Below are 123,044 nucleotides of genomic sequence, written 5' to 3'. Positions count from 1 at the left end.
TCAGCTTTTCTGTTTCAGCTTTCTAACAGTATTTATGTAAAAAGTATCGATTACTACGTGATCCTTTGTGGACCCTACCTGTGGACCCTGGTTTGGTTTGGTACAAATTATGGTTTTCTGTGACAGATTGTTTGTTTGACAGAATAGATTAGAAAAAGAAAAGCTTTTCTTGTAAACACAAAAAAAAATGGTTTTTCTATTTTTTATTTTTATGGAATTGATAATTTTATATGAAGAATGTAAAAAGCTTATGACTTATTAGGTAGAGTTTACCCAGATGGAATAAAAACCATTTCAAGTGACATGGTCAATACTAAGGGATTATATTGTAAGACACACTTATTCTGTGTCATTTGACTATTTTAAAAAATAAGTTAGCGAAAATATGTATAGTAAATCGATTCAACTTTTATGTGTTGGTTCAACAAAACTGTGCTGAACCAAGTATTTGGCATAGAAATTCCTTTGGAGCTTTTCTGACAGAAGCAATTCTCTGATCAGGGTTATCGATGTAATTTTCCCGATAACCCCGAAAGCTCCTCATCTCTTTCGTATCTCTCCACTCTCTCGACGCTCTCTGGGTTATCGTCTCTCTCAATGGTCATCTCTCGCAGCCCTAATCGTTAAACAATCTCGTCTCTCTATGCTCTCTCTCAACTGTCTTGTCTCTCTTTGCTCTCTCTCGTCTCTCTGTCCATCTCTCGACTCTGCTCTCTCTCGTCTCGCTCAAGGATCTGGGTCGCTGGACTATCTCGAGTTTGTCTGCCTGCTTTGTATTGGAGGTTGATGAAGAGCATCAAGTCGGGCACACCGATTTCGCGAGAAGAGGAGCCCTTGCATCTGTGACTGCCCTCCTCCTGTCTCTCAGCAATATCGCCCTTGGTATGTTTTTGTCTACTTCTTTTTTCCCCCAATAATTAATGTTCGGATTGGAGTGAAATTAGGGCTTACCCTGACCTCTGGTTGTGGATTCTGCTTTGTAGTTCGAGCAAGGTTACCAAAGAACTTTTGGTTCCTATTTCTGTAGATGCATTGTATGCCAGGGAGTTACTTATCCAGAATGCAATGCATATTATTAGCAGGTTTTAAGCATAAATTTCCGATGCAGTAGTTACATACTCTGTTCTATGTGTTCATTTTCTATAATATTGGAGTTGACATTTTCTATGAGTGTTATATGTTTCATGAATGAGCCACTAGTGAAATGTAATTTCCTCAATTCGTTGTACAACAGACGGGTAAATCAGTGACAAATGTGTCTACAACTGTTGATGGGAAGTTCCTTATCAAGATTTGAGAAACTTACTGCTGATTCTGTTGAATAACAAGAGTCATAAGACACTATCTTTGCTTTTTCTTTGTGTCTTATGACTCTTGTTTAATAATGTTATTTCCATTTGTGAGTTAAGTATATTTTTAAATATATAAATTTCTGCATTTCATAGCATGGTAAACATAAACAGAATAAAACATATATAAATTTCAGATCTCAGGTTCAGTATGGTAAACATAAACAGAATAAAAATATGTAGAATGCCATGAATAAAACTGTTTACATATATAAATGATACATAAGTGAATCTGACTACAAATGGAAATGCCATGAATAACTGGTACAGAAGCTGCTATCCACTTAGTTATTCTACATCAGTTACTATCTCAAGAGAGCTGTTGAACAGAAACCAAGTTTGTGAGCACGAAAAAACAGAACATGATATTGATACATTCCCATCAATGCATCAGTCTATATATTTGATAGTTTTCTTCTACAGAAGAGCATTTCTAGTTATACAAATTCATTAAGGGAGAAGAGAGATGTTATGTAAACAAAGGTAATGCAAAACCATTGTGACCATGATAAAAAGAACAGAAATAAAAAATAAAAAAAGGGTGTACTTTGAGACACAGGATAATGAAGACCAACTTAAAAACCATCCCATGAAGCACAAGCAGGCAAAATTTAAAGAAAGTTCCCACAAATGGTAGAGCAATAGGACTTATTATGTTTTCACACTGCCAGTTATTCTGTTTTCACACTGCGGTGGTAGCAGCAATGAATCTGACTACAAATGGTCAATTTCCATTGTGATTGTGGTTCAACTTCTAACCATTGCAGTGGGGACTACTGCCATCTTATCTAGATGGTTTTCTTTCCTTGCGACAGATAAAGGGTAATGGTTTACAAATAAACCCTCAAGGTTTGTATTCCTCAAAAAGCCTTTAATTATATTAGCTCCATTCATAAGCTGCCTATGTGGCTCAACCCACTCTGCCGGTCAATCTGATAATTATGCTTAGGTGAAAACATGCATGTTTCATTTATTATTTTCCTATATTGTAAGTGGGTGGTCCAGGTATTCATGTATGAATCTAAAGACCCCATGTTTCATTTATTTATTTTTTTTTTGGTTGTTAGAGTTCAGGGTTGGCTGCTGCTAGTAAACAATACTATACTGAAACTGTAAAACCTTTATGTTGATGTTCATCTTTATGTGAATAGATTAGGTAGATGTAGGTGTCTGCTACTGAATTTCTGATTATGATTTCACATATTATTAGCAGGTTATATTATGGCTTATTAGCCTGGGTTAAGATATTGATGTGTTTTAGTTGTTAATGATCGTTTGTTTGTCTTATGGAGATAAGTTGCTTTCTAAATCTTAAGCATTGCATGAAAGATGTGGTTTTATCATTTATGATCTTGAAAATTGAAGTGCAACTTAACTGGGTTTGTTGTTGTAATTCATGGCTATTCTCTAGTGTTGGAAGAATAATATTTCTTTTATGACTATAAATAGGTTATTTGCTTAATCTTTTGTTTGTCACAGAAGAAAAATATTTATTTTATGGCTATTTTCATAATAGGGACTCTTTTGGATTGATCCAACATGTGTTTTTGTTGGCGAGAATCCTTAGCTCAAATGGAGGAGCACCTAGAAAGTTTCTAGGGTGTGATGGTTCGATTCCATCAGGATTCATGTTGTTAATTTTGTTTTTGACAAATTATGAAAACCATTTTTCTATAAATAGATGGAGCTTTGGTGATCTTTCCTTTGTTTTTGATGTTCTTAAGTGGTATTTGTATTAAGCTTAATTTTATTTTGGTTTTATTTAAAAAAAAAAGCGTGCCCATTTTGTCTTTGACTTTGTACGTACCATACAAGATTATGCGTCAATTTTGCCAAAGAAATGTGTCCATCTCTGTCCAACCAAACAAGATTTCAGTATATATTCTGTATCAAATTTACCCAATTCGGCACAGAAGCATAAAAAGTGGATTCTATGCCGAATTGAGAATTTTGGCACATAATCATTGCCATACAACCCCATATATTCAATCTCAAAACAAGATTGCTTTTGTAGTAAGTTAAAATAGAACTTTAACACTATCAATCACTATTACTAAAATAAAAATACCTTGTTTCAAATTAGACAACATCTTCATGTCATTTTTATGCTGGGAAGTTGAGATGTTGTCATCCAATTATCTTCATGTCATTTTTATGTAAATTATGCTTGGAGAATATTTGCATGCCATATTTATGTAGATTATACATACTTGGAAGATGAGGTGTCATGTAACCATATGTATTTGGAATACAACAATAAATCTTTGTGTTCGGTTCTTCCCCAAATACGACATAAATAAATCTTTGTGTTAGGTTCTTTTGGGATTACTACCCCTGAACACGACGTTCTTTGAAGTAAATAAATCTTTATGTTCAATTTTTCCCCAAACACGACGTTGTTTGAAGTAAGTAAATCTTTTTGTTCGGTTCTTTTGGGATTACTACCGCCGAACATGACGTTGTTTGAAGTAAATAAATCTATGTTCGGTTCTTACCCGAATAGGACATTAATTGAAGTATCGAAGTGAGCATGCGTTGCTCCCTTGAGTTATTTTACTCGAGATTTAGGTGTTCGGTACCTTGAGCTTTAGTACGTCGAGCTACCGCCTATGATGTCTTGCTGTTTGAATAAGTTGCTATGTTGTATTGTTCAGCTACGATTTGGCTAATGTGCTCCCCCGAGCATGGTAGCTTAGACAATTTCATGAAGTAAAAAATGCAATATTAGTATATATGTGCTATGGGCACATATTTTTGACAAAATTGTGGGTTAACACCCAAAAATAGTAATTGTAGTTTGTTGAAGTGGTCTCTAGGAGCTATATTCATAGCTCATGCTTCGCCAAAATTTGAGAAAAAAAATCCTATGATGACTTCAAAGTCAGACTTATTGATGGTATTTTCGGAGATTGGTCAAATTTCATGATTGAGGGATCTCTGTTCCTGTTTCTGGATTGCATAAATGATATGCTCCTGAAGCTACTTGCCGTATTACTATGTACGGTCCTTCCCAATTTGGGGCCAATTTTCCTTGATTGGTTGGATCTAAAGCAGTTGTCCGACGAAGTACAAGTTTGTCGGGGAAGTATTGCTCGTTCCTAATTTTTGCATTGTAATGTGTTGCGATTCTTAGCTGATATTCTTCGAGTCAGAATTGTGTTTTATCTCTTGTCTCATCAATTAGATCTAGGTTAGCCTTCATTCCTTCGATATTTGTTTCTTCTTCGAATTCTTTTTCCTTGAGTGATCCGACTTGAATCTCTACAGTTACTCTTGCCTTTGCTCCATAGGCTAGTCTGAACGGTGACTCCCCGATGGTCGTTCTTGGTGTTGTTTGGTACGACCAGAGTACGCTAGGTAGCTCATTGACCAATCTTCTTCTAAGTTGATCGAGTCTTTTCTTCAAACCGTCGAACATGGTTCTATTAGTGAACTCAACTTGGCCGTTACTTTGTGGATGGCCACTGAGGAGAATCGGTGTTCGATCCCATGTTCCTTGCAAAATGCTTTGAATGCAATGTTTTCGAATTGCTTTCTGTGGTCGTTCACTAGGATCTTTGGAATTTCATATCTATATAATACGTTGTGCTTGATGAAGTGTTTCATTTGCTCGGTATTAATTGTTGCTAAAGGTTCTACCTCTACCCATTTTGTAAAATAGTCCACTACTACCACCAAGTATTCTCTTCCCCTTGAAGCTTTTGGCAATTTCTTACCAGGTCTATTCCCCATCTTGCAAAAGGTATTGGGGATAGAACTGAAGTAAGAGAGACTGCAAGTGTGTGAGGAATCTTTGCATGTAACCTAGCACTTATTGCATTTTTTCACAAAGTTCTTCGTGCATGGTTGGCCAATAGAAACCTTGCCGTAGAGTTTTGTTAGCTAATGTTCGAGCCCCAATATGTGCTCCACAAATTTCTTCATGTATTTCTTTTGGGGCTTTGGTTGCTTCCAAAGATCCCAAACATCTCAGAAGTGGTTGGGTAGGGGACCTTTTGTATAGTTGTCGGTCTTTGATTGTAAATTGAGCTGCTCTTTGTTGAATTGTTCGGGCAACTTTTTTATCCTCTGGTAACCGGTCGTTCTCCAAATGATGTATGATTGGCTCCATCCAACCTTGCTCGATGATTATATGCATGTGGTCGACCATATGTATGCTTGGATTTGTGAGTTCTTCTAAATTAACCACTGGTTTATCAGTGTTCAGATTTTCGACTCCTGTTGTTGCAGTGAGATCTGTTCCCCAATCATTCAAAGGGTTGTGAAAACGGTGGATGCTTTTCTTGGTGAGATCGCAACTTATGGGGAACTCTGTACATCCAAGTTATTGGAATAGCCAATCTGGTGCCAAAGGCAACAAGGAAGGTGGACGATGATCTGTATCGAGCCATGGATACCTTCTTGAAGGTTAGTTAGCCACTGAATCTGAATAATTAGTTGAGAAGAACTAAAAAATTGCGAGAAGGATCCTACCTTGAAACCACAATCTATTGGTGTTATGTCGTGAAAGGAATTGTGTTAGATTCCAAAATCTTAAGTAGGTTAAGATCTTTAGTCCGTAAAATAATCTATTGGTCCTCATCCACAATTAAATCGTTTTGTACTTTGTGTGTTAGAAGTGACTATAAAACCATAACACCGAAGCAAGAGACATCTAGTATGACAAAGGAAACTAATGTTGCTCTTGTCTTTGCAAGAGTAAAAGCATAAGGAAAACAGGCCAGCAGATGGATTTTTGGAATTATCTCCAAAAGGAGTGTGGCTTAAGATGGGAGAAACACCATTTCGTTCCGCGACATGTTCCCCAAAAATTTTGAATCTGGAGGTCGAAGAAGCACCAAATGTCAATGTAAGGGTAGGTGGTGGAAATAAAATTTCATGTGAAGGGCCTAAATTCCAAGACTATTCTACCCTAATTGAAGCCTATTTCTTACTTGTTTTGGGGATTGATATTTTGTTGGGTGTACATTAGATGGCTGAGATGAGCCCAATGATATTTCATTACCGGAAACTAAAATTGGAATTAATGGACCTAAACAAGTTTTACTTCAGAGAGATAGGGCTCAGAACCACTTCAATTTCAGGGCCTACGACAGAAAGTAGAGGCAAATACTGGTGAGAATTTTATCACGTCCATTTCTTACCTTCTATTTTCCTCTGGATGAAAAACACATGTTCACCGGTCACATCCAAAGGATGAGGTAAGATTTAGAGGATATATTTATTTTATTTTAATTTAATCTGAACCTTTGGATGTGACTGATGGACATGTGTCCTTCATCCAGAGGGAAATGGACTTGATAAAAATTCGATACTTGTGTGATTTTCTTTAAATTGGAGTTGGAGGGAATAAAGTAGATCGAGCCCAATGATGACCGAATTGATTTGGCCCAATTACCCTGTAGCTTCCCTATTGTATTCAGGGAACCTGAAGGCCTTCCACCTGGAGTGTAGATCCTCTCCACCTAGTCTGCCCATATAACCATACACTCACACTCACATGAGTATGGGACTCACACGCCTGTACGTGTTAGGTCGGCACAGTGTGGGTCCCACACTTATGTGAGTGGGGGTGTATCGCTATATGGCAGCTTGGGTGAAGAGGATCCAAATTCTTCCACCTAAGCAGGCATAAGATCACACCAAACAACTTCAACTGGGAGTAGGCTCAGCCAATGAGTGCCACTGCAGATATCCCTATTATCAAAAAGAGGAGACTAAGTGCCAAGTAGTTGAAATGCTCCACACTCATGAGGGTTACCATACCACCGACTATGTTGTGAAAATATGAAGAGGGACGTTGGGTTTGAAGATGTGAGTGAAGGGGACACCGGAGGCACGCATAAACCCTAAAAACAAGAAAGTGATGATGGAAGGTTGTGTTTTTGTTAGACATAGAGGACGGTTGAAATAGGTATTCCCCACGTCTCTGGATTTTGGATTCCAATAAAGAAGCTGATTTCTTCTCCTTTACACAATTCAAATCTAAATTCAATATTCTATTAAAAAATAAATGAAAAGAATATATATACGTTTAACAGTTAAAGAATGTTTTCCTCAGAAGAACCCAACACTAGTTCAAACAATTCTTTACTCCACATTTTGGGCTTCTGATTCTCACAACAAATGAAACCCAAAAAAATTACAATGTCCATTACCCAATAGGGACAAAAGTCAGATCAATTTTTTGTATAGGGCCTTTGACATGTACAGTGATGATTCTACAAAAATTATATCTAAAGTGAGCATGAACCATCATTATTCGTGTTCTTTTCCTTGTTCATTCACCTTCACCCTCTGACCAAAATTTTTTCCTTCTTAGCAAACCCAAATCTGTGCCGCTTCATCTTTTTTGGAAGTTAAGAACCTTGATAGACACAACATAAACACAAAAGAAGAAGATACTGAAGCCAACGAGCACTGCTACAGAAACACCAATCATTCCTGGCCCATAGCCGAGACTGACATTGATGTATTCTTTGACAGATCCCTTAAATTCAGGCTCGTTAATTATAGTCTCCACATCACCTAGCTGAGAGCTTATGATACCTCTTAAGGACCAAGCCACTGGACAAATATGGTAAAACCAAATCCACCATCCTGGAATGTTCTGTGACAAGCAGAAGGCAAGGTTAGGAGATAAATGATTTTATAGCTTTTTGTTGGTGTTTTAAATGGAACCATGAAAAGTAGAAGTAGATGGCTTATGAACAATAGATTACTTACAGGTTTTGGGACAATAAAACCTGAAAAGAGGTTCCACAATGAGTAGAATGCTGAAGAAATAACAGTTGCTAAATGCTGATTTGGTGTGAGACCGATCGCCATTATCCCATAGAATGTAAAGTAGGTAAATGTGAGGAACATGAACAGAAGGTAGAACAAAAACTTTACTGCAAAATAAATCCATGTGTTAAACCATTGTATTTTAAAACAACTTAGCTAATTTATCAGACAATTAAGTTTTGAAATATATTGACTAAATTGTATCTATTCAATTAAGATTTGTAAGGACTAGTTTCATTGAAACTCTTAATTGGCATGGAGTCTTAAACATTTTAAGTGAGCACTAGAAATAGCATATTTAAATGTTATTGAAGAAACTGGTTAACTGCCTCGTCAGCTTTTTCCTTCTTGAGAAAAAAGTTCTTCACACTTTTATGTTATTTGTGTTACTGGGAAATCTTGTCTATGAAGCAAAACATGGTAATGGAAAACAGACTAGAAAATTGATATTGTTAGCATTTTCAGTTTATACAAAAAAAGTAGTACAAGATACACTACTAAATCAGAAAACTAATTTATTATTCTGCAGCAATCAACAGAAGATAGAAAACCACTAAAGCAACCAAATGAGTGCTTCAAAAAGTTTTAGCTACTTAACAAGTCATATGAACTGAATGGTCAAATTATTCCAGCTAGATCTTACTTATGAAACAAGTGTAAGCTCACTATTAAGAACTATCTACAGCTAAGGACTATGGAAAATAAATTATAATCAGCTTCCATGGTGTAAAGTAACATAGAAAATAGGTTTTAAACAATACCTATTGTTCTTTCAAAACTGATCATGAAATATGTGATGACACCAAATATTATTGTTTGCATAGCAATGTATGGAATCTCTATCAGCCCCTGCCAACAAGAAAAAGTAATATGCTTATTAGTTTACTTAACAGGAACTGTGCTTATATAATAATCAATATTCATACCTAGGCCACTGCATAAGGAAATGGAGAGTACATTCCAGCTGCTCTCTCTCTATAGAAGACTGTCCTCTCAACAGAAATAATTGGCTGTACTGTAGAAGCATTTTTTACTCCAAGAAACAAGCATGATGCATAAAGAGCACCCATAACCATTAATAAGTTCTCTGTTGTGTCTCTACAAAACATTGAAGAGATAGTACTTGATCAGTTTCAAACTTTAGCACCATTTAGTAACAAGGAGAAACTTCATGCCTGTAGATTGTTTGATTCAATGAAAGACAACCTATGTTCCTATAGGTTCTGATCAAAGTAAGCTAGAGGAATTAAGGATAGGGCTCAAATGATTGGACAGGAGAAATTAAATGTATGCCATAATGATGCCAGGATATTTATCTACAAGGAAGTTGAAATATAGGAAGTCCTCAATGATTTTCTTGATCAAGAATTAAACCTATTGACTACCATGAATTTTGTAGATTTTGTTGTAGTTAAAAACTTAGAAAGGGCTTGGAAAACAAGCAAATATCCACTAATATATAATACACCCAAGAATCATAGTACAAAACCTGCCAAAATTGTGTGTCAGACAAAATTATGCACTTGTTCACAAATGAAAAGAACAATATGAGATGGCGGCCATAGGTGAGAATTGTTAGAATTGCACAATTTTACAACGAGAAGATGTAAAGTATAAACAAATTAAAGATGTTTCAGATTAACCTAGTGGAGAGAAATCGATCACATACGACTGTAATTCAGGGTAGCCTGAGTAAGACAGACAATAAATTGTCTCCACATTTAACCACAATGTCAGTTGAAATTTCAATACTGAGGGGGGGGGTTTCGAAGTTCACGAATATGTCATAAAATTCTGCAATGACACTAGACCATTAACCAAATGCTGTAAGGCTATTATTGGGCTAAAATTTCAAATATGGCTTTTTCACAATGGGTCCTTTGTAATTTTAACCTAAAACCTAGAAAGCATTTGATCTTAGGATAATAAGGTAAGAGTCATATTAGTTTTGGGTATTTCCATATCCAGTTTCTCTGTTAGTCTGTCCCTCCCCCTTCCCTGTCCTTCAATTCAACCACATGGATATCCAATGAGTCGTAATTTTTCTTAGTTTTATCTGTTTTATTTTCTAAATGCTCCAATAGAAAATTTCTAGTTATAATAGAAAGCTCCACAAGCTTAAACTCTCAGGGGCAAAGAAAGTTTCTTACCCCGTCTTGAATTTAATATTTTGTCCCCCAAATTCAATACTGCAAAGTAAACTTCTCAGACCTTTTGTGGTGTGCCTACGTCTCCTTCCCCTTTACTCAAGTTTAGTTCATCTTCCATATTATTTTTCAATTACTCAGTAACCAGTACTGCTTTCACACATTTTTGGTCTATGATTTTCTTCAAGTTAGACATTGCCTGCTGAAGTTATGGTTATACAGGAGATCTTTCTATCATATCCTTTAACAAATTAGAGAATTCAAGATTTAGGATTTGGTTGTTCATAAAAGTAGAGGAAGATATTTTTACTATGACACTTCCTTGTAAATGAATGAAGTGAAAAGCTTGAGATAGCATCCAAAGTTAAAGAAACTGTAGATACTTACAATTATAGAAAATAAATTGTCAATACAACATATCAATATAAACCCCAGCAGACAAATGAGAAGAAAAAAGATTACCTTTTTGAACCAACATCCCAAAATATTGAGCCCAATATTATGGCACCAAATGCAGTAAAGAATAACCGTATGGCATTGTATTGAGGACTTCTCCAATAAACAAGGTTTTGCTTCCATAAACATATCCCAAATTGAGAAATACTATCTTGAGCATGTGTAGTAGCAAAATTTAGAGGCTCAGAACCATCAGGTGGGATGCTCAAACTGTCAATTAAAGCTTCCAGTTCCCTACATTAATGAATTGATAAAATTAGATTGTAAAGTGAGAAGTATCATCCAAGAACAATAACAAGCACAAGTCAGCAATTTAGAGAAAATACAAACTATATTTTGTGTTCACAAAGAAAATTTTTATTTAGTTGGTTGTCACCTGTATTGATCAGAGTTACTGTATATGTGAGCAAAATCTTGACCCATTCTCAGTTCAGCAGCAGGTGTAGTGATCTCAAGCATCCAAGTTGCTGGATTGTAGCCACTTGGAATTGGATAAATTCCCCTAATATTCTATGCAAGGAAAGAAACATTGATCAGCTACTCATTTAGGGCAGCAGAACTTCATGGACGTTCTATCTCATTCTTCTACACTCAGAAATAGAAAAATTGAGCTCCTTACACATTTCTGTCAATCAGATACTTATAATAAGCCAGTGAAAAAACGACAATATAAGGTTTTAGTTTTCATCATGAGATTTCTTAAACTAAATCAGACTTCAGATGAGGTTTTAATTTTCATCATGAGACCTCCAATTATCTTCAAGAGTTTATCATGAGTTTGTTCTGCTCAAAGTGAACTCAGAAGACGAATATTTCCACAGAATATGATCAAACCTACAGTTCTGTCTCATGCTCAAGATGTTTCCATATAGAACTAGGAAAGCATCCTGAAGTATCTTACAGTAAATTTAAAAAGTATCTTAGTCGCAATAAATACACTGGCTGTCCTCTGCAATAATCGTCCCCTTGTTTCTAAAATTTTCCTTCAAGTACTTGGTCCAAAATGCTTTATAACATGGATAATAAATGCAAAGTCATAATAGATCAAGGTCGATGAAGTAAATTTCATACCACTGGTAACTAGATTCAGAGTGGTTGATGGGAGTTAAGAGAATTAAAATAGAAACCAAAATTAGTTTGATGATATCATTTATGTAGAAAATTATTTCAGTCAAGAAAACTAGTAAAACAAAAATTTTAAAATTTCAGAATTAAGTTGTACCTGAAAGTAATCAATCATAGTTTGTGAGTTCCTACCAAGCTTCCCGCCATATATAACTTGTCCCCCACGCTTCATAAGAAGTAGCTACACCATATACACAAGGATGGAAAACTCTATGAGAACTCATACAAGTAAAATTATGATTTCTTGATATTTTTGGGACATTTTTGAACATATATGCTTATACTCACCTCATCAAATGCTTCAAATATATCAATACTTGGTTGATGTATCGTGCAAACCACTGTTCGACCAGTATCAACAGTGTTACGAACGGTTCGCATCACAATGGCTGCTGCCCTAGCATCCAGTCCTGATGTGGGTTCATCCATAAAAATAATGGAAGGATTTGCAACAAGCTCAACTGCTATTGTAAGGCGTTTTCTCTGTTCAGTTGATAAGCCACTATTTCCAGGCAAACCAACCAAAGCATGCCGTAGAGTATCAAGCTCTACTAATTCCATTACTTGTTCAACAAACTCCTATAATACATGATAATAATATTTTATATCAGAGACAATAATAAGATGCTTATCTAATCACAAAGCAATATCAAGTACTGACCCATTTATCCTCTTTACTGATTTCTTTCGGAAGGCGGAGACTTGTAGAAAAAAATAATGACTCTTCTACCGTAACTTGAGGAGAATGGATATCAGATTGTTCAACATATCCTGAGATTCGGGCAAAAGTGCTTTGCTCTTTTGCGTAACCAGATATCCTAATTTCCCCTTCTATATGCCCACCAGTCTTTCTACCAGCAAGCACATCCATTAGAGTAGTTTTTCCTGCTCCACTTGAACCAACTAGTGCAGTAAGAACACCAGGTGAGAATACTCCACTAACATCAGACAAGAGTTGTAGCTTCTTTTCTGGAATCCCCTTGGCAGTCATTTCCTGTTATCACACACAAACAAAGAATTGTTAAATGCATTCTCTTAGAAATTGAAGTGAAGCAATCATCCTAGGAAATTTTTACCTTTGGCGTGTCAACAAAGTAGTTGACGTTATGAAATGTCAATGATAATGGCTGAAATGGAAGAATCATTCCCTTCTTTGCTGCTTTATTTTGAGTAGATATGTGTATTGGGTTAGACAGTTGACTATTTACTGCACCTGTATGTAAGCATTAGGGTGAGCAAACTATTGGAGCAAAATTTCTGACTTAGATAATACAAGACAGTACATATGCGGTTGACACAAATTTTAGAGTATGTGCCCTGACCACTATCACAAGTTTGTTCCTCAGCATCAAGTGGAATGACTGTTTGCGGTTTTCTAAGAGCTGCAGTAGACAAGAAAATTATGATCATTAATGCAATGTTTAAACAGGGAGATATTACTAGTGTATGCCAAACATATAAAGGTTAACAAAGAGACAATATGATCCATAAAATACTAGGTGCTTTAAGACATACGATTAAGGTAAGTCAAAGCCAGAGTAAGCACAACATTGAAGACCAGCGCATACACCATTAAAATACCAACTCCAATCCAAACCCAGTTTGGGTTATCCGGTAAACCATGTGACTGAAGAACATAGTATCCAACAGTATTATTTCCATGCAGATATCTCTGCCAAAGAAATAGCATAAGGTCAACTACTTTAGCTGAAAATTTTATAAGAATATACGGCATTCAAAAATCAAGAGACAAATTCATGATTGAGTCTAAAGAGACATGAAAATTATGAAGCAGGAAAGGCCATTTTAAACAAAAAGGGGCAAACCTCCATCCATCTTGTAGCAGTAAATTCATTAACTGAAATTGCACGCTGTGCATATTGCAATGGTGATAACCAAAACATCCATACCCACCATGGCTTGACCATTCCTATAAACAAAACCACCAACTCATTATATAAAAGCTGATAACTCCTATTACCATTAAAACTGTCAGACAAAATAATTAGACCAACCTTTTGGTATTATATATCCACCCAGCAAAAGAACAATTAGTAAAGCTGTAGATCCAAATGTATTGGCAATGATCATATCTCTTGTAAGAGCACCTATCATTCGGAATAAGCCCAGTCCCATTTGGTGCATTGAAAATAGAAGGAGCATGAAGCAGAAAAACCTAGAGGCATTTAAAAGAGAAGATAAATACAATGAAAACTCAAGGAAATAAATAAAATTTGGTAAAGCTGTTTATAAAGAATAGTACCTCCCAGCACTAGGGGCAAACCCAACTGCAAAATATACAACACAAGACCATACAAAAGCTTCAATGATGGAATAAGGCAGACGCAGAAGCCAACTAGGAATGGACCATGCCCAAGCAGGATGAAAGAAATTATCTCTTTGCTTATAAAAGATTGGGAGTCGACTAATGGTTATGGGTAACTCGGTTAATCCATTAAACATCATATGCACCAGTCCGAAGAACAAGCAAGAAAGGTAGAGGTTCCCATTCATCACATTTGTAGGATGTATTCTTGTCCGTAGAAACATTGTGCACGTTATGATTCCAACAAATGCAACCTGAAAGTGTGTTACAGTCAGTACTTGCAAAGAATTTCTGATAAAGATACGTATGTTACATTGAAAGCTGTCACTTCCATTTACTCTGAATACGTAGATAAGGCTAAAAACAGCATGAAATGACTACTTCAATCAACCACTAACTATGTTTTAAACCGATAAGAGCCTCATGTATTCAGACAACAAACCATGCTGTTGTTACCCTCAACACAATTGAAAGTAAGACACTCATGATGAATATTTCATATCAAATGCATTATGTAGCATGTTTAGTAATTCGTAGGACCAATAAGTGGCATGTTTTTCTGTCTAGAGACTATATGCTTTATATGGTTTGAGAATTATTAATATGGACCAATCAGATAATGAACATCATGCTTGACAAGAAGGTTAATTTTGAATTTGAATCCAGGACAAGGAGTTCTAGGGTTTAATAACTCGTATTTCCATAGCTTAAGTGTCACCTAGTGATGCCTAAGAGGCATGGAGATTCTTTGGGTGAAGGCATCCTGGTGTCGCCTTGACAACTTTGCATTTTTCACAAATGAGGTTTATGTTTTGGGCAACTGAGCAAGAATATTTATATCAGCTACAGAGAACAAAGTTGGTGCCTGCATTATCTAATGTTTCTCCTTCAATAGAAGGGCAAATCATGTAAAATCATGTAAGGGATGGAAAGCAAGAAATAAAAGAGAAGACAAGGGTAGGGGGAGGGGAGATGGAAACAGAGTAGAGAGAGACCAATTCAACTGGACCAGTCTTAATTATTCTAGGAAAAAAGATAGTTTGTGAATAAATAAAGTCATGATAAAAATGAGTTTCATTTCAAGTTAATGCGGCATTTACTCGAACTGTATAAAGTTGTAAACTTCAGAAGCAGAAGATCCAAAGTAAAGCATACTTGGCATGTTCGGAAAATATAAAGAAATCTGTTCCTGCGAATTAGCAAAAGTTCACGTGCAAAACATGCTTTGAAGAGTTCCCATTTTGAAACAGCAAACTTTGTCTCGGCAAGAGCTGAAGGAACATTATTGGTTTTATCATATGGAACTCCAAGAGTGGAGTGCAAGGAACGTCCAAACTCAGAGTCCATGAATGCATCTGCAATCTTTGAACTGGGAAGAAACACATATGGTTTTGAAGAATCACCCCAATATTGTGCTTGATCCTTTCTGGAGGTAACCTGAAAACAGAGCAAATTCAAATAATGCAAGAATTGAAGTGGACATGAAACACAAGCTCCAATGACTTTTTACATAGCAATACCTCTTGAAGAAAGTCTGCGATTCCTTTACGAGGTGGAAGTTTAAAGCCTATTGATTGGAAGAACCTCACAGCTTCTGACCGAGGTCCTTGATAGACAATATGTCCTTCAGATAATAGTATCAGGTCATCGAACAAATCAAATGTCTCAGGTGCAGGCTGGAGAAGAGACATCAAGACAGTGGCTCCCATTTGGTGAACAAAGTTCCCAGTGCATTTTACAATTTGATAGGTTGTTGAGCTATCAAGACCAGTAGATATTTCATCCATGAAAAGAGTTTTTCTTGGCCCCACAATCATTTCACCTGAATTTGGAAAACAAAACTTATAAATAGATAACTCTGAAGGCCAAGTTGATAAGAAACAAAATGATGATATTGAAATTGATGTTTTCTATGACTGGAAAGACAGGAATATGGATTTTTTTTCTCTTGGCATAACAATCATTTCACCTGAATTTGAAAAAACAATGAACTAATATTATTATTCACTGGACAAAATTAGGTTTAAGTCCAAAACCTTTGATCATAGACTGAGGAAGACAAACTAGGACATCAAAATGAACGTTCTAGCCAATGTCAATGGTGGCAGTAATGCTAATAGTTAAAAGACTGTAGGAAATCACCTGAGAAGGTTCATTCATGTAGAAAGACCAATGACTGAACAGTTAGGATGAATAGTACAAAGCAAGCTGAAGCTGTCAGAAAGTTCAAGGCCAATGTATAGGGACTTATAGGAGTGGAAGTTGGATATCATGCTCTGGTTCAAATAATGCTCTACTGAGCAAAGTTCGACAAAAAGCTATTCTGACTTAATTTGACTTTTATATAGAGCCAACAAGGGCTTTTTTTAATCAAGAAGAAGAATTCAAAAGGAACAACCAGAAAGGATCATGAGTAATAATAGGGGGGAAACAAATATATTGATAGCAATTATCAAAAGGATAAGTCTGTTACCAGTGGTGACTCGCTTTCTCTGACCACCTGAAACACCTCTGAGCATATCATTACCCACTGGTGTTTCTGCACAGATGTCTAGGCCTAAAACTTTCAAGATGTAATCTGTAGAAAGACTATGTTTCCTGCCACTTACAGATGATGCCTGTGCAATTCAGTTTATTTCAGAAAAAATACAAAGACGATAAACAGTGGGCATTTTGTAGTCTTGGTTTGGAAGAACCTTCATATATGCATCGATTTTTGTAGTGGGGTGTATATTCTTTTCCTTCTCCAGTTTCTCCAGATCTTTTAAATATCCTGCAATTACCAAATATATTTATCAGTTATCATGCAACACTTTTTCAGGAAATTAACCTTAAAGGTTCAAAGCAAGATCAACTAGTAACTGAAATCCCAATATTAGTTCTTTCTCTTTCCTGTTGTCCTAAAAGGGAACTTATGGTCAACCAATTCATATTGGGGGTACGCAAAAGCATAAAAGTATTTAAAAAAAAAAGAACAAAGAAACAGGTCATACAAAACCACACAAGAGCAAAAAGCCTGACAATATTTGAGAAGCTGCAAACTAACCCACCAATGTTGGTAGATTCAATAATCAAGCAGTTACAAAATGAGAACAAGAGAGTTCAACCTGGTGTTGAGTTAATCAAGTGAAGCAATTGGTGTTTTTCTACCTTCATTTCTTAAAATCTTATGGCACCATTTCGTAGAAAATTACAAGATACAAACCTGCAAATTTTTGGCCAGCACCTTGACATCTTGCAGCAAAATCTAGTGTCTCCCTTACTGTTAGCTCAGCTATATGAGTATCTGTTTGACTAATGTATGCAGAAGTCCTCTGCACGCAGAACTCATCAAGCTCATGTCCATTGTATGTAATTTTCCCAGTTTTCTGAAACCAAAAAGCTGAATCAATATAAAAATTACAGAAAAATAGGCAGAAAGTCCTGATGATTTTCTTGTTCTTTCAGATTGTGATTGAAGACATTCCCTATTTTAATCAGAACATGCAAAGCGAAGACTGATATAAAAAAAAACAATAAACCCTCCTTTAATGATCAAAGCAGAATAAACTACGTTAGGGGCTTAAATTACATACGAAAGGGAAGGATATATACCCTTTTCCAACCCTACCAATTAATTAACAATGTTATTGTTCAGGGTTCAAAGCAGTGGAGGTTCCTGGCATTGATTCTAAGACAAGATTGTTGCCTGAAACATCTAGATTGTGGAAAAATTGCTCAAAACTAGCTACTAAGTAACAAAACTCAACCACAAATGAAGGTTGTGTATAGATTTTCAACACAGACTTGTACTACTGTCCCTCATAATCCTTGTATTTCACTACATAACTCCAGAGCAACCATTGTCCCTATTGCTAACTTCACAGACCTGAAACCACCAGTGTGCATTTGCTAACACATACATTTGACATGTTAAAAAGTGTTCCATTTTCAATTATCAAAGTAATTTTTTTCTCTAAATTGAAACAAATTGAAAAAAATAAGAATATATATATATACATAAAAATAGCCAAAATTAAGCTTACAAATTTGTAGGCTCTCACATGAACTTCTATTATATTTTTGACTAATTCAAATATGTAGATCTCAAATGAATCGTATTGTATTTAATGATCATCGACGCATATTCCCTCTTACAGTATTAAACTCACTCCTTTTCCTTTCAACTAAAATTAAAAAACTTAGTTTCCCATCATATATCATGTAGAGAGAATCTCTTCAAAATATGGAATCTTTTGAAAATATGGAATCTCTTCAAATGTGATCCTTTGATTGAATGGGAGAAAATATTGAAGTATTTTCAACTTTGTAGAATAGATGTTGGAAACTGAGGATAGTATTTCTTTTTTCTTTTTTTTTTTTTTTTTGGGGGGGGTGGTGGTGGAAAACAACCTAAGGATAATATCCACTCTTTACAAAGTCTAATGCACCAAATCATCTATACTTAAAGGAAATGTCATCATATTTATTATTATTATTATTATTTCTCATTTGAGGCTCATCAAGGTCAGTGTATGTGTGTATCGACTAAATCCCCAAGGAAAAATTTACATAATTAATATAGATGGGGCTTCGTTCTTGATCGCGAGAGGATCGAACTCAAAAAGAGAACCCGTGCCAAAGCTTCGCACAAAGGCCAAAGCAAAATCCAAAGGAACAGGCAATCATCATATGCTAATTAGTAGAAGAATAGATGATTTTTTTTTTCCTTTTTTTTTTTTTGAAACACATAACGAATTCAAGGAGTAGGGAAGTACAGCTTGGGATAACTAAGGTATATGTCAAAAGAAATACTTATTCGAAAGTAACTATTTAGTAATATGAGACCCACTAGCAAGGGAGCTAGCGAGTGCTTACAAGGTCATCAATGACGAAAATTTAGTTTCATATCAAATTTATAATTTTTTTTGTCACACGAAATGATATTACAATTTCATATATTCGTATGTCAAGGCATAGGATCATTGTAGCCATGCAACACTCCTTTCCCCTACTCTAACATGTCTGAGTGTCTTAATAATTTATTAAAAAAAGAATATGACAATTATTAAAATAAAAATAGTTAGTATAGAATGAAGATCAATATCTTAAGAAATTTTCATCATAGAATGTGCATTATTAAAGAGACTTTAAATGATTTATTTTTGTTTGGCTGTAACCACAAGTTACAAGGCCATACATAAAGGTACTTGAATTTATAATAACATTTATTTTTATTTTTTATTTTTTAAGAGATAGAAATGTACAAACCTTTAATTTTGGGTCAAGTTTTCCCGCCAGAGATAAAAGTAAGGTGGATTTTCCTGAGCTGGGTGGTCCCAAAAGTAGGGTCATCCTACAAATCAGAAGAGAAGAAAACAAATTAAATGAAACTCCATTGATGATTGGTCATGATTAAGCAAAACACCTCCTACTAAGAAACTAAGAAAATTTTCATGGTAAGTCACAAACTAAAATTATATTTTACAAAAAAAAACCTTAAAAAGGGAAGAAGAAGAAGGAAACTCTATTTACTTTACCTTTCTGGTTTCACGACGCCACTGATGTTATCCAAGATCTTAAGTGAATGCTTTTTGGGGTGAAAGATCTTCAAACTGCTTAAAATTTTCTGCATTTAGAAAACCATTCTTCCTTTGAGATTCTATGAAAAAAAATAAATGGAATAAACTAAAACTGTAAAACTATAATTGTTTTACCTCTATTACATCTCTGTAATAATTCAACAATGTAGGCAATGATCTACTGCCTATTTGAACATCAGCTGTGATGCAAAGATTCTCAAACCTCACTTCCACACTTGGAACCATCAATCCTGCACTGTAATTTTTCAACAACCTTCATTAATATTCTTTTTTCCTTCTCAAGAAATTAACCAGATAGATTGATCTTAAACATTAATTTCTTCTATAGGGAGCTTATACCATTATGTTTTTATTTAGATTATGAACTTTTGATTAAATACTGCTCTTAGTAATTCTGTAATTATATCAGAGAAGGCTTCCTCCATACCACACCATGATAACCCAAAGCCCATAATGAAAGCCCATGAAAAATTGGACTAAGGCCCAATTAGGGCTTGGTTATGAAGGCCCAAAAACGCGTTATTCAATTCCGTTACCAAACCTGATTCCCATGAAGTTGGAAATCACGTAACGTAATAACTAGTAATGCGATTTTGGATCCTCGAGAACTGGTCCAGTCTCTTCTCTTAGGGTAGAGAGATTGAAGAGCTAGATTCTTGAAGTACGAACACGAAAACCAGAAGATCAAACAACAAAAAGAGTGATTAAATCGATCGTGAATACATACTTATCAAGTCGTCTTTTGATTGCAGACAAGAGTTCACTATTATCTTGTTCGTTGGTTGCAAGAGCTTCTCGAACGAGACATTCTCGAGCTTTATGATCTAATTTACGAACATCAATCATCTCTGTCATCTTCTTCTCTTCTTCATTTGAATCTGCAAACTGATCTCGTTTCAGAATCGCGAAATGAGTACGTTTCTGAGACGGTAATCTCTCCATCGCAGCCCAAAGTAGTTCTTCTTCATCTATCTTCACAGCTTCTGCATTGGAAGGCTGAGCAAAAGCTTCTGTTGTAATTTCCAACAATTCACTCCCATTCGAAGCTGCCATTACAACTTCTACAAATCACTCTTGTCTGTATTTTTTTCTGATGGAAGTTGTGTCTCTCTATCTTCTGGGTTTTCCTTATATAATCCCAAGAAGTTCTCACCAGTTTGAATCTCCTCACGGCTCTCAACTACCACTTAAAAAGAGTCTTTTCGACTCTCAGCTGAAGCATCGATTATTACGTGATCCTTTGTGGACCCTGGTTTGGTACAAATTATGGTTTTCTGTAACAGATATTGTTTGTTTGACAGAATGGAGTTGAAAAAGAAAAGCTTTTCTCGTGAACATACAAAATTTGTTATCTGAGGGATGGAGACAGTGGAGACTATTACAGAAAATTTATGAAATCTTACTTAACAAGCTTTCCATGATAAAATCTGAGTTTGTTTAACTGGGATAGAGAAACAATCGACCATGATTTAAGAGAAATGTTAGGAAAAATAATTTTTTCCACCTCATTGGCTTACTAGGCAGGTCTACCCAGATGGAGTAAAAAGATTTCAACTGACATGGTCAATAATACAATTTCAAAACAATATCGTTTTTTTGGTTTTGAGTAGCCTTGGTTTACACTGATCACTAACGATCAGTCGCACCACAAACACGTTTGGTGAACCTCCACAACCAAACACTTTATATATAACCGTTGATCCAGATTTGAAATCTGCTCTGAACCCCCCTAGTAAGTTAAAATAGAATTTTTACACTGTCAATCACTATTACTGAAATAAAAATACCTTGTTTCAGATTAGTCAAGTTCTCTTCATGTGAATAAATGACCTAGACTCACTATCACTGTGCCAAAGCACACCATCACTGCTGACACAACATTTACATGCCATATTTATGTAAATTATAAAGGAAAAATAAGATATCATGAGAATATTTGCGTGCTATTTTTATGTAAATTATATATGGTTGGAGAATATTTGCATGCTATATTTATGTAGATTATATATACTTGGAAGATGAGGTGTCATGTAATTATATGTATTTGGATTATGAGTTGTCTTCCCACATATTTGGCTAAGATTACATCTCACCTTCCCAGCATAACTACATAAATTTGGCATGTAAGTGTTGTCTAATATATTCTTTCTTGTATATAAATTCTACTTGAGGGTCATTTACAGCAAATGTAATGAAATCATTCATAAAGATAGCGGAAACAATTTTGCCATTTCGTGATAAGGAACATGCATAGGCGTGGACGTTGTTGATGATGGCATGTAGAGAAGTGTTCAACAAGATGAAGAAACATGTTACATTTTGAATCAGTTAATACTTGCCAAATAAAATTTAATTATATAAGAAAAAAAATATTTATATTCAATCTAACGGTGAATAAACAAAATAATTCTAATTTAATGATTTTAAAGTTGTCAACGTGGAATAGGCATCCCTTATGAGATCAGGTAGAGTTGTTTCTCCTTTTATGAGTTTAGTTTGGATGATCATGTGTTCAAAATTAGTAGAGACAACATGAGTAGTTGTGGGGGAAATATATAGAAAACGAATATATAAGTTGAAAATTAAAGTATCCGAGATAGGTAGTCATACTTAATCAAGTCATATTTACTTGACAAAAAAATTGCCTTCTTAGCCAAAGAGTTAGTACAGTTGTTATTCTCCTGTGATATATAAGAGAAAGAATAAATAAAAAACCTACTTTCCAAGCCAATGATGGGTTAGTAAAGCGGTTAAAGGTCCAACTTTCCTAGGGGAGGTATTGGATTTACACCCATTCAACAGCATTAATTATATAAAAGCTCCCTTTGAAGATGTAATCGTGGTGCGCGTAAGCTAGCTCAGATGAACCTCATATCAAAAAAATATAAAAAATAAAATTATTTATTAGGTCTTGGGAGTGCACTTGTGATCAATCTAAATCAAGGGCGTGGACTCAAATTCAAGGACCCAAGGCATCAAAACAAGCTAGTTTTGCTTACGAAAGCAGATTGGAGAATTTGGTCTACATTTAATGCTGTGTGGGCTACTTTCATTAGTTCACTTCTCTTCCTTATCTTTCTTGGAGGCACAATTTTGTAATAAGCCATTCATTGTGGTTAAGTATGATGGATAAATCACATGGCATGATGGTTAGAAGACACCGGGTCTATCTTATGTTGGAAATATGTTTAAAATGTAATGTTTATTATTTTTTTATTCTTATTTAAATATATGTTTTAATTATGTCTTTTATTTTATGATTTTTATAATGGAAACTTTAGTCCCCACATTGGGCAAAAAGGAGTTGATTATGTAGTTTTTATATATAGTAAGGACCTATGTAATATATCTTTTTTTTTTTTTTTTTTTTTTGGTAGAAAACCTATGTAATATATCTATGGGATTAAGGAGTGAACCTTGTGCGACGCAAACGAAGCCTGAACCCTAGTGTGACCCAGTCATGGTTATATAGCTATGGAAGGCCAATTTTGTCATGGGTCCTAATTCAGAAAAACCCACTGCTGGGTGAAAGTGTGGAGATGCCATTAGAGAGTCACTTTCTCTTAGGAAGGTCAGCTGAATATGTATCTTCTTGTAGAGAGTTGAGCTGAATAGGTACCCTCACAAAGGGAGGTGACCTTACCCTTTCACCCACAGCCTTTGGGGCTCTATATAAACTTATTTTCAAGCTCATTTTTTACAATGACTCATTTTCGAGCTCATTTTTTACAATGAATTCTCTCTCTCTCTCTCTCTCTCTCTCTCTCTCTCTCTCTCTCTCTCTCTCTCTCTCTCTCTCTCTCTCTCTATTGTTATTCTGTTAAGCAGTGAACATAACATGATTACACCGTAACCTTTCTGGGGTGCAATCTTAAAGGTATGGGTTGACTGATCTTGGGGGTGAAGACACATTTAGTACATGTATTGCACAAATCGGGGTGTCTAATGGGAAGAAAAATAAAATTACAGAGAAATTAATATAAAAAATATGACATTTGAAAAAAAAGAAAACAAAGGATATAATAGTCAAGGGAAAGATTTGTGGCAAAAGAGGAGTCCATGCTTTTATATATTAGTATGATATTCTAATTGTTGTCTTTTTGATTGATGCAGTGCCTCCTAGTTATAACCCGAAGGCAGTTAAAGCCAGAGCCTTCGAGGGATTGGAGGCAGCTGAAGATAGGGCCATTCGGGCCAAGAAGTAGGAGACCAAACCTTCGCAACCAACCCTGAAGGTTCCACCTTCGGCCCCCAAGGAGGTATTGAAAGTTCATCTCCCCCCCTTTGAAAAGAAAAAAAATCCTTGATTGACATTGCGGAGTCTACTCACGATGATGTCGTTCAACGAAGAGGAGGCAGGATCTCGTTGATGATGTTGCCTCCAAGAAGAGGAGGGTGGAGGACACATACATAACTCCCTAGAAGCTGTCAGTCTATGACCAAGTGTCTTCCAACCTGAACAAGGCCATGGATTGGGCCCTAAAAGCTCGAATGCCAGCAGAGTGCAAGATCCTTGACTCTGCCCCCGACGAAGAGTTTATCAACTCTTCAGCGAAGTAAGTAGAATTATTCTTCAAGTATAAATTTTCTTTCTTTCCCAAATTCAATTATGGAATCTTAACCCTTCATAGTATGCTTCTGGCATGCAGGGTGATTGAGGACGTCGTCCATAGGCAGATGGAGGCGTTGTTGAGGATCAAGCGTCTTAGTGTTCAATCAAGGCGCTGCGAAGAGGAGGTGGCTGCCAAGAAAAAAGAGATTGGCTGTCTTTGTGAAGACAGTTGTAAACTCAAGAAGGCAACAGCCGAACTCGCAACATCTTCTTCAAGGGTCAGGAAGCTGGAGAAAAAAGTTACCTGATTGCAGGGGGGCTCTTTCGGAAGCAGATGCCAAGATTGATGACTTGGTTAAGGAGAGGGATGCTCTTCAAGATATGAGGATCCCTTCCATGCCTGAGCGTCTCTCTTCAGATGTCAAGAAGGAATGCATTCGGAAGTACCTCAACTCTAAGCCAGTCGGCAATCTAATGGTGAGCTATAATGCCATGGCTTACAGAGACGGGCAGAACGGCGTGTGGAAGTCAATCCTCAAATAGAACCCCTAGTTTGAGACTGACCCTCGTCATGAAGTATGTCATGCTGAGGTGTTTGAAGATATGAAGCTGGGGGTTCCCGAATGGGCATTAAAAAAGACTGATTTCCCACCAATAAACCTGAATGTTGACAGATACTTGAGCGACTCTCCTCTAGCCACCCCCGAATCAGAAGCAGTAGATGAGAATGTTGATCTCGAACTACTCCAAGACCTAGTCCCCAAAGGTTTACCCCCCCTCTGGCCATTATGTATATGAATGAAATGTTTCTTTCACTTTTGATCTTGTGATTAATAGGCTTTTCCTTGATCACCCTTCAACAATCCTTAGCACTGAAATGTTGTAGCTGTTCTTAACGACATTAGAAGAACTCATTCGGGCATAACCTAAACCTTGTTAGAAGGTCTCTTAGGGAATCCTTGAAGATTATTCTAAGTACTAGGAGGTCTTTATTTGGGTATAACCGATGCCTCTACTTGGAGAATTCTTAAGAATTCTTTTAAGCGCTATGAGGTCTCATTTGGGTATAACCGATGCCTCTGCTTAGAGAATTCCTGAGAATTCTTCCAAGTGTTAGGAGTTCTTATTTGGGTATAACCGATGCCTCTACTTAGAGAATTCCTAAGAATTCTTCTAAGTATTAGGAGGTCTCATTCGAATATAACCGATGCCTCTACTTAAGAAAATTCCTAAGAATTCTTCCAAGTGTTAGGTCTCATTCGGGTAAAACCGATACCTCTACTTAGAGAATTCCTAAGAACTCTTGCAAGTGTTAGGAGGTCTCATTCGGATATAACTGATGCCTCTACTTAGAGAATTCCTAAGAATTCTTCTAAGTGTTAGGAGGTTTCATTCGGGTATAACCGATGCCTTTATTTATAGAATTCTTGAGAATTCTTCCAAGTGTTAGGAGGTCTCATTCGGGTATAATCGATGCCTCTACTTATTGAATTTCTAAGAATTCTTCTAAGTGTTTGGAGATCTCATTCGGGTGTAACTGATGCCTCTGAGAATTCTTCTTAGAGTTAGGAGTTGGAAGGACTCTATTGGGTACAACTGAAGCCTTTTGTTCTCAAAGGATTCTGTATTATCTTTGCTGATTCTCCCATTCCTAAATTGTACATTGTATTTGATTTACCAATCTTTCTTGTAGGCTTAGAATTAGGAATTTTTCTTGAATAAATATAAGCGATATTGTAAAGTGAATACATTGACTATATGAGATTCAATTTACTCCATTTGTAACAAGAACTAAGCCACTAAGACACAATTTACTCCATTCGTACAAAAAAAAACAAGAACTAAGCCACTAAGATAAAATACAAAAAATATTGCTGAAGATGATCAGAGAAAATAGATGACCTCACTCTCAAAGGAAAAATGACAATTGCCGGTATAACGAAGTAATGGATTCCAAGTCTTATTGTGCCACATTTAATCATATATTCATTCATCAATTAGGGTTTGTTTGTTCAGCCTAACATTTTACCTGGAAACTCTTCTATAATTTTTTTTTCATTTAAAAAAAATCAACTTGTAAGATTTCACTGGTTAAAATTACGTTTTAGTAAGGAAAAATATTCTAAAAAAATCCAACATATAAAAATTTTACATTGAACACAGATATTTGTTTTTGGTAAACCACTCTTTATTCAAACGAAGAGCGGATAAAACACTGATGGAGCTAGTGGAAGAAACATTTCAGCATTTTGATGCATCTAATCCATAATGCTAACAATAACGATAAAGAATTCTTAGTTCAACATATAGATTGATTGTGAACTCCTATTTTAGAATCTTGTGACCAATATGAAGAAAATAAAAAGGGAACAAAAGGAACATACACAGACAGAAAAAACGATATGAAGACCTTATGAACATATTGCCCAATGTGTCCCTAGCCTTACAAGTTTAGGATATAAAACCATTGATAACATTACATGCAATCTTGAGTTTTCGTTGTTAGGTGACGCTACTATTTCATATATCATAGAAAAAGAAGAAGCTATTTCTGAGGAAAAACGGATGGTGTAGTGGGATTTCTTTTTTCTCTCGGTTTTGGTGTTTTTTTTGTTGTTTTTGGGAGGGGGTAGGGGAAGTTTGGATCGTCTCCCCCGACGGTTGTTGACCACCACGAATTACAGGGGCCATAGGATTAGGGTGATGGAATTTATTTATTATTATTTTATTATTTTTTACTTGTAAGCCCCACAGAATTTGTGGTTGTAATGCCGTCGGAGGAGCACCACACTCGTTAGGCAAAGGGCTGGAGAAGTTTGATTATCCAGGGGATCAATGGTACCTGTGATAAGTACAAAAGTAAACATATGATGAGGCATGAATGCGACTTTCTTTCTTTTTTTTGGGTACACATGGATGGTACTTTCTATCATCGACAAGATATCAAACTAGGGTTGTGAGCATACAAATGGGTTGGGGATAACTAATCCAAGAGTACAAACATTATACTTCTCTAGTCTAACGATTTTGTGGGATGCAAGAATCATTACCATCTCCAGTGCCACCTTCACATCTATTTTGTCCATGAGACCCCCAAATCATCTATCTTTTCTGGAAGTTAAGGATCTTGACAGAGACTGCATAGACAGTGAAGAAGAAGAGACTGAAGGCAATGAGGACTGCAACAGAAACACCAATCATTCCTGAGTTGAAGCCAAGAGTAACACGGAGATACTCCTTCACAGATCCCTCAAATCCAGGTCCAACAAGCTTGGTCTCGACGTCTCCTAGCTGGGAGGTGATGAAGCCCCTTAGGGTCCATGCCAGCGGGCAAATATAATAGAACCAAATCCACCAACCTGGGATACTCTGAGAAAAGTTGGAAGCATAGAAGGAAGATAAAAGGATTGTGAATATCCATGGTAGAAAGAGTGAAGAAAATAATCTAGCCCATGGAAATATCCCTCCCCCCGAGAAATAGTAAGTTACTCACTGGTTGTGGGACTAGAAAACCAGCAAGCAAATTCCACAATGAGTAGAAAGCTGAAGAAATGACAGCAGCCAAGTGCAGATTAGGTGTAAGACCAACAGCCATCATCCCATAGAATGTGAAGTACATAAACGTGAGGAACATGAACAGAGCATAGAGAAGAAACTTCGCTGCAAATAGATCATATTAAGTTAAAATCATTACTCAAAACAAAATCCCACATGGAACAAGCAAATAATTATAAATGACACACAAACTAGAACAAGCAAAGAGTCTTGGTTTGAGTACTAGCTGAGTTAGTTGTTGAGTCCTTGGTTCTTTTTAACTCTAGCACATGTGGAAATTAGAGTTTTAATTAAATAGAATTTAGCATGTGCTTATTAGAGTTTTAAGTTGTTTAAGCTTTTATTTCAGCACGTGTCCGTTGGGGACTTCTAGATCCTTTTATTTATTTATTTATTTTTAATTTTCAATGGTTGTGATTGTGGTGGTGGGATCCTAATCTATGAAGGACTCCCAATTAGCATCAAGTTCTTTCAGTAGGCTATAAATAAAGGCCTACTCTTTCTTTGTAAGGTTAAGTCTGATTATTGAATGAAAAAGTTATTAAGGACCGAGGATCTTGTTGAGGGGGCTCGGCGGATTTTTAGTAAGTTATTCTTCAATATTCAGCACCCTCCTTCAAGCTTCTTGAAAGTTCAAGATCTCTCTACAGCCTTCAACAATTCCAGCGGCCATTATAATCACAACAGCCTTGATCAAGCAAGTAAAATGACTGCATCCCCTGCCCTCACCTCCCAACCCGTCGCAATCCTAGGCAGCCCCTCCCCCACCATCGCAGCCCTCCTCTCCCCTTCCTCTTGCTGCCATGACCTGGCAGCAACCTCCCCCACCCCCTGTAAACATTCCAGCCCCCTCACCTCATCCCTACGGCACCCTAGTCCTTCCCCAGCCCCTACACTATTATGCACATGCCCTAGGACCCTCCCCTCCCTTCTCCAAATCTCTCAGCTCTCTCTCTCTCTCTCTCTCTCTTTGTTTCTTCTTCCCTACAGCAGCAGTAGCATCCCTCCCCTATTAGGTCCCTAATCCCCCCTCCTGTTTCCCTCCTAATTGGATCGCACCTTATCCCTCGTCCCATCCCTACCCTTAATTCCACCTGAAACCTAAAACCTAAAACCCAAACACTTCTAAAAATTCTGCATTTCATATTTTTCATTAAATTTCTGCAACTCTTCTTTAGCCTCTAGACCTAAACCCTCACCCATACTCTACAATCATTAGAACTATATCTGAAATTACAAAAGTCAGCAACAAAATTCCCATTCCCCCACCTAATCAAAACCCTAATATCCTAGTTTCCAAACTCTACTGTTGATTCCCAGATCTGAAACTATTTTACAGCAAGTTCTAGGTTAAAATTCACAGCCTCTCCAGCTCAAGCCTGGCTGAATCCCTCTAGGCCTTGACTTAATCCTTGTGAGCCCTAAAATCAGTCCAAAACACCTCATTAAATTAGAACTTATTTGCTGGCAGATTCTGGGCAGCCTTTAATTTTAGGGAAAATCCATATGAAACCTAACCCTAAAATTGGGTTTACATCAATATTCCATCTATGTTTTAACCAAAAAAAATAAAAAATATTCCATCTATGTAATAATCATATTAGGAAACTTTTTACGTATATATTGTCCATTTAGGATCAATACAAAATACACAGATGCATTGCATCTAATCTTCTATTTTATTTTTGCTAACATGGTATCCACAGTCCAGCATCGATTTTGGTCCTTGGCTTCTTCTCTATAAGTACTTCTACTTTGTCAATGCCGTCTCTATATTATTGTCATTCAAGCAACTAATTCATCCCCTTGGTAACAACCCCTCGTTCAATCTCGTTGGCAAGAATTTTTTGGTTTAAGTACCTACAATCTTGGATTGTAGAGCTACTAACCACATAGCTTTTGATAAATCTCTTTTATACATCTTGAATCTTCCATCTGATGCCTCTCCCATCACATTGCCTAATGGTTCTGTTGCCATTGTTATGCACATCGATTGTACTTTTTATTTTATTTTATGGAATTCATCTTGACAATATTCTTCATGTTCCTACATTTCGTTTTAATTTATTGTCTATCACTAAACTTGTGAACTCTTTTCATTGCGATGGGTAAGCAACATGGGGAGCTCTACTTTCTTAAATTGGTTCCCCCTCTAGTCTCAGCAACTTTCCTAGGCATTCATTTTGATCTTCGGAAATTGGTGTTTGGGCCATCCTGGTTCACCTTCAATACCCATTTGAAACATTTGGACTATAATATTATTTTTTTTCCCAATAAATGCACATGCACTATATGTTCTTTGGTTAAGCAAGTTCAATTGCCTTTTTCTTTAAGCACTATTGCCACATCTTGTTTTGAATTAGTCCATTTGGATGCACGAGGTCCTTATCAAATAATATCTATATCTAATGCTCGTTTTCTTTCTCATTAGGGTTGATGATTTTTCTTGAAGCATGTTGATTTGTCTCACGTCTTCTGAATTTCATGTGAATTTTTTTATTATAATTTTTTGCCATAGTTGAAACTCAATTTTAGTTGCACATTCGGTGTCACATATCTGACAATGGGACTGAATTCTTTCAATCAACCTACCCATTTTTCATTTAGCTTCAAAGGGGCTGTTCACACTCCAGTTGTGTCTCCACTCCCCAAAAAAAAAAGGGGTTGTGGAGTGGAAACATCGCCGTTTGCTTAATGTTGCTCAGGCATTATGTTTTCAATCTCATTAGTTTATTGAGTATTAGGGTGAGTTTATTGCCACAACTATATATTTAATTAAGCATCTTCCAACCTGACTGCTTAATAATCAATTTCCTTTTGAGCTTTTATATAGGAATCCTCCTTCCCTCTCCCACCTTCAAGTTTTTGGGTGTATGTTTTGCGAAAAATACTTAAGTTCAACATAAATTGACAAACGAGCATCTCCATGAGTTTTTATGAGTTGGCATATTCTTCTAATGGTATCTCTCTCTCAGAGAAAATATTAGTGGACTTATTAACAAAGATAGTTATGTTAGGATGCAAGCTTGCCAATACACCTGTTTAGCCCAACTCACATTTGAAGGCCAAGGCTACCAATGGCTAGTAGGGAGACTCATTTATTTGTCCCACTGACTCCCACATCAGAATAGATATAGCCTTTGCAATCAGTCTAGTAAACTATTATACGCATGACCCATATTCCTCTCATCTAGATGCTGTGTACAAAATTTAAGGAACCTAAAGGCAGTTTGATGTGAACCAGGATGTAGGGTTTAATTGATTGATGCAAGCCCTAGGTCAGGATCCTCTTCAAGTGAATCAACAATCTTCTAGGGTTTGTAATACCGTACTATTGAAGGTAATTGGCTGGTTTATGGTGCTATGGCTTTAGAAAGGGGAAGGGTTAAGTTTGAAACGTTGTCCTGTTGAACTTAGATTTAGGGTTTTAGATTTTAGGGTTAGGGTTTGGATGGAGCTACACTTATGTCGAGCATTCAAGGAGGGATGGGGATGTTAGTCCTTAAGATTTGGTTGATTGGTTAAGTAGTTTTAGTTATCGATATTTCTACAGTTTAGGGTTTTCTTGTATAGAAGATGAATTGCTGGAGTTTCTAGGGTTTAGGGGGAATGGAAGGGGCTGAAACTTTAAGTTGAAGGTAGGGGACTTTTTATGGATTCTAGTTCCTACAGGGAAAGGATCTAGGTCAAGGGGAGGGGAAAATCTTAGGTCTAGAATGCTGCTCAACTCAGGGTTTTAATTTCTGGAAATTCCAGTAGTGCTGCAAGCTCTAATGGGGAAATGAAGATGAAAAGAGAAGAAAGATGGACTAAGATTGTAGTCCAAGGTTAGGGGAGAGGAGGGGATTTAGGTTCATGGATGGGGGAGGAGTTATAGAGCTGCTGCAGGGTTTGAGGAGGGGAGATGAGGGCTTGCGATGGGGGGGGGGGGGGGGCTGGATTATAGAATTAGGGTTTGGAGGGGTAGGGGAGGGCTGCGAATGAGAGAGGAGAAGAGGGAATGAGGTGGGGGGGGGGGTCTGGTACTTGGAGAATGAAGTTGGCAGCTGGACGTGTAAATTTTCTGCAACACTTTCTCTTCTTGAAGTCGCCACAGGCCCCCTCTAGGGAACCCATGACTTTGTTGGCTGCCTTCAACTCTCAATCAATTTTATTAATCATAAAAAGCTACTGATTACAATATTATGAGGCTTATTTATAGCCTTTGGAAAGAAATCACGCTAGGACTAAACGTACAAGACAACTCAAACTGAAACTCCTACTCGACTAATGACTCTTATACAAGGAACCTTCATATCTCACTCTACAAGATTCCAAATTGAATTTTGAAAGTAGATATGAGACCCTTGTCAAGAGGTGGGACAAAACTAAAAGGACTCCACAACTCATGAATTCTGAGTATAAAGGGTAGAGCTGTCTCTAGGATATTGTTGAGTAATATCCTACACTGGGAATTTCTAATCTTCTTGTACTCTTCTACTACAAAAAAACAACAATAAGCCTTGTCCCAACTAAATGAGGTCAGCTACTTCTTGTACTGTTCTACTAATATAATAAAAACTTACATCTGTCTCTGAAACAAGTTAAAAGTTCACAAACCACTCAACACAAATCAGCAATAAGCATCCATAGGAATCAATGATTATGTTACCTATAGTTCTTTCAAAATTGACCATAAAATAATCAGTAGTTATGTTACCTATAGTTCTTTCAAAATTAATCATAAAATATGTGATGACCGCAAATATTACTGTTTGTATCACAATATAAGGAATCTCTACGAGGCCCTGTTCACAAAAAAAAGGTAATATATTGAACATCAGATCTTCAACAAGAACATTAATGATAAAAAAAATATTAAAAAAAAAAAAACACACACACACACAATGTTACCTGGGAGATTGCATAGGGAAAGGGAGAGTACATTCCGGCTGCTTTTTCTCTATAGAAAACTGTCCTCTCTATGGAAATAACTGGCTGCACTGAAGAAGAATTATTGACTCCAAGAAACAAGCTTGAACAGTAAAGAGCGCCCATAACCACAAGTAAGTGTTGTGAGGTGTCCCTATAGACAGGGCAGGTCAATCCAGTAGTGTCATAACTTAATTAGCATTGAAGCTAAAAATTGGAAAGCAAAAAACTCTGCAAATGAGCCAAACATCTTATAGGTGCAATTATCTGATGTCCACTCCCATTGCATTTAGTTTTGTTCAGATCATGATAGTACAAAACACTCATGAACAGGTAGAGTTCAAATTTTAATCGCTTTTTAACAGTAGTCATAGTGAAAGACAAGAATATCATCAAAGCTGTTGTCTAGGGCTGATTTGGAGGGGTTTTAGTCCTTCTCGATCCTAGTGCTAGGACTAGAAATCGAGAGGGATAATTTCCTCTCCTATCCACACATGGATTCCTCATTTAATTAGTTTTTTTATTGGTTAATATTTCTTAGTTTATGTTAGACTAGTTTCCCATTCTTTCTCAAGTTTAATTCCTTTTCCTACACATAGTAGGCCCCTGATTGTAAACTATAAATAACCTATCAGGGCAGTGAATAAAGCACAATTTTCTGAGTAATAATCTCTTAATCTCAACAACATGGTATCAGAGCCTCAGGCTCGATAATTGGAAGTACCTAGTGTGGAACAATAAACCTCTAAGACCTCTTCTCAAGCTTCTTCAACTTTCACAGCTACTTCCTCTTTGTGCAATTGGTTCCTTTTCCTTTTTCATAAGTTGCTGGTTCTCCTCATCAACTTCTCAAACCTTTTTTGAAGATTGAACGTCAACCATTAAAACAGGTGAGCTGCAGTTCCTACTTCTACCTTACAGTTGAGGACAGCAGTAAGGGAACTCGACGGACCAAACAGCTGCCCTCTTTCTTCCCTAAAGGAAAATAAGAAACCCAAACCAGTTCTTCCCTGGACCTGTTCTCTTGTGCCTGAAGTTTCTTTTTTTTTGAAAAATTCTTCCTCCTTCAAAACCTAACCTTACAGCAGACCTGTGGAACTTATTTTTCTGCTGTGGCTCTATGCCAGGAAGATTTACAATGGAAGCCATTTAACTTATTAGGAGCCTTATGGAAAGGTATAAAGAGTATAGGAAAGATCTTCATATGGTCTTTATTGACCTAGAAAAAGCTTATGATAGAGTCCCTAGAGCGTTAATTTGGTAAGTACTAGAGAAGAGAAATGTTACAAAGAAATATAGACAAGTTGTGTATACCCACCATCAGGATACCTTAGCATTGGGGATGATGTGATTTGCTTCAATTGTCGACTACCTCGACAACCATCAGCACAATATGTCATGGGACATGTATTGTGTTTGGTATGAAAATCAGAGCATATGAGGACACCTGTATTAGACTCATGTCACTCATCACTTTTGTTGGTATGTCGTCTACTTGTCTTAGTTATCTTAGTCTATGACTTAATTGAAACATTGTAAGTTGTAAGTTGTAAATTGTAACCATGCTATGCAATATAATTTGTACTTCTAGGAACCAGTCATTTGTTAAACTTGAATGATAATTTTTTAGTGGTTTTTTTGGGTAAAATACTAGTTCCTTTGTATTCATTTGGAGGTCATGTAAAGCTCGAAACCAAGGGTTGAAAAAAAAAAAAAAACCAGGTTTTGACCGAAATTTCAGTTGTAGACGTCTCCCTTCACTTTTCTTCTCTTCTTCTTCTTCTCCAGCTTATGGCACATCTGGAATTGCAGAAACTTAAAATTCCAGATTTGCAGCAAGAGTCCTAAGGCTAATAGGACCCTATCCCTTGATCGAAACCCTTCCCCTTATTAAACCTTAACTACAGTACCCTTCCCCCGATCCCAACTTCCAGCCCTTCCGCATCACTAAAACCCTAGAACTCTACAAGTTGCATTGTTATTAGGAAACCGAACCCTAGAATTCTTCAAAACCTATTTCTTAAAGCCTAATTCAAAATTGTAGTTCTGAGATTACAATTACAGCAAGGTATAAGGATTGAAAACATAGAACCTAAGCGTGGCCTAACATTCCCTAACCCTAGCCTAGCCCTTGCATTGATATAATTTATCATAAAAACCCTCCACCAAAGGGTATTCCAGCCCTAGATAACTGCTAATTTTCAGGGAAGAGGACCGTGGAGTGAGCCTAGACCCAGGGCATTATTCCAACCAACCTAACCCTTGATCTTGGTTCACATCAAAATGTCTCTAGGGATTTATCTTATGTTGCCCTCCGGGTATTTCAGTAACTTGTAACCTTTATCATTATTATAAATAAAGGTGGGCTGTCACATTCGCGTAAGCTCTATTTACCAAATACTTGAAAATTTATCTAAAATTTTCACTATATATGATAGGATGGAAAATACATACACTTGGAGACCAAGAAATCAGTTAACAAGATTCAATTACTTGAGTGGAATATTTTAATGCAAAATATTATCAGAGCAAACTAATAAAACTTAATTGCAGAAATAAAATAGTACCTTTTTGAACCAACATCCCAAAATATTGTACCCATTATGAATGCACTAAGTGTAGTAAAGGATAGACGCACGACATTGTATTCGGGACTTCTCCAATACACAAGATTTTGCTTCCACAAACACATCCGAAATTGACCAATACTATCTTGTGCAAATACAGAAGAAAACTTCAATGGCTCAGAACCAGCAGGTGGGATGCTGAAATTCATAATTTTAGCTTCCACTTCCCTAAAAGAATAAAATTCTGGTGAATTAAAAAATACATGATGACAGCAAAAAGTTTACAAATTGGGTAAAGTAATCAATAGAGAGGGAAAGGAAAACAGAATTTAAGACTATGGAGATATTATAACCTGAACATATCAGAGTTCCTGTACATCTGTGCAAAATCTAGACAAAGTCTCTGCTCAGTAGCTGGTGTGGTGATCTCAAGCACCCACGTTGCTGGATTGTACCCACTGGGAATAGGAGGAATTCCATGAATTGCCTGCAGAAGGAGAAGAAAATTGGATAAATCCATTGAAAATAAGTAGGACTAAACAAGATGACGGGCCCCTGGTTACATGAGTCTATACTCGTGGGGCCAGAAAAAGTACTGGCAGTTAGGCCAGCAGATGCAATTTCTGGTCTGAGCTGTTCCAGATTGCAGGTACCCACCTCCAATATAGCAGTGCATATCGTCCTCAAATGGGTGGCCAAACAGAGGTGGGTATTAACAGATGCTTGGAAATTTATTTGCATTGCTTTTGTGCCGACAGCCCAAAGACTGGCCTGGCTTGCTTGCATGGGCTGAATATTTATACAACACAACCTATCATGCTTCCACCAAGATGACACCCTTCAAGGCTGTGTACAGACATGACCCTGCATCCTTACTCCACTGGGATGGACATCTTACCAAGGTTGGTGAGGTTGATTCCTACCTACAGGAGTGAGACAAGATTTTGGAAGAATTCAAAGCCAACTTGCTGGTAGCACAGGACCGGCTGACGTTCTGCAAAGCAGAATTGGCGAGATGTTTCTTTTTGAGGTGGGCCAGGTGGTTTTCCTCAAGTTACAGCCCTATTGCTTCAAAAGACTTTCTCGCAGGCTAAACGAGAAGCTCAGCCCTCAGTTCTATTGCCCTTATCCAATTCTTCAACGGATAGGCCCTGCAAGCCTACAAACTCCAGCCACTTCCCACCTCCTGAATTCATCCGGTCTTCCATGTGTCTCAACTAAAGAAGGTGATTGGCCAAGTATCAATTACAGCCACTGCCAGCCTACCTAGCTCAAGATTGGGAGGTTGCACTCACACCAGAGGAGCTGTTACCATACCATTCAACTCAACACCGGCTTCAGTTTTTTATTTGACGGAAGGACTTGGCACACTGTGAAAACACTTGGGAAGACTACTCAGAACTGAGCCAGCAGTTTCCTGACTTCCACCTTGAGGACAAGGTGAAGCTCAAGGGGGAGGAGTTGAGGGCCCTTGGCTACATGAGTCTATAGTCGTGGGGCCAGAAAAGGTGCTGGCAGTTAGGCCAGCATATACAACTCAAATAAGAAGACTAAATAAAAAGAATAAACAAGTGGGTCGTGTATGGCAAAGACCTAGGCAGTTAGGCAGTTCAGTTAGGGGAATCCGGAGGCAGTTATGAGGCTAGAAAGGGAACTTGAGGGCAACAAGGAAGAAGACAGTATTTTGGGTGTGGTAGCAGGGCTGCTACAGGGGAATGCTGGACTCTAGGTAATCCAATTCTTTGCTATTTTTCCTATCCTATTTTTTCTGCAATTGTGAATTCCACTGTATTATGTGCGAGAACCCATCACAAGTAAATTTATTTAATTCTCCCACGTCGTGAAATAGAAATTTGGAAAATTTTCATATTCCATACATACTTAAGTACATGAATGAATATAGACAATAAAGTAGCATAAGCATAAGAAACTTCTTCAACAACAAATCACCCAGCTATCCATTGTAAAATTTGCCACAAATAGTTGATTAGAAAGGGATTTATATAAAGTCAATGATACAACTGTGGACAAGAACATTGGTTGCACCTGCAATATCTGCCTGTGGAAAAACATCCCACTGATGTCTCTGAGATTTCATAGTTTTTTGATAGTCTGAGGTGGGACAGAGGATTAGTGAAGGAAACATCATTGACTCAGAGGTCTCGATATTTAGACTAATTATATGCTTCATTGTTTACCACTGCAAGCTAGCTTTAAGTGCCCAAAATATATGCATATATATATATGCTATATATATATATATATATATATATATATATACATGGATATATATATCGCAAACCTTGTCTCTAGCTCACATACATGATACATCACATGGGAATATTGATTTCTGGAAAATTCTCCAAATCATTTGGTACATTATAAAGATAGAACAAGTAGAGAAAAACATTGCAAGTGTGGAACCAAGAAAGCTTCTAGCAGCAATGCAGTCATGAATTCAACTAAGAAATTACAAATAAATTTTCAAATTAGTACATCATATCCAATGATTCTCTTGTCAACACAAAATTCCTACTAGATACATTCTTTGACCATGCTAGCAGGGTTTGAGCCATGTTGGCTGAGAGGGAAACATGGTCCTCACCCAGAAGCAAGGTTTAAAGTATCCCCCGATACTATATGATACATGCTGATACGTATCCATATTTGTCCCAACCGATACGATATGTCTCTCCATTGAATTACACTAAAATACATTAGCCAGAGCGATACAATACTCGATACAGGACGATACGTCTCTTAAAATCACTTGACCAATATGATACTCGATACCGATACTTTAAACCTTGCCCAGAAGATTCAAAATTTCCCTTCTTGGACAGTGTTAATCCTCTGCAATTGAATTGAATAGAGCTAATTGGATGGCAAGGATCCACATAGCTGTCTCAGTTACCTTGTTTACATGCAAGCTGTAGTTTTTGTGCTCATTTTTCTTTTACTTTTATTACTAATACTTAGTAATATACTAATTATATTAACCTGGCCCTCTTAAGAAAATTTGTGATCATACTTATTTGATTAACGTAGAAATTGCAAAGCCCTGGTTATCCCAGCCAAAAGAATCAGCAGGTCTCTAGAACAGAAATATCCTTCAGTTATATCAAGTAGGAGAGAGAAATGAGAGCAGTGGCTAATAGCCTAATAATTCTGGAGTTTGAAGATGAGCATATGCATTCAAGGATTTTAGGACATGTTAGATAATATTCCCTGAGATCCCTAGCACTAATTAGTGCCTTTCCCAAGATCCCTTGGGATCTCCTCTTTTCAGTTTTTTTTATCGAATGTAATGCACTATACAAGTGCAGCCTTGCCTCACACAGTCACACTATTGATTAATAAGAAAAGCCTCTCTCGCAAAACAATGGAATGCTCTGGGACTTATGGAAACTTATTTGGTAGAGTCTGGAATCTTCCTCTTCAACTTCTCCTCACTGAAATGCCATACCCAAACCTGGAGGGATCTCCCTGGTCTGTTGGGAAGTCCCAAATCTTCATTAAACCTTGGTCTCCCTCCTCTCCTCTCTGCAGGGTCGACTTTAACTCCCTTTCCTTGTGGATCAATCTCCTTGGCCTTCCTCTCGAGTTTTGGAATAGCGATTGTCTCAGTCGTATTGGATCTAAATTAGGCAAGCCTCTGTGAACTGACATTAAGACCCTCAAAATGGATAGAATTTCGTATGCTTGCATTTTTGTGGACTTTTCTGCATCCAAGCCTCTCCCGGTGTCTGTCTCTATCGCCGACGATCTTGGTCTATGCTACAATCAAGTTATAGTGTACGATTGGATTCCTCACCGATGCTCTTTGTGTTCGTCGTTCGGTCATGAAGATGTCTCTTGCTCTGCTACAAACTTCGCGCCTACCTTCGCTGCCTCACACTCCATGCCTACAATTCCGCCTGTTAATGGATCGTAACCAACTAAAAGGATGGCTTCGACTCCCAAATCCCCTAAAAAAAAATTTAGATATGCTGGAAAAAATAACGGTGTTGAAGATCTCTCAGCCTGACCGCCATCGGAAAACTTGAAGCTCCGAAAGCTTCTCCGGTCTATACTTACCGGAGAATCAAAAGAAAGGGCAAATTCTTGCCGCTGTTGTCTTCCAGAGCCCTGCTGACCACTCCTGAAGCTGCTGCAACTCTCTACGATACTATTGGCACTAAACGACAGCCTGCACCTAAAAAAGTCTCCTCTGCAAATACCATAAAAGAGATCTGCTCTACCACTTCTGGCATTACCACCAAAGGCGTTGGCTTTACACATGTCACCGCCTCTGCTTCGAAAAGTCGATCGTCCGAAAAGCTGGTTCCAGGTAAAGTGATCTCTATCCTTACCTCTCTCGGAACCCCAAATTCGAAGGAAGCCTCTGCGATAATCCCTGCTCCCCTATAGCTTTCAACTGCAAACCTCTCGCCCCCTGACACTAACCTTATACCCGTTAAACCCTCACCCTCTTTATGTTTAACTAAAATTCCATATGGGTCCTCTCCTCCTCTTACCCTTTTACCCTCTAAGCCTAACCCTAATACCTTAAACCGTAAACCCAAGCCCAAGCCCAAGCCCAAGCCCACCTCTTTTAACTCCTTGACCCGAAGCCTCAATATCCTCCCCCTTCCTAAGCCCAACACTAAACGACGCACCCCCATCACCATTCTCGAGCCTCCATTAACCTATCATGGGCCCTCCAAACCCTCATTTCCAGCCCACCCTATAACCCCCAAGACTCGGTCTTTCAAACTCCATTTTCCTTCTCCCTTAAAATGTCTGACCACTACCCGAGAGCCTGACCCCTATTTCACCTCTATGAATACTCCTTTAAACCATGAACTGAACTCCCCATCCTCCAACTCCTCCATAGACCCTAACATTTTTGAAACCCCTTCTCCTCTTACCTCCCCCCTGTGTGAGTCTCCCCACATCAATCCCTTCTTCTCCAGTATCACCTCTCCCTCCCCTTGCCCTGATACCAGCAGCGATGTTGATGCCTTTACCCTATATGTCTCAAATGTTTGAGTTCTTCTTTTGGAATATTAGAGGCCTCAATTCTCTTGCAAAGCAAACTGAGGTTAGGAATACCATCAAGACCACTAAAGTCCCCCTTTGTGCCCTTCTTGAAACCCATGTTCAATTGGAGAATTCCCTTCGGATTGGGAAGTCTATCGCCCCCACTTGGTCTTTCCTCTCTAACTCTTCCTCTTCCATTAGTTCTTCCTAATCTCCCCCCCCCTTTCTCCTCTCTATCATCCATGGATTCAATCATGCCATTGATTGGATCCCCCTCTGGGAGGATATCCGCTCTATCTCTTCTCTCTCCCCTGATCTCCCCGGGGTATTGGCAGGGATTTCAACATCATCCGTTATTCCCATGAGCATGTCGGAGGCTCCACTTTGGATCCTGTTGCTGTTGGAGATTTCAATGATTGCATTAATGATTCAGGTATAGCCGACCTTCGTTGGTCGAGGCACCCCCTCACTTGGCATAACCACCGTTCGGGTTCGGCAAGGATAGCCTTTAAGCTTGATCGATTTCTTGTTAACGCTTCTTGGCTATCTTCCTTCCCTCCCTCCCATGCCTCCCTCCCTAACTCCTCCCTTTCCGACCATTCCCCTTGTCTTGTCCAACTTTCCCCTCCTGCTTCCTTTGGCCCAAAGCCTTTTAAATTCTTTGACATATGGACTTCGAGCCCTTCCTTCATGCCTATAGTGCTTGAAGCTTGGGCCAAGCCTGTCCACTGTCACTCTCTCCCTCTCATTGCCTTTGCTCGTAAGCTTCGTAACATCAAGGATGCTCTCCGCTCCTGGAATTCTTCTACTTTTGGCAACATCTCTTCTAGAGTTGACTCCTGCCGCTCGAATCTCCACCACATCCAATCTCTCCTTCAAAATGAACCCTCCAATCCTTCCCTTGTTGACGATGAGAAATCCCTCTCCTCTGATCTACTTCCCTCCTTGCCTCTGAAGAAAGCTTCCTTCGACAGAAAGCTAGAATCAAGTGGCTTGATCTTGGCGACTCAAATTCTGCCTACTTCCACCGATCCCTCAAAGCCAGAAACAACTTCAACTCCATCCCTTCCCCATCTTTAGCAATGGGACTCACATTTTTGACCCCGGTTGTATCAAAGAAGAGATTGTCTCCTTCTTCTCTAGTCTTCTTTCTCTGCCTTCCCTTCCTATCCGTACCCCTCTCCCCTCCAATCTCATCAATAAATTCATCGACCCAGCCTTCATCCCCTCCCTCTATGCTATCCCATCCTTGGAAGAGATCCTCTTGGCCATCCGGTCCCACAAGCCTAATAAGGCTCCGGGCCTTGACGGCTTTAGCATGTGATTTTTCCTTGCCTCTTGGGATTTCATTAAGGAGGATCTCGTTCGTGCCATTCATAACTTCTTCTTTAGCCCTTTTTAACTCTCGTCCATCAACCAAACCTTCCTTTGTCTCATCCCCAAGAAGCAAGGAGCTTCCTCCCTCTTTGATTTCCGCCCCATTTCCCTCTGCAAATTTCTCTACAAATTCATCTCCAAGATCCTAGTGAACAGACTCAAAAAGGCTTTACCTTCCCTTGTGAGTGAAAATCAATATGCTTTTATCGAGGGCCGTAGTATTTCGAACAACATTCTTCTTTGTGCGGAAATTGTCCGTGGTTTTGATAGATCTGCTCACTCCCCTGCCGCTCTCCTTAAGGTGGATATCCACAAAGCCTTTGATTCCATTCGTTGGGACTTCATCAGCGACATTCTTTCCACCATGGGTTTCCCTCCCCCTTTTATTCATTGGATTGAGACCTGTATTTCCACCCCTCGGTTCTCCATCCTAACCAATGGTTCCCCGGCGGGATTCTTCCATTCTCGGGTGGGAATCCGCCAAAGATGCCCCCTCTCTCCCTATCTTTTCTCCCTTAGCCTTGAGGTCCTCTCTCGCATCCTCCAATCCAAAACTGATCAACTCCTCATCTCTCCCATTCCTAAATGCAAGTCCCTAAATCTTTCCCATCTTGCTTTTGCAGATGATCTCATGATCTTCTCTAAAGTGGACCACCTATCCATATCTTGCATTCTCTCGGCTCTTTCCCTTTTTGAATCCCTCTTGGGCCTCCGTGTCAATCTTAACAAATCCAATATCTTCCTCTCTAGTGTCCCAGACCAGCTCCGTGCTTCCCTTCTCCAGCTCTCGGGCTTCAAGCCTGGTTCCTTTCCTGTGATCTACCTTGGTCTTCCTCTCATCCTTGGTAGGCTCACTTGTCACCATTGCCTCCTTATGCTCGATTATATCCGGAAAAAGCTTCAGCTCTAGAAAGGTAAGCTCCTATCCTTTGTTAGCAGGGTAGTTCTCATCCGCTCCGTCCTCCAAGCTTCCTACCTTTTCTGGTGTGGAATATTCTCCATTCCCAAATCATCAATCCAGGCTATGGAATCCTTGTTCTGTGCCTTCTTGTGGAAAGGGCAAGAGTCCTCTCGATTCATCCGTCCGATTAGTTGGTCGTCCTTATGTCATCCTACAATAGAAGGGGGCCTTGGTATCCGCCGTATCACGGATGTTAACATGGCTTGCCTTCTCAAACTCATAAGAAAATTGCCTCAAAACACAATTCCATTTGGGTTAAGTGGGTGTATTCCTACCTTTTTAGGACTGATTCCTTTTGGACTGCTTCTATGCCTTCCAAGCCCTCTTGGATCTGGAGGAAAATTCTTTTGCTGAGGCCCCATGCCATTTTCGTTATTTCCACCTCAATTGTTTCTGGTTCGTCCACCTCCTTTTGGCTAGACCCGTGGCATCTGATGGGAATTCTCTACAATCATTTTGGTCCCCGCACTATCTATAACACCCGTATCCCCAAATCTGCGCCCCTGTCCACTTTCATCTCGAATGGCTCTTGGTCCCCTGTCCCCCTCCCCATTCTCACACAGATTTGGGAGTCACCCCCTATCTCTAGTTCCTCTTGTGACTTAACAGTTTGGTTGCCTTACCCTAACAAAACCTTCTCCACTTCCTCAGCCTGGAACCTCTTCCGTGCCCATAGCCCCAAGCCCCCTGGCCCCCCTTGGTTTGGTTTAAAAGCTACATTCCCCGTCACTCCCTAACCCTTTGGAGAGCTCTCAACCTTGGTCTCCCCACCCAATCCTTCCTTTCAAGCCGCCATATCTCAGTCAACCCTAGTTGTATCTTTTGTTGGAACGGTTTAGAAGACATGGATCACCTATTTTTTTCTTTCCCTTTCTCTAGATTGCTCTGGGGAAAAGCCCTAGCTTTCAATTGGCCTTGTTAGAGGCGTTCCTTTGGATTTTCTCATGATTGGCCTTGGATTTTGAGAAACTTTGCAAGTAACTCCTTTGCGATCGGATTGGTAAGCTAGTGTACTGTGTCTCTATCCATTACCTTTGGTGGGAATGCAATCTTAGAAGATGGACTTCCAAATCCCGCTCTATAGATAAGATTTGCAATGCCATATATTTTGATGTTTCTTTTAGACTGTTAGCCATTCCCCACCCCCTGTTTATGATACCCCAAGGAATAGACTCATTGTTGTTACCTGGGGTCTCAGTTCTTCCTTTCGGTCTTCTTCTTAAAGACCTTGTATTCTTAAAAGCCTCTCTTCTGGCATAATTCCTCTCTTCTTCTCTCTTTCTCTCTTTCTCTCATCCTCTATTCTTCATTATATAATTATTTGATGAACTTGGTTACACTTGAATGAAAAATCACATGCCCTCATCTGTTTTATGAGGAGGTAACACTCACTCTATGCTATTTCCTCATGCTTCTTTATTTCTTGTTCCACCTCATGTTTTTGGTTGCACTTGTTTCATTCGGGATCATTGTCTTGGGTTGTCCAAATTAGATCCCTGGGCACTAAAGTGCATTTTCTTGGTCATTTCTTGAACACTTAAATGCTGTGTATCGCGTTTTTAGATACCTTAAGTCCCCTCAAGGAAAAGGAACATTATATGCCTAGCATATCCACCTAAAGATTGAGGGGTTTCACAGAAACAGATTGGGCCTGAGCCATTACAATACAGGCAGAGCTAAATCTGGTTATTGCACATTTGTGGGAGGTAACTTGGTCACATGGAGAAGCAAGAAGCAACCTATAGTAGCCAGATCTAGTGCAGAGGCAGAGCTTGGAGCTATCACTTATATGATATGTGAAATCCTGTGGTTAAAGAGACTAGTTCAAGAGATGGGATTTGATACTGAAGCTTCCAAGAGACCCTATGGTGACAACCAGGCTATCTTCAGCATAGCTCACAACTCAATGCACATGACCAACAAAGCAAATTGAAGTGGATAGACACTTCATCAAAGACAAGGTTGACACAAGTCAAGTATGCACTCTCTTTCTGAAGGCTGGTGATCCACTAGCAGACATCTTCAAAGGACCTTCTTCCATTCAGTTTGCTACTCTTCTATTCAAGCTGGGAATGCCTGATATTTATTCTCTGGCTTGAGGGGGAGTTTTAGAGTTCATGTAATGTAGGGGTAGCTAACAAAACAGTCTATTAGTTAATTCTTTATTATGTAGCATTGTTTTACATTTTTACCTTTCATTAATGATAAAGTAATATTTCTACCCAAAAAATAAGTAATATAGGTGTATTGGAGAATTAGACACACACACCATTCTACCTATTAGAGAATATTCTAGAGGGGATCTGACGTTTGTGCCCAAGGGATCTCCTTGGATCTTTTACAAATTTATTTTTGGTATTTTTGGCCCTTATCAGCCTGCCTTGTGTCCATATTAATGCAATATAATATAGCCCCCCTTCTGGCTGCTGCTTCTCTTCATCTCTTCAACTTCCTGCTTTTATTCTCTGATATTTAATTGACATGGTAACAGAGCCCTCATGATACTAGTCAATCCTTAAGCTGATTCTTTCTTTTTCAGCCTTCTTTTCATTCCTTTCTTTCTTCTGGTCAAGTCGAGGTTTGTCTACAAGAAGGCATGACTTCAGCGGGGGTGATTTTTCATCTTTGGGCTCTTGTATGATTTGGTTGTGTGTGCATGATGATGTAAATCTATTTCAGCAATTAAAGCCTTTCTTTCCATGGTTGTTCATTTGATGATGTAGATTGACGGATGACCATATGTATCTCAGAAGGAGATTGAATTTTTTGGGTGGTTGCTTGACTTGTCAGCAGTTCCTGATGTTTTTGGATGATGGGTATTGTTGAAGTAACTTGGATCACAAGTCAGAGCTGGAATGTGGACTGCAAGTCAGATTTTGGTTTTTTTTATTTTTTATTTTTGGTTATTATGAGTCATAATTCTTATCAATATTTACTATCCTAGACAGTTCAGGATTATAATCTACACTATAAATAAAGCATTACAGGGGAATGAGGGAATAAGTCTTCTCTCTTCTTTGCCCTCTCTTCTCTCCTCTCTCTCTCATCACTAGTAGAGCTCCTCCTCTAAGATTGCAACATGGTATCAAAGTAGTAACTCAATTCAGGGATTGTCCTCATCTTCTGACTAACCTTAGCTCACATCTGTTCATCTTGGTCGCAGCACCACAAAGCTGCCTACCCTACCTATGCCTACTTGTTACGATTGAGAACACCAAAATACCGTTAGGTATTTTTATGCTCCATTAATTTTTTTTTCAACTACCATGATTGTATCTCTTCACCATGGCCGAATTTTAGAAGGTGGAATCGTTTCAGATTCAGATCACACAAACAAACTTAATGGTGTTGGTAATTACTTATTCTGGTCTCAGTCGGTTCTTGTGTTTATACACACCAAAGGGAAGGAAAATCATCTTACTAAGGATCCTTCAAAATTGGTTCAACAAATGCTACATTTGCTGCTAAGTTCGAAACGTGGAGTAGAGATGACTCTACTAATAAGATATGGATCTAGAATAGGGTCGAGCCATATATCGCCAATAACACCTGTAGGGAATGTTGTTGCCCCACCAAAGGAGAACTCAGCCATGGTGGCTGGTCGCAGGTGAGGGTTTCCATCTCATGGTATAGGAGCCTCGGTCCTTAGACAAGGTAGGGTAAGAAGTTCAGCCTACTCTAAAAAAACACTGAGGGTATGCACTCATTGCGGCAAAAAGAATCACACTGAAAAGACATGTTGGGCGAATCATGGCAGGCCATAATGGGCAAATAATCTTTACTGATGCCTTGTGGGTGGGCCTACAAGTTGTTCTCATGCAAGAAGGCCACCCATTGCCTATTGGAGCCAAGCTCTATCTCCTTATGCCCACACCAAATCAGATGATGAAAAGGAATAGATGGCAGTGGTGTTAGCAATCCAAAAATGGCAACACTATCTATTGGGGAGGCATTTTAAGGTACATACTGACCAAAGGAGTTTAAGGTATTTGATAGACCAGAAGTTGATGGCTGAAGATCAACAAAAATGGATCATGAAGTTTCTGGTGTTTAATTTTGAGATCATATATAAACCAGGTTGTAACTCCGCCAGTGCTTTGCTGCCGGTCCCAAGCCCGGGTAAAGGAGGAGGGTTGGTGCGTCAGGTCGGCAGCCGGCACCGGAAAAAATCTAGCCAAACCTTTTTTTCATGGATTCGACCTTATATGATAAAAGCTATGCAGGCGTCCCCGAAAAAAGAAGCGACGCGCTACACTATGGCCCGGGTGTAGTGATAAGTGGGCAAGGGTTAGCTAGGGCGTCCCCTGTAAGCGACTCGTCGCATCGGCGCCGGGATGCGGTGATAAGTAGGCAAGGGTTCCCGCGCCGCTGGACGAGTGCGGGTAAAGAAGCTAGTCCATAAGCATAGGATTAGATTGGCATCTTGGAACATAGGATCTCTAACTGGTAAGAGCTTAGAATTGATAGATGTTATGAGGAGAAGAAGGATCAACGTAGCTTGCATTCAAGAGACTAGATGGAGGGGTAAAAAGCCAAAGAGTTGGATGACTTTAAACTTTGGTATACTGGGGATAAAACAAATAAAAATGGAGTGGGTATAATAGTGGATAAAGATTTAAAAATGATGTGGTGGATGTTAAAAGAGTGGGTGATAGGATTATTGCTATCAAGCTTGTAATGGAGAAAGAGTTCGAAATATAATTAGTGCATATGCACCTCAAGTAGGACTAGATGAAAGTCTAAAGCTAGAATTTTGGGAAAATATGGGTGGATTAATGCAAGGAATGGCCAAGGAGAAAAGATTATCATAGGAGGTGATTTAAATGGACAAAGAGGATATGAGAGTGTTCATGGAGGATATGGTTTTGGAGAAAGGAATGAGGAGGGGATTTCAATTTTGGATTTTGCTACTGCTTTGATCTATCTATTATAAATACTTACTTCAAAAAGAGAGATGAACATTTAATTACTTTCAAAAGTGGACAACATAGAAGCCAAATAGATTTCTTCCTAACTAGGACGGATAGATTGTTGTGCAAGGATTGCAAGGTGATACCGGGGGAAAGCTTAACTGCACAACATAGACTTGTGGTCTTGGATATGTGCTTAGTCCCAAGAACACATAAAAGGTCCAAGGTAAACTATCCCGAATAAGATGGTGGAATTTGAAAGGAGAGTACTCTAAATCCTTCGTTAATGAAGTAGTCAAACAAGGAAAATGGGATTTTAAAGGGGATACCAATGCAATGTGGAATGAGATGGCTATGTGTATTAAGAAGGTGGCTAAAGATGTTCTAGGTGAATCAAAAGGAAGGATCCATTCTTATAGAGAGACGTGGTGGTGGGATAGTGAGGTTCAAGCTGCCATTAGGAATAAAAAAGCTAGTTTTAAGACATGGCAAAGAACTAAGGATGTTGAGGATCTTCAAAGATATAGGTTAGATAGAAATGAAGCTAAGAAAATTGCGGGAAAAGCAAGGGAAAGGAAGTATGAAGAGTTATATAATAAGTTGGGCACAAAGGAAGGGGAAAAATCTATTTATAAGATAGCTAAGATGAGGGATAGGAAGAGTAGAGATCTTGACCATGTTAGATGTATTAAAAATGGAGATGGTAAAGTATTAGTTTGTGAGGAGGATATTAAGAAAAGATGGGAAACCTATTTCTCGAGTTTACTAAATGAGCATTCTTCAAGCACTGATGTTTCGGACGATTATACTTTTCACCAAGGCACCAGTGTCCGAACTTATATACGTAGAATTTCGATGTCCGAAGTAAAAGAAGCTTTAAGAAGGATGAAACTCGGCAAGACACAAGGTCCTGATGAAATCCCAATTGAAGTATGGAAGAGCTTAGGAACCCATGGACTAGTTTGGTTGACTAAGTTGTTTAATAAGATTATGAGCACAGGGAAAATGCCAGATGATTGGAGGAGAAGTGTTGTGGTTCCAATTTACAAAAATAAAGGAGATATTCAAAGTTGTAATAACTATAGAGGCATTAAATTGATGAGCCATACGATGAAATTATGGGAGAGAATAATTGAAACCCGTTGAGACACGTAACTACAGTTCGGAGAACCAATTTGGGTTTATGGCGGGAAGATCTACAACGGAGGCTATTTACTTAATTAGGAGACTTATGGAAAGGTATAGAGAATGTAGGAAAGACCTTCATATGGTATTTATTGACCTAGAAAAAGCTCATGATAGAGTCCCTAGAGCGTTAATTTGGCAAGTACTAGAGAAAAGAAGTGTTGCAAGTAAATATGTAGATATAGTTAAGGATATGTATGATGGTTCGGTGACTAGTGTTAGAATAGTGGGGGACAAAGTAATGAATTCCGATAACAGTTGGGCTTCATCAAGGGTCAACTTTAAGCCCATATCTATTTACACCGGTAATGGATGAATTAACCAAAGACATTCAAGATGAGGTCCCCGGTGTATGCTTTTGCGGATGATATTGTGTTGGTTGATGAAACCCAAGTGGGAATTAATACCAAATTAGAATCATGGAGAGTAGCTTTGGAATCAAAAGGCTTTAAACTTAGTAGATCAAAGACAGAATATCTAGTTTGTAACTTTAGTCATGATCGGCGGTTGATGAAGTGGTGATACTTGACGATAAAGAGATTCCACAGAGTGATTGTTTTAGGTACCTAGGTTCAATCATAAGTAAAAGAGGTGATTTAGAGGATGAGGTTTCCCAAAGAATTAAAATAGGGTGGATGAAGTGGAGAGGTGCATCCGGGGTCTTATGTGATCGGCGATTCCATTAAAGCTTAAAGGAAAATTTTATAGGACCGTTGTTCGACCAGCATGATGTACGGTGGGCAGTGTGGCGTTAAAAGAATCATATTGATAAACTGGGGAGAGAAATGAGGATGCTAAGATGGATGAGTGGCAAAACTAGGATGGATAAGATAAGAAACGATCATATTAGAGTTGGTCTGGGAGTTGCTCCCATAAGTGATAAGCTTAGAGAAAGTCGTTTGAGGTGGCACGGACACATTCAACGGAGACCTATAAATGCTCCTGTTCGGAGAAGTGATATAATCCATATTGAAGGAACTAGAAGAACTAGGGGTAGACCTAAGATAACCTTAGGAGAAGTGAGAAAGGATATGTATAGCTTAGGCCTTGTATCTAGCATGGCCTCGAAAAGAATTGATTGGAGGGCAAGAATCCATGTGGCCGACCCCATTTAGTGGGGACAAGGCTTATTGTTGTTGTTGTTGTTGTATATAAACCAGGTTGTGAGAATAAGGCCGCAAAAGCTTTGTCCCATTGAATGGAAGGAGCAATGCAGCTCTCCAGCTTATCCTCTGCAATATGGGAAGACGATGAAGGCTTAGAAAATGAAAATTGGGCTTTCGAACGCTATAAAACTGTGGTGTAGTCATTGCTTGGTGGCACTAATTTTCCAAATTATCAATTGAAGAATGGGACACTTTTTATAAAGGACGAATGGTCATCCTTGAGAATTCTCGATTAATTCCTAAGTTGCTTGCTGAGTTCCACTCTACCCCATTTGGAAGTCATTCTGAGTATCCATGCACTATAAGAGGTTGGCTATTGTAGTTTACTGGGTGGGTATGAAAGGGGTTGTTGAGGAGTACGTGGCGGGTTGTGACATGTCAAAGGAGCAAGCACCAATCTATGAAACCAGCAGGGTTGCTTCAGCCTCTTCCGATCCCAGATTGTGTGTGGGAGGACATCAGCTTGGATTTCATTGGAGCTTTACCCAAAACTCGTGGGGGAGACACTGTGTTAGTGGTGGTTGATCGGCTCTCAAAATATGGGCACTTCATCGCAATTGCCCACCCTTATTCAGCAAAAGATGTAGCTCTGATTTTCAGTAAGGAGATCGTTCGGCTCCATGCTTTTCAAAGCTCAATTGTGTCTGATAGAGATTGGGCTACCATGAGTAAGTTTTGGAGAGAGCTCTTCAAACTGGCAGGAACCAATCTTAAGTTCAGCAGTGTCTACCATCCACAAACGGATGGCCAAACTGAGTTAGTAAATAGGGGCCTGGAGAACTACCCTCGTTGTTTTTGTGCTAGGAAGCTGCGCGATTGGACCACTTGGCTTCCTTGGGTTGAATATTGGTACAATACAACCTACCAGTCAGCCACCAAGATGACTCCGTTTCAAATTGTGTATGGGCGAGAACCTCCAGCATTGCTAAAGTGGGAAGGGGACCACTCCAAGGTAGATGAAGTCAATGTTTTCCTTCTCGAATGGAATCGCATCCTAAATGAGCTGACGACCAACTTACGAGGGCTTAAGACCGCATGAGCACCTCTGCAAATCAGAACCGCCGAGGTGTCATCTACCAAGTAGGGGAGGAGTCTTCACCAAACATCAACCATAAAAAACTTGGCCAAATGCCCCCAATGAGAAGCTCAACCACTGCTACTATGGTCCATATCCAATGCAGATCAAATAGGTCCCATCCCTTACAAACTTACTCTTCCACCTGACTCCAAGGTGCATTTGGTCTTCCACATCTCCTAGTTGAAGAAAGTTATGGGTAATAAAATAGCTACTTAACCCCTACCATTTTGCTTAGCTGAGGATTGGGAATTAAAGCTCACCCCAGAGGAGCTGTTGGACACCTGCTACTCATTTCGTGGACTCTTGAGGTGCTGATTCAATGGAAGAACCTACCCTCCTTTGCAAATACTTGGGAGGACTTTTTGGAGTTGCACATCCAGTTTCCAGATTTTCACCTTGAGGACAAGGTGGAACTAAAGGAAGGGAGTGTTCATAAGCCCCTAATAACTTGGGTGTACAAATGCAAGCATAAGGGGAGAAGCACAGGATCACCACCAGAAGCTACAGTGGATCCCAACCAGACATGCAGGGAACAGAGTTAGTAGGAGGGATAGGTGGCCAAAGAATATTGGATAGCAGCCACAACCTTGCTGACAACAGAGGAGAAGAGATGAAGGTCCAATTGAAAGGAGGGGATTGGTATGAGTTGTAAGCGGTTGTTAGGAATGTTCTATTATGTAAGGGGGAATGAGTGAGGAGAGGGTTATGCGTAAAGTAGCTGAGTTCGGACTTTGGAGCAAGCAGAGCCAACTGCAAGAGTTTTGAGGTGAGTAGGTTGGTTTCACTTTTGTTTGAGAACAGAGAGTTTGTTGTTATTGAATGAGTCAGTTATTGTGTCTAGCATTACATTAGTCTCTAACCTGAATTTAATGAAGTAGCCATTACTGTTTTATCCATATTCTGAATCTGTAATTCTTCACTGCATTTCCTATATTTTCTGTATTTGGGGAGGTTTGGGGTAAGAGTGACACGGAGGTCAAAGAGATATTTGTACTGGAGAGGGAAAATGGTAATAAAAGAGATGGAGATAGGTCAGCTTTATAGAAAATCATAAGATCACCTACAAAGGTAAGATGGGTGAGATTAAGCTTTGCACTCATGGAGGGATTGGATACCATGGGAGAGAACTTCTAAGGTGAGGGAGAAGAGGTAAGAGGCATGGTAGAAGATCTCGCTCTCGAGAGAGATCTCGCCACCTTGAAAAAGAGAGATCTCGACCATCTCGGTGAGATCTCGGTCGAGATATACAATTTTTTGGCGTCAACTCGGTGGCCCATCTCGGTGGGTTTTAGGGTCCCAATTGGGTTGAAACTTGGTATTTAGCTTATTTAAGGCCTTTTGAACACGTTGGTGGCCTTGGATTTGTCAGAAACAACCCTATGTATGATTTCTAAGTCTACCCATAGTGTGAAACTGAAATGTAGTAGGATTAGGGAATGCAATGTTATACAACATGTAATATAGAACCTTTAAAGCATATAAATGAAAAGCAATTATATCAAATGCATCAACTAACTTAAATGTTATCAAAATTCCATCCATATGAGTATCACAATCTCAATTTTCAAGAATAAAATAATTATACAACCATTAGAAGTTCTATATAAGTCATTAAATCATAAATTCATAAGACAAGTAGAGAATGATAGATCTTCCTTGTTGTAGATGTGCTAAGAGTAGTTGCAAGTGAAAATTCAGCCAAAATCTACAAAAAAAGGCAAAAATTGAGAGTTTTTACAACTAGAATCCCTCTTTTTTCCGATCCCAGCGAGATCCAGGGCGAGATATGGCGAGATATGGCAAGATATGGCGAGATCTCGAGCGAGATATCCCAACTCGCAGATCTCGACCTCCATCTTGTCCCGCCAAGATGAAAAAACGAGATATCTCGCGAGATCTCGCCGAGATCTCGCGAGATCTCCCACCATGGTAAGAGGAAAGGGGGCAAACTTGGTGAATGCTGACCTTGGAGCAAAAGAAGCCAGCTGGGGCACCATCAACTAGGATTTAGAAGGGGGTAGAGATGCAAAAGGGGACCCAACGAGAAAAGGAGGGAGGGAAATTCATGATATTGAAGACTTTTGAGAGTAAGTTCCAACGAAGGAACTAAAGACGACGGAGGGAAGATTTTCTTGATAGCGTATGTTAATGACATCATTAGTACATACTTTAAAGTCACAGGTGATGATTCTAATGGGATAGATACACCAAAGACATATCTTCAATAGAGTTTCAAACTTGGATTTGGGAAAATTGAAATACTTTTGGGTGTGGAAGTTGCTCAATGTACAAAGGGAGAATTCCTTTCTCAAGGAAACTATGTTTTGGATTTACTTACTGAGAGTCTGAGATGGAATGATTGGATCAAAGTCTCTAGATTCTCGAAGCTGTTCCTAAGGAAGAACTATTTGAGGATCCCAAAGATGCAGAAGACTGGTGGTAAATTGAGTTACCTAATGGTGAGTCCGTGACTCAGCCAGATATTGCTTTCCTAGTTATTGTGGTGAGCTAGTTGCTTTCCTCTCCTAGGGCAGCATCACGGGAGGCAGTTAGATGTATTCTTCAATACCTCAAGAAAGCAACAGGGAAAGAAATTGTTTATAGAAAGCATGTGCATAGCAAGGTGGGAGGTCTCTATGATGTTGACAAGGCTAGGTCTCCAATGGACGAGATCAACCTTCAGCTATTATACTTGCGTAGGAGGAAATCTAGTCTCCTAGAAAAGCAAAAAGCCGACTCTTGTTGCTTGCTCCAGTGCTGAATCAGAGTATAGGGCTATGGCACTCTTGACTAATGAGGTCATGTTGTTACAACAACTTCCTGAACTAGTCTTCAAGGCTCAAACTCCTATGCAACTACGGTGTGACAATCAAGCTACAACTCATATTGTTTCTAATCCTATGTCTCATGAGAGGACGACATATATTGAGGTGGACACTTTGTCGAAGAAAACATATGAGATAGATAGATTGCTCCTATTCATGTTAGAACTAGTGAACAAGTAGCTGATATCTTCACTAGGTCTCCAGGGATAAGGATAATTGAGTATATTTGTAGCAAACCAGGCAGGCTAAACATATAAGCTTTAGGTTGCTGGAGTGTCAGAGAATACTCCTAAGATCCCTTAGGATCTCAGGATTGCGCTCGCATTAGCCAGCACTAGCTCAAGATCCCAAGGGATCTCCTTGGATCTTGTATAGTTGTATGTCATCTACTTTTGGTATTTTTGGCCTTTATGAGGCTTCTTTGTATCCACCTCAAGGCAATATAATACAGCCCCCTTTTGGGCTGCAGCTTCCTTTCTTCTCTCCTCCTCTCTTCCTCTTTTAGTTTCTATATTCTATTGACAGTTTGACACTACCCATTCTATTCTCTCTTCCCTTTCTCTCTGTCACCTTTTTCCTCAACTCTTCTTCTCCATTTTTCTTGCTAAACATCAACTTTCAACTTCAGACTCTTAAGTGCATTGAGTTGTGATAAGAACTCAGATTCAACAAAGCAACTTGACAGTAATAATGGAAATAGTGAGAGAATTATACTTTATTGAAACTGATAATCTTCAGAACTTAGAATAACACAGCAGTAGGCATTCCTACAGCTACCCGAAAGCAATACCCCCCACCCCAATATTCCCTTATGGAAAAAGTTACTCTAACCTAATACCCTCCCCAATAGTTATACCAGATAGTTCCCTAAATTAACCCCCTTGACAAATCTATCCCCAAATCTCTTTTATTTAGTAGTAAATATTCTATAATATTCTACAAATCACTTTTTATTCAGCAACCTCCCTCTCAGGACCAGATCTGATTTCTTTCCCTAACTGTTGTTCGCCAAATCCAGCTCTTTTCTTGTGCTTGCGGGAATAAACACGAGATATGAGGGGCCTATCAACAATCCATAACTCCTCCTAAAATCTCACCCCTATTTGTAACCTTTAATCCACCCTAACTCTCTTTGTCTCTCCCTCTCCCCTCCCCCCACAATGTAACATAATACTGTGATCCCAGGGCTCTATCACTGAGCAAGTTGATAAGAACCAAGATTCAGCAAAGCAACTTAACAGTAATAATGGAAATAGTGAGAGAATTAAACTTTATTGAACTGATAATCTTCAAAACTCAGAATAACACAGTAGTAGGCATTCCTACAACTACCCAAAAGCAATAGCCCCCACCCCAATATTCCCTCTAGCCAAAAGTTACTCTAACCTATTACCCTCCCCAATACTTATGCCAGGTAGTTCCCTAAATTAACCCCCTTGACAAATCTATCCCCAAATCTCTTTTATTCAGTAGTAAATATTTTGCAATATTCTACCTGTCCCCAAATCTCTCTTACTTATTAGTAAATATTCTGCAATATTCTACTTGTCCCCAAATCTCTCTTATTTAGTAGTAAATACTTTGCAATATTCTGCAAATCATTCTTTATTCAGCAACTTCCTTCTCAGGACCATATTTGATTTCTTTCCCTAACTGTTGTTCCCAAATCCAGCTCTCTTCTTGTGCTTGCGGGAATAAACACAAGATATGAGGGGCCTATCAACAATCCATAACTCCTCCTAAAATCTCGCGTCTCTCCCCTATTTATAACCCTTAATCCACCCTAACTCTCTCTCTCTCTCTCTCTCTCTATGTAGCATAATATTGTGATCCCAAGGCTCTCAAGTTGACTGTCTCTTCATATGTTTTTATAGAAGAATTTGTTTAAGCCTATGTTTCATTAAGGTTGCTAGGGCATCGGTGATGTGCATACTCCACCTTGAGGAGGATTAATAAGTGCATTGATTGAACTTCAGAGGCACAATGATCATATTGATTTAAGCTTTTGTCATATGACTTATATGTCAAGAGAGACTAAAGGAGGATGCTTTATATAATTACCCATTATTGTTATATAAGATATAATCTAGGATGTCAATAGTATGACATACCAATTCCCTTTCCCTTATCTCATCGTGCTTTCCTTCTCTCTTGTTTAATTTCTTTCTTATTCAGCATCTTTATCATTCTTCACCTCTCTGTTTCTCTCTTCAATGCACAGGTACTGATCGTTAGATTCTGGTTTGTTACAACTATGAAGCCTACCTCCCACCCAGGGAGTGTTTTTTGCATTTCTTTTTAATTTTTTTAATTTTTTTTTTTCAATCTGGTGATTCGAAAAGGCAAAATCCCATCATCTGAACTTTTCAAATTAACCCACAAAATGGAGCCAATTTTATGCTCAATCTCTGCTCAATTTTTTTTCAATCTAGTTTCTTCCTCAATATCATGATTTTATGCAAGTATTCATCCTTCAGATACTTTGGAGGAACATTACAGTATATCACTATTGTCACTTTAATTATGAAAGCCAATGAATGATTGATCAGTTAATCACGCGCAACACATGAAATGAAGCTACAAACCCCTGTCAACTACTCTTGACTATGATAAAGGCTTAATAAACAACGCCCTTTGATAGGTTTCCTTTTCCAGATACAGACTAAACAGTTATTCATCTGACCTAACTTAGCAATCGGCTAAAGGTTATACAGGATTAGCTGCATGCATGAGGAATCTCACAAGCAAACGAAAATTGCTACAAAATGTTGACTTTTGGGTATTTATGCATAATTAGACTTGATAAGCCACAGCATACTTCTGGGAAAGGGGGAAAAAACAAACTTTCTTTCAACACCAAGCACTTGAATTTAGTGTGCAATATTTATAAGTTTTTATCTTCTTTAGATGAATTTTGGCCAAACAAATGTAGATGGTATACCTGGAAGTAGTCAATCATGATTTGAGAGTTTGGACCAAGCTTCCCACCATATATAACTCGGCCCCCTCTTTTCATTAGTAGTAGCTGGAAGACACATATTGATAACAAAATCAGAGAGGCATTCACAGAAAATTACAGCTATGAAACAATTCCTCTAAGAAATTTGCAAAAGTATAAGTGTGAATAATGACCTCATCAAATGCTTCAAATATATCGATACTTGGCTGATGTATGGTGCAAACCACCGTTCTACCAGTGTCAACAGTATTACGAACAGTACGCATCACAATGGCTGCAGCCCTTGCATCCAATCCTGACGTAGGTTCATCCATAAAAATAATGGAAGGATTTGAAACAAGCTCAACCGCTATTGTCAAGCGTTTTCTCTGTTCAGTAGATAAACCACTACTTCCAGGCAAACCAACCAATGCATTCCTTAGAGTATCAAGCTCTACTAATGCCATGACTTGTTCAACGAACTCCTAAAACATATAGTAATCATGAATTAACCTCAAGATAAGTATGGTAAGCATGCATAATTGTATAAAGCTGTATCCAGAAACTAACATGTTTAGTTTCTTGGCTTGTTTCCCTTGGAAGGCGGAGTCCTGAAGAGAACAACAATGATTCCTCAACCGTAACTTGAGGAGAATGAATATCTGATTGTTCAACATATCCAGAAATTCGGGCAAAAGCGTTTTGCTCTTTTGGGTACCCTGATATCTTAATATCACCTTCTATATATCCACCGGTCTTCCTACCTGCGAGCACATCCATCAGTGTGGTTTTCCCAGCTCCACTGGAACCAACTAATGCAGTAAGAACACCTGGTGAGAATACTCCGCTGACTTTTGACAAGAGTTGCAGCTTCTTTTCTGGTACACCTTTGGCAGCCATTTCCTATTATGATACTCAAAAGAGAAAATGTTAAACATATTGCACATAAAAAAGTGAAACACACCAATATTACAGATGATGTTCACCTTTGGCATGTCAACAAAGTAATCGACATCATGAAATGTCATCAATAAAGGCTGAAATGGAAGTATCATTCCCCTTTTTGCAGCTCTATTTTCCATAGGTGTGGTTGTTGATGCCTGGCTTATTCCTACATTGGACAAGTTATCAATACCATGAGAAAGATAAAGCTAAGTTAGATATCTAGCCAAAAACATCATATGGAGGAAATGAATATGTTTATCTGTAATAAAATGCTTTCAATATTGGTACAAATTTCATATATGTTCACCAACCACCATCAATATCAGCATTCTGTTCTGTGCAATCAAGTGGAATTACGGTCTTGCTCTTTCTGAGAGCTGCAATAAGCGCACACATATAAGATCATTAGACCCACAACATGGGAAATTGAGAATGAGAGAATGGATAATAAGGCTAGGTCATCCAGCATAGGAAGTGCAATGAAATAAAATCAGGACTATAAAATCATGAAGAATATCCTTGGAAACTTACGGTTGAGGTAGGCCAAGGCAAGAATAACTACACCATTGAAAACCAGGGAATATACCCATAAAGCCCCAACTCCGAGCCAATACCAGTAAGAACTACTGGGTAGAGAATGCAAACGAAGAATCTCATATCCAATTTTGTCATTTCCATGTCCAGAGTCCTGCCAAGTAAGTCACAAGTATAATTCAACATTTCTTTCAATTTCAAGGACAACCAAGGCATAAATCCACTGTTGAGTCCCAATTATCCGAAAAAACGAACCTCCATCCATCTTGTAGCAGTGAATTCATTCACTGAAACTGCACGCTGTCCATATTGTAGTGGGGACAGCCAATATGCCCAAATCCACCATGGCTTGATCATCGCTAAAAAAAGATAATGAAATATATATTGAGAAGCGAATCAAGATATAAAAACCTTATGCTATCATCCCATTTATCAAATCTTTAATCAAAGAAATATAAATACAAGATTAACCTTGTGGAAGGATAAATCCACCCAACAAAAGTATAATTAGCAGTGCAGCAGAACCAAATGTATTCGCGATGCCCATGTCACGTGAAAGAGCAGCCATCATTCGGAACAAGCCCAACGCCATTTGGTGTACTGAAAATAGCAGTAACATGTAGCCGAAAAACCTAAATAATATTTAAAACATTTAAAAGAAGTTGATGAGCAGAAAGAAAACTAAAGAGAAAATAAATCAACCACAAATGGTACATGGTAACAAAGATACCTTCCAGCACTGGGAGCAAAACCAACTGTATAGTATACAACACAAGACCACACAACAGCTTCAATGAATGAGTAAGGAACACGCAAAATCCAACTAGGAACTGCCCAAGCCCAAGCAGGGTAGAAGAAATTGTCTCTTTGCTTATAGAAGACAGGTAACCGTGAAATCGTAATAGATAGCTCAGAAAATCCATTAAACAACATATGTACTAGCCCAAAAAACAGGCAAGAAAGATAAAGATTCCCATTAGACACATCTGTTGGATGAAGTCTTGTTCGTAGAAACATTGTGCAAGTGATAAATCCAACACATGCAACCTGGAAAAATATATCAAAGTTTTAGGAGAAAAATGAGAAAAATAAAATAAAATAGAAAATTTGCAAGAGCATATGAACAGTCACAGGTCCCATTTCTTCTGAAAGGAAAACCTGATCAAACAAAATGCATCTAATGGCACATCAACCAATCATATTCATCTCTAAAGAAAATACACTTCACTAAGAAAATATCTAGTTGGATATCTGTTTATCTTTAGATGAAAACCATATTGACGTTTTCAACTCTTAACACAGAAAAATTAAATTAAGTCAATATGGACACTTCAAAAATGTCATCTAATAGATTACATCCAGTTATTAAGTTAGGAAAACCATAATTTTTTGAAAGATAATCTCTTGCATGTCTGAAGAATACCTATGAGAAGTGAATTTCCTCAAATATCACTATATTGCCATACAATTTTTCATGTTTCCAGAGTTTCAGCAACATTGATGTTAAGAAGCTACAACTCAACAAGAAGGGATAGATTTGGAATTCAGAGGAAGAAAAAGGATGTTTATCTTAAGGGTCTCCAACAATAAATAACATTAACCGATATTGGGTTTTTACTTTAGTTGATTGGGTGCAAGCTAGGTGTTGTAGGTTAGATATGACATTTATATTTAGTTTAGGGAACTTAGATCTAGATCTGATTTGAAGTGAGCTGCAAAAGTTACTATTCTCAGTCTTTCTGTCTTTGGGAAAGTGGACAGAATATTCTGTCAAGATGTACATAGTCTTTTCATGTAATAAAGTGCCAGCTATTCTACGATCCCAGCCCATAACTGAAAGGAGCTTCTTGCCTAGCTGCTTCGACCTTTTTCTTCCTTCTCTTTTTCTTATTCCTTCATTCTTCATCTCTCCTTCTTGGTCTTGGATTGATTATTAGTGCTAACTTTCTAAATTGCTGCATCGTTTTCAAATAATAATCTGAGTACAATTAGAGTATTCAAGTAATGCTCAAATCTTTCTTTCCCAAATAACAGAATAAGGAAATTTATTAGGGCAAAGGACAAACAAGAAGGGGCAGAAATAAATCTTGGTGATTGGGAATAAATCTTTTTTCCATAAGGCAATTCATGGCAGACAGCACAGGAACCACATCATAGATGTAAAAGATTTGCAGGGGTTGTCTTTGGTGGATCCTAAGGACATTAAAGTGGAGGCAGCTGGTTTATTTTATTTTTTTATTATTTTTTTCCTTCCAAATTATTTGGATCTGGTGTAGAGGATGGGGGAGGATTTGTGCTAAATATACCTCTAAAAGGGATTCTGTCCGATGATCGACAAGGCTGGCTGGAAGAGCCAATCAACATGGACGAAATTCAAAAGGTTATATTTGGTACGAAGGTCTGAAAGGCCCCTGGGCCAGATGGATTTGGTGCTAATTTCTATAAAGCCTCTCAAGAGTTGGTTGCTGAACAGCTCACTGAGGCTATTATGTGATTCTCTGAGAATTCAATAATGCCTAACTCCATCAATGATACTTTCATTACCCTTAATACCAAAAGGAGGAGATGTGGGCTCTTTTGCAGGCTATAGGCTGATTGCTTTGACTAACTTGTTGTATAAGGTTAGGTTGAAACAAACACCATGAAATAGCAAATCGAAATAGAAACAAAACGAAAATACACAGAGATTTAACGTGGTTCACACACCAATGCGGTATGCTATGTTCATGGGCGAAGAGGAAGAGTTTTTCACTATGTAGAAGAAGAATAGAAAGAGATCTCACAACCAATCGCCAAGAACGGCATTACAAGAACTCTCACCCAAAGCCCCTAACGAAAATCTCAAATCTCTCAATAATGTGGTAGGCGAACATAACATACATATATATAGACTCCAATTGGGTAAACATGTCAATCCATTGGGTCGGGTCAAACCGTACTGCGGGGACTACACCCCTGCACCCCCTCCATAGGCCGAGATAAGTGGTGGGCAGATCCATTGCAGATTAGTCTGCCATTACATTGTCAGAGATATGGAACAGAAGGCTGGTTTCCATTGGCAGTGCTGAAGGTGGACTTCCATAAGGCTTATGAATCTCTCAAAAGGAAGTTCTTAATGGAAGTTTTGGAAAGGATGCGGTTCCCCGCGACTTTTTTGGGCTGGGTGAAGACGTGTATCAGCTCTCCAATGTTCTCTATCCTTATTAATGGGAGTCCTACAGGGTATTTTTCAGGTGGTAGAGGGATTAGGCAAGGGGACCTGCTCTCCGTATTTGTTTACTCTAGTTATAGAGGCTTTCTTTGGAACAATGAGAAGATTGGAAGTGGATAGTCAGATAAAGCTGCTGCCCAGGTGCAAACCTGCACATATTTCCCACTTGATGTTTGCAGATAACTTGCTGATTTTTGTGAAGGCACATGAAGGTTCAGTCATGCTAGTATGGGATCTTCATAGTTGCATTGAACTGAGTTTTAATGATATTATGAAAATCACGAAAGTAACGGAAAACCTCATTTTTTTTTGTTTTAAAAGATAAATCTACATAGAATGAGAGCAACAATCAATAAAAGTAACAAAGTATCTATAGCCAGTAATAGACACATCGGCAGGGGCCCCATACATCAGTATGGATTAACACAAAAGCAATAGATTTTCTATTATGAAGAAAAGGTACAAGTAGAACAAGTTTGCTTCGCAAACATGCAGGCTTCGCAAAATTTGTCCTTATTACAAGAAGAAACTAAATTAGGAAATATTTTCTTAAGGGTTCCTAGAGTGGGTGACCTAGCCTACAATGCCACTAATGAAGGGCTGATATTACTAAATGGACTTGATGAGAAGATGCAACTAGAGGAGACATGATGGGTGCAAATCTTCGATGGTAGTGATGGGTTGCAGATCGTTGCAGGTCTTCAATGGTGATAGTAGTGATGGATTGTAGTTGCATGTCATTGTAGGTCTTCGGTGGTGATGGACTTCAATGGTGATGGCTGTGATGGGTTGTAGGTTGTTACAAGTCTTTGATGGTGATGGTGGTGATTGTAGTGGAGCAGCCGAGAAAGAAAGGTGAGCAACTTCCCTTTCCTTTGTTCTCCTTTTTTCTTTTCTTCTTCTCTTTTTTTTTTCTTTTCCCTTTCCCTAATCGATTTTTGGCACTAATACCATGTTGAGAAAATCGATTTTGGTAGAATGACTTAGATGGATCAATGTTATCTCAAGCCCTTCATTTATAATGAAGTGAAAAGAGCACTATTACATAAATACCCTTAAGGCAACAATAAATAGAAAATTACATGAACTAAAACTCCTAATAGAACTGAACCAACCAATGGTTTCTTTTGCAACCTTCTAAATTGTCGTAGCATCAAAAAGAAGAAAATAACTCTTTGCTATACTTAGTTCAATGGAATTAAGGAGAAATCTCATAACCAAATGAAGATGGCTTGATAGAAGTTTTGTGAAGGTGGCTAGTCAAACCACCAGCATCAACCGCAAGGGTGACAAAATGGGACCAATTAAGATAATTTGTCTCATTAAGCTTAGCAGTGGTCATATGGAGGAGAGAGAAATCTACAAGTGTTTTTACAGGTCATAAAGGTTGACGGAAGGCTTAGAAGAGAACTCGGATGTTTCTTATCTTTTCTAGTTTGTAGAGGAGTTTTACAGGTCATAGAGGTTGGAAAGGGTTGGTGGTATTTTGTGGAAGGTTGCAAGTTGCAGATGGTGGAACAAGTTGGAGTTACAGCAATGGCCTAAGAGGTGGTGGAAGTTAATAGAGTTGTAGGGGTGGGCTCTGTGAGGAAGAAGAAGCAGAGCTCTGCAATGATTTTTTTCCCATTCTACAGAGGATGTTTCTTTTTTCTTTTGTATGCTCTGTGATTGAAAGAGGGGATGGTGCTCATTGATGGATCAGAGTTGGCTCTGATACCATGTTAGGAGAGTTGGAGAAATCCTAACTTGTGTCTAAAGGACACAACAAGAGCTTTGTTTATACTTTAAACTTACCAAATATAGAGCAAATAAAATCTTCACAATGTGAGGATCTTACAAGAAAAATAAGATCCTAGGAAATCCACTCCCAATAAGTAAATAACAGAAAAAGGAACGTAAACCAACTCAAATCAAACAAATCAGATGATCTCCCCCAATCGATTCTTCCTTTCAACGCTAATTATAATTGGCCATCCTGAATCCTAATTCCACTTGCCCTTAAATAGAGAAAAAAACAGAAAACCCTTACTTCAGCCCTATTGGTATCAGGTTTTGGTTCTAGGTCCTCTATCAAATTGGGGCTACATCACCTTGAATATGGAACAGTACTTTTAGAACCAAGAAATGGTAATGGAATAGAAACAGCAGACAATAAACATACAGAACAAGAGATAGAGAGCACTAGACAAGTTCTCAAGAAGCTGAAGAGTTGAACAACATCTAGTGGATCCTAAGAGGTTTCATTTAGGTCAACTTAGTCTCAGAGTCAAAGAGAAACTGAATATAGCAAATAACCATTACCTGGCATGTTCTGAAAATATAAAGGAAACGATGCCTTCTGATCAGCAAAAGTTCTCGCTCTAAACATACTTTAAAAAGTTCCCATTTTGGTATGGCTAGATTTGTCTTGGCAAGAGCTAAAGGAAGATTCTTCTTATTATCATATGGAACTGAAGAGATGGAGTTCAATGAACGTCCAAATTCAGATTGTTTGAACGCATCTGCAATTGTTGAAACTGGAAGAAAAACATATGGTTTTGAAGAATCAACCCAATATTGTTCTTGGTCCTTCCTGGAGGTAACCTGAAAATACAAAAACAAAACTTAGCCAAAATTAAAATAAATCAAGCTGGAATGATCTAAAAGAACAATACCTCTTGAAGGAAATCTGCAACACCCTTACGAGGAGGTAGTCTAAAGCCTAATGATTCAAAGAAAGTTAACACATCTGCTCGAGGACCTTGATAAATGATTTGTCCTTCAGATAACAGTATAAGATCATCAAATAAATCAAACGTTTCAGGTGCAGGCTGAAGAAGAGCCATCAAAACAGTACCCTCCATACTGTGAACAAAGTTCTGAATGCATTTTACAATTTGAAACGTAGTTGAGCTATCCAGACCGGTAGATATTTCATCCATGAAGAGTGTCTTTCTTGGGCCAACAACCATCTCACCTGCATATCAAAGAAAACCACAACTTATTTACAGCAGCAAATTAATTGTAAGTTCTACAGTTACGCTCTTTTTGGTATCAATTCTCATCCTCTATTATGCATATTTAAAAGAAATACGTACAAGAATTCATTATTGGTCAAGAATGAAAAATGATTTGGTGAATTTTGTCGAAAATAAATTATGGAATGAAAAATAAGTTTGATGTCAAAATAAAAGATTGTTAGAAAATGATAGTGAGCAAGTGAGAAAAGAGGGGAAAAGTATGGTTTTTATAGATAAAAAAACGTGTATTGACTATTTTACCCTCATCTTAACTATAAATTATTAAGTAAACCTGCGCATAAATGAAGAGAATGAAATTCTCACTATAATCCATAATAGACTTTTATTTTGGAGGTTTTTCTATTATTTTAAATAAAAATAAAACTGATAAGAGATGCCAAACTATTTAAAAAATAATGAAAATTTCTCATAATTGATGACAATTGATACCAAAAAGAGCCTTAGAATATAGGCCTAGATCCACATTCCAGAGGGAAATAATAATCATCAATAGGAAAAGACACCAATGAATCGGTATAGGATTGTTGGATTCTACTAGGAGTCAAATTAGAGTTTGTATTCATGTAAAATTCTATTTCTTGTAATAGTGTACTTTTCACTTAATTATAAATAGAGGGCTTAAGATCATTGATCAAAAAGCCATTCTACCAATATTGTGTTTCTCAACATGGTATTAGGGCCTAATTTTGATTAGGGAAGTGAGAAAAAAAGAGAGAGTGTTGAACCTACCACCTCCGCCTCTCTTTTGGCAGTTCTTCAAACCATCGAAAACCCATCGAAACCAATCGCCCTTTCTTTCTGGATATTCTTTAGTACTCATCGAAACTCATCGCTTGGCTGTTCTTCCGTCCCGTTGCATTCGGTGAGTGCGATTCGACAAAATCAAGAACAGGAAAAAGGGAAGAAAGAAGAAGAACTCCGCCATCGTCTTCACCATTGCCATCGAAGTTCCGCCATCACCGCCACACTTCACCTTGTCCTTCGTTTCGTGGTGGTGGTCTGTGAATCCTTGCAAGTGCTCCCTAGGAGGGTATCACTCCAGACCAGCAGCATCTCATCTTTACTGGGAAACTGCTTGAGGATGGACGAACCCTCACAGACTATAACAATCAGAAGGAATCCACAGACATTGCCATCGCCATCGCCACGAAGCCAGGTACCCTTCATCTAAAACACGAGCTTCAACCCTTAAACCCTTCTGAAAGTCTTTATATTTAAACCAAACCAAACCATATTTGGTTCTCTTTACATTTAGACCAGACCCATTGCTCTTTGGCCGAACCATATGTTTGGTTCTATTGTTTTTCTTTTCCTTTTCTATTATTCTGTTAGTATTAAAATAAAATAAAATAAAATAAGGGGGGGGGCTTATATTATTACTTAGAATTGTTTGGCTATTGCATTCTGCGACATTTTTGTTACTTCTGAAGACTGAAGAATTGCAGATAATTTTGTCAACATGACAACTATTGATGGTACTCCTGCTCCCACTGGCTCCGAACATTACCCCACTCTTCCTCCTCTTTCGGTGAGATTTGATTAAACAAATTATTTGATCTGGTCTCGATCTGCTTACCTGACTATTGCCGGAAGAGGACTTGTTGGACACATTACTGAAGCCACTATCAAACCTACTACCATAGGTGTTTTATAGGATAAATGGATTTCGAATGACTCTCTTATTATGTCATTTCTTTTGAATTCCATGATTCCAAATATTGTCCGTGGATATTTATTACTTAATATTGCAACCCAAATCTGGAAGGCTACTACTGAAACATATGGACAGTTGGGGAATGATGCACAGATTTATGAGCTCCGCAAAAAGCTTCATGAGACTACCCAAAAGGAACTGACTGTGGCCCATTATTATACTGAGTTAAGATCTCTTTGGCAGGAGTTGGATCATTATGGGGATTATCACCCCACTAATCCAGATGATGTGGCTACTTATAAGAAGCACATTGATAAGATTCAAGTATATGACTTTTTGGCCGGTTTGAATATGGAGTACAATCAGATCAAAGTGCAAGTATTAAGTCGTTCTCCCTTTCCTACACTTGAACAGTCTTATGCCCTTGTTCAGTGCGAGGAAAGCCGTCGTTTAGCCATGCTTCATGCTCTTATTGTGGAGAAATCAGCCTTACAGTCTATTAGCACTAAATCTAATTCAGCTAAGAAGATTGTCAAGTGTGAGCACTGTCAAAACCCATATCATACCAAGGCAAATTGTTGGAAATTCCATAGGAAGCTTGTTGATTTTGAAAAAAAAAGAGCACAAAGAAGAGGAAAACCGAAAGCTCATATTTGTGAAACAGTTTCCATAACACCCTCTGCAGACATTGGTTTTTCACAGGAAGAGTTAACTACTCTGCGACGTATTCTACAGTCTTCTACTGCAGGTACAGCCCCTACCATTGCTTCCTCTACTACCCATACCAACTCCTACCTTGCTACTTCAGGTAAAACTTTTAGAGGCTTCCAAGTTTCTTCAGTTTCTACTCTTTGGATCATTGATACAGGAGCCACAGATCATATGACAGGTTTATCCTCATTTTTCTTACAATATTCTCCAACTTTTAGAAAGGATAAAGTTTGAATTGCTGATGGCTCCTATTATTCCATTGCTGGAAAAGGGACCATTCAACATTCTCCATCACTTTCTTTGTCTAAAGTTTTACATGTTCCCTCTTTCTCTACTAACTTGCTCTCTATTAGTAGTCCTACACATGACTTGAATTGTAAAGTGATTTTTTCCCCATCTTGATGTGTCTTCTAGGATCTGGTCACAGGGAAGGAGATTGGACATAGTAAACTAGAAAATGGACTTTATTTGCTCGAGCCGGTTGGAGGATCTACTTCTGCTCTGACTACATCTTCTAATCCGGTCAATTCGGTAACATCAGACCTTCATCAATGGCACCGTAGGCTAGGTCACCCCCCTCTAGGAACTCTTAAGAAAATATTTCCAGATTTGGTTTCTTCTTGTAATGAGGTTGATTTTTTTTGTGAAGCCTGCATTTTTGCGAAGCAGACTCATTCTACTTATTTAACTTCTTTTTATAATGGAAAACCTATTCCTTTTATGCTTATTCATACTAATGTGTGGGGCCCTTGCCAACGTGGGTCTATTACTGGCCATATGTACTTTGTTACTTTTATTGATTGTCACTCTCGTTCTACATGGATTTATCTTTTAAAACAAAAAAATTTAGGTTTTTCGATGGTTTCGTGATTTTCATAATATGATTAAAACTTAGTTCAATGCCACTATAAAGATCCTTTGCAGTGACAATGGCACAGAGTATATTGATGGTGAATTTCAAAGATATCTCTCTGACTCTGGCATAATACACCAGACCAATTGTGTTGATACGGCTGCCCAAAATGGGGTTGCCAAAAGGAAGAATCGGCATCTTTTAGAGATAGCCCGTTCAATTATGATTGCTATGAATGTACCTGATCAATATTGGAGTGATGCTATACTCACTGCTTCTTACCTTATGAATAGGATGCCCAGTAGGATACTTGGTTTTAAATGTCCTAATGAGATTCTCCAGGGAGTCTCTTCTTCTATTATTCTCCCAAAGATTTTTGGATGTGTGTGTTATACGAATCACAGCCCACCAGAGCAAGCTGGCTCCCCGTGGTCTACGCTGCATTTTTTGGGGGTATTCTTCTACTCAGAATACAAATGTTATCATCCTCCTTCCAGGAAAACCATTGTATCCATGGATGTAATTTTTAATGAGTCTTGCCCTTACTATACACCTCTCCAGGGGGAGAGTCCTAGAGGAGAGGTGTTCTTTCCAACTCTAAATCTTCCTATCACACACCAACACAACTTAAGAATTCAAGAAGAGTTTCCGACCGGGGGAGACTTCGGCAAGTATACTTGAGGACTCTAATCCTCACCCTTCATTTTCTGAACCATGTGAAAAACCTAGCCAAGGGGAGACCACTCTTGTGAGACACACTGTTGAGGTATTTCAAAACCAGATTGACCAGAATAAGGAGGTGTAGACTTATCAGAGGAAGAATTACAACCGGCTAAAGTAGGTGGAGAAAGGTGATACGTTACCACTTCAGTCCCCTGCTCCATATTCAGATTCTACTGTTCCCCTTAAGGTATCTTCTTCTGATTTTCCTATTGCTGTTAGAAAAGGAGTCAGATCTTGTACTCAACATCCCATAGCTAAATATGTTTCTTATAACTCTTTGTCTGACTCCTACCGTGTTTTTATACCCTCTCTGTCATCTGTATCTGTTCTAAAAGTTGGCAGGAAGCCTTTGCTGATAAGAGATGGAATGCAACTACGGTAGAGGAAATGCAGGCAATGAAGAAAAATTACACTTGAGAGCTGGTTACACTTCCTCCAAGAAAAAAACCAGTGGGCTATAAATGGGTGTTTGTGGTTAAACAAAATATGGATGGATCAGTCAACAGTTGAAAGCTAGACTAGTTGCAAAGGGGTTTACCCAGACCTATGAGATTGATTATCAGGAGACTTTTGCCCCTATTGCGAAACTAAACACGGTCAGAGTTCTGTTGTCTGTAGCTGTGAACAAAGACTGGAACTTGCACCAACTAGACGTAAAGAATGCCTTCTTACATGGGGAGTTAGCGGAAGAAGTTTATATGGAAATCCCATATGGTTTCTCCGATGACAATACTGCAAGGAAAGTTTGTCGGTTGAAGAGGTCAATTTATGGGTTAAAACAGTCTCCTAGATGCTGGTTTGGACGCCTCCTGAAGGCAATGACTTCTATTGGGTACAAGCAAAGCAATGCTGATCATACACTATTTGTCAAGAAGTCAGGTACTAACATCACACTTCTCATTGTCTATATAGACGATATTGTCATCACAGGGAATGATGGTGAAGAAATTCAAAAGTTGAAGGACTTACTTAGCAAAGAGTTTGAAATTAAAGATCTAGGGAAGTTACAGTATTTCTTAGGGATTGAGGTGGCTCGATCAAAGAAAGGTATATTCCTATCCCAAAGAAAGTATGTCCTAGATTTATTAACAGAAGTGGGAATGTTGGGGGTGTAAATCAGTTGATACCCCTATTGAAGCTGGAGCTAAACTTAAAGAAAAAGAGGGAGAACCAGTGGACAAAGGAAGATACCAAAGGCTAGTAGGGAAGCTTATTTAATTGTCCCACACCAGGCCATACATCGCTTACCAATTCATGCAAGATCCATATTTAGCTCATATGAAGGTTGTTACCAGAATACTACAGTATTTGAAGGGAACTCCTGGAAAATGAATACTTTTGTCACTCACTAATAATCTATAAGTAGAAGCATACACTGATGCAACTGGGTTGGATCTCCAAACAATAAGTCAATTTTAAGTTACTGTACCTTTGTTGGAGGAAATCTAGTTACTTGGAGAAGTAAGAAACAGAATGTGGTAGCTTTATCTAGTACCGAAGCTGAATATAGAGCTATGGTTCGTGGAGTTTGTGACCTACTATGGTTGACAGGCTTGCTGCAAGATATTGGAGTCCAAGTTCCAAACCCTATGATGTTATATTGTGACAATAAGGCTGCTATTAGTATTGCTAATAATCCGGTGCAACATGATCGAATTAAGCACATTGAAATTGACAAGTTTTTTGTCAAAGGAAAGCTGGAACAAGGGCTTATCTACATGCCTTTTGTAAGATATGGAGACCAAGTAGCAGATGTTTTCACTAAGGGTTTGAAAGAAAGAGATTTCCTTCCTATTGTAGGCAAGTTGGGCATGATTAATATCTATACCTTAACTTGAGAGGGAGTGTTGGATTCTACTAGGAGTCAAATTAGAGTTTGTATTCATGTAAAATTCTATTTCTTGTAATAGTGTACTTTCCACTTAATAATAAATAGAGGGCTTGAGATCATTGATCAAAAAGCCATTCTACCAATATCGTGTTTCTCAACAAGGATATTGTAGGAAAAGTCTCCAAATAAGAATTAACCATCCCCACCTAACATCATCTGAGTATGAATTGTCCATGCAAATCATTCATCACCAATGTCTGTGGCTTATTGACAACATAAAGCCACACAAAACCCTGATCCGCACTCTATATCTTAGTCAACATGTCAAACACTATACCTAAGAGAGACAAGATAGAGTTCCTCTTATAGACCTACTAACAAATGTTTGTAGGCACACAAAATGCATATCTTCTTATCATGTCAACTAGATGATTAAAACCTATGAATCTATCATGAGCATAGTGTATCTGGATTAAGAATAAGCCAAGACAGACTGTAGTTCTCAGATTCCTATGTAGAGGAAACCCAATAGACAGAAGCCTATTACTGTGTTACAACTTCCCAGTTACCACATGTCAGCATGTTACTATTGCTTTCCTTATTACAACTGATAAATGGCAGTTAATATTCCAAAAACAGCTCGATCAGCTATCTTACTTCAAAGAAAACATAGCCTTGACTCCACATTACTTCTGGCGCTAAATTGAAGTTTGAAGGAAAGACATTATTCAGCCCCATAACATGGTCTGGCTGGGCATGGCTTAACAAAGTCAATCAACTTTATTTTTAATATTATTTATTCATAAGTGCACATCCTGCAAAAGATTGGATCTCTTATAACGTTCAAGAGATCTTTTGTTTTTTCTGGCTTTGGTTTCAATTCAACCAAACGTGGAAGTTCAGCTAGAAACCAAGTTACATTCAGATTCCTGAAATGGTTCCACAATGATTGAAACCACTAACATAAAATTAACTTTTTCTAGTCTTAGACAGCATATTTTGTTAAAAAAAAGCTGAAATGAAACCAGCTCCAACTGCAACCCAAGCTGTTCCATCCCTGTTTATGCAGTATAACGATGATGAATATCAATCATTTAACCAAACCCATTGGTGGGCTACTAGGGACCCTTGTTTGAGAACTCATAAGATATCTAGCTATTTCAAAGAAGTGAAATGAGATCATGTGCAACACCATAAACTGGTATATCTCAGTTTGAGATCTCGAACCAAAATTTCGGTTCAAACCAAGTTCTGACTTCGGACGAAGCCTGCCCACCCCTTTATTATTCAAAGATCTTGCTTGAGTCAACAGAACTCAAGTAAGATTTTTCTATTTTGGTGTCTTCTTGCTTCTGCTTCCTCAAATCTCCCACTTCAGCCCTTTCAAATGATTATTTGAACTTTATAATTTGAACCATGAAAATGAACATGTTTAATGTTAGATACTTGTTTGAAGTTTGAACATTAATGTAATTCATAATTCAGTATATGATATATCCAATAAAATTTTTACAATGCATCCTCAGCATAGCAGTTTCAAACTTCAGGGTCCAAAATGAAACTCACATTCCAGTACATTTCACAGATCTGAGTCTACAGCTGTGTGTGGAAGGAATGAAATAGGCTGAACAGAAACTTCTAGCTGCAAAAGACACTAAAACCCACCAAGTTGGGAGGAAAATTCTTCGTTGGCAGGATCTCAATTTTTTGGCCTAGTGAGATGGTCGCCCAAGATTTTAAACTGTGGCCTAGGACAAGGCTCTACTGAATTGATTTGATCTGGAGGTTTGATAGAGTACATTCATGTCTATGCAAAAACTAATATAAATAATGAAGTGGTAAATTCTGTTACCCGTAGTAACTCTCTTTCTCTGACCACCTGAAACTCCTCTGACCATGTCACTACCCACAAAAGTATCTGAACAAACATCAAGACCAAGAACTTTCAAGATGTAATCTGTTGCAATACTGTGTTTCTTGCCACTGATGGATGATGCCTGCATAATGAAACCAGACTCTGAACAGAAATATCATAGAGCTGGAAACATAATAGATGTGAGCCAAAAAATGAAGGTTGGCTTTGCTAAAAACCTTCATAAATGCATCAATTTCCGGACTAGGACGTATTTTCATTTCCTTTTCCCGTCCACCCAGATCTTTCAAATATCCTGCAGTTACCAATGGAAACTGGAATAAATTAACCTTAGAATAGTAATGCTTCAATCACATGTCATAAGCTATAACCATGAAAAACATTTACTCATACTTGTGCCCTAGCGACTTGGGACAAAGATGGGTTCAAACTTGTAAATAGCAAACCTCAAACTTATATTGAATTTTTAATGCACTCTACATGCTGTAGTAAAATTTGTTAGAACAGAAGGAAAGAAAGTTTAATTAAACGTTTGCACCCTGAAAAGAAGCGGATGGAGGCAAGAGCAGCAATTTGCGCACTCAAGAAGTGCTGTATGATAGCAACTAACACTCTACATTTGCAAAACCCAATGTACCCATTGGTGAAACCAGGCCCAGCCCCCTCAAAAATCATCAAAAATTAACCCGGGAACCAAACCAAATGCGCACCAAAGGGCTGGCCGAACCCTCAAAAGGGTATTTTGGTCTTCCTTCTGGATAATTGTTATTAATTTTTGCAAGTTAGATTGACTTAGGAGATCTTTAGAAGACTCCTCCTTCATTTGTTATTGAGTTGTTGAGTAGTCCAATCAAAAGGATTTCCTGGTAGAATCCAAGTTTGCTTCTTAACTAGTTAAGTCCCAGTGTCACCCCTTCAATGTAGAGAGGCTACAAACAGGCCCCTGTACCTTGTATTGAGTTTTTAGACTGGATTAATTAAATTGAGAGCATTGAAGGAATTGGAGTTGTGGGTCCCAAGAGGGATTCCCATGGCTGAGTGTGTTCAGCTTTCTTCTACAACTTCTTCCAGCAGTAGCCTTTCGACAGCACCCACATCAAGCTAGAGTGAACCAGTCCACTCTCCCACAAGTAAGTATCATCCCCTACCCAATTCCCTTCCTAATCCTATTGCAGGCTTCCCCTCCTCTCCCTCTTTCTTGCGGCACCAGCACCCTTCCCTTTCCCAAAACCCTAGATTCCCTTCACCCCCCCTCCCCATATCACCCTACCCCCAGGATCGTCCTCTCTCCTCTCTCTTCTCCTACTACCAAAACCCTAATCAGCCCTCTAATTGAATTTGCAGACTTTTCCACAATTCATCTTCCTCCCTTGAAACCCTAAACCCTAAACCTCTAAAAAACCCTATATCTCCCCAACCCCTAACCCAAAGCTTCAACCCTTCTAGGACTAGTATCCCTACCCCCTACCCCCTACCCCACCTTCAATCCCAACCCTAGCCCCAACTAAGAGTCCTAAACCCTAAAGGAGACCTAATTCTACTTTGAAAAATTCTGTAATTGCAGATTGTTTAAAACATAATGCTTCTCTTGAATTCCCAACCCTAATTCTAGTCAAAACCCAAGCCTAGACCTCCACATACTTAGATCCAAGCACTGCCAAACTGACCTAGTCGCAGGGTTCCTTGAGAGTTTTGAAAGTCTTTTAGCTGCTATTTTCTGAGTTCTAGCCTAAGACAGCAAGGGGAGGCCTAGATTGCTGTTGGTTCAATTTAAGAGGGCCCTAAAGACTGGACCAGACCCTGGGTTACACTACCATCCACAAGCTCATCCCTATAGCCACATACACTATACGTATCTAAAGCGCTCCACTTGATGTAACCAGGATTCTAGTGTCAGGGGTTTTGTGATTGTTTCCCTATAATTTGGATTAGCCTAGAATCTTGTCCCTTTGAACCAACAAATAAAGAACTAAATTAAAGAATGAGAAATTTGTAATAGACCTGGATGGGATGGTTAAGTTTGAGGAAATTAGGGTTTAGGGAAAAGCTTGGGATTAAAAAAAATCTAAATGGGTTATAATAATTGAGAGGAAATGAGTTTAAGGATTAACAAAGGAATATGGGATGGGTTTAAGGTTTTGTTGAAGGAGATATGGGATGAGTTAGGGTCTTGGGAAGATCCTAAATACAAGTTAGGAATCAGCTAATTTGATATGGGTTGCTTTTTTATGTAACCCAGGAACTGGGTTAGGTCTTCAAGGACCCTCCAATGAGAACCCATGAATAATGGGCTGTCCAAGGATTAAGGTCAGCGTTTGTGGGTTGACATGGAGATGATTTTAGATCCTGAGAGCCTATGGATAACCTTGGGGAGGGTTTGGGTATGCTATGGGATGGTTAAAACTTATGGTATATCCTATGGATGGCTTGGGTGGAAGAAAGGGACTATTATTTGTGTATCTTAGGTCGTGGGAATGCCTAAAGATCCTAGCAAATGATTAGAGTTGATGGGGTAATTTGGATTAATAAAGGTAGGGTGGGAAGGAAAGGGGTGTATGGCAAAGCTCCCGGCACTCTTATTCTATGCCATTTGCCCATTTTGACACAGAAGTTGCCAAAATCTTGTATGACAAACTGGTCCAAAAAAAGTGTGCTAGTTCATCTAAAATGTGCTGAACCGAGCGATTGGCACACATTTTTCTTGTGCCCAACACACTCCAAATTGGAGTTTTATTGGGCACAAGCACACTTCCATGTGAAAAGGAGGGGCACAATGGAAGGAACAACACCGTTTGAGGGCAAAGTTGGAAAATCACAATAAAAAGCTTCAAAAGCCCTAATAGGTCTTTCTTCTCCCCACAACGTCTGTGAAGAATCTCACTTCAAAAGCTCTACGATTCTCTCAATCTCACTCGGTCTCTCTCAAGATCGCTCGAAAGTGTTAGGAATCACGCAAGCATCTCTCGCTCAAACCTTATTTTGCTCAACAATCTCTCTCTATTGCGTCTCTCGTTCAAATCTGAAACTACAGTGAAGAGGCATTGTTCATCAGAAGCACCATTGTTCAAATCGTTCAACTTTGTTAAGATACTTTCCCTACAAATCAGAAGTTCTAGTTTCATGCTTGAAGAGAATGAATGGAGGTGATTGTATTTGTTATTCTATTCAGTCCATTTAACTCTAGCATGTTCTTCTATAATCTCCGTCTGTGGTTTGAGCTGCTATAGATCAAGTCAAGTCTATTCATGGTTTTTACTTTAGCTAGAACTGGTTTAGGAGGTCACAGATTTTAAGGATACTTGTTTGATGTGATTATGGAAATTCCGCCATCAATTGGTTCCCTAGAGAGACAGAGTGCATAGGGAGTGTTTGAATAAATGTCAGAATGAAATTTTGTGGATTGGGATGTCTAATAAAACCTTTATGTTTAAAGAATATATTCTACTAAATGTAAGAATGAAATTTTGTGGTTTCGTGTAGATCTTTTGAATGTTTTTCTTGTCAATGGTGATGGAAATGCAACCATGCTTGCTGTTGGAGTTAAATAGAACTTGAAATTATGTCTAGGAGTTGGTATTATTGAAATCCCGAATGTAGTAGTGTAGATGAATGCTCTTGTTTTTGTTTGCTTATCAATTGTTGGCTTTACACAAATCTTATGATCAATTCATTTTATAACTTCATCTCTGAAATTCTGAAATGGACTTCTTCCAATATATAAGCTCAAAGAAGAAAGGAATTGAAAACATGTAGGGAACATCAGCAATGAAACTTTGACTGTGGAGTGTGGATGAGTGTGAGATCTCTTTGATAATTTGTGGATTTAATTACTTGAATTTTGTCCATATATTACTGCAAGTCTAGCGTAAACTTGGTTAGGTTTTGGAAGCATTCGAAACTAAGGGTGTTATTTTAATCCTTCCCATAATGGTTTATCGGTTGAGTTTAATGGAGGAATGTGTAAGTGGAGCTCCAGGGTTTTAGGGTTTCAGAACTAATGTTGGAAATGATCTCATCCATGACATAAATGCACACCACTCTACCTTTCAACCATTTGTTGAAGACCAAAGTTGGTACTTGGCTTATTAATTAAATTGTATGCGTTGCATAATTAATCAGAATTGTCAATACATTTCTGCAAGCGAAGTGCATAGTAGTCAAATCGGCAAGACAACCAAAGTGATCGGGGCTCCACCTAGGCAATAAGGCGACAAAGCAGCGTCTAGGCAGCAATAAGGCGACCAAAGCGGTTGGGTCAAATTGTTTCAATATAACTACTTTTAAACTACTTATCAATACAACTACTTTTTATAATAAGCTAAACAAATATTCAATAGTCACATTCATCCCAAAAAACACAAGCATTCAAGAATCATAATTATGAAAAATTATTCAAAAAAAGAACACAAACATAAGTTCATCTCATCAAACCATGGTTGTCAAAGCATTCTCCTAGGCATTTACTGATTCATTGATTATTGATGTTGAGTATGGCTTATGCTTCACATTCTATTGCCAACAAGCACAGGGGTCCCGCTCACTTTGGCACGGAGGTCCCGCTCACGTAGCAAAAAATAGGTTCTATGTCACTTTGGGCCTTCGAGTTCCTTTGCAAATTGGGTGTCAATTAAGCAGTTCAAAACAAAGCGGTTGAAAAACCGCTTAGGCGGACGCTTTGACAACTATGAGCGAAGTTTAATACTCTTGTTGGAACCACATGGATTTGCTGTTATAAAACAGAACTCGTTTTAAAAGCTGAATGGTTCAATGGTCAACTATTCTGAATGACCAGCAAACCACTTCATTGTTCTGGGTCTTTGTCTCATATGTGCACTAGAAGCCAATCATTTTGACATTGTTGTTTCCATAAATTTCTGGATGTTCAAGTAAATGGTAAAATATTATCAAAAGTGATTAGTTCTCAGTTGTTCATGCAAAACCCATATCCTGAATTTATCATCCCAAAATTGACTGTATGTTATTTTGTCATTATGATGCAGATTTATGTAGTTTCTGATTTAGAACCAGCTTCAGTTTTTTATTACATTAGTCTTTTATCAAGACAGAAATAAGTGCTATTTATCATAAGTGTCCTACTCTAAAAAAATTTCGAACACTGATTGATTTCTACTAGTCTCGTATAATGAATCCATTAGCTAAAAGAGGCTGTAGAAGATAACAAATAGAATTTTCTTGAACACCCATAGAAGCTTCAAGTAAGTCATCTTCACCTTTTCTTAATTTTATAAAGGGCTGAGCTTTTCACTGTATTGGGTGTTAAAGAGGTTTGATACAGGTCACAGGATCATAATTTTATCTCAAGTTTGTTGTTTCTCATTGTGTATTGTACAGTATGTGTTGCTGTATCATATTACTGAGTTAGTTCTTGGCATGAGTTTTGGGCGTTTTTTAGAGATCTTCAGCTTTGCCTGTGGATGCTTAAGCATCATATTACTTTACTATGTCATTCTGATCTGTTCCATTGTCTTCATGTTTGCTGGTGATTTGTGTTAAAAATTCATTATGTTATCTTTTCAATTTTTGACACTAACTGGAAGATATTGCTGTATTTTTCTGTTGATTGCATCTTTCTGGACTAAGTTAAATCATCTTTGTGGACTTAGTTAAATCCTTTGTTGCTCACTTGTGGCTACCTAGTTAAATCATCTTTATGGACTTAGTTAAATCCTCCGTTGTTCACTTGTGGCTACCCTCAGATCAGATCAATTGTCTACCCTCCTAGACTTTTCCTGGTTTTTTCTTTTTTGGGTAAACCAAGACACACAATCATAAATTTGTTCATATTGCATATCTGCTAATTGACACACAATTAGTTTGACTAAAAACCTTATCTTATTTATTTCAACGGTAATGTTCTCATTATTCAAAATGGGTGGTATTTGTGACTTCCACTCTACCTCTCCATATCACGATGTCAACATCCAGTGTGAATGAGGTGAGAAGTTCTTATTTGAAGTTCAGCAACATAAATTGCAGATCTAGGAACCTGGCAGCAGTCAGGATTTCAACATCAGTCTGGCATCCTAATAGGTTATATCAAATATGTGCATATTTCCGAGGGGATGTAGTTTCTTTCAATGGTGTGGATCAATAGCAAAGGTGACGACACACACTCCTTCACGTGGGATGGAACCAAGACAAGATGATCCACTAGTTAGGGAACTATTGAAGTCCAAAAAAAAAAAAAGAAATGAAATCTATGAAGAACATAGAGAAGGATGTAGCGTTAATTAAACATATAGTGATAGGAGTATTTGTAATATGTGGTGCACTTCTATTCCTAATGGGTTCACCTGCTTAGTTGTATTTTGTTACATTGTTATGGAATGTTAACTGATATCATAGATGCTTTCATTAATTATTTGAATGTCTTTATTATTTGTCAGCACCTTTAGTTGTTGTATTTTGATTAGTATATTGTTACTTTGTTAGTAACTGGTATGACACATCATCATTATTTGTATGAATAAGTAGTTTCTTGAAAATGTCATCATCACACACTTAAATTGCCAATTGGAGCCAAGAGAATACCAAACTTTTCATAGAAATAATGGTTGAAGAGGTTAAGGCTTACAACGCCCATATTCAATAAGGTAGGTTGGAAAAACATTTTGGAAAAATTTAGAACCAGGTCAAAGATAAATTATGAAATGAAACAGCTGACAAACAAGTTCAACAAGCGAAGGCAACAATATATCAGTTTCAAAAAATTAATGGAAACTAGGGGATTTGGGAGGAACCGTATCACCAAAACTGCCACTATTGACAATGAGTTGTTATGGGAAGTTCATATCAAGGTAATTTTGGCTATGTTTTTATTTTTTATTTTTTGTTTTATTTATTTTTTATTTTTTTTTTTGTGGTATTAGTGCTTTATTTGAAACAATATAATATAGATCATAGACTTATGTACTCATTTGTGTAATGTTTATGACAAGCTAATCCAGGTTGGGCTAAGTTTAAGAGGAATGACCTTGCTAAGTGGGAAGACTTGTCTAAAATTTTCAAAGGTACATATACTACAGGTGAAGAAGCGATAACTCCTGATATTGCACTACAGCCTACAATGGACTTGAGTAGGAATATTGATGAGTCTGCGAGTGATGCTAGCTCAGATGAAGCTGACATTAACATCATTTCTGATGTGGATCCTCAAATGTCACCTACCACTCAAGTTCATACACCCAATGGACCCGTCCCTCCTACTGAAAGGCATAACAAGACTCCAAATGTGAAGAAAAGGAAGAGAAAGACCACAAGCCTAAAATTTAGCAATTCAAGTGCAATTCAATCCTTCTCAAAAATGTGCTTAGCAAAGTGGGACAAGTATTTAAAGATACTCTTCATGCAAGTGACAATAATGACTTCAGCATTGCTAAATGCATAAATGTTCTTGTGACAATGAATTTGGATACCCCCCATGTTAGGCAAGGCAATCTTATGTGTCAAGTTGGACCCAACATTTAGAGAGGTGTTGATATCTTCCCCCTCCCCCAAGTCAAGGAGATGGCTCTCAATAGAATGCTTGCATCTACCCAACCACCGCAGTGACCCTTCTCAAACTTGAACAATTTGTTGATGATGGTTTTTTTTTTTCCTGAGATTTTATTTTCTTTGTGGATGACATCAAACAATTGGTGTAAGATTATGTTTGGCTTTTTTCTTTTTTCTTTTTTCCTTTTTTTGTTGTGGATTGTATGAATTATGTGTGCTTTTTAATGGGGTATGGACTATAAAAATTTGGCCATGCATAGTATGGATTCTTTGTGCTTTTTAACAAGGTATGGACTATGAAAATTTGGCTATGCATTGTATGGATTATGTGTGTTTTTTAATAGAGTATGGACTATGAAATTTTGGCTATGTATTGTGTATGGATTATAGAACTTTTGTTATGGATTGTTATGAATTGGAGATGGATGTTATCCCTTTTTTTATTTGAATAGAGTATATGGATACATCTAGTGATTCACATGAAGAGATTTTTGTGGAGTATTTGGGTTGGAGAGATGCTAATGGGTCAACCACAAGTGACCTATGTTCCTAAGCCAATACAAGATAGCAAACTCACAGGACTTGAACGTGTTAGAAAAATCTTAAATGGACACGTAGATCGTGTCTACAAGAGATTCAAGATGAAGTGACACATGTTCTATAACCTAGAGTCCAAAATGCAACATCGAGGGTGGTTAGATGATACTAGGTACATTTGTGTAGAGGAATGGCTTGGGATCCTTTTGTGTTTACTTGGTCGTGACTTTAAATATAGGGATATCGCAGAAGATTTCCAACACTCCCAGAGACAATCACAAGAGTATTCAAGAGAGTTTTAGATGTTTTCGTTATGTTAAGCAGAGAAAACTTAAGGCCTCCTAACTTTAATGCAATTCCAACAAAGATCCTAACAAATCCAAAACACTTTCCTTACCATGGTAGGAGATCTCACTCTCGAGCGAGATCTCGCCACTTTGAAAAACCAAGATCTCAACCATCTCGGTGAGATCTCGGTTGGGATATGCAATTTTTTGGCGTCAACTCGGTTTTAGGGTCCCAATTGGGCCGAAACTTTGTATTTAGCCTATTTAAGGCCTTTTAAACACATTGGTGGCCTTGAATTTGTCAAAAAACAACCCTATGTATGATTTCTAAGTCTACCCATTTGTGAAACCGAAATGTTATAGAATTAGGGAATGTAAGGTTATAAAACATGTAATATAGAACCTTTAAGGCATATAAATGAAAAGCGAGTGTATCAAATGTATCAAGTAACCTAAATGTTATCAAAATTCCATTCATATGAGTATCACAATCTCAATTTTCAAAAATAGAATTAGATAACCTTTAGAAGTTCCATATAAGACATTAAATCATAAGTTCATAAGACAAGCAAAGAATGATTGATCTTCCTTCGATTTAGTAGATGTGCTAAAAGTAGTTGCAAGTGAAACTAGCTGAAATCCATGAAAAAAAATTAGTGAAAATTGAGAGTTCCATTGAGATATGGCGAGATATGGTGAGATCTCGACTAAGATATCCTAACTCTCTGCTCTTGATCTCCATCTCCCCTCACTTTTTTGAAAAAGCGAGATATCTCGCAAGATCTCCCACCATGTTCTTTACTTCAAAGGTATGATACATGCTTTCATTATTGGAGTACAATAGTAAGCATTATGCTTCGTTATCAACGTCTATTAATTGGTATGAAAATATTTATTGAACTAGGATTGTATTGGTGCCATCAATGGCACCCAGGTGCATATAGTGGTACCGCTAAAAGACAAGTACCATATCATGGAAGAAAATGAATCACCACACAGAATGTCATGTGTGTGTGTTCCTTCAACATGAAATTCACATTTGTCTATACTGGCTGGGAAGGGTTTGCAAATGATTGCACAATTTTTAAACAAGCAATTACAAACCCGAGTTTAAATTTTCCTCATCTTTCTCCTGATAAATTTAACACAACTAGTTCATCCATTCTTTTAAACCCTTCATTGAATCTAAATTGATGGGACTAACTTTTATTATTTTATATTGGGGATAATTACTATTGCCCCCCTGTACTTTGATTTTATTACTAATGTATCCCCTGTATTTTGCAAAATTACTAATCCAACCTTTAACTTTGTCTAGAATTACTATGCCCCCACGTTAAGTTCCGTTAGGTTACTGATGATGTGGCATCTCCATATTTTTAAAAATCCCAAAATACCCTTTACTTATCTCTTTACATTTACCCTTTATCAGTTCGAACCCAATTAATTGTAAGAAAAAATAATCATAATCTATTTACCAAAAAAATCACAAAATAAGAAATAATAATTGAATAAAATTAAAATAGAAACCGAAGAGGAGGGAAGATGAATTCAACTCAATTTGGAAACGAATATCACCTACTCATTAACCTTCCGGCAAGATTTTGTGGTTTCGCAGGGGGTTAGTAAGCGGTAAAGTCTAAACTCCCGGGGAGGTGTAACGTTCGTTTCCAATATTAAAAAGCACCGCCCCCCAAAAAAAAAATTGTGGTTTTCTCCACGTGCGAAGAGAAGGTGGGAAACCAAATCAAATTGAATTTGCCAATTTCTTTAATTCAAAATAAATAAGTTTAGTGAGGTGGAAAACCAAATTTTAATTCAAAATAAATGAGTTAGGGTAAAATTGACATTTAATTTGGTTTTTATAAATGGGGGTATGCTTTTGGTTCTTAATCTTAATGGCAAAGTGGACATTACTATTCCTCGGCTCCCCGTTTAAGGGGGGGACATTTTGAAGGGGTTTTATTAGTTTCAGGGACCCTTCGGTATATTATGGTTGACTTACCCCCGCTGTGCCCAAAGGGACAGCAAGATTTCAAAAGGAAGGTGAGGCAGGCAGTTGAACTTTTCAACATGCCCGAAGAAATGAAAGGTTTTTGTGCTTAAAGCAGGTCTCCAATTGTCTAAAATACAACACGGGTTTAAGCTATTTATAGCCATATTACATGGGCACCAGAACTTTAACTAATTAACTAGACTTGGACTCTAATTAGTAACTAACTTGACTCAACTATGGAACTAATGTAAGTAGGGTTCCCTTTATAGGTTAGGAGACCCTTTACAAATAAATAACAACCACATAAAAGAAACCATCTTGGAAAATAACACAACGCCTAATTATCCAAAAATAATCTTAATTTAAAATATATTCCAATTGGGACGCTAAATTTAACTAAGTATTTTGACCCCCAAAAACTAATAGCTAACCCTACGGAGTCCAATCAAAAACTGAAGATAGATCCATCACCCTTGGATCAAGGGGGTTCCAACTAGACCCCTATTGAGTCCTAAAAGGCTGGGAAATGACCAAAACACCCCTTGGGTATTCGAACAGCTTTAAAGTGGGCCTTTTGGTCTAGTTTTTGAGGCCCAATTATAGGGGGGCCAACCCTGGTTACATCAGTTTTGGGATGATTAAGGTTTTAACAAAATCCCTAGGGATGTGAGATACTCAAAATTACCCTAAAGTTGAAAGGAAAGGCTGCAGTTAGATATGGGAGAGTTATGGGGTGTTAGAGGTTGGAGCTTGGGTGTAGAAATGATTCTTGGAAAGGTTTCTTGGGTTCTTGGTAAATTCTTGGCTGTTTCTTGATCTCTCTCTCTCTCTCATTTCTCGTCTTTCTTTCTCTCTTTTTCTTTCTCTTTTCTTCTTTTCTTTCTTCACTCTTTCTTTCTCTTTTCTTTCTGTTCTGAATTTTCAGAACTGCCACAACAATCAAGAAGGGGGAAAAGGGGGCCAAATGGGGGAAAGAGGGGGGCACAGGATTTAGGGAAGGTGGGGATGGGTTTCTTGGGTTGCTGCAGGGGAGAGGGAGGGTCGGGGAAGCTTGCGCAAGAAAAGGGAAGTTGGGGGAAGGTTGCAGGTGAGGGAGAAGATGGGGAAGGGAGTTGGGCTGCTGTACTTACTTGAGGATGAAATTCTGCTGCTGGATGTGTTGAAGATGCTGGAGATTGGAAGAAGCTTGCTGAAATTGATGAAGAAGGCCTAAAACTGCCGTGGCCCTCCCATGGAGGCCACGATGTATTTCCCTGAAGACTCAAATTCTTTGCTTTCTATTCAACTTGTTTTACAATGGAGTCGGGTGGGCTATTTATAGCCTTACAATTGGAGGGGAAGACTTGGACTCTAACTTGGAAAACATAACTTGACTCAAATAGGGAATCCTTTATAGATAAGGATCCTCATAAACAACTTGCAAACAAGAACAACAATGACAACAAGAAGCATTGTCCAAACTAAATGGGGTTGGCTACATGGATTCTTGCCTTCCAATCAGCTCCATTTAAGGCCATACTAGATTCAAGGCATAAGCTATACATATCATTTCTCACCACTTCTCTTTAGGTTATCTTAGGTCTGTCTCTAGCTCTTCTAATTCCTTCATTTTCGATTATATTACGTCTTCGTACAGGGACATTTATAGGCCTCCATTGAACGTGGCCGTCCAACCTCAAACGACTTTCTCGTAGTTTATCACTTATTAGAGCTACTCCTAGATCAACTCTAACATAATCATTCATTATCTTATCCTTCTTAGTTTTGCCACTCGTCCATCTTAGCATCCTTATTTACAGAATTATAGGTCTCCATTAAACTCCAATAGTGTTTGTTGCCGGTCCCAAGCCTAGTTAAAGGAAGAGGGTTGGTGCGTCAGGTCGACAGCCGGCACCCAAAAAAACCAAGCCGAACCCTTTTACATGGATTCGACCTTATATGATAAATGACTTGCAAAATAAAATCTAATAATACAAAAGGATTCTTGATCTAAAATAGATTCAACTACGATTCCAACTCTGACTAGGACTCTCATAATTAACTCAATTAAAGAAGAAAAAACATATTTGGACTCACAAAAATAAGTAGAAATTACTGGAATAAAATCATCATCAAAAGAAGTGGGAATATGACCATTATACCTCTAATAGGGTTCGGCCAACCCACTAGGTGTGCCACTTTGGTTTAGGTCTAGGACCCAAATTATGGGTTCAGCTATGGGGAGGATTCCTACTTACATCATTCCCCCCCAAAAAAAAAAAAAAAAAAAAAAAAAGAAGAAAAGAAAAGAGAAGATAATACTAACACAATCATGATCAGCCAAAAGCATCATCTGTTCCCTTCTTAATTGTCTAGTTATGTCTTCATCCATGGCCAAAAATTCTAGGTACTACTTACCATACAAAGTAGACAAGCAAATGCCAAAAGATATCAACCTTCAATACCATAATAGAGGCCCTCACTCCATAAGCCCCTTTTAGCCAAAAAAATAGAACAATAACAAAGAAAGAAAAGAAGGATGACACAGATCCAGAACTGAATTGGGTATTCTTAAGTTGGAAATCAGCCTAGGGTTGATACATATGGGTTTCAGGCTTTTGTCCGATAGGTTTATGTAGTCATGGGCTATTCTATAGGCCTAAAAGTTGAGTGTCTAGGCCAAGTCAGAAAACACATTACTTAATCACTTTAATTTGTCAAAATATATCAATTCGGCCTAACTTTTAAGTTATAAGGGCAGAAAAGTCTTTTATTATGTTTTATTTCAGTTTTAGGTGTCCAAGTCAAAAATCTAGTAGGGGTCCTAGGTCAAATTGGCATTCAAGTTCTATTTCTTTTAAAAGTTTATTTATACCCCTTAGAGGGAATAACAAAGACAAAGTTCAGATGATCTGATTATTTTTCCCAAGCTCGAGTGTTGCTACTGCAACTATTGGTTTATATCAACTTTGATATAAAGCACAAGCCAAGCCAGATCCAAGAGATGAGTGATCCCTAAGTTTCTTGGTGAGTCAAGCTAGGTCTTTGCTATCCCTGAATAGATAGCCTTCAAGAGTCCAATTTCCATTCACTCCGTAGCACCTTGAAAGCTCCCCTATCATGGTGGTCCTAGAGCCTACACTCAATTCACCTTTCTATCATCTTTTATATTTTCTTAAATTTTTGGACTTCCCAATACACCCAAAAATCAAGGTCAAATCTACACCAATCTAACAGTTAGATCTATCACAAAGTTTAAGCACATCATCCCCCCAATCCTAATGACCTGAGATAATAATTTGACCCCATTTTGCGTAGCAAATTTTAAGAAAGAAACATTTTCTTGAATTTCTGTACTTCACAAAACCCCCCGAAATAAGAAACTCCATGTCTTCCAATTTAGCCATCCAAACCTTGCTATACTTGGAGGATCGTATCTTTATATCATTACCCACATCCCCTACAAGTTTCTAGTTTCAACCCATTCTGCTGCCTATAGACCCCCAGTTCACTATCTCAAAGAATTTATCTCATATCTTCTATAGGCAAACTATAATTGATACATATTAAAACCTAAGTACCTAAACTTTTTCTCCTAAAACCACCACCTATTAGATCATCCCTATACAACCCACATCAAAAACCCCAACCAATAGCATATAACTGAAATTTCATGAGACCCTTTCTTGGCCCCATTTAAGGTAGTTCTATTAAAACATCTTGGCTACAGGCCCTCGTTCATTTAAGGCTGCATCAGAAGATGAGAACTAAGCTAGTGGACTCAAAGAGTACTTCAATCATTGACCATGATGATGTATACATACAACAACAACAAGCCTTGTCCCAATTAAATGGGGTTGGCTATTGGATCCTTGTCTTCCAGTCAACCCTATTTAAGACCATGCTAGATACAAGGCCTAAGCTATGCATATCCTTTCTTAGCACTTCTCTTCACATTATCTTAAGTTTGCTCCTAGTTCTTCAAATTCCTTCAATTTGGGTTACATCACTTCTCCATATAGGTGCATTTATAGGCCTTCTTTGAACGTGGTCGTGCCATGTCAAACAACTTTCTCATAACTTATCACTTATTGGAGCTACTCCCAAACCAGCTATAATATGATCATTCCTTATCTCATCCTTCATAGTTTTGCCACTCATCCATCTTAACATCCTCATTTTTGTCACACTGAGTTTATCTATATGATGTTTTTTAACAACCCAACACTCTTATTGAAAGAAACGATTGTGGTGAATGGCTTATTGATCAATGATCTCAAGCCCTCTATTTATAATTAAGTGAAAAGTATACTGATACAAGGAATAGAATTTTACATGAATACAAACTCTAATTTAACTCCTATACAAACTCTTATTAGACTTCTAATAGAATCCAACACTCCCCCTCAAGTTGAGGCATAGATATTAGTCATGCCCAACTTGCCTACAATAGGAAGGAAATCTCTTTCTTTCAAACCCTTAGTGAAAACATCTGCTACTTGGTCTCCAGATCTTACAAAAGGCATACAGATAAGCCCTTGTTCCAACTTTCATTTGACAAAAAACCTATCAATTTCAATGTGGTTAGTTCGATCATGTTGCACCGGATTATTAGCAATACTAATAGCAGCCTTGTTGTCACAATATAACATCATAGGGTTTGGAACTTGGACTCCAATATCTTGCAGCAAGCCTTTCAACCATAGTAGCTCACAAACTCCACGAACTATAGCTCTATATTCAGCTTTAGTACTAAATAAAGCTACCACATTCTATTTCTTACTTCTCCAAGTAACTAGATTACCACCAATAAAGGTATAGTAACCTGAAATTGACTTCCTGTCTGGAGATCCAGCCTAGTCTGCATCAGTGTATGCTTCTACTTTTAGATTATCAGTGGGTGACAAAAGTATTCCTTTTCCAGGAGTTCCCTTCAAATACTGTAGTACTCTGATAACAACCTTCATATGAGCTAAATATGGATCATGCATGAATTGACTCACTATACCTACAGCATAAATGATGTCTAGCCTGGTGTGGGACAAGTAAATAAGCTTCCCTACCAGCCTTTGGTATCTTCCTTTGTCCACTGGTTCTCCCTCTTTTTCTTTAAGTTTAGCTCTAGCTTCAATAGGGATATCAACTGCTTCACATCCCAACATTCCCACTTCTGATAATAGATCTAGGACATACTTTCTTTGGGATAGGAATATACCTTTATTTGATCGAGCCACCTCAATCCCTAAGAAACATTGTAGCTTCCCTAGATCTTTAATTTCAAACTCTCTGCCAAGAAAGTCCTTCAACTTTTGAATTTCTTCACCATCATTCCCTGAGATGGCAATATCGTCTACATAAACAATGAGAAGTGTGATGTTAGTACTTGACTTCTTGACAAATAATGTATGATCAGCATTGCTTTGCTTTTACCCAATAGAAGTCATTGCCTTCAGGAGGCGTCCAAACCAGCATCTAGGAGACTGTTTTAACCCATAAAGTGACATCTTCAATTGACAAACTTTCCCTGCAGTATTGCCATCGGAGAAACCATGTGGGATTTCCATATAGACCTCTTCTGCTAACTCCCCATGTAAGAAGGCATTCTTTACGTCTAGTTGGTGCAAGTTTCAATCTTTGTTCACAGCTACAGACAACAGAACTCTGACAGTGTTTAGTTTCACAACAGGGGCAAAGGTCTCCAGATAATCAATCCCATAGGTCTGGGTAAACCCCTTTGCAACTAGTCTAGCTTTCAACTTGTTGACTAATCCATCCATATTTTGTTTAACCACAAATACCCATTTGCAGTCCACTGGTTTTTTTCCTGGAGGAAGTGTAACCAACTCCCAAGTGTCATTTTTCTTCATTGCCTGCATTTCCTCTACCATAGCTGCCTTCCATCACTTATCAGCATAGGCTTCCTGCCAACTTTTAGGAACAAATACAGATGACAAAGAGGATATAAAAGCATGGTAGGAGTCAGACAAAGAGTTATAAGAAACATATTTCGCTATGGGATGTTGAGTACAAGATCTGACCCCTTTTCTAACAACAATAGGAAGATCAGAAGAAGATACCTCAGTAGAATCTGATTCTAGAGCAGGAGACTGAAGTGGTAACGTATCACCTTTCTCCACCTGCTTTAGCCAGTTGTATTTCTTCCTCTGATAAGTCTGTACCTCCTTATTCTGGTCAATCTGGTTTTGAAAGACCCCATCAGTGTGTCTCACAGGAGTGGTCTCCCCCTGGCTAGGTTCTTCACATGGTTCAGAAATCGAAGGAGGAGGATTAAAGTCCTCAGTTATACTGGCCGAAGTCTCCCCCTGATCAAGAAACTCTTTTGTAGTCTCATGAAGCTTCTTTCGTAGCTCATAAACATGTGCATCATTCCCCAACTATCCATATGTTTCAATAGTAGCCTTCCAAATTTGGGCAGTAGTATCAAGTAATAGATATCCACGAGAAATATTTGGAGTCATGGAATTCAAGAGAAATGACATAATAAGAGAGTCATTCGAGATCCATTTATCCTGTGAAACGCCTTTGGTAGTAGGTTTGATAGTGGTGCCCGTAATGTATCCAACAAGTTCTCTTCCAGCAATAGTCAAGTAAGCAAATCGGGACCAAATCAAATAATTTGTCCAATCAAATCTTACCGAAAGAGGATGAAGAGTGGGGTAATGTTCAGGGCCGATGGGAGCAGTAGTACCATCGATAGTGGCCATGTTGAAAAAATTGTTTGCTGCTATTAATGAGTCTTCACCTTTTGAAAAAAAAACTAAAACGTCGCAGAATGCAATAGCCAAACAATGATATGATCAAATCTCCTTTTTCCCTTTTTTTTTTTTTTGGCTAATAAAACCAAAAAAAATCTGGTCTAGTCGGTTTTTTTGGCTAATAGAATGTGTTGGACAATGAACCAAGAGCTGAACCAAACAATGAACCAAAAACCGAACCAGAAGTTGAACCAAAAAACCAACCAACTAATTCAATAAACCAATCGACTTATCTTCTTCCTCAAACCTGGAATGGGGATGCAAGCAGACGATGGCGATGGGGATGCAAGCAGCGACGGCGACGGTAGCAGGCGACGAACGATGATGGTGATGCTACCCTTGCTCTGCGATTTTGTACAGAACTATTTGTGTTGCGCACGATTGGAGCGATTGAGAAGATGATGCAGCAGCAGTAAGAGCAGGTCTTTGCGTCTGCTGTTTCACCTCCTCGCCTCCTTTTTTTCCTGTTGATTGCTGTTTTGCCTCCTTTTTTTCTATCGATTGCATAGGAGCAACGGCAATACCTCAAGCAGCGGCTGTAACTGGAAGCAGCAGGTGCATTAGTAGCAGCGGTGGCTCTTCTTCTCTTCTTCTCTTTTTTTTTTTTTTTTTTCTGGTCTTCGTTTGCAACAGAAAAGATAGTGCAGCGGTAGATGGTGACCTAATTGTGATGGGTTTGAAAGAGAGAAAAAAGAAAGAAGAAAGAAGAGAGAAGAAGAAAAAAATCCTAATCGAATTGAGGCTCTGATGCCATGTTGAAAGAAACGATTGCGGTGAATGGCTTATTGATCAATGATCTCAAGCCCTCTATTTATAATAAGTGGAAAGTATACTGTTACAAGGAATAGAATTTTACATGAATACAAACTCTAATTTAACTCCTATACAAACTCTTATTAGACTCCTAATAGAATCCAACAACTCTACACAATACATCATAGCTGGTCAAATAACGCACTTATAGAATTTTCCTTTGAGCCTTAAAGGAGTACATCGATCACACAAGACCCCAAACACACCTCCTCTCCACTTCATCCACCTTTTTTTCTTTTCTTTTCTTTTCTTTTTTTTTTTTTGGGGGGGGGGCGCTGGGGGGAACAAGTACACATACTAATAACAGAAATACAAGTAAAAAGAAAAAGAAAAGAAAAAGGCAAATCAACTCAAAAAACAAATTAACTACCAGGGATTCTCTCACACAAGAATATAAAAGGGTCCAATAGGGTTACAAAAAGCATCATACTGGAGTTGATGGGAATGATAACTTGTGCTTCAACAAAGCATAACCATGTTATGTTTATAATAAAAGAAGAAAAGAGTAATTACAAGTACATCCTCAATTCTACAAAAAAAAAAAAAATGCAAGTACATCCTCAGAACAACTCACATATTCACAAGTATACCTAAAATGCCCATAAGCCCTATTACAACACTTCCCACTCAAGTAGGTCACAAATGTCACCCATGGCCAATTGCAAAAAATTAGAATAAAGACCTTACTTCTAAGCCTTTTAGTGGGGAAAAAAAAAGCAGCTAACTGATCATCATATTGAACAAACAAAATATAGATAACTTCTTAATCAAGCCACTCCTTAATGAAATCCAGTTTATCTCCATATGCTTCATACTTCATGCTAAACTGGATTGTGAGTAATATTAGTGGCAAACTTGTTATGGCAGAACTGGAGCTAGTACCGTCCTGCTAGTGGCCCTCAAGCCATAAAACTTCAAATATGCTATCTGCCATTGCACTGAAATGCACCTCAGCACTTAAACAAGCAGCTCAAGCTTGTTTTTCCTACACCAGGGCACAAGATTTCAACCTATAAAGGAACAATAGCTGGGTGTAGATCAGAGGTCACTTGGAGAGCCTACCCAACCAACATCGGTGAAGTCCTCAGTATACGTGTGAATTGTTTTAGAGAACCCCTTGTATCCACAATAAAAACGAAAGGAAAGAAAAAAAGGTACTTGCTTGTTTTGAGAAAGTGAAAAGAAGAAACTCCACAAATTTGGGCTGGTTAGATTTCAAACATGTTAAAATGATCTTGATATGGTAAGTATGTGATCTAAACTAGCACGGTATTGAAGGTTGGATTAGTAGTTTGGGTTTTATTGAATCGGCAGCAGTATAGGTCATGTATTGCTGGTGGTTTGGAGACACCATGAGCAGGCTATGGACAGAGTTTAATGTTTGATTTAACCATTGACGTGTTAGAATATGCAGGCTCTGTGTAGGGGGGATGGTACAGTTTGGGGAATTAGAAGGTTACAAGAAGAATTGGGGATGGGAAATGATTCAACAACTGTATCAGAAGAGCAACAACTTGAACACCTCAAGATTCTTGAATTCGCAGGAATTTCCAGCAACTACAAAGAGTCTTTCAATGGTGATTGAATTTGGCGCTTTGGGGAGATCGAAGAATGCATTGTAGGAGATGGGGAAATCAAATGGCTCTCAAGAGACGAAGAATACTCAAACTATAAAATATTATTCATCAAATCGGAGGCTCAACTGAGCAATTTTTGGCTTTTTGCAACATTGACTGACATAAAACTTAGACTGAAACTAGGAATTAAATTGAATAGAGCACTCAAATTAGAAATAGGATTACTCTTCATTGTACCATTGATAAACTGGGATGGATAAACTTAACAGCTAGTTTAATCGTACCATTGATAAACTAGGATGGATAAGATAAGAAATGATCATATTAGAGTTGGTCTAGGAGTTGCTCCCATAAGTGATAAGCTTCAAGAAAGTCGTTTGAGGTGGCACGGCCACGTTCAACAAAGACCTATAAATGCCCATGTACGGAGAAGTGATATAATCCACATTGAAGGAACTAGAAGAGCTAGGGGTAGACCTAAGATAACCATAGGAGAATTGGTGAGAAAGGATATGTATAGCTTAGGCCTTGTATCTAGCATGGCCTCGAACATAACTGATTGGAGGGCAAGAATCCATGTAGCCGACCCCATTTAGTTGGGACAAGGCTTATTGTTATCGTTGTTGTTGTTGTTGTCGTTGTTGTTGTTGTTGTTGTTGTTGTATTGACCTTATCTTTAATCCTATACCTATTAACTCTGCCAGATTCTAGTTGTGACCCATCCTACTCCATGCAGGGCATTGATGCCTCTCTCACCCTCATTAGTACAGCCCTCCCCAAGCCGCTGACTTCCTCTGCCGTCAATCAGCTCCTCAAACCTGATGCCTAGTCACCATGCTCTGTAGGCCTTCCCTTCTCCTTTACCAACCCTAATTCATCCTCCTCTTTTTATTTCTTCGAATTTGATTCTCCTTTGCTAGTGGCCCACAATCTCGGTCATCAAGCTTAGGAATTACCCAATTGTACTTGTTCTTATTTTCCACTCTTCAGCCTCTTCCGACCATTCTGATGGGAGCCCCTACTATTTCTCCTGAATGGTGGTGGCTCAGCCTAGTACCCATTCCTCTACCTCTAATCCCTCCCAGTTCCTTTAAATCCTTCCCCACCATTCATGTTCACTATCAACACAGTACCTATCCCCCTCCTCATCCAAAAAAAGGCCCTTATATTGCTTATGCCTTCCACCAATTCAGAGAAAACCAGCGGTCAACCCCTTTGCCTCAGGTTCTTGGATTTTGGATAGAGTGCTTTGTCTAGATTGGCATTAGTTTTTTATTTCTTCCTCTCCCATTTGCATTGTGATCAGCTGGGACTATTTCCCTTCTCATTTGCAGGCCCTAACCTTGTTTATGGTAGGGCCTTGTAATTGTTTTATTCCTCCCAACCTTAAAAATGACCGTACGTTGGTATTGAATTTTTTAATTCTTGCCCAAAAAAAACATCCTTTATATATAATCAAAAAAAAAAAAAGGTTGAACCCATGCTTCTGGTGCAAGTTTAGGGATCTCCCTAAACCTAATGGCATTAGTGAAGGGAGGAATCCATCAACCTAATGCTGTTTTTCAGCAGTTGAACCACACCAATACTCTCGAACTTAAAAAATTAATTCTATTGAGTTAGGTCATAGACCTAGGATTACCTGTGTAATTATCTCACCACTGAGGTGGCACATATCTTAAGGTAGATTAGCAAACTATAATTCCACAAGTAAACTGATTCATAACTGGAGGAGAATTGTCGGCATCATGGCATCCTTCAATGCTTGAGACAACATTAAGAATGTATTTTCTCCTTGTAATACTTTGGTGGCTTTACATGCATCATTGTAAGAGCATATCATTGCCAGAGTCTCCCTAAAAGAATCTCTGAAAGCACTAATCGGATAGATGACTAGGCAAGACGCATGGTACTGTAGTAGAACTATTACAGTGCCTCATCTTGAGCTGCAGGTCTAAAACCTCACACATGAATAGTCTTAGATAGCTGCTTCTATGGAAGGTTGTGTTTAAACAAAATCAGCAGAGAATACACTTTTGCCTTGTGTCGACAGCAGGGTAAACGTCTACAGAACCAGCGCGATGCAAAAGAATCCCCTTTTGCCTAACATTATGAGACTTGTCAACAAGCCTAATTGAGAAGGATGTAAGGGTTGCAGGGTAAGCTTCAAATTCATCATTACAATTAAGAAGAGCATTCTCATCAGATAGGTAAGAGGATAAGCCTTCACCATAATCTTCGCCAGTTGGCAACTCCTCTGTGACATTGATGGAGAGAGATTTAGTAGGGCATTTGTTGCTATTGTATCCCTTCTCACCATGGCTATGGCACAAAATCTTTTTTCGCCAAATATTACCCCTATTATGTCCGGCCTCTTTTCCTCCACTACGAGATTCAAGATCCTTTCTTCAATCCATAGTGGAGATTTATACATTGAAGGAGCTTGGTCATAGTCTTCAAGTTACTATTATTTCTCTTCAGCTGTCTCAGTACTACTACCAAATTAATGGACCTGAAATCAGTATTAGCCAGCTCAAATTGAATCTTTGTGTTAAGCCCACTAATATGCTCCATAACCCGTTGTCGATCTATTTCCTGAAGTCATGACTCTTGAGGATAATTTGTAGAACTTCATATTGAAATCCACATCCTTTCTGCCTTGTTGAAGATTGAGTAGCATGTGATCCACTTCCTTCTTATAATTAAGACAACTGAATTTGTCACTCAGGTCAAGTATCATGACTCCCAACTGGTAATAGCTCTGAGTTATCAGAAAAACCTTGAGTGCCAGCATCGTCACACCAAGACCTTGCAAGCCTAGTTAATCTGGAGAAGATGAGTTCACACTTCTCATCTAGAAAGTATTTATAAGCAAAAAGATTCTTTCAACCTTAGTAAGCCCATCAAGAAATTCCTCCAGTCTCTTTTCACCAACGAACTATGGAATCTCAATCTTGATGCCACGGTTTCTATAAAAAATTTGATGGGTAACACAAGTAATAACTATTACTAGGCTGAAGCCTTTAAGGAGTACCTTAAATCCATAAGGGGTGAAATATAGGAGTTTCATTAGATGGCGTTGCTTCAACTTGCTTGGCAGGCCTCCTCAGAAGGCAAGGACCTCTTCCATAATTTCTTTTTCATTAATCATCATTCCTTTCAATGTTGACCTTAAACACGGACTCAGACTGGTCATCACTCTCTTTTTATCTCAACCAGCTCATCGTATAGCTTACATGGCTCCTTGTCATGGTAAGTACAACAACAACAACATCCATAACCTTATCCCAACTCTATGGGGTTGGCTACATGGATCCATAAGGGTTAGATAAAAGAGTCAAAAAAGGTAGCAGTAATAAAATCAAGCACACACACATATAAGTAGACATGGTCAAATTAGCATTCCAAAAAAATCTCTTTAAACGGCATCAGCCACACGGGTCATCATCCTCCAAAAAACTCTGTCAGCACTCATATGAATGTCTAGTCCTAGCACATGCATATCCTTTCTTACTACTTCTTAATGGTTAATTTAGGCCTGCCACCTACTTGCCGCTTTTAGACCCATCCAATCGGATCCGATCACTCTTCCTTACAGGTGCCTCTAATGGCCTCTGTGGACATGACCATACCAACTCAAGCGGCACTCTCCTAGCTTGTCCTATATTTCTGCAACACCCAATTCAAATCTAAAATGATCATTCCTTACTCTATCTCTTCTAGTCACCATATATCCTCCTCAAAATACTTTTCACTTCAACCATCCTACCTTAATCATGTGAAACACATCATATTTCTATTCCAGAACCTCTTGATTCTCAAGTCTCAGTATTTGCTTCTCACACTCTGACTGAAGTTACACTTCATATACTCTATTTTTGTTCTTATCTTAAAACCTCTTGATTCCAAAGTAGATCTCCAGAGCTCTAACTTTGCATTCCCTTTTACTGTCTCATTGACCAAATCATTAGTGAATAGCATATACCAAGGAATCTCATCTTGTGTATGGCTAGTTAGATTATCCATTATGAGTGCAAACAAATAGGGGCTTGCAAGAGACCCTTGGTGTAGCCAACTTGTAATTGGGAATTCATTACTCTGTCCATCTGCAGTTCTAACACTCGTCAGTGTGTCCTCATACATGTCCTTAACTATATTCATGTAATTACTTAAGTTCCCTCTCTTCTTTAGGGGTTGACAAATGAGTTCTCTAAGGACTCTATTGTACGCTTCTTATAAATCAATAAAGATCATATGGAGGTCCATTTTGAGAGCCCTAAAGATTTCCATAAGCCCCCTTAATAGGTAAATAGCTTCAATTGTCGATCTTCCTAACATAAATCTGAAGGTTTTGTGACATAGCAATTTTTCTTCTTAGGTGAGCTTCAATGACGTTTTCCCCATAATTTCATGGTATGGATCATAAGTTTAATACCTCTATAATTATTGCAACTTCGGGTATCACCTTTATTCTTAAAAATCAGCACTATGGTACTTCCCCTCACTCATCTAGCATTTTTATTGTACTCCAAATCTTGTGTAAACAACTTTGTTCTAAGAAACACCCCATGCTCCTAAGCTCTTCCATATTTCAATCGGTATCTCATCCGGTCTTAAAGTTTTACTTCCCTTCATCTTCATGGAGCCTTCTTGACTTCCATCTCATCACGTTGTTGGAGGCATGGTAGAAGATCTCGACCATCTCGGTGAGATCTCGGTCGAGATATACAATTTTTTGGCGTCAACACGGTGGCCCATCTCGGTGGGTTTTAGGGTCTCAATTGGGTTGAAACTTGGTATTTAGCCTATTTAAGGCCTTTTGACCACATTTGTGGCCTTGGATTTGTCAAAAAAAACCCTATGTATGACTTCTAAGTCTACCCATTTGTGAAACTGAAATGTTATAGGATTAGGGAATGCAAGGTTATACAACATGCAATATAAAACCTTTAAGGCATACAAATGAAAAGCAAGTGTATCAAATGGATCAAGTAACCTAAATGTTATCAAACTTCCATCCATATGAGTATCACAATCTCAATTTTCAAGAATAGAATAATAAAATTATATAACCATTAGAAGTCCTATATGAGTCATTAAATCATAAGTTCATACAACAAGCAAAGAATAATTGATCTTCCTTCGATGTTGCAGATGTGCTAAGACTAGTTGCAAGTGAAAACCAGCCGAAATCCAAAAAAAAAGGCAAAAATTAAGAGTTTCAGCGAGATATCCCAAGTCTCTACTCTCGACCTCCATCTCGCCTTGCCTATGTGAAAAAATGAGATATCTCGCGAGATCTCCCACCATGGTTGTAGGTATCCCTAACAAGTACTTCCCTCCACTTTAAAATATATCCTATTTATCAAGGTCCATTTAGAAGATTATAAAAATAATTGTTAAGAAAATCAATTTTGGTAGAATGACTTAATCGATCAGTGTTATCTCAAGCCCTTTGTTTATAATAAGGTGAAAAGAGGACTATTACATAAATACCCTTACTTGGGTAACAAGAAATAGAAAATTACAAGAACTAAAACTCTAACAAAATTGAACTCCTAGTAGAATTCAACCAACACTCCTCAAGTTGAGGCATAGATATTAGTCATACCTAACTTGCTTACAATAGGAAGGAAATCTCCTTCCTTCAAACCCTTTGTGAAAATATCGGCCACTTGGTCTCCAGACCTCACAAAAGGCATGCAAATGAGCCCTTGTTCCAGCTTTCCTTTGACAAAAAACCTATCAATTTCAATGTGCTTAGTTCGATCATGTTGTACAGGATTATTGGCAATACTAATGGTAGCCTTAGTGTCACAATATAACATCACAGGGTTTGAACTAGAACCTCTTCACTAAGACTCTCCCCCTAAAGAGGTGCAAGCGCAAAGAAAGAAACCTCCTCCTAGAACACAACATCTATAGAGACCAATAAATGATGAAAACCAGGATGATAACATTTACGTCCCTTCTGGTTAGGAGGATAACCCAAGAAAATACATTGTAAGCCACGTCAATCCAAATACCATAAACAAGATGATTCCAGGCAAAGGCAACACAACTGAAGACCTTAGGTGATAAAGTAAAGTATGTTGTCCCTAAAAGAACTTCAAGGGGGCAGCATTGGTCTAAGGCTCTGGAAAGCATTCAATTAATCAAATTAGTTGTTGTAAAGCAGCATCACCCTAAAATCAAAGAGCCACATGCATAGTAAACATTACGGACTATGCTACCTTAAGAAGATATCTATTTTTGCATTCGGCAACCCCATTTTGAGGTAGAGTATCGATGTAACCAGTTTGGTGTATGATGTTATGTTTGCTAGGTACGATGGGAATGCACCACCCAAGTACTTTGTCCCATTATCTATACAAAGGATTTTGATTGTGGCCCCAAACTACGTCCTAACCATCTTATAGAAATTTTGCAAACATGGAAACACGTCACTTTTCTAGTGTAGTATGTAAACCCACATAGTCCTAGTGCAACAATAAATGAATGTGACAAACCATATATGACCAAAAAGAGACACAATCTGAGATGGACCCCACACATCAAAGTGAATAACAGAAAACGGAACAGTATTACAATGGTTTGAGATAAGGTAAGCATGTCTAATCTGTTTGGCTAAAATGTAGGACTCACGATAAAATCATTCAAATTACATCTTTTAACCAAATCCAAAAACAACTTTGACCAAATAGGTAAAGGAACGTGGCCAAGGCGACAATGCCATTATAATAAAGTAAAAGGTGTAGGAGAAGTGGAACTAGAGGCCATAGAAAGAGTTGATGGAGACCCATATAACAAGTAGAGCCCCTCATTTTGTCTATCAATGCAATTCGTACACAGTTTCTTATGTCGTCTTGTAAGAGTAGGGTAATGTTACTGTTAGTCCCACATTGGTGCCTTACAAGCACTGATGTGGGCTGATATACCTTAGCAAACCCCCACTTGGTAAGCCGGTTTTCCAGGTGGTGTGGAACTGAAGTCGTATCATTGGTCTGACCTGCTAGATGGCTTACTCGGGAGGGGCGACTTAGGAGAAGGGCTGCCCGGAGTGGGGAAAAACCCCACTGCCGGAGTGGAGCTGCCTAGAGTGGGCCGACGAGGACGTCGTCTTGTAAGAGTGGGGTAATGTTACGGTTAGTCCCACATTGGTGCCTTACAAGCACTGATGTGGGCTGATATACCTTGGCAAACCCCCACTTGGTAAGCTGGTTTTCTAGGTGGTGTGGAACCGAGGTCATATCATTAATGTTACAGCTTCTATGGGACCCACCACAAATCAGGTTCCAAGGCACTCTTCACGTAATCCAAAAGCCCCACTGTTCCTAAAGGACTATGTGACATAAATTCTATAATTCTCAAAGGGTAAGATGGGAAGAGTATACTATAAGATAAGGATAATCTTGGACATTCATGTAATAGACGCATTCTAGACTATTCCTGTAAACTGATTGTTTTCCTATTAAAGCAATCGGATGAATGAGATAATGATATGAAAAATATTATCCTAACTTCTTTCTCACGTTTCTCACTCTTTGTCCTCTTCCCTCTAATTTCTCTTCTTATATTAGATCGCAGCAGTGGTCCGACCTGCCGGATATCATGGCGGAAGGAACGAGATCTCGTCAATTAGATGAAGCTCTAAAGCAACTGAGCACAATATCAGTGGAGCACAGTGCTCAATTAGCTTCTCTACACACTTCCACCGGTGAACAGAGAGAGGCATTAACAGCTCTGGTTATGCAGATCTCCAATATAGATGGTCGTCTTGAACAGATGTGTCGACGATCTATGCCAATTGAAAGTTCACCAAGTTCTACTTCCATTCGCTCCAACGACGCAACAGATTCCACTGGAATTCAAACTCGAATAGTTCGCCTTGATTTTCCAAAATTTACTGGGATAGATCCGTCTGGCTGGATCTATATGGCAGAGAATTTTTTTATCTACATTTAACTCCAGACGCTCAGAAGGTACGTATTTCTTCGTTCCATATGGTCGGTGAAGCATTGCAATGGTTCAGATGGATGTATAAAACAAAACAATACCCATCATGGGAGTTGTTTTCACAAGCTCTGGAAAATCGGTTTGGTCCTTCCGATTATGAGGATCATTAGGGAGATCTCGCAAAATTTATGCAAATCACTATGGTGGCTGAATATCAATCGCGCTTTGAAGCCTTGGCTACCCAGATATCTGAAATTCCAACATCATTCCTTGTGAGATGTTTTGTGTCGGGATTGCACACCGAGCTTAAACACGAAATGAGAGCACTCCGGCCAGTTGATATGACACAGGCCGTTGGACTTGCAAAGCTCCAAGAGGCGAAACTTGCAGCAGCCAAACGCTCAACTTATCGCTCTCTTCCCGTTTCAAGCAAACCACCATTACTTCCAACTCCCTCCCCAATGACCAAATTATCTGCAGGTCCTGTACTACCAGCATCTGCTACTTCATTACCAATCAAACGATTAACCCCGAGTGAGATGCAACAGCGACGTACCCAAGGCCTCTGTTTCAATTGTGACGAGCGGTTTGTTCCCGGACATCGGTGTAAGACTCGTCACCTTTTGTTATTGGATTATGATGCTGGTGATCCAGGCGGAACCACTGACTTGATTCAGGAACCATCAATTGAAGATGAGATAGTGTCGGAAGCTACGACAGAACTCTCCTTCCACTCGATGAATGGAATTCCAACACCGATAACTCTTCGATTCACCGGAAGAATATTCGGGTGTTCACTGCAAATATTGGTTGATAGTGGCGCCACCAACAATTTCCTCCGGCGTGAGACAACAGTCCTACTAGGGTGTGAAGTTGAACAAACTGCCAGCATATCCGTCATGATTGGAAATGGGAACAGAATTGCTTGTGAAGGGCTAGTACGTGAATTACCTCTTTGTATTCAATCTTACCAGCTGACCATTGATGCTTATGTATTCCCTTTGGGTGGTGCAGATTTTATCTTAGGGGTCCAATGGTTAACCACTTTGGGACCGGTAATTTTTTATTATAGTCAGTTAACAATGAAATTTGAACAAGCCGGGCAGCGGTTTGAACTACAGGGCGACCCAAAACATCCTCCAGCCCAATTTAATTTTTATGAGTTAAGAAGAGCAGTTTCAACCCACACATGTGTTGAATTCTTTAAATTGGATTTGGATATGGGCCCAATTGCAACTCCAGTGGATCAGAGGCCCGATCTTGCACAGTTACTACAAGAAAATGCAGCAATCTTTGAAGAGCCTACCAAGCTTCCTCCTCAACGCTCCCAAGACCATGCTATCTACCTACAGCCTGATGCAACCCCTATTAGTGTCCGCCCCTACAGATATCCTCACTTCCAAAAGGAAGAAATTGAACGACAAGTGGAGAGTATGTTACAAGCAGGAATAATTCGGCCCAGTAATAGCCCATTTTCTTCACCTATCTTATTAGTTAAGAAACGTGATGGAACATGGCGTTTCTGTGTCGATTATCGGGCCCTCAATGCGGTGACGGTACGTGATCGCTTTCCTATACCCACTATTGATGAGATCTTTGACGAATTATATGGAGCCATGTATTTTTCTAAGCTAGATCTTCGTTCTGGTTATCATCAAATTAGAGTTCGAGTTGAGGATGTCCACAAAACTGCATTTAGGACACATGAGGGTCACTATGAATTTCTGGTGATGCCTTTTGGGCTCACCAACGCTCCAGCTACATTTCAGGCAATCATGAATAGTGTCTTCAAGCCCTATCTTCGCAAGTTTTTGTTGGTTTTTTTTTGACCTCTTGGTCTATAGTCGTGACTGGACCGAACACCTAGCCCATTTACGGGTTGTCCTGGGAGTACTTCAAGCCCATCACTTATTTGCTAAAAGAACCAAGTGTGACTTTGGGCAGACCTCCATTGGATATTTGGGACATGTGGTGTCCAATACTAGTTTATTTGTGGATCAAGAGAAAATTACTGCTATTTTACAATGGCCCATACCCACATGTTTACGTGAGGTACGAGCCTTCCTTGGGCTAACCGGCTACTACCGCAAGTTTATCAGGGGATATGCTTCAATTGCTGGCCCACTAACCAATTTAACCAAAAAGGGGTCCTATTTTTGGACCGAGTTAGCTCAACGTGCTTTTCATGAGTTACAACGGCGACTCACTGAAGCACCCACTTTAGCGTTACTGGATTTTACTAAACTTTTCACTATTGAAGCCGATGCTTCTGGAGTTGGCATCGGCGTTGTACTCTCACAGGATGAACGCCCAATTGCATTTTTTAGTAAAAAATTATCTGCAAAATTACAAGGGGCTTCTACTTATGTTCGTGAGATGATGGCAATCACACAAGCAATTGGAAAATGGCGCCAGTACCTACTCGGACACAAGTTTTACATTTGCACCGACCAGAAGAGCCTCCAGGAATTAGTAACTCAGGTGGTGCAAATGCCTGAACAACATCAGTGGCTTAGCAAACTCATGGGATATACATTTGAAATTTCTTACAAACCTGGTAAGGATAATTGTGCAGCCGATGCTCTATCAAGGGTGCCGGAGCTGTTTATGGGATTCGCTGCCTTGTCTACGCCACAGGTCGATTTCTTACTTCAGGTGCGCCAAGATATTGCCCATTCTGTAGAACTGCAACAACTCTATAAAGACATTCAAACCAACCCATGAGATTACCCTGCGTATTGCATTCAAGACGGAGTCATTTTTCATCGTCACCGCCTGGTTTTAGCTCCGGCATCCCCACTCTGTCACCGATTTCTTGAAGAGTATCATTCAACTCCTTGTTTTACGCACCATGAAACGCCTCTCTGCTAATGTTTATTGGAAAGGAATGCGTGAGGCTGCCAAACACTTTGTTTCCCACTATACCACATGCCAACAAATGAAGTCACTCACCACAGCTCCAGCCGGTTTGTTGCAACCCCTCCCCATTCTTGAGCGTATTTGGGAAGATCTCAGCATGGATTTCATTGTGGGGTTACCTCCTTCGAATGGTAAGACCTCTATCATGGTTGTGGTTGATCGATTGTCCAAATATGCGCACTTCACACCCTTATCCAGCCATTTCACCAGTCTGAAGGTTGCCGAAGCATTTCTGAATAATGTTGTGAAGTTCCATGGTATACCTAAAACATTGGTCAGTGATCGCGATCCCTTGTTTCTAAGCTCGTTCTAGCTGGAGCTCTTCCAACTGTAGGGTACACAGCTGGCCATGTCTTCTGCTTACCATCCACATAGAGCGACGACCAAGCTGAGGTTGTCAATCGCAGTCTTGAAATGTATCTGCGTTGTTTTGTTAGTGACGAGCCCCATCGCTGGACTATCTATCTTCCCGAGTAGAGTTTTCTTATAATACCTCATTCCACTCGGCAATAGCTTCGACTCCCTTTGAAGCAGTTTACGGTCGCCCACCGCCGACATTAATCCACTATGTGCCCAGAGACACTACCAACGCCGCCGTCGATGACGCCCTACAAGACCGTAACCGGATACTTCGTGACTTGAAATTTCATTTACAACGAGGATCGTATGCGTCACCAAGCTAATCAACATCGTGTCAACACTGAATACCAACCTGGTATGTGGGTTCTGGTGCGTCTTCAACCTTACCGCTAGACCTCTGTCGCACTGCATCGAAATCAAAAGCTTGGTCGCCGTTTCTTCGGGCCTTATTAGGTGCTTTAGCGCATCGGCAAGGTTGCGTATCGCCTCGCCCTACCTTCCAACTCTTAGATCCACAACATATTTCATGTGTCTGTTTTAAAACCCTATATAGGAGCATCACCCTCTGCTGGCCCTTTACCCATCATTCGTGCACATCCGTTGCTTCCCTCAGCTATTCTTTAGCGGCGCACCCTCTTCCGTAGAGGTAATACCGTGCTTCAAGCCTTGATTCAGTGGACGAATCTTCCGCCGAAGGAGGGCACTTGGGAGGATTTGAGCTGCCTGCGCTCTCAATTTCCTACTTTCCGCTTCGAGGACGAAGTCGGAACTGCAGAGGAAGGTAATGTTACAGCTTCTATGGGACCCACCACAAATCAGGTTCCAAGGCACTCTTCACGTAATCCAAAAGCCCCACTGTTCCTAAAGGACTATGTGACATAAATTCTAGAATTCTCAAAGGGTAAGATGGGAAGAGTATACTATAAGATCAGGATAATCTTGGAAATTCATGTAATAGACACATTCTAGACTATTCCTGTAAACTGATTGTTGTTCCTATTAAAGCAATCGGATGAATGAGATAATGCTATGAAAAATATTATCCTAACTTCTTTCTCACGTTTCTCACTCTCTGTCCTCTTCCCTTTAATTTCTCTTCTTATATTAGATCGCAACATAGAGCCCCTCATTTTGTCTATCAATGCAATTCATACACAGTTTCTAGGTCTTAAAACACACATTGAGAAGGGAAAAAAGTTATTCTATAATTCATGTCACGAGTAAGGCTACTAATAGACAAAAATTTAGCCCAAAATTTAAGAGCATACAAAACAGAAGGTAGAGTAAGAGAGGGCAAACAAATAACAGATCCCTTCTCAAAGATAGGAGAAAGAGACCCATCACTAGTTCGAACAACCTGACTCAAAAAAACTAAGGAATAAGTATGAGACCAGGAAGATCAACCAATCATACAGTTAATTGCCCCAGAGTCAATTATCCATGAGGGATAAGTGGCATTAAAACAGTGACAACCAAAAATACTTCTGGAAGACAGTAGATTTGCAGTTAGAATAACAACATAGGCGACAGTCGCACTGAAGAAGACACGTCAAGTCTGGACATTAATTGGCAAAGTTGTTGGAGCTCGTCAGAGGAGAGAGGTGCTACAGTACTCAGCAAGGGCGGAGCTACATAAGGGCCCTTCTTAGTTTCTTTATTTCTTCCTCTCTTTATTCTCTTCCTATATATTGAATATCATTATTTACCCCCCCCCCCCATATTAGAAATAATTATCAAAGGTAAAAACAACGAGTAAAAATGTCATTCTCAATAATTCTCCAAGGGTTACAATTAAAACCCTATTTTTAAGGAAGAAACAATTAAATCCTAATTAGAAACTAAGTCGTGAATCCCAAAAACTTCTCCCATTTTTGTTCCAAGAAATTTCTTCCTATTTATTCTTTCCTCTTTCCTTCCCTATTTCTTCTCTCTCCCCTCTTCTTTCCTCACACGCGGCTTAGGGAAAACTTGGAAAAGCTAATGGTTAGGAGTTTATTCCCAAATCTTCTCCACAATCAAGTATTCTCTCTCTTTCTTTCTCGATTTTTTTGGTTATCTTTTTTATTTGATTTTATATTGTCTCTCTTTCCCAATTGGTTTTGTTATTCTTTTTATTTGATTTTATATTATGGATGGAATATTTGTAATTTGTAGGGTAACTAATTACCATGATTTGTTTGGCTTGCATCTAACTTTTTATTGTTCAAATCATGTACTTTTTGATCCTGTAATGTTGATTCTGCAAGATATTTTTTTTGTTAGCAATCTTCATGCTTCAATTTATTTATATTTTGTAAGGGTAAAAATGTCATTCTCAATAATTTATTTATATTTTTAATGTGTGGGCCTATATTCAATATGATAAAGTAATTCAAAGGTGGGACCTTTAGTGGGTCCCACATAATAAGTGTGGTGAAAAAAAGCCAGTGCTCCTCTAACGAGGAGGTTGTCCAGACTCTCATTATTTGTCCCCCCCCCCCATGTTGAATCCTACCTCCTCCTCTAGGACTCAGAATGTCAGAATTTGTTTGATATACAGATGCTTGATTGCTACCCCTATTTCCATTCCTACCTCCTCCACAGGAATTTGTTGGATGTCCATGCAACATCCAACACTTATCCTTTGTATAAGCTCTTTTCCACCCAATACTTGCACTTCACTGTCCACAAGAATCACCAGAACTAGACTTATTGTTGTTAGAACCAACCACCAATGCTAACCTATCAAATGTTTAAGTATGTACCCTAGTGATCCTACGATTGTCCTTATTGTCAACTATAGCATAGGCTTGCTCCTAGAAGGAAAATGTTCCTAAAAAAGAATCTGTGCTCGAATCTGATCATACATAATATTTAGCTATGCCAAGAAATTACACACTCGAGCTTGTCTTCCCACTTCTGATAGGCAGCAACGTCCACAGCACAAGAGGGAGTAAAATGGCCATAGAAATCAAGGATCTAATAATAACATTGAGGAGTGTTATAGTACTAAGATAGAGTAAGTTCCTTCTATTGCAACTAATGAATTTTCCATCTGATCTCAAAGAATTGTGCATCATTCCCAACCTTGAAATCAGTCACTTTGGCAACCTTCCATATTGAGGCACCATTGGGGAGGAGAATATAAATCTCTACAATACCCAGTTCAATGGAATTAAGGGAAATCCCACTTGTCTTGAGCCGTACCGAGTGAAGAGGGCTTGATAGAAGTTTCATGAAGATGGTCAGTCAAACCAAGCACCAACCACAAAAGAAATAGAATGAGACTAACAAAAATAATTGGTCCCATTAAGCTTAACACTGGTCATTTGAAAGGCAAAAAAATCATGATCTCGATAAACTGAAAAAACGGGAGGATCATCTATGCTAAATGCACCAGAAGAGGCGGAGGAGACTGTATTGGCCATTGCAAGAACAAAAAAAGGTTATGTACTCAGCAAAAATAGGTTTAATAGGAAGAAGAAAAAAAATGCTCACTATCACAAACGAGGCACAAAAAGGTGATTATTTTGGGAGAAACAAATTTTCGAACATAAGGGATAGTCACCAGCTCCAAGAATACTCATAATGGCAAGGGAGAGGCCTAGAGCCTAATCGCAAGTCATGAGAAAGGAAAGGAAGGTGTCGCGACCTTCCTAGAGCACTCGGCAGGTCTTGTGCAATTGATCTAGAGTGGTCATTGGTGGATGTGGGTAGTGTTGGTAGCAATCGAGGCCCCTAAGAGCTTTTCTGGATGGGGCGATGGCTCCTAGCCATTTTGCTAGGTTAGTGGAAGAAAAAAGGAGAATCGACACCTCTAGGAGTGTCGCTGTGTGGTGCAAAGAGTTTTCTGGTGGTTCTAGGTATGTTGTAGAGTGGCTACAACGGGGAAATAAGAAGAAGAAATGGGTTATGATTAGGTCTGCAAGGTGTTGTTGTGGTGGTGATAGGCTGAAAGGAGGTTTGAAGGGTAGACGAATGCCTTGCAATGGTGGTGGAAGAGAGAAACACAGCAGCAATGGTGAAGGTACTAAACAATGGCCACTCTTAGGGTTCTCAGATCAAAACTGGCTCAAATACCATGTTGAAAGAATTGTGAAATCCTGACTTGTGTTTGAAGGACACAGCAAGAGCTTTATTTATACTAATAACTTTTCAAATATAAAACAAATCAAGTCTTCCCAGTGTGGGAATATTACAAGAAAATATAAAAGATCCTTACAAAGATCCTAGCAAATCTACCCTCAATAAGGAAACCCCCAAATATGGAAAGTAAATGTTCTAACTACTAAATCTACCTTACAACAGGATCGAAGGTCAAGGAGCTGAAGTGGATTGTTTATTTAGGATGTGGAAGGGTTACCATGGTTAGAGGCAATGGTGATTGCAAATTTATTGGAGGGAGGGGTGGAACCTAGGAATTAACTTAGAAACTTAGTAGCTTTAATGGTGAAATAGAGTAGCAGCGTCGGTTGAGTGCTGCTATGCTGGCTGTTTATAGATGCTATGGACAGGTTATAGAGGTTCTAACAGTTGATTGGGCTATAGAGTTGTTAGAATGAGCTGGGGTTCGTGGAAAATCAAAATTGAAAAGTGGATTGCTAGGGTTTGGGAATTGGTGGATTATAAGAACAATCGGAGGTGGGGATTGATTCAACTTACTGATCTTAGAAGCCCTTTGTTCAGGTTCATTACAACCTAGCAGCAAAATGCTTGAGGAAGATGACCCTTTGAAAAGCCAAGCTAGAATCCTTGTGAGTCTGTGACTGCATTTTTCTTTCCTTTTCCATGGTTTGTCATCTCCCAACATAACCTAGGATAATGATTAAATGCCATTGATAAAAAATAATAATAATAATAATAAAAAGAAGAAGAAGAAGAAGATTGAATGCTTTGAAGCCTTGGGGTTGATCTGGGACATAATGAAAAAAGAAAAGGTTCTTTGCTGAGCATTTAGATCTATTTATCCCCCTTACTTCATAAATCACCCACTTTTGGCTCCTAATTATTCCAAAAAAGAATCTGGCAGCTTCTAATAATCAGAGTGATTTTAGAACAAGAACGAAGTCTGGGAGCTGTAAAACCTTCCCATGTAAGAGTGATTTTCCAACAACAGATACTATACATGAGGTTATTAAAATCAAGTAGATTGCCAAAAAAAACTAATAAAAATTGAGGGACTGTTTTTGTCCCTCCATTTCCTTAAAAAATTCTAAGTTCTAACATATAATAAATGAGAAGAATTGCTTCTCCATAAGAGTAGCGTTTTTCCTCAAAAGAGATTCTCAACACTCGCCAGTCTGAAACCAAAAATAAATTGAGGGAGTTTTAAGTTTAATAGCAGCAGACAAGTGAGAATCTCAACACTTACTAGTTAAACACCAAACAAAAGAAGCAGTTTTAGTTAAATCCCAGTAGGCTGTCTAATAAGTGAGGCAGGAAGGTTCTAGAAATGCAAACCTGCAAAGTCTTCACCGGCACCTTGACATCTCGCCGCAAAATCTAAAGTTTCTCGCACAGTTAGCTCTCCAATATGGGTATCCGTTTGACTTATGTAAGCAGAAGTTCTTTGTACACAAAACTCATCAAGTTTGGATCCATTGTATGAAATAGTTCCAGATTTCTATGAACAAGGAATTGAGTTAATACACTTGCATCGGATAACTTGCATCGGATAACATCTTTCACAGTAAAAGACAGTCCCAAGTATTAGAAAATTATAATACACAAACTGGATACTAAAATAAATGAATATTTCCCTGTACAATTCTTCATCTCCCATTCCAACTTAATGAGAGAAATACTTCAAAGATAAAAATCTTATTTCCCAACTCTCTTTGTTTTCCTGTCAATTCAATAACAACAAAAAAAGAGGGGGCCGAGGTTTCCTCTGGCCGTGACTTGATGTCGATCGCAGAGATTGGCCGCAGAATTAGTTTTTAGACGCGATGACGGTGAAGCAGAACACTAAAAATAAGCCGGAAAAAGGAAAACATTCAGCCTACTCATCAGCATTTTTTTTTTTTTTTTTGAGTGGGGGGAAGGGCGGTTGGGTCCAAACCAGCGTTCGTTGGTAGAACTGGCTGCATTCCCGATATCAATTGGCGCTTAAAGCGCGGGAACGAGACGAAATTCCTGAGACCCCACATCGCTTGCATAGGTAAGTGGGCCTCAATGGTCAGTGTGTGCCACGTAGTCAGAGCATAATCAAGCTATAAACGGATTAATGAACTAATTAAATTTATTTGAGTAATTATTGGTCAGTGTAATATTCAGTCTGTCCCGGTTGGGGTACTCACTTTCGAACGGGGTCTCAAGGTCGAACCTTACCAGGAGGGCCCGAAACCCAAATTTTTTTACCCGGGGCCCCCGGGGGGGCCCGCAGACCCCGGGGTGAGGATCCAGATTCCTCACTTCAACGGGGTCTCAAGGTCGAAGCTTACTTGCTCAGTAATCCGTTGAGTTGGCTTTAGACCTTGACTGGTTCAAGTTAGTCTTAGCGGTTCTTTTCCTCTTTTCTTTTTTCTTCTTCTTCTTTTCTTTCTTCTTTTTTTTTTTTTTTTTTTTTTTTTTTTTTTTCTTTTAAGTGGCTTAGCCGTTCAGCCACATTTTTTTATTTTTTATTTATTTTGTATAAAGACTCTTAGAAAATTTGAATGGGTATATTACATACGCCGCGGGCAAAGGTCAACCCATGACTTCTTCACCAAAAAGTGAGGTTTAGCCAATTTCTAATATCTCTAAATCAAATCTGGACGTCAACTTCGTCTTAAGATTTAGAAAACTAAAACGACCACCAAGGAATTGCTAAGTCAGCAATAACGAACACCTCAAAATAAAATGGTCATGGGTTTGCTCCCAATGATATATGTTATAGTCTCACCTCTTAATGTAAAGCTATCATTCCATAAAAATAAAATTAAAATTAAAAATTAGAAATCAGAAAAACTCTTGAAATGACGTTAACTAAGGCTTCAACCTGAAAATGAAAAATACATTTTCAAGTGACCAAACCTAAATTTGGTTGGAACTTTACTTATGGACAAATTGACCTTTGCCATCACTTATCTAAAAAATATGGATTTGAGATGCGATCCTCTATTTATCAGAGTAAGAGATCGTGTTCCTTTTATATTCCCCTTTTATATCAAAATTCTTCTTGTAGGTTTAGAAGGATAAGCTATCTTTGAACATTAATATAGTAATCTAGTAGGCACCCTCCTAAATTTGTAGTGAAATAGAGTGAGAAATACAACCCTCTACCAATTGTGTAGAAGATTTTAACCATTTCCAACTTAACCTGTGATTGATTAGTGTGGGTTTAGTTTCTGCTTTTCTTTTCTTTTCCTTTTTGGGTGATAAATTTGGGTTTAGGCATTACACAAGGAAATTTCTCTACATGAAAAAATAAAAAACGAAAAATGTATACATTTTAAGGATAAAGTTCAGTTTGGCCCATAAGGTAGCATAAGAGGCAATGGCATCAACCAGGATAGACTTGTATTAGCAAAAAGTGAGAGTTATCTTTCAAGTTTGGTCACCTCCTAGAGGACCACATGATGTCTTTTAACAACACATATTGTGTGTCATCCACGTCTAAATACTAATAAAATACTTTAAATAGAGGTAGAAAACTCAGTAAATCTCACATAGACTCCACATAATATCTGTGGTGAAAAAGCATGATTGGAATACATCGTGTTCCCCCAACAAAGAGGTGATCCAGACATTATTCTAACTAATTTAGATGCTTATTTTTTTTTGATAATTTTCTAATCTAGAAGCTATATCTAGGTGTTTGCTACTGCAGCCAAGCAGTGATAGTATTCTTTCCATCAGAAAAAAAAAAAAAACTTATTAGCTAAATTTTCTGACAACTTGATATATGTTTACAGTTCTATCTCTCCTCAAGACTAAGAAAGAAAAACTTAAGAGATAAAATAATGATAAAATATTTGGGGCAACAAAATATAAGAACTAAGAATAATTCCTTAAATTGCAATGTTTTGCTGTCTGACCTGGGTCAAAAGGCCTAAAATTCCTCATATGCATTCTAGTATTAGATAAAATCTTCTAGTCTAACTATTCGCATGCATTTGCAAAACAAAAGTTTTAAAGACTGATTTCCCTTTACCTATGGTTAGGACCAGTGCATTGGGTTTCGATGGGGTGAGAAAGGCATTTGAGGAACATTAGGAGTATTATTGATTTTTATACAAAGAGTGAATCTGAGGAATAGACACTATTAAAACAAACACCATGAAATAGCAAATCGAACTATAAATAAAATGAAAACAACAAAGATTTAACGTAGTTCACATACCAATGTAGTATGCTACGTCCACAAGCGAAGAAGAAGAGTTTTTAAGTATGTAAAAGAAGAATACAAGAAGATCTCGTAACCAATTGCCAAGAACGGCGATAACAAGAACTTTCATCAAAACTCTAATTTAAAAATCCCAAATCTTTCAATAATGATATGGCCAAAAATAACATACATATATATAGACATCAATCGAATAACAAGTCGACCTATCAGGTCGGGTTGTACTGTGAAGGTGGAGCCCTCGCACCCCCTTCACAAACCGAGATCACTGGTGGCTCCGAACTTGGCCTATCAGCCCAAGCCCTCTGCTTTCACCATAGATCTCCAAAAACGGATCATTCAAGTCGCCAACCAAAATATATGTCAGTAGATATTCCCGATCAGGTACAAAAATTTAGATCATAACATAACAAACACAAATAGTATACAACCTAAGACATGTTTTTCACAAAAGTTCTTATAAATGTTTAAATTTCATTTCCTTTCTTAAGGCACAACAGCTATGCTCTTGTGCTTAGAATTGAAATACAAAGCCCCTGACTACCAAAAGAAGAAATGCAAAGTTCAATCCTTTTATAATGGACAGTTATTAATTATCCTCAAAATAATATTTCGAAGGAAAAATAGTTATCTCAATCGATCATCTTTTGATGTAGGTAGTTAATAGAAAGATTTTTGTTCCACAGATAAATGCGGCATTGAGAAATTCAGTAGACTCGGAATTATTGATAGATCAAAATTTCAAAGCCCACGTATAAGAGGGGTAAGTAATGTAAGTTTTCAGCTGTTACTATTTTATAGTGCTAAGTTTCCTCATAATAGTAAAATGAAGCTTGCACATACTAACCTTTAGAGTAGCGTCAAGTTTACCCGCAAGAGCTAGCATAAAGGTTGATTTTCCAGAACCAGGAGGTCCTAGAAGCAATGTCATCCTACGAAGACAATCATACCAACATAGAAAAGAGAAATACAAAAGATTAGGTCTCCAAAAGAAAATGGATACGCAAATGACAAAAATGAAAGTTAAAACATTTGGTAAATTCTGCTTCTAACATGCCACACTCTACATGAAAATCCTACTTTCCGTTGAAATTTAATTTTTATAGCAAAATCTCCTAATCACTGTTATCAAAATTAGTAGTTTTTAGTTCTGATCCATATTATTCACTGTGAATTCTTAGAAAATGGTGATTTAATAGTGTGTCGTGGGGCTCCTATGAAGTATCTTGCTTTTACTTTTTTTTTTGGTGGTAAATATCTTTCACTGCATACATACCAAAGATCTACCAATCATTCTAGTATTCATAATTTCCCTCATAGTTATAGAATATTGTTCAAACACTCCTACATTTGTTTGAACCTTACAATAAAAAAAATTTCAGTCACAGCAGGATGAGAAAAATTATGTTCAATTAACTAACCCACAAGTTGTTACATTAGATACTCGAATTATGTCATGTGCAAGACAGTCAAGGCACCATTGGATTGAAATATCGGGATTTTTGTTGCATCTCTTGGTTTAAAGCAACGAGTGACCTAGATTTCAATCTCAGCCATTGAGATTCCGATCTAACATGTGTAGGACAGAAACAAGGCCTTTAGATGCTACCTGAATTGATTGCCGGTCACTTCTCTATTTTTGGGTAAAGTTGCCTATCAATACTCAATACAGTGGAAACTTGAAATACCAGGAGGAAATGTCATCACTCATCACCCAACTGTATGGGTATGCCATATATACCCACCGAATCGATCGATCTTAGCACACATGGGAAACTCTTCACACCCCATGTCCAAGATGAGTGTCACACTATATGTCCCCATGTGGGGAGAGGAGACAGAGTCGTATTCGCAACGTTCAGAGACGTTGCAAATCTCATGGTTTTATACTTTTTATAACAAACAATGAGTTGAGCACTCCCACGTCACTCAATTAACCAATTCACATGGCAGAAAAACTACCCCTGCTTAGTTGGTAGAGGAGAGGGAAGAAGGGGGAAGGTGTGGAGTGGTGGGAGTGGAAGATGTGATAAAAGATAGCGTAGAAGCATTACCTTCCAGGTTTCACAGAACCGCTCATGTTATCGAGGATTTTAAGCGTGTGCCTTTTCGGACTAAATATCTTCAAGGCCATCAGCAATCGCTGCATTTTTTCAAAAGGAAAAAATTTAATTAATTTAAATTCATCTTTCACCTGAAGTTGTTTCATAAATAACAAACTTAAGAGGACATACGCAAAAGGAAAAAAACAGTTGAATTAAACGGCTGGGATTAAAGTGCACGTACAGCTGCACATCCAGCCGTTGGCTGCCCGCTGCACTCAAGCAAAAGCGGTTGAATCAATGCTCGACGTTGCAAGCTTTTTTTTCTTTTCATTAAAAAAATTAGAGAAAATAAAAGAAAAAGCCAGCGGTACCTCCATCAAGTCACGGCTGTAATTAATCAACGTGGGTAAAGCTCTACTGCCTACTTGAACTTCTGCAGATATGCTTAGGTTCTCGAATCTCACTTCTACCTGCGGAACCGCCAATCCAACTCTGTTCAAATAAGAAATACAGATTTTAATTTCAATCTTAACTCCAATACAATGAAGAGTTCAGAGAATACGATTATGTTTAAGACATGAAATCTATTCGATGCTTTCATTTCTTTTGAGATTACAGATCAGAGCGCGCAACTTGCAAAATTAGGTTGTTCTCTAAGATTAAGCTCATGGCACACAAAGTTCTCAAACTAAAGTTAGTATGGGAATACATGAGAAAGAATGATCAATAATGAAGGTGAAGGCATTATCATGAGGCAGTGAAGAAAAATTAGAACTAAGTTCAGCTCGGATCTTAAAAAAATTAGGTTAAGTTCACGTGAAAAGTTTGAAATCGGGAATTCTGGATTTTCAAGATAGCTGGACTCGACATTGAATCGTTGAAGAAAAAAAAGATGAGTTCATGAGAAAACTGAAATTCTTCGAAAGGAGATCAATCTGGATTCGAGATACCTAATGAAACGACTGAACAAACCTAAAAGGAAAGCGTGACTAAGCTTGAAACTTAGAATAAAAGAGAGACTAGTATGTGGATTGAAAATACTTGTCAAGTCGTTTTTTGACGCCGGACAAAAGCTTGAAGTTGTCTTGTTCATTAGTCGCAAATGCCTTCTGGACAACCATTTCGCGACCTTCACGATCCAATTTCCTGACATCGATCGTTTCTGTTATAACTTCTCCTCCATCAGATTCTGAAGCAGTTCGTCTTACAAGTGCAAGCGTTGAGCGTTTTTGAGACGGTAACCTCTCCAGTGCAGCCCACAGGAGTTCTTCTTCGTCTCGCTCAACCTCTTCGGCATTCGAAGATCTCCATGCAAAAGAATTTCTTCGAGAATCCACGTCTACCTCAAAGTATTCGCTTCCGTTTGAAGCCGCCATGAATCAATGATTCGATTCTTCCGATGCCTCTGATTACTTCAATACTTCAATCGAATCAATCGATCTGGTTTTTGTTTCTGTTTTGTTTTTCCTTTTCTATCTGGTCTCTCTCACTGTTTCGTCATTTGCGTTTTGATCTCTAACGAACTCTATGATAACCAAACAACAGTGTGAATTTCCTCCTTCCGCGGTCGTGGTATTCAACGTAGACAGCGTAACATAGGATCGGAGCTGGTCGGGACTCGATATGGTGGGCCCGTGAATGTCTCCACTGGGATCTTCTACTGCCGCTAAAATGGAGCCACGTGGCTAATTAATTTTTTTAAAACACGTGGCTAATTTATGATCCCAACTGAATTTGCATTCCAAAAATGAGTTGCTTTTTTTTTGTCCATGAGCAACGTGAATAAAATTTCAATTTTGTTTTTAACATGGTGCCAAATATTGCAAGTTTGCTACCTAGCTCGATATGGCGAAATATCATCAAAATTTTGGTGAGATTTAGCCCACTCGACACCCATTTCAGGGGTATTTTTTGTTATTTTTATTCCAAATTTGATGCCTACTCTAATTTGATGTTAATTTTTATAAATTTGAATTATTTCCTATAAACTCTTCTTTTTAAATTTTCCTTCCTAGCCACATTTAACATATTACCTTTTGAGGCCTAAATCATTCGAATATAATTGGAATGATTATCCGTTTACCTTGAAAATTCTATTAGGGCCTGTTTGGTTACTTGAGTCCGGAGATTTTAAAAATTTAAAGATTTCAAACATATAGATTTTAAATTTATGGAATCATGTTTCATGAAATTAACTATTTGGTTAGCCTAAATTTTTATAATGAAATTTGTAGATTCATCCTGAAAAAACATCTATGGAGTCAGAGTTCAAATTTTTAATGCTTTTATGATAGTTTTGAAATCTCTGGATTTCACCTTATACCCATAAATCTATAGATTCACGTTTTTTGTGTAAAAAGGTAATCCCTAGATTTCATGAATTCAGGGATTCACACAACCAAATGGGTATAAATCCAGGGATTCATAATTTAAATTGTTTCCTTAAATTATTTCATGTATATACTCTTCCCTAACCACATTTGGCACGTTGAGTTTTGAGGCATAAATTAATAGAATATAATAGGTAAGATTGCTCATTAATCTTGAAGATTTTGCTATTAAAATGTATTCCTAATTTGAATTATTTCCATAAATTATTCTATGCCTCCCTAATCACATTTAGCACATGACATTTTGAGTCTTGAATCATTGGGACAAAATTGGTAAGATTATCTATTGATTCGAAAGATTTTGTTGTAAAATCGTAAGAGAAATTACCTAAAAATCACAAAAATATCGATATTTTACCAATATATCACGAGAAATAGTGAGATATCACCGCATTATCGAGTTTCGGTGGCTTTTTTGTTCGCTACCCACTGAAATGCCCGAAATTCAGCGATATTTTGCCAAATTTGGACGAAATGGCATGCCTTGGTTTTTAAAACTAACACACACAATGACTCTTCCACCCTTTAGACATTTTTATCCTATATCTAACCAGTCGCCCATTAGGTAACTGTCTGTCATCCAAATCATGTTTTAACCTTTGTCCTGACAATGAATCCCTCACACACAAAGCTCAAGAGAACAAGAGATAAAAAAAACAACATTTAGATGTCTTTAATTAAAGAGGGTTCTTATTTCTTCTTATTTTAACTGTGATACAAGTTTAGAGCAGACGAAGAATCCATGAGAACAAATAAGTTGACCAGTAATGAAATCACACAAGAGAATGAAAAGAAGAAAATTTTGAATGCAAGCCTGAGTTGAAAGAATTGAAGATTTAAGAAAATAGCTAATAAGTAGTTTACTTAAAAACACTAAATGCTAAAAGTAAATCAATTAGAGTTTGATTTCCAACAGCACTTGAGAGAAGAACCCACGAGAGGATGAAGAAGAAAGCAACAAGCCAATAGGATGGTAGTTTTCGGGGTAAAAATGTTGAAGTGGAAGGGAAAATGACTATTTTGATTAGTTTTGTAAATCAAATTGATTTTAGTCAATTTTGTTAATTGAAATATGTAACGACTAATTTTATAAAGAAAAATATAAAAGTAATTAATCATATAATTTTCTTAAAAAGTAATTATGTACATAAATCTTTTAAAGGATTAACATCAGAATTAAATCCGCTCAGATCAAAGCGTTCTAGATTGCCAAACCAAGTTTTAGCTCTGATGAATTACATTTTGGTCAGAGCTTATGATTATGATTAGAGACAATATGGATCCGAATTCGTCCAATCTGTCTGTACTTAGAAATATTCAATAATTCTGGATTTTTCAATTAAGATTTGATTCTCCATTCTCTTATTCAAACATATGGATTCTTGAAACCAGTTCTTTGATTGCTCTCATTTTTCAAAGTTAATATGCAAGTCTTCTTAATCTTCTAAAGTTTGGATCCTCTACTGCCAGTTGAGGTTAGTGGTTCTTGCACATAATTCCACCACCCATTATGAGGGGACCCACCTTTAAACATTGACAAGAAAAATCAAAGGTTGTCAATATTCAAAGGTGAGTCCCCTCCTAATGTATAATATATTTTGGATCTCCATTCATCCTCAACTTTGTAGATATGATTATATCCACAAGCTAATACACCTGAGATATGAATTAAAGAAGTTTAATTTTTTGTCAAATTATAAAACAGTTGTTAGTAACATTAATTATTGTCAATGTAGAGCTGTTCTAGTGGACACCTCTTAATGAAGAGGTCGTGGGTTCGACTCTTTCTAGGGGTGTAAACGGATTGCATCCTATTGGTTTTCGGACGGATACAGTCGGATAGTTATTTTCTTAAATAGATTCTCTCTTTTTTTTTTTTTCTTTTTTTTTTTTCCGGTACAAAGGGGATTAGCCGGGGGATGGGGATATTAATATGCCTTAAAAGAGTCAAACCCACAACCTCTTCACTAAGAGGTATTGGTTTCACCACTAGAACAGCTCTACGTTGGCAAATAGATTATTCTAAATGAACATGACTACATATTGAGTACAAGTTTTCGACTACCTGTTTACATCTTTACCATTTTATTTTTGAGGGCTAAGTTTGAAATTTAAGAATTTAACAATTTTGATGGCTATTTTCGTCGAAAATCTAGAAAAATAATCGCATAAAAGTAACCTTATCGGATATAATCTTATCGGACGAATAGTAATCGGTAAGAAAGGGATATATCATATCCACATTTTATTAGTAATTGGACAAATTCGGATACCCCCAAACGAATGTGAATTCGGAAGCGGATTTTGATTATCTATTTACACCCCTAACTCTTGCTAAGCCATATTAATATCCCCATCCCCAATATTAATAAAAACAAAAAAGAATCGCCTTTGCTAATGATTCTTAATTAGCTATAACCACGGTACCTTGGGTCGGCGATTTATTGCCGACACGGGGCGATTTTTCGCCATGTTGCTGGGGGGCAACACGAAACCCCCCAGTGACACCAACTTTACCAAAAGTCGGCGATATATCGCCGACTTATCTACGATATATCGCCGACACTCGATATATCGCCGTTGAATCATACCGGAATCCATCGAATGCTCGAAAGAAGCACAGCTCGTCCGTTGGGGGCGCCATCCTTCTAAGGCAGATTATCGATAACCTTGGAAGAAGATTTCAAGCGGTATTCCTTCGTTTGCAACAGTATATCGAATTCCATGGCTTTCTGAATCTGTAACCCCTTGCAACTAGGTTTCTCGCATTTCCTCAACCTACAAATGCAATAGACCTCAATAGAGATACAAGACGAAGGCACGAATATAAGAAACCCTAATATGTAGTGAAGACGATGCGAAGAATCACTGAAATCTGTGCTATTTGCCTTAGAGATCGTCTTCTTCAACTCTGTCCCAACTGTGCTAACGTGTGCCCTTCCACAGGCGAAGAAAGTGAAGATGAGAAGATCCAAATCGGTAGGAGTTTCTTCTTTCTCTGAACCTCCTGCACAACCTACCGGAGTCCGATGCAGTGGAGAATCGTTAGGTGAGAAGTTGGTACTTTCCACTTCATCCCACGCACGCAACCTTGCATTCATCCGATGCTTCGTTTACTTCGCACAACACTTCCGCTTCCATCACTTTCTTCTCTATCATCTCCGTCAACTTCTTCTCTCTCATCCATGTTCCTCTGTACTTTGCTACCGCCATCCTTTCACCGACCGTGGTTGTCGCCTCCACATCCTTTTGGCTTCCTACATCAAGAACGACGGTGAATTTCAATCGAAATAGGGGTTCGATGAAACCAAAAGTCATGCAACTTTTGGCGACATGTCGCCCGAGTCGCTGTGTCGCCAGGGTCCGACACGGCGACACGGGCCGACATGTCGAACCTTGGCTATAACAAGTCCATATTAATAATATATACGGTTAAAGGGAGAAAATGTAGGTAAAAATTCAAATTTTCAAAATTCATTATATTATGAAAAAATGGAAAATTGGATCATGCATCATCTTAGAGAAGTCTTCATCTTAGAGAAGTCTTTTTTTCTACTCATGCATGATGGCATGGTACATGCATTTCACGATCAATGCTATCATTTTGTTGTTGTAAAAAAATGTAGGCAATGTGCTTTAGCCAGATTATCCCATCACTTTATGCATTTAGTTTGTCCAACTATTTATAAATCCCCAGTCAATAATTTTTTCCAGCGAAGACCCTTCAGTAATTGGATAAAAAATCCCAAACTACTCTCGCAGTATTAATATAATCCGATTTTAGAAAATAGATTTACCATTTCATCCTTAAAAAAGGGAACAATGGGCCGAAGTTATTTGAATTTTAAACCTATTTATAAATCATGAAGTTAAGGTGTTTTAAGAGCATATTTATATATTTATGTGTCATATACATTGTGCTTCAAACCATTAAGCCAGAGGGAACAACCCAATTGAGAGCTCTTGGCTTAAACCCGGTTCAAAGGGTAGTCTAGCTCTTCTCGAAATAATGCTTTGATGAATGCCACATGGCATATGGGACTTCTAGGATAATCTTTGTCAGGCGCCCGAGAAGTTACATCTTGACAAAGTAACCATTGTAAGGGGATTCAGCTTATCTTTATCCAAATGTCAATCAAGGCATTAAATTTAGCATTTAATACTATGGGGCGCATTAAATGCTTAACACTTATCAGGAACCTCTTATTCATTTAAGTTTTTTTCTAGTGTTGTTCCCTTATATTTGTCCAGCAAATTAAGGGATTGTTGTCATATCTACACTCACGTGACTCTAAACTTCCGATCAATTTGGGATAAGGTACAACCGTCCTGAAGCTTTTCCAAGAAGATTGAGTTCTTAACTTGGTGATTAAGTAATCCATCATGAGTAATCTCAACCCTTCATGTTGAGTTGAAAGATCAGAAGGCTGTGATGCATCTTTGCCACATCAAAGGTATGAAAGTGGTATATAAGCTACATACTCAGCATGTATTATGGTAAATCCAGTTACAATAACTTTGGCATTTATTCTCCAAGAAGTTCTAAAGAAGACATTCCTTCTAGGAGCATTTACTCCTTCATACAAGGATTTGTGTTTTATTGAATCTAACTCAATCATTCGAGATGGCTTCCCATCCTCAGAGGCGGTCCACTCTCGCTCTCTTTGATTCCCAGGATTCAGGTTTGGACCAGCAATGAACCAGACTACACTCAAACAGATTTTGGAACAACATTATGTTTACCTTTTAGAATGTTCAAACACATCACTAATCTACAGATGTAAGTTTACATTGCTAGACGAGGCAAGTCTATGGATGTAAGATTGACCAGCTTGACACTGGGACATTGGAGGATACCAATAAAAAAAGAAAAGAACCACCAACTTACCTTAAGAAAAAAAAAAGGACAAAGAAAGAAACTCACCGATGTGTATATCCCAAGCTATCTCGTACATAAAGACTGTTTTGCATACAGAAACCAATAGGCATATGATAACTACATAATTACCAAGTAGTTTGTGTGAAAAATAGACCAACCATGATCTGCACTTGCAGAAGGATACATAAGAGAGGAAGGAGATGAAGAAGCAGAGAGGCACTGACCCTTATATAGGATCATAACAAGAAGTAGATAAATGTTTATATAGAACTACATGGATCCCACACCATTGAGACATTTGTGTGTCAGTTTAGATACACACTCAACAATCTGTTATTTAAAATTGTTTTCATATACAAATTGTAGAGGGTTAATCTATAATTTAGCCTTGAGGTTGAACCGGTGCTGAACCAACTGGTTCAAGTTGTGTTTATATTTGTTTTGTGGTTCAATTTAAAATAGGTTAAGTCATTTGGGTTTTCTGGTTTTTGGGCTCTGATCTCTCTCTCCTCTCTCACACAAGTGGAGGTTTTTGTGTCGCCGTTGCCACTGCTGTTGGAGTTGGGTTTCTCCGGCAATTTCGATGTTGATTTTAGGCTTGGATAATGTCAAGATGATCGCTGCAATTAGCTCTCTCTGTTGTACATTTATTATTCAAAAGTCTATAAGATTTGAAACCTTCATATTGTGATTTGATTCTGTCTTGAGTCTTGGAGATGTAGATTGCGAGACAAAACTCCATCATCAAATCTCTCGCCTATTATGTGTGGTTTTTTTTTTTTTCTAATTTCACATAAGCATTGAATCATAATGGCCTAACACAAATCATAGGGGAAAATGAGACTTTTATTCAATGGGGAGCCATCATTGACCCTAGCTGTTTTAAGTAGCAGTAGCATAGATGTGAGACACTCACTTATTACATGGGATGGAGACAGAATCTCACATTTTAGGTTCAAGCCTTTATTTGCTTTGACAACGGACTTAGGAAGGATAACATCAATCTTAGTTAAACTTTTCTTACAATCAAACATGGTATGGAGGTCACTTTGACATGGGAATCACGAAAGTGGAAGTCCAGTCAGACTTGGTAGCTATTCAATATATACCGAAGCATTATTTTATTCCTTGGAGAGCCCTAGATTTAGTAATTTAAAATAAAAAAAAAAAAACAAATTTGGGGAACTTAAACTATTCCAAAAAATATGTTGTAATAATGTTTCAATGAGCCAAAATGAGAAATCATGGCTATATGGTAGACAATAATATCCAATAACTTGATGAAAATCTGAGACTGCATGTTTGGCATTTCAAACTTTACAGGATCAAATGCATACAATTTAAAAGCATCACAAAAACCCATATTCTGTCGTCAAAAATAAAAATCGACACTTCACATTCTTTTGTTGCATCTATCATCTATACTGCCGTCACAGAAAATGAACGACAATTTTTGGGCACCAATTGGTAAAATATTTTTGGTAACACATATAACCGTTGCGAAAAATGAAAATTTGGATGACAATTAAAACCATTGTGAAATATACAAGTTTAGGCGACGGTTGTATAACTGCCGCCAAAAATTCATTTTCCCTAATGGTGACCAATGTGTGGACTTATAGATTTTGGCAAGAATTTTGGTGACCAACAATAATCATAATTTTGAAACTGCAATCTTGTTTTAGACCCATTCATCCACTTAATAATTTTATACAATGTTATTTACCAAATGAAAACATTCATAATTTAAAAACAAAATACATAGCTCTCAGCTGGCAAAATAAGAATCCAAATAAGACTTGCAAAAGAAGAAACAGGATTAAAGCTGCAGACTGATCCCCGTGGATTATAGGGTGCCAGCAACACCCAAGTCAGATTTTTTAGCGAACACCAGAAAATCTTGTGATAGGGTTAAATTTAGAATTAAATAAGAAAAGAACTTGAGTTTAGGGAAGATAAGTATTGATTCAAGTAAAGGGTGGGCATATGTAGGGGTGTAAACGGACCGGATTTGGATGGAATAGTGGTATATCCATATCCACATCCTATTATATTCGGACGGATTTGGATAGTATTCTATCAATTTTCGGACGGATTTTGTCGGATTCGGATGATAATCGGATAGTTATTTTCTTAAGTAGATTTCTCTAAATGGACATAAATATAGATTGAATATAAGTCTTTGACTACCTATTTACATCTTTACCTTTTTATTTGTGAGGGCTATGTTTGAAATTTAAGAATTTAATAACTTTGATAGCTATTTTAGTAGAAAATCTAGGAAAATAGTCACATGTCATAGGCAAAATTTATAAAAATAAAAATAATAAATCTAAATAAGTAACTTAATCGGATAATTTTATCGGACGGATAATATTCGGTAAGAAAGGGGGTATACCATATCCGCATCCTATTAATAATCGGACGAATTCGGATACCTCTAAACTGATGTGGATGCGAGTTCGAAAGCGGATTTCGGTTATCCATTTACACCCCTAGGCATATGTATACTTTGAGGCAATGCTAGAGGCAGTTTCATG

At 38.3% G+C, this 123,044-nt stretch overlaps 1 protein-coding gene and 1 pseudogene across 1 annotated transcript; both read right to left on the bottom strand.

Annotated features, from left to right (window-relative positions):
- Positions 1-7,552: 7,552 nt before the first annotated feature.
- Positions 7,553-20,824, bottom strand: LOC149008225 (ABC transporter G family member 31-like; annotated as a pseudogene).
- Positions 20,825-27,200: 6,376 nt separating this feature from the next.
- Positions 27,201-114,611, bottom strand: LOC149008224 (ABC transporter G family member 31-like). The gene is made up of 24 exons (XM_089167215.1): positions 114,277-114,611; positions 113,607-113,727; positions 113,245-113,333; positions 112,038-112,122; positions 108,325-108,487; positions 72,392-72,468; positions 72,153-72,297; positions 64,163-64,464; positions 63,810-64,091; positions 59,028-59,344; positions 58,769-58,929; positions 58,553-58,656; positions 58,295-58,451; positions 58,075-58,140; positions 57,805-57,929; positions 57,389-57,721; positions 57,013-57,303; positions 56,822-56,905; positions 35,710-35,843; positions 35,357-35,584; positions 32,772-32,943; positions 32,578-32,665; positions 27,817-27,983; positions 27,201-27,692 (listed from the first exon to the last, which is right to left on the bottom strand). Exons 1-24 carry the CDS (start codon positions 114,609-114,611, stop codon positions 27,426-27,428), a joined length of 4,293 nt encoding a protein of 1,430 aa, XP_089023341.1. The 3' UTR covers positions 27,201-27,425.
- Positions 114,612-123,044: the final 8,433 nt, after the last annotated feature.

This window comes from Hakea prostrata, chromosome 8 (genome assembly GCF_041222555.1).
Source record: "Hakea prostrata isolate BN-2017 chromosome 8, UWA_Hpros_2, whole genome shotgun sequence".
In the NCBI taxonomy this organism is placed as follows: Eukaryota; Viridiplantae; Streptophyta; class Magnoliopsida; order Proteales; family Proteaceae; genus Hakea; species Hakea prostrata.
This window is presented reverse-complemented; position numbering and strand designations above follow the sequence as displayed.

Bases quoted from the DNA above. Each gene is read 5' to 3' on its own strand.
- LOC149008224 (XM_089167215.1), bottom strand. From the start codon at position 114,611: ATGGCGGCTTCAAACGGAAGCGAATACTTTGAGGTAGACGTGGATTCT. The intron at 112,123-113,244 runs GTAATGCTTCTA...TTGTCTTCGTAG, and splicing joins GGTTCTGTGAAACCTGGAAG to GATGACATTGCTTCTAGGAC. The intron at 58,657-58,768 runs GTTAATCTTGTA...ATCTTTTTTTAG, and splicing joins TGGATTTATCCTTCCACAAG to CGATGATCAAGCCATGGTGG.